The sequence below is a fragment of the Bufo gargarizans genome, chromosome 6, assembly GCF_014858855.1.
Source record: "Bufo gargarizans isolate SCDJY-AF-19 chromosome 6, ASM1485885v1, whole genome shotgun sequence".
Taxonomy (NCBI): domain Eukaryota; kingdom Metazoa; phylum Chordata; class Amphibia; order Anura; family Bufonidae; genus Bufo; species Bufo gargarizans.
The window spans coordinates 55653602-55797780 of NC_058085.1; the positions used below are offsets into that span (position 1 = coordinate 55653602).

General features: G+C 46.1%; 4 protein-coding genes across 4 annotated transcripts; 2 read left to right on the top strand and 2 right to left on the bottom strand.

Annotated features, from left to right (window-relative positions):
* Positions 1–8372: 8372 nt before the first annotated feature.
* CENPX (centromere protein X) lies at positions 8373–19866 on the bottom strand. The gene is made up of 5 exons (XM_044298839.1): positions 19797–19866; positions 10415–10466; positions 10274–10327; positions 9053–9141; positions 8373–8979 (listed from the first exon to the last, which is right to left on the bottom strand). Exons 1-5 carry the CDS (start codon positions 19830–19832, stop codon positions 8965–8967), a joined length of 246 nt encoding a protein of 81 aa, XP_044154774.1. The 5' UTR covers positions 19833–19866; the 3' UTR covers positions 8373–8964.
* A 195-nt stretch (positions 19867–20061) lies between these two features.
* Positions 20062–39036, top strand: LRRC45 (leucine rich repeat containing 45). Its single transcript, XM_044297681.1, has 18 exons — positions 20062–20194; positions 21980–22262; positions 22344–22405; positions 22480–22550; positions 23260–23438; positions 24310–24438; positions 26074–26186; positions 26456–26514; positions 26606–26683; positions 28668–28803; positions 29892–29969; positions 31595–31706; positions 31785–31855; positions 32712–32804; positions 33343–33435; positions 36436–36609; positions 36979–37126; positions 38498–39036. Exons 2-18 carry the CDS (start codon positions 22031–22033, stop codon positions 38689–38691), a joined length of 2022 nt encoding a protein of 673 aa, XP_044153616.1. The 5' UTR covers positions 20062–20194; positions 21980–22030; the 3' UTR covers positions 38692–39036.
* Positions 39037–43223: 4187 nt separating this feature from the next.
* On the top strand, positions 43224–58002 carry RAC3 (Rac family small GTPase 3). The gene is made up of 6 exons (XM_044296832.1): positions 43224–43376; positions 47027–47098; positions 49569–49686; positions 52401–52463; positions 55211–55370; positions 57138–58002. Exons 1-6 carry the CDS (start codon positions 43342–43344, stop codon positions 57266–57268), a joined length of 579 nt encoding a protein of 192 aa, XP_044152767.1. The 5' UTR covers positions 43224–43341; the 3' UTR covers positions 57269–58002.
* An 8954-nt stretch (positions 58003–66956) lies between these two features.
* On the bottom strand, positions 66957–77186 carry LOC122941752 (L-xylulose reductase-like). The gene is made up of 8 exons (XM_044299164.1): positions 77032–77186; positions 76865–76962; positions 71011–71165; positions 70847–70889; positions 70671–70770; positions 69442–69506; positions 68337–68454; positions 66957–67318 (listed from the first exon to the last, which is right to left on the bottom strand). The coding sequence occupies exons 1-8, from the start codon at positions 77081–77083 to the stop codon at positions 67215–67217; spliced, it is 735 nt and encodes a 244-aa protein (XP_044155099.1). The 5' UTR covers positions 77084–77186; the 3' UTR covers positions 66957–67214.
* Positions 77187–144179: the final 66993 nt, after the last annotated feature.

A 144179-nucleotide genomic window follows, 5' to 3' on the forward strand; every position in this document is an offset into this window, starting at 1 on the left:
AAAGATATTAATGACCTATGCTTAAGATAAGTAATCAATATCAGATCTGCGGGGGTCTGACACCCAGGACCCCTGCCGATTAGCTGTTAGAAGAGTCCAGCGCTCCGTGAGCGCCACAGCCTTTTCTTAGGCCAGTGCCATCACCGTACATCAGTCACATGGTCTAGTTACAACTCAGCCCCAACACCAAGCAAAGCCGCTATACAATGAACGTCACTGTGCTTGGAAAGCTGCCTGAACAGCTAACCAAAGCTCCATTGAGCACGACGGCTCCCTGAAACAGGTGATCGGTGGGGGTGACAGGACTCAGACCCCCTCAGGATAGGTCATCATTATCTTTTCCTCTAGGATTTGTCTTGTATCTGGTACAAACAAAATAAGTATCATCTGGCTATACACATTAATATTGACTGAACCCACCAGGACCTGATTCTCCTCTGGGGAGAAAGAAAGGTCAGGCTTGTTTAATTTCCACATTTCCATTACTTTTATGATCACTGGAGGGAATAAAGTTTCTACTTGTGGATTTGGCATAAGACATTTTCCAAGCTAGGCAATGCTCCCTGAGAAGTAAGGTATGCAAAGTAGCAGCTCTCCTCCAGGGAAAGTGTGTCTGGTGCCACCTATTGAGGTATCTGTCCTATTAGCCAATAAATGACTTTTTAAATTAGGCCTTGCGTATGACTAAGGATATAAGCAAAACCTGAGAGTCTACTCCAATTGGAAAGAGACACATCCGAAGACAGCCGTTTCTGTTTTTATTTTATCATTCATCAGCGTGATAAGACACCACCAGCTTAAACATCTAGTCTTCAAGATTTTGAAGACGTGTGAATTCTTGCCCATTCATCCAGAAGTGGTCAGGGTTGAGGTCAGACACTGATGGTTGGCTGAGAACTAGTTCGCATTCTCCATTCTAGTTCATCCTATAGGTCAGTGTTTCCCAACCAGTGTGCCTCCAGCTGTTGCAAAACTACAACTCCCAGCATGCCCGCACAGCCAAAGGCTGTCCAGGCATGCTGGGAGTTGTAGTTTTGCAACAGCTGGAGGCACACTGGTTGGGAAACACTGCTATAGGTGTTGGATAGGACCCAACTATGCCTTTATGGAACAGAAAAGTACCTTCCCCAAACTTTGCCCACAAAGCTTGAGGCATACAATTGTCCAAAATATCTTGGTCTGCTGAAGCATGGAGATTTCCCTTTCAGGGGTAAAGGCCCACCCTAGAAAAGCATCATCCCTTCCCCACCAAACAGCTGGCACAATCCAGGTAACGTTTTCCTAGCATTCATCAAACCCAGATTCATCCATCAGACTGCCAGATAGAGAAGTATGATTTAACATCACATGTTTTCACAGCTCCAGAGTCCAGTGGTGCTGTGCTTTACACCACTCCATCCAACACTTGGCATTGTGCTTAGTAATGCCAGGCTTGCAGGAATCTGCTCGGCCATGGAAACCCATTCCTTGAAGCTCCCGGCACAGCACAGTTTTTAATGCCAGGTTTGGACTCTGCCGTTATGAAGTCAGCAGAGTGTTGGTGACTTTTATGCACCTCAGCACTCGGCGACACTGCTATGTAACTTTACATGGTTTCCACTTCATAATTTGCTGTGGTTCCTTCCACTTTACAATAACGCCGCTTACAGGTGACGGTGGAATATCTAGGAGGGATAGATATTGGTGGCATTTTATTACAGGATCACACGGATTCAGTGAGTGCTTTAGAACGACTCATTCTGTCACAAATGTCTGTAAAGACAGACTGCATGGCTCGGGGCTGGATTTTGTACACCTGTGGCAATGGGACTGCATGAAACACCTGAAGTCACTGATTAAGAGCTGCGTCCCAATACTTTTCTCCATATACAGTCGTAGCCAAAAGTTTTGAGAATGACACAAATATTAGTTTTCACAAAGTTTGCTGCTAAACTGCTTTTAGATCTTTGTTTCAGTTGTTTCTGTGATGTAGTGAAATATAATTACATGCACTTCATACGTTTCAAAGGCTTTTATCGACAATTACATGACATTTATGCAAAGAGTCAGTATTTGCAGTGTTGGCCCTTCTTTTTCAGGACCTCTGCAATTCGACTGGGCATGCTCTCAATCAACTTCTGGGCCAATTCCTGACTGATAGCAACCCATTCTTTCATAATCACTTCTTGGAGTTTGTCAGAATTAGTGGGCTTTTGTTTGTTCACCCGCCTAATGGCATTAAGATCTGGGGAGTTTCCAGGCCATGGACCCAAAATGTCAACGTTTTGGTCCCCAAGCCACTTAGTTATCACTTTTGCCTTATGGCACGGTGCTCCATCGTGCTGGAAAATGCATTGTTCTGGTACCATTCTTTATTCATGGCTGTGTTTTGGGGCAAAATTGTGAGTGAGCCCACTCCCTTGGATGAGAAGCAACCCCACACATGAATGGTCTCAGGATGCTTTACTGTTGGCATGACACAGGACTGATGGTAGCGCTCACCTTTTCTTATCCGGACAAGCCTTTTTCCTGATGCCTCAAACAATTGGAAAGAGGCTTGATCGGAGAATATGACTTTGCCCCAGTTCTCAGCAGTCCATTCACCATATTTTCTGCAGATCAATCTGTCCCTGATGTGTTTTTTTTTTTTTTAGAGAAGTGGCTTCTTTGCTGCACTTATTGACACCAGGCCATCTTCCAAAAGTTTTCGCCTCACTGTGCGTGCAGATGCGCTCACACCTGCCTGCCGCCATTCCTGAGCAAGCTCTGTACTGGTGGCACTCCAGCTGAATCCTCTTTAGGAGATGATCCTGGTGTTTGCTGGACTTTCTTGGACGCCCTGAAGCCTTCTTAACAAGAATTGAACCCCTTTCCTTGAAGTTCTTGATGATCCTATAAATTGTTGATTGAGGTGCAATCTTAGTAGCCACAATATCCTTGCCTGTGAAGCCAGTTTTATGCAACGCAATGATGGCTGCACATGTTTCCTTGCAGCTCACCATGGTTAACAATGGAAAAACAATGATTTCAAGCATCACCCTCCTTTTAACAGGACAAGCCTGCCATTTTAACCCAATCAGCCTGACATAGATCTCCAGCCTTGTGCTCGTCAACATTCTCACCTGAGTTAACAAGAAGATTACCGAAATGATCTCAGCAGGTCCTTTAATGACAGCAATGAAATGCAGTGGAAAGGGTTTTTTGGGGATTAAGGTAATTTTCATGGGAAAGAAGGACTATGCAATTCATCTGATTACTCTTCATAACATTCTGGAGTATATGCAAATAGCCATTATAAAAACTTAGGCAGCAACTTTTCCAATATTTATGTCATTCTTAAAACTTTTGGCCACGACTGTAGTGTATATCATCTTAAGGCCTCTTTCACATGAGCATTACAGATTTTCTCAGGGCCTGTTCAAGAAAAAAACTGATGGTTTAGCACGCAAGTTCAGTCAGTTTTGTCCGCGATTGCATTCAGTTTTTAATGCATTTTTTACACGTGAAGAAGAAAAAAAATAATAATAATAATTAAGAATTACAAACAAAATCTCCAAGCAACCATCAGTGAAAAACGCTTTGCATCTGGATGCAATGCATTTTTCACAGAAGCCCTGTTGACTTCTATGGGACCAGGGTTTCGTGAGAAAATGCAGAATATAGAACATGCTGCGATTTTCACGTAACGCAGAGATGATGCGTGAAAAGCAACGCTCATGTACACAGACCCATAGAAATAACTGGGTCAATTCACGCATTGCTCCCGTACGGAAAAGTCGCTCGTGTGAAAGGGGCCTAACTGTTCTATAAATTCACGTAGGTTTGGCGATCAGCTTGGTTTCCCTCCACTGTCATACAAGGATACTGATCCCACGCTGTCATAATGGATTTGTTACTTTGAGCATCCATTAAACTCATTTTACATCCTTTTTTGTCATTTCTGTCCGAGATCCGTTACTTTATACGGGAGAAAAAGTCCTGCGTGGACTAGCCCATATGGTCCAATCCAACAGAAGATCTACTGTGGTATAAATTGCTGAAAACCTTGCATTTTCACACCTAGTACACATTAGGTTTTAATGGTGTGGCTGGTTAATGATCTGCACCATGCACATTTATTTTTGTCTGTTTTTCGTAAACTGTCAGTATGTGGAAGTTTTTTTTTCCTCCTCCACAGTCCTATTACAATGTGGATGTTATTAGACGAGAAAGGCCTCATAATAGCAACAGCTTTCTGCTGAAAGGAACACAAAAATTAAATGGGTCATAATGACATTTGTATCTTTTCCAGAAATCTGGTATTTGCTGCAGGCACAGATAATTTAACAAAGAAGAAACACAACTTAATGTGAATAAAAAGAATATAAAAATAAATGATAATTCCAGATCAAGTTACATATTAACATGATGCCTTTGAGATGACATGAACTTCCGCTTTATTTCCGAGGATGCCGGTACTGCCATTTTCAGGTGTACTGACAGCCGCTCTTATGCTCCACAGGTTCTCAATATGATGGTGGCCAAACCAAGATTATTTTTTCTTTATTTATGCCCATAGCAACCGAGTAGTCACGTTGTTTTGCAAAAGTGTAACTGTCGTTTTTGTAACGTGTAGGGGCAGTGGTACTAACCATTTTTGTAATATACTTTAATTACTGAAATAGTATATTTCTATTAGAAAAATAGCTCTAAAGTGGCCAATTTTGTGCCTTCACACCATCCCCTTGTCTTCGGTTTACTTAACGGTGGAGACAAGCTCCACACTGACTACTGCTGCCCTCACGCTCTCTCTAAATGAAGGCAGCAGTAGTCAGTGTGGAGTGTCTCCAAAGTTAAAGGGGTTGTCCTCTTTTTACTATTGATGACCTATCCTCAGGATAGATAAATATCAGATCAGTGGGGGTCAGAGATCCAGCACCCCCACCAACCAGATGTTTAAAGAGAAGGCACTGCTCATATGAGTGCTGCCTTCTTTGCTCGGTTTACCTGCTTGTTGCAATGATAGATTCACTTCTATGGGACGGCTCCATCTGTTCAAGTACATACTACAGAGCCATCCCATAGAAGTGAATGGGGACACCATACTTGTAATTACATCTGCTCACTGCTGCGGTGAGCAGGTAAACAGAACAGAGAAGGCAGCGCTTGTATGACCACTGCCTTCTCTTCAAACAGCTGATTGGTGGGGGTTCCAGGAGTCAGACCCCACTGATCTGATATTGATGACCTATCTTGAGGATAGGTAATCAATAGTAAAAAGCAGACAACCCCTTTAACCACCTCAGCCCCCCTAGCTTAAACCCCCTTAATGACCAGACCACTTTTTACACTTCTGCACTACACTACTTTCACCGTTTATTGCTCGGTCATACAACTTACCACCCAAATGAATTTTACCTCCTTTTCTTCTCACTAATAGAGCTTTCATTTGGTGGTATTTCATTGCTGCTGACATTTTTACTTTTTTTGTTATTAATCGAAATTTACCAACATTTTAGCAAAAAAAATTAAATTTTTCACTTTCAGTTGTAATTTTTTTTTTAACTACATTTCTATATAAATTTTTCTCAAAATGTATTGTTCTACATGTCTTTGATAAAAAAAAAATGCAATAAGTGTATATTTATTGGTTTGCGCAAAAGTTATAGCGTTTACAAACTATGGTGCAAAAATGTGAATGTCGGCTTTTTGAAGCAGCTCTGACTTTCTGAGAACCTGTCATGTTTCCTGAGGTTCTACAATGCCCAGACAGTACAAACACCCCACAAATGACCCCATTTCGGAAAGTAGACACCCTAAGGTATTCGCTGAGGGGCATAGTGAGTTCATAGAACTTTTTATTTTTTGTCACAAATTAGCAGAAAATGTAATAAAAAAATATATATATATCATCAAAGTCTCATATTCCACTAACTTGTGACAAAAAATAAAAACTTCCATGAACTCACCATACCCCTCACGGAATACCTTGGGTGTCTTCTTTCTAAAATGGGGTCACTTGTGTGGTAGTTATACTGCCCTGGCATTTTAGGGGACCTAAAGCGTGAGAAGTAGTTTGGAATCCAAATGCGTAAAAAATGCCCTGTGAAATCGTAAAGGTGCTCTTTAGAATTTGGGCCCCTAGGCTGCAAAAAAGTGTCACACATGTGGTATCGCCATACTCAGAAGAAGTAGGGCAATGTGTTTTGGGGTGTATTTTTACATATACCCATGCTGGGTGAGAAATATCTCTCTAAAAGTAAACTTTTCCCATTTTTTTATACAAAGTTGTCATTATAGAGATATTTCTCTCACCCAGCATGGGTATATGTAAAAAGACACCCCAAAACACATTGCCCTACTTCTCCTGAGTACGGCGATACCACATGTGTGACACTTTTTTGCAGCCTAGGTGCGGAAAGGGGCCCAAATTCCTTTTAGGGGGGCATTTTTAGACATTTGGATTCCAGACTTCTTCTCATGCTTTAGGGCCCCTAAAATGCCAGCAGTATAAATACCCCACGTGACCCCATTTTGGAAAGAAGACACCCCAAGGTATTCCGTGAGGGGCATGGCGAGTTCATAGAAGTTTTTTTTTGGCAAGTTAGCAGAAATTGATTTTTTTTTTAGTTTTTTTCTCACAAAGTCTCTCTTTCCGCTAACTTGTGACAAAAATCTCAATCTTTCATGGACTCAATATCCCCCTCACGGAATACCTTGGGGTGTCTTCTTTCCGAAATGGGGTCACATGTGGGGGTACTTATACTGCCCTGGCATTTTAGGGGCCCTAAAGCGTGAGAAGAAGTCTGGAATATAAATGTCAAAAAAAAATTACGCATTTGGATTCTGTGAGGGGTATGGTGAGTTCATGTGAGATTTTATTTTTTGTCACAAGTTAGTGGAATATGAGACTTTGTAAGAAAAAAAAAAAATTTTTAAAAAATTTAAAAAAAAAATTTCCGCTAACTTGTGCAAAAAATCTTCTATAAACTCGCCATGCCCCTCAAAAGTGATCTTTTTATAGCGCCGCAGCGATTTTACAGTGTTTTTGCAGTGATCAGAAAAAAAATAATAATATTATGTCACTGCGGTGGGGCGGACTGAACGCAAGTGTGCGCACAAGATCAGGCCTGATCGGGTGAACACAGCGTTTTATGTAGAGCCTATAGAACATGTCCTATTCTTGTCCGCAAAGGCATTTTCTATATAGTTCTGGCAAAATGCGGAAAGCATATTGCCGGTATCCGTGTTTTGCGGATCCGCAGGGTCCGTGTTTTGCGGATCCGTAAAACACATACGGATGTCTGAATGGAGCCTTACAGGGGGGTGATCAATGACAGGGTGGTGATCAGGGAGTCTATATGGGTTGTGTGGTGATTGGTGCTACTTACAGAGCTGCCTGTGTCCTCTGGTGGTTGATCCAAGCAAAAGGGACCACCAGAGGACCAGGTGGCAGGTATATTAGACGCTGTTAACAAAACAGCGTCTAATATACCTTTCAGGGGTTTAAAAAAAAAAAAAAATTAAAATCGCATCTACAGCCTGCCAGCAAGTGATCGCCGCTGGCAGGCTGTAGATCAGCTTGTTTACCTCCGGTCCATGTGAACGCGCGCTCCTGTGTGCGCGCGAGTTCACAGGAAGTCTCGCGAGATGACACACCGGCACGTCGAAGAGGAATGAATCGACCGCCTCCGGAACGCAATCCTGCGTTAGGCAGTCCGGAGGCGGTTAAAGGGGTTATCCAGGAAAAAATATTTTTATGACTTAACCTAAGGATTTCATCAGTATCAGATCTGCGGTGGTGCGAGACTCGGGACCCCTGCCGATTAGCTGTTAGAAGAGGCCTTGAGTGCTGCAGCCTCTTCCTAGGCCAGTGACATCACTGTACATCGGTCACATGGGCTGCAATATCGAGCACTGCCACTATACAGTGTACGGCACTGTCCTCAGAAAGCTCTGATCAGAGCAGCGGCTCCCTGAAACAGCCAATTGGCGGGGATGCTGGGACTTGGACTCCCACTGATATGATAATGATGACTATCCATTATCAGCAGCACATCCCTCATCACACAGGGAGATGTTCTGCTGGTAATTGATCATCTTTCTTCATTATAAAAGATGCTGAGCAGCTAATGAAAGCATTCGCTCGTTCAATATACAAGCCGATTATTGGGAACAAGTAGTTCATATTCCCCAAAATTGTGCAGTGTAATAGGGCCGTAACTAACAAACCTGTTTGAGATGGATACCAGACATCTAAAGATATGAGAAATAAAACACCACTTTAAAAACTAAATGCTCATTTCACTTGCATAATAATTTGGAACACGGGCTATGAAGGTACATGGTTTGTATACCGCATATACATGTTTAACATATTACTGAACAGAGGAAGCCCAGGAGAAAGGCACAACTATTAAAACGAATATCATATTTATTTATTTTTAGTGGGTTTCCCTGATTTTCTGATGTGTAATCAGCATTACCCGGCAGTTACACATCAGTTTCCATGCGGGTTGCAGAGCTCATTCATTAATACAATAGAATGGCGCCACCTACTGGAGAGAATACACACTGCTACACTGAATCCTAGTATGTCAGCCCATATGCTTTGGCAGGTGATGAGTTACCGACCAGCAGACTAGCGCTAATAAGGTAGTCACCGAGTGACAACCACACTTCTCCGGGGATGTTGGTTTTGGCAGCGGAGGAGATGAGCTGACGGAACAGGCACAGACATAGTAATGGTGTGTTTATGACTAGATCTCGGGTGGTGTTGGTGAGGATCTGGGAAATCTTATGACAAGGCATTAGCTCTTGGCTGACGGCTTCAATAAACCCATCTGAAAAGTCTCTGCTTTCCACTGAATTGGAACAAAGTCTTAGGGCTTTTTCTTGAATGCTGCTCCTCTGCAGTGTCATTTACTGCAGAAAGTGAGACCAGGCTCGGTGGCATCTTCAAGGCCATGTCGGATGGAGTCTGGTATCATGGCACCAATGTCCAGGCTAGAAGTCCAGCAGCTGGAAGGAAGGAGAAATGGAAGGAGTTGGGGACCAAACCTGCTAGGTCTTCTACAAGGGTTCTGTGACTTACCAGCTGAGGCAGGATCTTCTCTACGTGTTCTATGTCCACGGCTGGCACATCTTCAGACAGGGCCTGCCGTGCTGCTCGGCTCGCTGCCTCTGCAAACCAGGAGAAGAAGACCATTCACTGCAGGGCTACCAGAGACTGATGTCTCAGTTTTGCTTTCCATTATAGGACTTACAGGGGATATTAAAAGGGGTTTTGCGCATTCTGGGGGACCTGCAAAAGAGAAACATGCACCCAATTCCTGCGCTCTCCGCCCTCCACTACTCCGCTCAGGTCCCTGGATGTAAACTTCTGTACATGCCGCTGCAGCCAACTGCTGCCCACAGTGGTGTCCTGCTCCCCCCTACGTCATGACAAATGGCCACGTGGTGCAAGGAGAGTAGGTCACCGCTGTGGCCAGCGATTGGCTGCAGCAGCGTCAAAACAGAAGTTTACATCCAGGGACCCGAGCAGAGGACAGGAGCCAGTGTCAGGAAGCAGGTAAGTATGCTTCCATTCACAGAGATGCTCAGGAGGGAGCATTTGCTACCCCCCCCCCCCCCCCCAAAAACGGTGCTCAACCCTTTGTCCACACCTTTCAGGCCCAGTTACCTTGTGTCATACACTTAAAAAGAAAGCATCACCTAAATGATTTTCTTATTAAAACCAGATACCGATGCATTGTGGATTCATCTGTCCACGATTGTGGGGGCAGCCATCTTGTCTGTGCTGCAGTTAAAGTGATTTTCTTATCTCAACATTTGTGCTATATTGCTCTCCAGAACGGGGCCCCTGAAGGGAGAGCTTCAGCGCATCTACTTCCAACTTTCCAGCTGTCTTACATTTACACCACTTTCTAAGGCTAAACCAGGCATAGAAAATGTTAAATGGGACAGGCTGGCCACGCCCACTTTTTCTTTTTAAGACGTGGCGTGAGCGGGGAAAGTTCACAGATTGCGGCACAATGGACCTTTGTACCACAATCTGCGCCAGAAATACGCCTCATATAGACATATTTCTGGTTACTGAATGACACACCACCCCCCCCCCCCCCCCAAGTCTCAATATAGATTATATGGCAAGATGCTGCCCCCTGCTGGAAGGTGCATGTTATGAGCGCAGCATCCATAATGTTTCTTCTCCACATCTTGGACCTCCAGGTAATGGTAAACTGTGAGCAGCGGTATAGGTAATACTGGATTTCTCGCCCTATTCCAGGAGGATCTCCAGAGCTACTGTACTTACCATGTACAAATACTTTAAGTAGCTCTGCCAGGAGCAGTATGGCGTCACCACTGACTGTAATACAAGAACCATTGGTTATGTGCAGCACGTTCTACAGGTACATCACCCGCCATTAGGTCTTGTAGAGTCGCTGCTTCGTACCTTTAGTTTTGTCTTCTTCCAGGTGCAGATGGAGGAGCTTGGAGACCAGGTCCTGTAAGACATTGTTATGGGGACACTGTCATTGGCTCTGCTTTTGTGCTAAAGTGGCGGGGGTCATTATTGTGTGCAACAGTCCGTATGATGGTGGTCTGGAAGTGTCACTGCTTCAGGAGGGGGAGGGCTCCATGGTCATCAGCCTTTGTGGAAGGTGAGTACAATGGATGTCGCCAATTGAGGCAGTCAAGGGGCTCCATAGATGTCATCCATTGGGGGGGCAACACAGACATCACCCAATGAAGGGGGGAGGGGAGTGTTCCATGGACGTCACCCACTGAGGAAGATGGGAGTCATGGAGGTCACTAGTGTTGAGCGAGCATGCTCGGCTGAATACCTGTTCGGCTCGAGCATCGCTATGCTCGGCACATGGCGGTACTCGGCCGAGTACCGCATGTGCTCAAGCGCCATGCAAGAGTCGAGTCTCCTCCCCGCATGTTTCGCAGCTGCTAAGCAGCCAATAAACGTTTAGGTAAGTACTGCCATCACTGTAATGCCAGTAGCCAGGTTGGCTACTGGCATTAGTGATTGGCTGGGCAGAACGCGTCATCGGGTGCTATATAGCGGGTTCGGCTCATTGTGAGTCAGGCAGATCTGCACTTGGAAAGGGACAGACAGTGTAGAGAGTGTGATCGCAATATATTCAATAGAAAAACGTTTCAAAGACCCAAAAGGACTATTGTGTGTGGTAGCAGGCTGGCAGCAATACAATTTAGTCAGTGATTTTTTTTCCCATACTTTGCAATACTTTTTCGATAGAGGGTGTCTGCAGTGAATGGTGACTTCTGCGGTGGAAAAGTGTGTCAGGGCCAGCTATTGGGAAAAATTTGTGAAAACAATTATATTTTTTCCATAATTTATCCACATTTTTCCTATAAATGGTCCCGTATAACATATAATATGAAGAAGGCGAGCATTAAGGGATGGGGAAGTGGCCGTGATTCTGATGGTGCACGCAGAGGCCCGTGTTAAAACTGTTCCTGCTGCCAGAGCACAAGAAAAACAAATCATCCAAGATACCTAGTTTCATGTCCCAGTTTGCAGGGCGGCGCAAGACACCATTCTTGAAGTCAGCCCAGTGCGAGCAGGTGGTTGGTTGGATTGCAGCACCTGTCTTCCACCAAGTCCAGTCTCAGTAGCCAGGAGTCTGGTCAACAGAATCCTCACCCTGATCCTCCTTCCTCCCACCATTTACAGTCTGGCCAAACAAGTGATTGGATATTCTGAGGACCTCTTTGCATCGCCATTGATTTGGCCCTCTCGCCAAGCACGCTTGAAGAGGGACCTGAGATCTTGTGCCCCGATTCCCAACCTCTTGAGCATCCAGAGTCAACAGAACATTATGCTGGGGAACGGCAATTAGTGTTTAAGCGAGGTGGATGATGAGACACAGTTGGCAATGACTCAACAGCAATTAATGTCTCAAGAGGTTGAGGAAGAGGATGACACACAGTTGTCAATCACTGAAGTTGTGGTTACGTCAACAATTCAGGAGGATGATCAGAGTGAGGAAGTGGAAAAGGACGTGCTGGACGACGAGGTCACTGACCCAACCTGGGAAGGTGGCAATAAGCCGAGCGAGGAGAGCAGTACAGAGGGGGAGGGATCTGCAGAACTGCAACAGGCTGGAAGAGGCAGTGGGGTGGCAAAAGGTAGAAGGCGGGCACCACTGAACAGGCCCGCAACTGTTCCATGGAGCACCCCTTGCGTAAATTTTCCTTGCCAAAAGGTAGGTGTTCGGCAGTATGGCGCTTTTTTGAGGAACGTGCGGACGACAGAAGAATAGTAGTTTGCAACCTGTGCCACACCAAAATGAGCCGGGGGTGTGAACACTAGCAACCTCACCACAAGCATGATCCGCCACATGTCATCAAAGCACCCTAATAGGTGAGCCGAACGCCTGGGTCCACAATTTGTGCCTGCGGGTCACACCACTGCCTCCTCTTCCCCAGTGTTACATGCTGGCCAATCCCCTGTCCAAGACACAGGCCCGGATGCCTCCCGCCCTGCACCTGGACCTTTGCAAGCACCATCAGCTACCACTTCCCTGTCCCAGTGCAGCATCCAAATGTAATTACCCAAGGCATTTGAACACACGTGCAAATACCCAGCCACCCACCCACAGGCCATAGCACTAGATGCGCACCGTTCCAAATTACTGGCCCTGAAAATGTTAGCATTTAGGCTTGGACACTGATTACTTCCACAGCCTGATGTCTGTGGCCGTCCCTCGTTACGCAGTCCCCAGCCGCCACTATTTTTTTTTAACCCCTTTAGGACAAAGCCTTATTTCACCTTAAGGACCAGGCCATTTTTTGCAAATCTGACCAGTGTCACTTTATGTGGTGATAACTTTAAAACGCTCTTACTTAGCCTGGCTATTCTGAGATAGTTTTTTCGTCACATATTGTACTTCAGGACACTGGTAAAATGGAGTTTAAAAAATTTCATTTTTATTTATATAAAAAATACATACCAATTTTTTTTTAAAATTTGCAAATGTCTAACTTTCAATTTCTCTACTTCTACAATACATAGTAATAACTCCAAAAATTTTTATTAATTTACATGCCCCATATGTCCACTTCATGCTTGGATCATTTTGGGAATGATATTTTATTTTTGGGGATGTTACAAGGCTTAGAAGTTTAAAAGCAAATCTTGAAATTTTTCAGAAATTTTCAAAGACCCAATTTTTAGGGACCAGTTCAGGTCTGAAGTCACTTTGAGGCTTACATAATAGAAACCACCCAAAAATGACCGCATTCTATAAACTACACCCCTCAAGGTATTCAAAACTGATTTTACAAACGTCATTAACCCTTTAGGTGTTCCACAAGAATTAATAGAAAATAGAGATACAATTAAAAAATTACACTTTTTTGGCAGATTTTCCATTTTAATATTTTTTTCCAGTTACAAAGCAAGGGTTAACAGCCAAACCAAACTCAATATTTATGGCCCCGATTCTGTCGTTTACAGAAACGCCCCATATGTGGTCGTAAACCGCTGTATGGGCACACGGCAGGGCGCAGAAGGAAAGGAATGCCATACGGTTTTTGGAAGGCAGGTTTTGCTGGACTGTTTTTTTTTTACACCATGTCCCATTTGAAGCCCCCCTGATGCACCCCTAGAGTAGAAACTCCAAAAAAGTGACCACATTTTAGAAACTACGGGATAGGGTGGCAGTATTGTTGGTACTAGTTTAGGGTACATATGATTTTTGGTTGCTCTATATTACACTTTTTGTGGGGCAAGGTAACAAGAAATAGCTGTTTTGGCACCGTTTTTAATTTTTTGTTATTTACAACATTCATCTGACAGGTTAGATCATGTGATATTTTTATAGACCAGGTTGTCACAGATGCGGCGATACATAAATAAAAAGTATACATATTGGGTAAGTTTTACACAATGATTTATTTTTTGAAACAAAAAAATAAATCATGTTTTAGTGTTTCCATAGTCTGAGAGCCAAGATTACCTTGGGTAGGGTATGATTTTTGCGGTATGAGATGATGGTTTTATTGTCACTATTTTTGGGTGCATATGACTTTTTGATCGCTTACACTATGAATGGTGTTCATCTGAGGGGTTAGGTTATGTGATAATTTTATAGAGCCGGTCTATACGGACGCGGCGATACCCAATATGTATACTTTTTTTTACTTATGTAAGTAAGTTTTACACAATAACAGTTATAAAAAAAATTATGTTTTAGTATCTCCCTATTCTAGTTTTTTTTATTTTGTGGGCAATTGTCTCAGGTAGGGGCTCATTTTTTTGTTGGATGAGGTGACGGTTAGATTGGTACTATTTTGGTGGGCAAACGCCTTTTTGATCGATTGCTGTTGTACTTTTTGTGATGTAAGGTGACAAAATGGTTTATTTAGCAGTTTTTATTTTTTTACGGTTTTCATCTGAGGGGTTAGGTCATGTGATATGTTTATAGAAACAGTCGATACGGACGCGGCAATACCTAATATGTATACTTTTTTTATTTACTCTATTTGGGGAAAACAACGTTTTTGTTTATTTTTACTTAAAAACTAAAAAAAAAAATTGGGGGGGAAAACTTTATTTTTCCAACTTTTTTTTTCACTATAATTTTTTTGTCCCACTTTGGGACTTGGACTTTTGGGGGTCTAATCCTTTACAATGCATTCCAATACTTCTGTTTTGGAATGCATTGGCTGCATGAGTAATACTGTGTGTATTACTCATACAGCTTCCGGCCTGTGAGATTCAGGGGGCTTCCGGTCCCCCTACAGCCGCATGGGGACCCGATAGCCACCAGCAGCCACAAACCGCAGGTAAAGCCACAAACTGCAGGTCTGAATTAACCTGTGGTTTGCAGCGATCGATGACACCAGCGGTGATCGGAAATACACCAGGACATCAGGGCATACCGGTACGCCCTGTGTCCTAAAGAGGTTATGGTGTGCCGTGCCAGCCTTACACCAACATGTGTCCCTTAACATCACACGTGCCCTGACCAACGCAGTTACTGGGAAGGTCCACTTAACCACGGACACATGGACAAGTGCTTTCGGCCAGGGACGCTACATTTCCCTCACGGCACACTGGGTGAATGTTGTGGAGGCTGGAAACGACTCGTACCCTGGGAAGGCACAGGTGCTACCGACGCCATGGATTGCGGGCCCCAATTCCATCAGTTTCCGCCACCACCTACGTTAATGGCTCCAACCCCCACTTCTCCTCCGAGGAAGTATCCACATGCAGCACCAGTCAGTCATCAGTCGGTAGCTGGAAGCAGTGGAACACTGCAGTGGGGAAGTGGCAACAGGCCGTGCTGAAGCTGATCTGCTTAGGGGACAAACAGCACACCGCCGCAGAGCTGTGGCAGGGAATAAGAGACCAGACTGAGCTGTGGCTCTCGCCACTCAACCTAGAACCAGGCATGGTTGTGCCTGATAATGGCTGTAACTTGGTGGCGGCTTTGGAGCTGGGCAACCTTAGACACATCCCGTGCCTACGTATTCAACCTTGTGGTTCAGAGGTTTCTAAAAACATACCCCAATTTGCTCCTGGTGAAGGTGCGCCGCATGTATGCACATTTCCGCAAGTCACTGACCGCTTCAGCCGGTCTGTCAACGCTGCAGCAGTGCTTGAAATTCCAAGCTCACTGGCTGCTGTGCAACGTGAGCATGCGCTGGAACTCCACATGTTGGCCCGGCTTTGTGAGCAGCAGATGGCAGTTGTGGAATACCAGCTGCAACATTGTCGTCGCCTTTCCAGTCAGCTTCTGCTATTCACAAGCTAGGAGTGGGCATGGATGTCTGACCTCTAAGTTTTACGCAACTTTGAGGAATCAACACAGATAGTGAGCAGCGATAACGCTATTATCAGCGTCACCATCCCACTTCTGTGTCTCAAGCGCTCACTACTCACAATTAAGGACGATGCTGTGCATGTGGAAGAGGTGGAAATGGGGGAAGACATTACACAGGTTGATGATAGCCAGACCACCCTCAGTTAGTCTTCTCAGCACAAATTGGAGGCTGAAAAAGGAGGAGGAGCAGGAGACCGTTGCCTCAGCTACAGCTGGTAGTACCCATGGAAGTTTAATTCCATCTGTTCTGCCTGGGTGGGCAGAAGAGGAGATTGAGAGTGATCCTCCTGATGACGACAGCAAAGCCTTGCCTGTTGGTACTTTGGCACACATGGCTGACTTAATGTTAGACTGCCTAAAGCGTGAGAAGAAGTCTGGAATATAAAATGTCTAAAAAATTTTACGCATTTGGATTCCGTGAGGGGTATGGTGAGTTCATGTGAGATTTTATTTTTTGGCACAAGTTAGTGGAATATGAGACTTGGTAAGAAAAAACTAAAAAAAAAACAATCAATTTCCGCTAACTTGTGCCAAAAAAATAAAAATCTTCTATGAACTCGCCATGCCCCTCAAAAGTGATCTTTAGAGCGCCGCAGCAATTTTACAGTGTTTTGGCAGTGATCAGAAAAAAATATATATAATTCTGTCACTGCGGTGGGGCGGACTGAACGCAAGTGTGCGCACAAGATCAGGCCTGATCGGGCGAACACTGCGTTTTTTGTAGAGCCTATAGAACATGTCCTATTCTTGTCCGCAATTGCTATGTAATTTGTCGGACGCATCGCTATGTAATTTGTTTAGTTATTGTTTATATATTTTATATGTAAAATTGGGAAAGGGGGGATTTAAACTTAATATTTTAGGGTACTTTCACATTAGCCTTTTTCATTTCCAGCATAGAGTTCGGTCACAGGGGCTCTATACCGGAAAAGAACTGATCAGGCATATCCCCATGCATTCTGAATGGAGAGCAATCTGTTCAGGATGCATCAGGATGTCTTCAGTTCAGTCTTTTTGACTGATCAGGCAAAAGATAAAACCGTAGCATGCTACGGTTTTATCTCCGGCAAAAAAGAAAAACTGAAGACTTGCCTGAATGCCAGATCCGGCAGGCAGTTCCGACAACAGAACTGCTTGCCGGATCACACTGCCGCAAGTGTGAAAGTAGCCTTGGGCCCCTTTCACACGAGCAAATTTTCCGCGCAGTTGCAATTCATGAGGTGAACGCATTGCACCCGCACTGAAACGGGACCCATTCATTTCTATGGGGCTGTGCACATGAGCAGTGATTTTCACGCATCACTTGTGTGTTGCGTGAAAATCGCAGCATGCTCTATATTCAGCATTTTTCACGCAATGCAGGCCCCATATAAGTGAATGGGGTTGCGTGAAAATCCCAAGCATCCGCAAGCAAGTGCGGATGCGGTGCGATTTTCACACACGGTTGCTAGGAGACGATCATCATTATTATTTTCCCTTATAACATGTTTATAAGGGAAAATATTAGCATTCTGAATACAGAATGCATAGTACAATAGCGCTGAAGGGGTTTAAAAAAAAAAAAAATTATAATATATATCTCTATATCTCACCTTAATCCACTTGTTCGCGCAGGCGGCTTCTCTTCTGTCTTCTTCAGGAAAAGGACCTGCGATCACGTCACTGTGCTCATCACATGGCCCGTCACATGATCCATCACCATGGTAAAAAAGATCATGTGATGGACCATGTGATGAGAGCAGTGATGTCATCAAAGGTCCTATTCGTCAAAGAGGAAGACAGAAGAGATGCTGGCTGCGTGAACAAGTGGATTAAGGCGAGTTAAATTATTATTTTTTTAACCCCTCCAGCCCTATTGTACTAAGCATTCTGTATTCAGAATGCTATTATTTTCCCTTATCCGGACACGCTCGTCTGCAAGGGGCCTTAGTGTTTTTTTTTTTTTTACTTACTATTAGCCCCCTTAGGGGCTGGAACCCTTGTCCTATTCACCCTTAGGCCTCTTTCACACGGGCGAGATTTCCGCGCGGGTGCAATGCATGAGGTGAACGCATTGCACCCACACTGAATCCGGACCCATTCACTTCTATGGGGCTGTGCAGATGAGCGGTGATTTTCACGCATCACTTGTGAAAATCGCAGCATGCTCTATGTTGTGCGTTTTTCACGCAACGCAGGCCCCATAGAAGTTAATGGGGATGCGTAAAAATCGCAAGCATCCGCAAACAAGTGCGGATGCGGTGCGATTTTCACGCATGGTTGCTAAGATGACAGTCTATTCACTGTATTATTCTCCCTTATAACATGGTTATAAGGGAAAATAATTGCATTCTGTATTAAAGAATGCTTAGTAGGTCAATTGAGGGTCAATGCTTAGTAGGTCAATTGAGGGTTAAAAAATAAATAATAAAATTAACTCACCTCCTCCAATTGGTCGCGTAGCTGACAATCTTCTGTTCTTTCTTCAGGACCTGTGGTGACGTCACTGTGCTCATCATATGGTACATCACATGATCCATCACCATGGTAATGGACCATGTGATGAGCTCAGTGACTTCACCAGTTATTGTTTTTTAACGCTCATTGGCACTGCACCACCAATGTTTAATATACTGGGGTGTTGGGGGCACTGGGCCACCAATGTTTAATATACTGGGGTGTTGGGGGCACTGGGCCACCAATGTTTATATGTTTATTATACTGGGGGTGTTGAGGGGAGCACTGCACCACCAATGAAGATAACTGACCTGTTAATACAAATACAGGAGGCAGGTGCCGTAATCAAATAGCCGGCACCCGACCTCTATGACAGGGAGCCGCGTTCCGCGGCAGTTAACCCTTCAGGTACCGCACCTGACGGGTTAACTGCAGCAGATCGCAGCTCCCTGTCACAGAGGTCGGGTGTTGGCTATTTGATTCCGGCACCCGCCTCCTGTATTTGTATTAACAGGTCAGTTATCTTTATTGGTGGTGCAGTGGCCACAGCCCCTGCCCTACTCCTCTTCTTACTGGCGGCAGCAGCAGCACAGGGGGGAGAGGGAGAGACTCCTTCTCTACTGCGCTGCTGAGAAGAACATCGGCGGCGGGGCAGAGAACTATCATCTCCTGTGCCCCGACGCTGTATTCAACAGTAGAGCTGCGGGTCTAGTCGCAAATAGCAAAGACTAAAAAGTCTTGTCGTCATTTGTAAATTCTAAGTCGCATTGGCGACCATTTTGGTCGCCATCTGGAGCCCTGCAAATATTCAGGAAAGAAGGTTTCCTGTCAATTTTCCCTCTAAAATATTTCCCCCCCCCCCCCCTTGGTTTTGTGCTTATTGTCATTATGTAAAAGTGGCGTACTACTCAGACAACATGGTTCCAAACAGCGACCTGGGAGTCCAAGATGCATCCAGACATCCTCCCCATGGTGTCCCCAAACCATTTCGGTGGTGTTACCAACAATTTCTGACATCTTCCTATGAACCAGACACCCCTCCCCTCTTCAGAGCAGGCGGTGCCTGGTTTAATGCTCGAGTTCTCCCATTGACTTCCATTATACTCGGTCGAGCACCCGAATATCACAGTGTTCGTCCCAAGCACTAAGTGCTCGATCAACACTAGAGGTCACCCACCGAGGAAGGTGGGCGTCGTGGAGGTCACCCACCGAGGAAGGTGGGCGTCGTGGAGGTCACCCACCGAGGAAGGTGGGCGTCGTGGAGGTCACCCACCGAGGAAGGTGGGCGTCGTGGAGGTCACCCACCGAGGAAGGTGGGCGTCGTGGAGGTCACCCATTAAGGGGGGGGGGGGGGCACTAGTCATGTTTTTTTTTTTTCTAGAATATACTTTCCTACCCCTCAGCCATTATATATCACATGTATCCTGGACTCAGACATGAAGACCCTCTAGTTTCACAGACATGAAGGGTCCCCATCCCACAGAGCACCTCTGCACCCACCAGCGCCGCCCTCAGCCTGTACACTATTAGGCCACTTGCCTTACGAAACTCCACCGGCTCTTCTTCCCGCTCCATCCTTCCTATCTGCCGCTCACCTCTGCTCCCGCCCTCTTTATCCATACACGGCGCTGAGCAGACAGCTGATTGGTGGATGGTACTGTCAATCATGGAATTCTCCGCCCCTCAAACTCACATAAGACACAAGAGCGCGAAGTGAAATCTGGCATTTTGTCTCCAGTGCTTCCAGGGACATCGCTGGCGGCGGCCATATTTTTGACGATAAAAGACTAGTGAGTTTTATCGGGCGGCCTTGCCATAATGGCGTCTATATTGAGGTCGTAATTTTTCAGTGTCACTCCTCGGGGTATGACAGATTGATCCCAGTGTCTTCCTGGATACATGTTGTGTGTACATGGAGAAACTGAAAGCTGGTCGAGGTAAGTGGCTGGCTATGGTATTGTTACCTACAGTACCTGTACAGTGCACTATTACTACTCTGCATTGTTACCTCTGTATTTTGTATGCACATATTAATTTTATCACTTGCTGAACACTTTTGGATTTTAAGGGTATGTTCAGTAGAGGGATTTTATCTGTTACGAAATCCGCCGCGTATCCTGTGGGTTATCATTTTGCAGGGTGCAGACTTACTCTCGGTTTAGCTCCATTAAACGCAGGTTTGCGAGGGGTCCGCGCTGTAACCATGCCAAGAATGGACCAGTACATTTTTGCCACGGTCTGGATAACCGTGTTGCAAAAATCCTTGGCCGCATGAACTGGGAGCAGCCTCCCATTGAAAACATAGGAAGGAGGTTTCAGCCTATGTTCAAACCCGTACACAAGATGCGCCATCTGAACATACCCAAAGGGCTCATGCACACGGCTGTTCTGTGCCTTGGGGACCGCAATATTCAGTCCCCAATGCACGGGCAACATTCGTGCGGTTTCCGCAGACGGATCCATGTGTCCGTGATCCGTCCGCACCACAAAAAAATAGAGCATGTTCTATTTTTTTAGAAGTGCAGAGGCACGGAGAGAAACCCCACGGAAGCACTCTCCTACCCATTCCAGTGAACACGTCTGCATCCATGGGGGGGGCTCATATATTGCGGACCCGGCCGGCACATGTTCGTGTGCATGAGCCCTAAATCCGCAGCATGTCGGTTCCCGTTGCAGGCATATTCTGCAGATCACATATATTTGCAATGCAGAGGGTGAGATCTGCCGCATTGTAATCCGTGTAAATTGGTGCAGCGTTCAGCCAGATGCGTTGAGGACTCTCCTCGCAGGAAGATACACAGTATATGAGCCGATGCCGCCATGACGCATCCTTCAACCAATGTTCACTGCGCTGGTTGGGTATATTTGCTGTTTATTCCTGGATACATTATTAGGGTCTCACGTCGTATCGTGGCCACCGCTGTACATGCGATAGTCCTGCTTTGGTAAGCCGAAACTGTGGTAGAAATTTGGGGCGTGCATGGCGGCTGAAGGCCTGTATATATCTGTATGTTCTGGTAACAGCATCCTGGGACAATAAGTAGCTCCTACTGAAAACATGAAAAGCGGGTGACATCCCCCATTGAGACTTGTAACATCAATTGGCGCTGGTGTCATTGGTCACTATAATACGGCATCACAACATCACCTGGGGCTACATTAGGGGATCCTGGGGAAGCAGCTGACCCGTGATGTCCCATTAAGACAACTTATTTCATATCCAAAGTGTCTGATCAACGGTGGTGCGACTGCTAGGGCCCCCAACTGATCACAAGAATGGGGCCCAGTACTCCCTCATTTGAATGGAGTAGGTATTATGCATGCATGTCCACCGCTCTATTCAACCCTATGGGACGACTACAAGCACTTGGCTATCTCCGGCAGCCCCATAGAGCGGCAGCAGGCACGCGTGACCACCGTTCCATTGAAAAGGGGGAACATCGGCCTCCATTGTCATGACCATTGGGTCCCCCCGGTTAGACAGTGTGGATAGGCAGTTGTTGTAATGTGACAACCCCTTTAAGGATTGTATGGTCAGTAATTATATTTAGGCACTATTCTATCATTGTTCATCTGATAATCCAGAATATGTGATAATCCGGTATACATCAAGGGGAAGAGGCTGGTGTACGATAGGTGGAGGTCTCAGATGTTGGATCCCCACCGATCATAAAGTGATGTCATACCCTATCTCACCTTTAACCATGTTCTGTCTTTTTCAGCTTGGATTTCCTGTGGCTGTAGCATTAGAGGAGCTGATCAGAACGCAAGTGATGGATGACCTGAAACGGTTATATACCAGGTTGTGCCAGGAGAAGGGGGCAGAACCTCAGGACACAGTGTTAAAGGAACTGCAGAAGATGAAAGAGTCTTCTGGAAAAGGCAAATTGGACTTTTCCACCCAGAATCTGTCCCTAGAGTCCTGTCAGGTCCTGGGCCTCCTCCTGCAGACTGACGTCACCTTCTCACATGTGGTTCTCAGCGACTGCATGCTCAGTGAAGATGGTACGTGTGCCCCTCTGTGCCACTTACCTATACAGTAGTGATAAGGTGGTGATTACCGGTAGTCCTTTTATGTGTTCACAGGTCTGAAACCGATCCTGCAAGGCCTCTGTCATAATGCTGTAGCAAAGCACCTGGACTTGAAGGTCAGTATGAATTTATTAGACCTTTCTCTGGTGTTTGGTGGACTCCTGGAATAAGACGATCTCTGTTCTTAAAGGGGAACAACCTGCGTGGAGACGGTGCAGAAGCCTTGGGGAAGCTCTTGAGACACAACGCCTCTATAATCAGGTCTGGGATGTCTACATCTATCTATCCTCAAAGGGACGGGCTCGCTCTTTTTCACCATCTTTACTAAATGAGTGGGATCTGAGTGAGAACCTGCAGCTGCATCTTCCCCCCCCCCCCCCCCCCCCCTCCCTGCCCTCACCTCCCTGTCTATGTACTGTATCACTCAGGAGGTATTTTTGGGGACAGAGCCAGTTTACAGTATGAACATTTAGAAAGAGGAACTCCAAGCTGCTGGAATAGAAAATATTAGAAACTACTGATTGTGGCACTGCTGATTGAAAAAAAATGTCATAGACGCCCTCTGAAAAATGTACGTAAAAGCAGAGAGTGATATCCAAAAAACAAAGAAGCCTTACCCACTGTTCCAGCGTTTCCAGTTTTTATTTCTGGTGCTTCAGCGATGACTACCCCATATGATTGCTGCAACCAGTCACTGGCCTCTGCGGTCGTGTGGGGTAGTCGGAAACAAAGACTAGCAGAGGGTACCGGCAGCAGTGCTGGAATGGATTGCGATTAGGCTTCTTTTGTTTTTTCATAGCACCTCTCTGCCTTCACATACATTTTTTAGGGGTCCCTGAAAACCCCTTTAACGCTAGGTATGCTTCACAGGGTACAGGAAGCAGTATGAGCGCATTCTTTACAGGTTATATCATTATATGTACAGACTAGACCTGCTGCTCAGATGGCTAATGTATGCGATGTATTGCAGCCTGACTTTGGAGTGGAACAGCCTTGGCATGTGGGAAGATGGATTCTCCCTTTTGTGCGATGGACTTAGCTGTAACCAAACTCTTCAAAGACTGGATCTCCGCAATAACCAGATCAGCCATAAAGGGGCAGAAGAACTGTCCGCAGCGCTGAAACAGAACCACAGTCTACGAGAATTAGGTATGGATTTCTGTAAGCCTCAGAGTGGCCGGTCACTTATGAGCAGAGACATTGGCCACCCAGATAAGGTCCCCGTATTGTTGAGCAAACCTGACCTTATCAGCAGGACGTCCAACAATCTAATGTGAATGGGGAGCTCCTGACCGATGATGTTGGGGAGCATTGAATTTCATGTTGACCTCAGCACACCTGAAGTCTGAAGTCAATCAAGACAGAATAGGCGTGCTAAGGCTCCATTCACACGTCCGCAATTTCGTTCTGCATTTTGCGGAACTGAATTGCGGACCCATTCATTCCTATGGGGCAGCATGATGTGCTGCCCGGACACGGAATTGCGGATCCGCACTTCCGTTCCACCAAAAAATAGAACATGTCCTATTCTTGTCCGCAATTGCGGACAAGAACAGGCATATTCTATTAGTGCCGGCAATGTGCGGTCCGCAAAATGCGGAACGCACATTGCCTTTTTGCGGATCCGTGGCTCCATGTATCCGCAAAACACGTTGCGGACGTGTGAATGGAGCCTAACAGTGAGGACACCGCGACAAGTCGCTGTCGCAGTACCGCTACATCTCCTCCCTTTTCTCTGTCTACTGCCCTACCCCTGCTTCAAGTTCTGCCAGTGACCTAAGACTAACCTCCTCCACAGTCAGAACCTCCCATCTCCAAGATTTCTCTCGTGCAGGTTAATTCCCAGCACCCACAGCTTTGAGGGTGCCCTCACTGCCCTGAAACAGATTTTTTTAGGCAGGCTGTTCACATGTACTTTATTTTTATTAATCATTTCATTAATTATTCTTATAGTCCTTGTGCATTGTGCAGCCAGGTGCAAATGGACGATCTTTGATACTTTGCTGTCCCTTTTCTACAGACCTGCGATGGAATAACATTGGTCTTCTGGGAGGTCGGGCCCTTCATGATTGTCTCCAGAGCAATAAAACCATAATGAAGGTGGAGCTGTCAGGAAACAACATCCCCAGTGACATCTTAAAGGGTATCGGTAAGATACTTTGGCATTAAAGAGTAACTAGCTAAACCTTTATAACAAATTTTAATATGATGTTCCTAAGGCCCCAATAAAACTTTTTCTAATTTACTTTATTTATTAATTTTGTATTTTTATTATACTTTTACTTCCCTAAAGCGCACCATCCCCTGTGCGCTTAAAACTCAGTTCTCCGTACACCGCTGACAGCTTAGGCTTCGCTCACATCACAGAAAAGACACATAGCTGAGCCAAGCGGAGCCTAAGGACCCCATAGACTATAATGGGGTCCGTTATGTTTCCGCTCAGAAGATGATTTTGAAGCGGAGACAAAAGTCCTGTACGCACAACTTTTGTCTCCGCTCCAAAATCGTCTTCTGAGCGGAAACATAACGGACCCCATGATAGTCTATTGGGTCCGTAGGCTCCGTTCGGCCCAGTTATGGGCCTTAGCGGTGTAAGGAGTGTGAAATTTATGAATGGGCCCGCAGCGCAGGGAGTACGGACAGGAGCGCATATTGCCCGTGCCCCCCGGAGGATTACTAACTCCTGTACCCATGTACTATGCCAGGATTAGCTAAGAGGGGCGGGCTCCTGCCTGTGCCTGCTCCACTAAGCTAAAAGCTGGCATGCAGTTCTCCACTTGGTGAACCTCCCATCTCCAAGTTGGCACACAGAAGAGCACTGCGACCTCTTCACAGTATATTAAGCACAGCGCCGCACTCCGTATTGCAGCTCTGTCCCATTCACTTGAATAAGACTGAGCTGCACAAAGGCCATTTGACTGATGAATGTGATGTCGCAAGCAAAGGAAGAGGGTGCAGTGCTCACCTGAGCTCCTTGGCCCCCTCCCCACCAATCCTGAGGACAGGTCATCAATAGTTAAAGGGGTGATCACTGCTGTCCCGAGGAAGAAGCCCGGACGACAGCACTATTTCTTTAACCCTTTGGATTCTGTGGGGGACAGTGTCATTTAGGTGTTTAGACAGAGGGTGGGGGCTTCCTCCGTCACCCAAACTGTAGAAATACAGGCAGCGCACCATGGAAAAAAAATATGCAAATTAACTCTTCAATCAATCAAACCAGAGCATAGCAAGGCATTAAGCATAAGCAGTAAACTGCAAAATACAACTTAAAGGGGTTCTCCGGGCTTTTAATATTGGTGACCTATCCTCATGATAGGTCTTCAATATCAGATGGGTGGAGGTCCAACACCCAGCACCTCAGCCGATCAGCTGTATGAGCAGACGGCGCGCGCAGTGTGCGTACCGTCTCCCTTATCTCTTCCTGTCGGCTGCTGCTTTACCGTAGACAGCAGCAGTGAGCAGGAAGAGAGAAGGGAGAAGGCACTGCACGCGCCGTCTCCTGCAGGGTGTTGGGTGTTGGACCCCCGCCGATCTGATATTGATGACCTATCCTGAGGATAGGTCTTTAATAGAAAAATCCCAGACAACCTCTTCAATGACTAATTTATATTTACCCCAAAATGGATATATGAAAAAAATGATCCGTCAGGCAAAGAAAAAGCCCACAAAATAAGGTATGGCTCTAACGGAACGCGACAATGAAAAAACATAAAACATCCTGCAGTTCTAAGCACCATAACAAGGTCCAAGGGATTAAATAAGATTGCATTTGTGTGTGTTACAGAACAGGCCATAGATTATAACCTGGAGAGACAGACGGTCAAGAAGGAAACCGTAAGTCAGAGGCAGATCCTGACCAAGGAAGTCCAGAATTTGAAGCAAGAGAAGAATAAGCAGGTGGGTGTGTGAAGACTTCGGGGCAGATATACTTAGAATGGTGTTTAATACATATTAAAAGTCTGGTGGAGGAAGATGCACCAGATTTAGTAGTAGACCCTTCAACTACTGGGGGGGGGGGGGGAGTCACAAATGTTTCCACAAATAAAGATTTACCCAAAATTGGTGACTTTTTGATGCCATAAAATGGGCACAAAGGGCTTGATAAATGCCCTCCTGTGAATTGCTGTCCTTCCAGACTCTTGATAATGATCTGGTTTCTCCTGTAGTTCCTGGACTTGATGGGAACCATTGATAAACAGAAGGAGGAGATGAGCCACACCACAAGGTTAGTCTGACCGCAGGACACCTTCACCTAGATAATATTTTCTTTTCTAGTTTATTTCTTATTTTTCTTCTTCTCCTTTCATGAATACCAGGACGAAAACCCTGCAAGTCAGCAAACTTCAAGAGGCGTTGGACGACAGGAAATCGGTTGTAAATTCTCTGACAGCCAAGTAAGGACTTCTGTGAGTCATTGATATTCTAGGGCTAGCTTCAGCTATGATTTACTTTCCAGTTAGTTCTTAAAGAGCAGCTGTCAGTATGATCAACCCTATTAAACCAGGCTTATTGCCAGGTAGGGTTGAGCATACTGAGTAAAATGATACCATTCTTTTATCTGTAGCAGTAATTGCTGCTGAGAAATATAACTTTTTTTTAATTTAAGAAAATTACCTATTTAGAGCACCATGGAGCTGGCCATAGCGCTTGGAGCACCACTAATGCTTCAGCCACTTGCGCTATGCTTTCCCCCTCCCCTTTTATTGACAGGACTAGACCTCTTGTCTAGCACTATGTCCTCGCTTCTGCGCCGAGTTGCAGTGGATCTGATGAACTCGAAAAGCAGTTTATGATCCACTGCACAAGCGCCGAGACTCTGAGCCGACTCGGTGCACGCACGAGAACGCAATCCTCGATCTCTCATTTACACAGCAATAAAGGTGTTGTCTCATGATGACAACCTCTATCCATTTGAGCCAGGACAGAGAACCGCTTGGTAGGAGAAGGTCCCGTACTGGCTGGCTCGAGACGTTTTTGTATGACATGGACGACCAATCATAGAGTTGCCGCCACACTATACTCCATTTCCCCTGCGGTAGCCGCTACAAGGGAGATGCCTGGCCAGCAAGTCACAACTATTTTCATTTTACCAGTAAGCAAACAATACACATTCTCTGATTAAGGGCTCATTCAGATGGCCGTATGTGTTTTGCGGTCTGCAAATTGCGGATCTGAAAAACACAGATACCGACCCGTGTGCGTTCCGCAATTTGCAGACCACACATTGCCTTCACTTTACGCAATTGCGGACAAGAATAGGACATGCTCTATATTTTTTTGCGGGGCCACGGAACAGAACATTGAAATGAATGGGTCCACACCTGCGGAACGGATGCGGACACAAAAATACGGTCATTTGAATGCACCCTAAGGATGTAATAAAAAACAACCGCGACTTGCACAACTGTGTAGTTTACGTCTACATTATGGCCTTGTGTGCATTGTGGCTGTGTCTCGACCTCCAGTCACCACGTCTGGTTCTACCGTGCTTCATTGGTAATCTGTTCCTGTACTTGCCCATATGCTGTATCTACGGTCTTGGTAATCTGTACCTATACTTACTTTTCCATGTGCTGTATCTTCATTCTTGGTAATCTGTACCTATACTTGCCCATATGCTGTATTTCCAGTCTTGGTAATCTGTACCTATACTTGTCCATGTGCTGTCTCTTCTGTTTTAGTAATCTGTCCCTATACTTGCCCATATGCTGTCTCTCCAGTGTTGGTAATCTGTACCTATACTTGCCGATATGCTGTATCTCCAGTCTTGGTAATCTGTACCTATACTTGCCCATATGCTGTATTTCCAGTCTTGGTAATCTGTACCTATACTTGTCCATGTGCTGTCTCTTCTGTTTTAGTAATCTGTCCCTATACTTGCCCATATGCTGTCTCTCCAGTGTTGGTAATCTGTACCAATACTTGCTTATTTGCTGTATCTCCAGTTTTGGTAATCTGTCCCTATACTTGCCCATATGCTGTCTCTCCAGTGTTGGTAATCTGTACCTATACTTGCTTATTTGCTGTATCTCCAGTTTTGGTAATCTGTACCTATACTTGCCCATATGCTGTCTCTCCAGTCGTGGTAATCTGTACCTATACTTGCCCATATGCTGTCTCTCCAGTCTTAGTAATCTGTACCTATACTTGCCCATATGCTGTCTCTCCACTCTTGGTAATCTGTACCTATACTTGCCCATATGCTGTCTCTCCACTCTTGGTAATCTGTACCTATACTTGCCCATATGCTGTCTCTCCACTCTTGGTAATCTGTACCTATACTTGCCCATATGCTGTCTCTCCACTCTTGGTAATCTGTACCTATACTTGCTCGTTTGCTGTATCTCCAGTCTTGGTAAACGTGTCATCTCCCTGCAGGTTACACATGACTGATGCAGCCCTGGCTTTATCGCAGCAGAAAGCGCAAGACCTTGGGGTGATCCTAACTCAGACGAAGCGGGATAGCTCCAGCATGAGAGAACTACATGCCAGAGAACTGAGGAAAGAGAAGGAGGTCAGGAGAGGTGTGAGGGGTGGGATGTGCTTTGGGGAGCTGTAGGACAGACAGAATTGCAGAGGACAGTAGGATGTGCTATGAGCAGATACAATATTGTAGGTGAAAGGTGCATTTAACACCTGGGCTACATTACAAAGGCACTTCTTAGCAACGTTGTTCATATCCTACAGAAACCCTATACTTATTGCTAGGATTAAGGGGCGGCTATTTTGACAAGTAGTTCTGTTTTCAGCTGAATTCACTAGGACTGTACTGCCCATCAGCTTCACTCACGTATATGTACCTGAGGGAGCAGAAGTCGCCTGTCTCTCGCTAAAGCCTTGCAGCACCTTTAGGATAGGGCCACACAGCCTCACAATCAAGGTCACATCGCAACATCACAAGTAATGATTGTGAAAGTGGTAGTGTTAAGGCTGTATTACATCGGCCCATATTATTTTAGCCGATCATCTTGCAGTGTAATACTGCCGCCTATTGCCCAATGAACGAGAAAACTCTTGTTCATCGGACAATTCAGATTTTTTTTTGTGCTGTTTAGTAGTGATCTGCCACCGGCAAACCACTTGACAGTATGGGGACGAGCGAGTCCTCACCATGGCTGCGAGGGAGACCGCTGCATGTAATAGCAGCGGTCTCCTCCGCTACCTAGCAAGCGATTGCCAGGATGGACACCTTAAAAGTCTTTGTCAGACCCTATTAACCTTAATAGGGACCTGCGGCGATCCGTCCGAAACTCAGAAAATATGCAGAGAATTTGTCGGAATGTGGCTCTATCTCTGCCGGTCCCTATTATAGTTAATGGGGTCGGACAAAGACTTTCAAGCTTCCAGCAATGCCGGAATGCATAGAGATCTGGCAAGCTGTTCCCTGCCGGATCTCTAGCTAGCCTTATTGGATCGAGATTGTTGGTAGATTCTTGTAGAAGCCACTCTTTAAACGGAGAGGAGGTAACCAGTCTGGATCCGGTGCAGTCAGCCGACCACTACAGTGACTTCCATATTAGAGGAATAAGAGATATCAGACATTATATAGATATTAGACATTATATAGATATTTCATCCATGTCTACTGTCTTTTGACTTTAGGAATCTGCAATGCGAGAAGCAAAACTCAGGCAAGACCTGGCAGCTGCTAATGAGAAAGTTCTTCTCTACCGCAGTAAGGTATGACCGTGTCTGCATCCGTCATGTACTACAGGCCGGGGTCTGAGGGCTCACAGATAAAATGCAGTAACATTTCTGACTAGTTAATGTGCAATGTGATTGCAGGGTGGTCGGTGGCAGCCCTAGGCCTTACAGTGGGTCCACCGCTCCTCAACCTCTAGGTGTGGAGATGTCATATTAGTCCTTTCATTTCAGTGCTGCCTCTAAGGCTTTAGGGCAGGGGTGGCTAACCTTACAGACACAAAGAGCCAAAAAATAAAAAACGTATGACTACCAGGAGCCGCAAGCTATACATTTACACACGAGTCACCGTATTTTTCGCCCTACAAGATGCACCTAGGTTTTAAAAAAGAAAAATAAGAGAAAAAATATATTTTTCATCTGATCTGCGGTCTGATAAAAATAAACATTTTTCTTATTTTTCATTAGCAGAGAAAAAAAGAAAAAATATATTTTTCATCAGACCTCAGATCAGACTCCTAAATCAGATCCCCAATCCTCATCTGACCTAAAATAAGATCCCCAAACCCCATCAGACCCCCAAAATAAGACAACACAAATAAGACTCCCAGTGTCAGACCCTCAGTGCTCAGATCTCCCCCCCCCATGCTCAGATCTGCCCCCCCATTCTCAGATCTGCCCCCCCATTCTCAGATCTGCCCCCCCATTCTCAGATCTGCCCCCCCCCATTCTCAGATCTGCCCCCCCCATTCTCAGATCTGCCCCCCCATTCTCAGATCTCCCCCCCATGCTCAGATCCGCCCCATGCTCAGATCTGCCCCCCCCATGCTCAGATCTGCCCCCCCCCATGCTCAGATCTGCCCCCCCCATGCTCAGATCTGCCCCCCCCCATGCTCAGATCTGCCCCCCCATGCTCAGATCAGACCCCCATTGCTCATATCAGAAGCTCCCATGCTTAGACCAGACCCCCATGCTCAGTTTCTATCATTTAAAAAAATCTCTTCCCTCTCCTGATCAGGCACTGGGCTCCTGCTCGAGCACCTGCTACTCTGCAGGTCTGACGCACTCTCCACTGTGACCTGAGGAGCACAACGTCAGGCCACAGTCCGTGTCTCCACGTACTACGTTCTCACACTGTGTGCATCAGGACGTGGTGGAGAGTGAGCTGGTGCTGGAAAGTAGTAACAGTGCCCAATCAGGAGAAGAGATCTGAGCATGGGGTGGAGAGTGAGCCGTCTGACTGCTTCCCGGCTCCACAGCTAGAGCCTCACTTGAAGACGCAAAGAGCCGCATGCAGCTCAAGAGCCATGGGTTAGCCACCCCTGCTTTAGGGTATATGGCATCTTGTACTCATCAGGTGTGGCTGGAAGTATGACATTTGCGATCTTTGTGTTGCCTGACCACAAGTCGCAGGGTAGCGTGAGCCTCAGACATAAGTGAATCTGTTGATTAAGTGGTAGAAGAGCGGTCACTACATGCAGCTAAACAGGAGCAAAACTGGGCGACCATTAACAATCACATGTATAACTGGGCAGTTTTCAGCCATGTGCCAGCCACAACGTGTGGGCACAGCTTCACTACACGGTAGGACACATTGCATATTATGAGAAGCCGTGTAAGAAATTTGGAGACGTTGTGTATTGAAGCTCTCCCTGCACCTATAGGTGGAAGAGCTGGAGAGAAAGTGCAGGATGCAGCAGGAGCAACTGCTGGATGTGAAGCAGGAACTCACAAACACAAGTGCAGAGCTGAAGCTGCGAGCTGTGCAGGCTGAAGGTAAGGGCCAGGCGATCTCCCAGCTCCGGCTGGATTACATACAGGTATTCATTTGTCTTGATGGTATCTTGTTCACAGAACGATTAGAAGCAGAGAAGAGAAGATTCCGGCAGTCGCAGGATGAAGCCAGCGTGTTGCGGCAGAAAGAAGTAAGAAAATAGACTGACCGTTAAAGGCTATGTACACCTTTGGGGGCATTTTTTTATTATTGCATTTTACTTATTTTGGGCTAAGAATCATTTTGTCAGTTGGTCTTTAGTAACAATATGGAATCCTTTTTTCTGTACAGGGCTGAGATGCTGGAGTAGCAGCCTGTGGATCTTCTGTCTTTTCCGTCAGTCAGGGAGCTGACGGGCTCCTTATCTCTGCTCTCTGACATTACAAACACTCATTATAGTTCAGTTCTTATCTTACTGATAAGAATGTGGCTTAAATAAGTGTTTATGATCTTTTAGTAGTACAAAGTGAAAGGGAAAGTACCAGTCACACAGCTAGAAAAACAGTTAACCCTTTGTGACAGAACGGCTCATTATTTTAAAATATTAATATTTTTTTTTAATAAAGACCAATTGAAAATATGATTTTTTACCAAAAACGAGTAAAATGCAATCATAAAAAAAAAGGTGAACATAGCCTTCAATTATGTTGTCTCTTACCAACATAAAGGGCTTTTGCCAAGTTTTAAGTGGGACAAGAGTCTGTTCGGTGGGGTATCCCCATCCACAGGATAAAGGGTAAGTATCTGATCAGTGATGGTCTTACCAATCAGGAGAACGGACCCCGGGGGCAGCACTTAGCATGCTCTGGCCGTGCCATAGAGATGTATGGAGTAGCATGGACATGCCCAACAGCTGATCCATTCATTCAGGGAGACAAGGGAGCCCTCTTCTTGTGACCGGTGAGGCCACTATCAATCAGACACCCCCTATCCTGTGGACAAGGGATACTTTTAAAACCTGGCACAAACCCTTTAATGACCAGCCGTAACCTCTACTGTCATCACAGGTGGAGCACATGACACGTCACATGGAGGACAGTGAGAGGTTGGCGCAAGAGAGGATGCAACGTCTTGAAGCTACAAAGCTGGCCCTTGAGGAGGTGAGATGACAAATTTGGCACCTGAACTCGCCATTGTCCACCTAGCTTGTAAATGTACACACATTGGGGATGACATTTTCTTCTGAGCCAAATGCCATGCTTAACATCTACTTTGGAGAGAGTTCAGAGAAGAGCTACTAAACTGGTACATGGATTGCAGGATAAAACTTACCAGGAAAGATTAAAGGACCTTAACATGTATAGCTTGGAAGAAAGACGAGACAGAAACTGCTAAATACATAAAGGGAATCAACAAGGTAAAAGACGAGAGAATATTTAAAATAAGAAAAACTGGTACAAGAGGACAAGTTTTAAATTAGAGGGGCAAAGGTTTAAAAGTAATATCAGGAAGTATTACTTTACTGAGAGAGTAGTGGATGCATGGAATAGCCTTCCTGCAGAAGTGGTAGCTGCAAATACAGTGGAGGAGGTTAAGCATGCATGGGATAGGCATAAAGCCATCCTTCATATAAGATAGGGCTGCTCAGGTCAGCTGCTCATCGCTCCTATTATAGATGGTATTGATCTTTCACTATAGGAGCTGAGCAGGGTGAAAGTAACGTTGGCCAATGAGCGAGCCCAGGCGGAAGAAGAGATTCAGAAGGCAAGGAGCGCGGTCCAGCAGGAGGAGGTGAGCATTATCTAGATATCTACCTTCATCATAGGATCAGCATCATCTGTGGCTTCCAATATCTGTCTGCAGTATCAGGAAAAAAGCTTGATATGAAATCAATAGACAGATAAACAGTCTACCGTATAATAGAGCTAATGCATTGAACATAATACCAGGCATGTAAGTACAGTGTCTATAGCGCTGCAGAAATTGGAGAGATGCTTGAAAAAAGTGTCACTATAAAAGAGCCATCCACAGTGCCCCCGTATAAAAAGGGTTATTCACAGTGCCGCCATATAAAAGAGCCATCCACAGTGCCCCCGTATAAAAAGGGTTATCCACAGTGCCCCCGTATAAAAAGGGTTATTCACAGTGCCGCCATATAAAAGAGCCATCCACAGTGCCCCCGTATAAAAAGGGTTATCCACAGTGCCACCATATAAAAGAGCCATCCACAGTGCCACCATATAAAAGAGCCATCCACAGTGCCCCCGTATAAAAAGGGTTATTCACAGTGCCGCCATATAAAAGAGCCATCTACAGTGCCCCCGTATAAAAAGGGTTATCCACAGTGCCACTATATAAAAGAGCCACCCACAGTGCCACCATATAAAAGAGCCATCCACAGTGCCGCCATATAAAAGAGCCATCCACAGTGCCGCCATATAAAAGAGCCATCCACAGTGCCGCCATATAAAAGAGCCATCCACAGTGCCACCATATAAAAGAGCCATCCACAGTGCCGCCATATAAAAGAGCCATCCACAGTGCCGCCATATAAAAGACAGAAGAAGAGAAAAGGAAAAAAGAGGAGATTAGGAAACCTTTGGACAGAAGAAATCTTTTGAACAAAAGGTATCCCACTCACAAGGTGCCAACAGTGATGGGACTATTGCTCAATTTTTTTAAAGAAAAAAAAAAAAAAGAGAGTACAAACAACCACAATAGGGGAGGCTGCTAAAAAGTAGCTTTAGCACCAGGCTAAACGCTTAAATCATCACAGGAAAAAATACGTGTACGATTTTTGGTCTATAATGGTCTCGACCTTATTAATTCATTTGTAATTACACAAAAAAGCGCCTAATCCCCACAAACATTAATAGTAAAAATCAATAAAATGTCACAAATTTGCATAAAAAACCAACACTGTGAGAATTCCTACTCACTTCACTGAGGGGCTGTCAAACAGGTATGATATTACAATACCTGAGACAGTATCCCCCGGCCAGGTTCGCTTGTAGTATATCAGAGGTCGAAGTCAGCACACATCCAGACCAGGCTAATCTTCATTCTCTTTATTCAATAGGGCTCAACGTGTTTCGGGGTGTACATAAAAAAAACCTTCCTCAGGAGCAAAATATTAAACAATCGATTGTTTAATATTTTGCTCCTGAGGAAGAGGTGCTGACATTTTCCATGTTTTACAAAGCATTAGGTGTTCCAGAAATTGACCAAATTGTTACGTTCACCACAAACTACTTGCTATTCTCAACTACTATCTTAAGGCTTAAAGGGGTTGTATGAAATTAGAAAAAAGGGTCTACTTGTTTCCCTCCTATTAACACAAAAATAAAAAAACAGCGCCACTTGTGTCCATAGGCTGTGTCTGGTATTGCAGCTTGGCCCCACTCCAAAAAATGAGTTGCAATACCAGACAGATAAATGCTGTTTCTAGTAAAACCTAGTAAAAAAAAAACAATATCTCTTTTCACTGGGAATATAGGATAAGTGTCTGAGCTTGGCCCAGCTTCTGAGATGCCCAGAGATCACAAGAAAGGGGTTCTGTGTGCCCCCTTCCCCTTATGAATAGCATGTGGGCTGTCGCTCTGTTCATCTCTATGGGACTGCCTCTTCTATGGGACACAGGAGCAGTGGGGCTCTTAGTGATCAGACCCCCACCAGTCATATAGGGATGAGTTTTAAATCTTGGGACACAGGACCAGTGGGGCTCTCAGACCCCACCCAAGAGTTTAAATCTTGGGACAACCCCTTTAAAAGCTTGCACTGAACATGGCCATATCCTGCCCGATTTCAAGTTTCACCTGGAACCAGCTTCTTACAGAACATATTTTCTGATGCTGCATAAGGGCAAGAAAAAAAGAACACAGCTCGCAAATAAAACTAAAATTAAAATGAGCAATACTTCACTAAATCAGATGAACATACCATCTGCTGTATCAACACATAAAAATGCATAAAATGACATAAAAAAATGATGAAAACCTCACATAAAGTGGGTGTTGTATTTAAACTACTAAATACTTCTGCAGAATATCTATTGTATCATTAGATAATATAAAGAGCAGATAATTGACCAATGAGAACACTGGCTTCTTGAGGTCACATGATCTGAATGGACCGATCAGACCTCTCCATTTTCAGATGATTCCTGTTCCTGTAACAACACTGTGTATATTCATAAAAAAAGAACTTTAGAAGAAAGAGAAGGGAACAGCTAGAAAGACCCCGGTTAAACTTCACCCTCCATCTATAATATCTACTTATACTATTTATGCACATTGGCCCATGTGGCTGCCTGGAGGTGACCCAGACCCTCCTGGCCAAAGCAGTGAATCCTGGTTGTATGAAAGCCCTTGGCCCAGGAGCAGTAACCCTGAGGTCCCTGGGGGGTGGGGGGGGGACCACTGTCCACACTCTAGTTTCTGAAGTTCCTCCTGGCAGTCTACCTTTGGCTTCTAGAGGACACTGGCTCTTCTGGTGAATGATGGCCGACCGTTGCAGGGCTTTCTGGCTTATAGAGGCCTTGTGATAGACAGCATCCTTGTGTACTTTGCACATTTTTGTTTTTTTTGTATCACTTGGGTAAAGAAACTCACTTTCTCGGGTTTTCAAAAAAAATAAAAAAAATCTGTCTACAGATGCCTCATGCTTTTAGAGAAGTCTCTGGTTTGGCTGGTTTGAGGTAGTCTTCTTACTAATGCATGTTCTATCTATCATCTATCTATCGTTATCACACACTAAATGAAATGTGAATATTTTCTTACTTTCTCTGAGCAGCAGCAACATGCCGCCATTCTTCAGGACAAGATAAGAACCTTAACCCAGTCCCGGGATCAGGCTCAGAGTCAAGTTTTGCAGCAGAAGCAACTAGCTGGGGACGTGCAAGCTCAAAACAACCAACTGTGCCTGGAAATAGAGGCCCTAAAAAGGCGAATTGATGGCTTGCAGCAGGTTGGTACAGCGGAACTAAATATCCAGAATTACAGATAGCCGGCAGTGGGCAAAGGAACTTATAGTTCAGTGTTGGCACAAGGCACATCCTCAAAGTGTCCATAATTTTAATATTGGGTTATTGCCCTGTCTGCACTGATAAGTTGCAGTTGAGCCAGTCAAGCCAAAAGGCTATTGACCGACTGTTTGACATCACTCACGCCCGGGATCTTGGCCCAAAATAATGTTGCCATATGGAACGTTTTTTTAACATGGGAGTAGGGCATCTCTTTGGACACATGGAAAACTTGCTTTACCCTTAAGGATGTAAAATTTACATCTGCCTCATTATACATTGCTAGGCAATAATGATCTATTGCATATCTGCAGGAGTTATCAAAAAAGGACCAAGAGAAGGTGTCTGAAGTAACGAAGGTGCGAGTCGAGCTGCAAGAGCAGTTAGGACATTTTGAGGCTGAGTTGACCGCACAGGAAGGCCTGAAGGAGAAGATTTCCGCATTGGAGAGAAAGCAGAAAGGTACTGCCTAGGAGAAAGTACCAGTCTATACATGTTACATATAATGGTGACTAATTTATGACTTGTTAAAGGGGTTTTCCAAGATTTTTTTTTCCAGAGGATCGGTCATCCATTAAAACATCTTGGAAAATACCTTTAAAAAAATTACATGCACTTAAGAAAAATTACACTGCCACTTTTTGTAACTCTCATTCATTTCAGGGGAAAGGTAATGGCCATGGCCACCTTTTGCACTAATTTTTTTGTATTCTTCATTTGGTACTGTATTGCTTATGCAGTCTGTAGGTAAGTCCTTCGCCTAGCTGCTGGTACTGATGAATGTGAGCTCTGCTCCTGTTTCTGAAGGCCGTCCCTTCTCTCAGTGTTAGAGACAGCAGCAGGGAGGAGGTTGTACACATTACATAGCAGATCAGGGGGTGGAGTCGGGGAAAGCATCCAAGCTCACACAGGCTGTAGATAGGTAAGAAAACACACACACAAGGCAGTTTGCAAAGGAAGACAGACTGGACACACAGATCCGACATGTATTACTGGGAGGGGCACATCCACATGAGAAAAGTCTGAAACTAGGAGCAAGTAGAAAACTGAATACCAAGAGGTCTAATCTAAAAATCAATGAAACTGAAACTCAGCACTACATTTTTTCACTCAAGGTTACCACTACCATATGTAAAAATTATTTTTTTCCATGGCAGATTTGTCGATAGCCTTTAGGTGTGCATGCGCAGTCTCAGGACTAATGCGCCAGTGTCAGGACTAAAACCAGTCCATACTTGGTTTACTGTGGGGTCCCATCAGCTGTCCATTAAAATTTCATAAAATACTAATATATATATATATAGAGAGAGAACGAGAGAGAACACCCTGGGCTTCTGTCACCCCCCCCCCCCCCCCCACTGAGGAAGGAGCGGCCGAGCGAGCGTCCTCCTCTCAGCACGCCTGCGCCGACTGAAGACCGATACGGCGCAGGCACGAGATTTATAGCGCAGACAGGGCCAGCCAGAGGACGAGAGCGATCGCTGGCCCTGTCAATCAACATGAGGAGGGGGCGTTTTTTTTTAAACCGGATGTGGCTGCTACCAGCAAGTAGCCGCCCTACTTGCTGGTAGAGAGGTAATTTACATATTATAAAAGTCCGTTTTTTTAAAGAAACTAGTGAACGAAAAAGGCTAAGAGCACTATGTATTGAAAAATCGCTGTATAAGGATTTTAAGTAGCCAAAAAACGAAAAATGACTTTTGGGGGGGTGACAGAAGCCCTTTAACTCTTTCTACCCTGGAAAAAAAATAAGGAACCATCACCATGCGTGTGTTATTTCATTGACGTGATTGTAGATTGAATTATGAGAGTCGTGTTTTTCTGTCACTCTAGTGCAAGCCAATACCCACCGTGAGATGCTGCTGGATAAAGAAGCGGAGATCTCTTCCCTTTTGGAGAAGCTAAGAGTGAAGGATGCTGAGATACTAAGGATGCGAGAGGAGGAAGCACAGAGAGCCAACCTGCTCCAGAGTGCCATCCTAAACTATATTAGTACCCCCCTAGGCTCCACCAGTGGCAGGAAATAAGTCACAATGGCAGGAAATATATGTTCTCTAAGCCATAAATGCTGACATCGAAAGCCGGACTCAATAAGTGCCTTCTAATAGTAAACCTGAGTCACGTACATATGAAGTCTGTGGCACTTAAAGGGGTTTTCCAGGCTTCAAATATTGATGACCTGTCCTCAGGATAGGTCATCAGTATCAGATTTGTGGCATCCCCACCCATCAGCTGTTTTGTTCTGCTGCGGTGCTGGACGCTATACGGTGCATGGAGCTGGAGTACACAGGGTACTGCAACTCGGATACAGTATGGCGGTGCTGAAAACCCGCATATAGTGCTAGCCTCTGGCACCGCGGCAGCCAGTAACAGGTGGGGGGGGGGGGGGGGGGGGGCAGGTGTCCTGAGGATAGATCATCAATATTTCTCAATACTGTGTGCACATTCTCTGATTATGAGACGGTAATTTATTTTCTACTTAATGAATTTTGTATGTTTTGTAATTAAATATAAATAAAGTTTTTTTTTATGTATTTTACATTTCTGCAGATTTTATTGTAGTCCTTTCTGTACTTGTACTAAGCCTCACCAATATTCAAGTCTGTGTGGAAATAAAATCTGAAGACATGTCCATATGTGCCCGCATTGTTGAGAAAAATGACATTTCAATATATGCAAATGAGCCTCTAGGAGCAACAGGGGCGTTGCCGTTACTCCTAGAGGCTCTGCTCTCTCTGCAACTGCTGCGTTCTCTGCACTTTGATTGACAGGGCCAGGCAGTGTAAACATCATCACACCTGACCCTGTCAAAGTGGAGAGGGCGCGGTGGTTGCAGAGAGTACATAGCCTCTAGGTGTAATGGTAACGCCCCAGTTGCTCCTAGAGGCTCATTTGCAAATATTAAAACTTCATTTTCTCAGCAATGCGGACACATAAGAACATGGTACCAAATAGGGTTGTTGCGATACCAAAATTTTGATTTGATTTCGATACCATAAAAAAGTATTGCGATACTTTACCATTCGATACCATGCATTTATAAAAATGGCGAATCGCGGTGTTTATTTATTTTTTTTTTTTTTTCTGTTACGGCGTTCACCGCATAGGAGATTTTTATTTTTATTTTAATAGTTTGGACATGGCGATATGTGATATGTTTATTTATTTATTGTTTATATATTTTATAAGTAAAATTGGGAAAGGGGGTGATTTATACTTAATATTTTGGTGTTTTTTTTTTTTTTACTTTTTATTTAATAACTATTTCCCCCCTTAGGGGCCAGAAGCTGGGATCTTTTAATCCCTTGTCCTATTCACCCTGATAGATCTCTATTAAGGGTGAATAGGACTTTACACTGTCCCTGTGCTCTGTGCACACAGCAGCAGGGATGTTACCATGGCAGCCAGGGCTTCAGTGGCGTCCTGGCTGCCGTAGTAACCGATCGGAGCCCCAGGATTACACTGCTGTTGCTCTGATCAGAACTGCCAGCAATGAGAAAGGGAGGGGATCCTGTGGCCACTGCCACCAATAATTTTGATACTGGGGGAGGGGGGGCGGGCGCACTGCGCCACCAATAATTAATCTTTAATACAGGAGGAGGGTGCCGGCAGCAGATCAGCGGCAGTTAACCCCTCAGGTGCCGCACGTGTCAGAGGCAGGGTGCCGGCTATGTGATTCTACTGCTGGCACCTGCCTCCTATATTAAAGGTTAAAGAGGACCTTTCATGGGTCCAAACATTGTAAACTATCAGGATATGTAGAGCGGTGCCCAGGGATCTAACTGCACTTACTATTATTCCTGGGCGCTGCTCCGTTCGTCTGCTGTGGCCCCCAGTATATTCTCCCGCTCTGTTTTCTAATTGCTAGCATCGGAGCAATGGGGAGGAGACTGCCCTTTTTCAATGGGCGTCTCCTTCTCCCTGGCTGTAGCGCGGTCCAATCACAGGGGAGCTCGTCACAGCCAGGGAGAAAAAATAAATACCTTCTCCCTGGCTGTGACGCTCTGCGCTGTGATTCAGATGCAGTCTCCTCCCCATTGCTCCGAGCGGGAGAATATACCGGGGGGCCACAGCGGGCGACCGGAGCAGCGCCCAGTAATAATAGTAAGTGCAGGGACATCGCTGGGCGCCGCCCTACATGTCCTGATAGTTAGTTTACAATGTTTGGACCCATGAAAGGTCCTCTACCTTCATTGGTGGCGCAGTGTGCCCGCCGTCTCTCTCTTCTTATTGGCAGCAGCAGCGGCACAGGGGGAGGGAGAGAGTGACTCCTTCTCTCCTGTGCCGCTGAGGGAACATGAGCGCACTGACAGCAGCGCGCTCATGTTCTGTGATGCTAATTCTGTGCAGCATGGCAGCCTAGTATCGATAAATGTCAGATCCCGGTATCGATATTTCTTTATATTATATTGCTGTTTATATTTTATATTGTATTACTCCTGAAGAAGGGGGTGTCTTTAAACCCCCGAAACACGTTATGTGCCGTGCTGTCTACCTAATAAAAAAGAATTTTGATCAGACGCGGGAGGGGGGAAGATATTAGATCCATCTAATATAGTTCTCTGATCTTCCACCCCCTGGCGCCCGCCATCTCGACATCTCATATATTACGGGCACCACCCCTAATATTTATCAGATGCTATAACCTCTTTTTGCACATTTTTTTCTTTTTCTCCCACTATTCCCATCTCAGACATTGAGGGCATATTGCTCGGATATGCCAGCAAAGTCAGATAAGTGCAGGACCCACTCCTATCTCCAGAACAAGGCCCCCTGAAGTGAAGGGGAGTGCACGGCGCATGCGTGACACCACTCCATTCGCCACTAAGGGACTGCCAGAAATAGCCGAGCCAACGCTCATTTATTTTCAGACCTTCCATAGCGGTGAACAGAGGGCGGCTGCGCATGTGCGGTGCACTCCACTTCACTTTGAGTACTCCGTTCTAGAGATTCTAAGAGGTGGGACCTGCACCTATCTAACACTGATGGCATATCCTAGCGATGTGCCATCAATGTCTGAAACAGGTCGGCCCCTTTAATTGTACATGTGTAAAGGAACTGAGGGACCTGGCCATGTCCACTCCGCCTCTCCCTTCCCTGCTGGACAGGCTTTGCCTATGGACAGGGGTGATGCTGCTGTTTCTTGAAGAAAGGTGGCCATGTTTTTGTGATCCTTTTAAAGGGGTTGTACCACAATGGACATTTATCACCTGTTCATAGATTAGGTGATAAATCGCCGATCGCTGGCCTCGTGCTCAGCTGTTTCCATCAGCCCTGTAGACATTGCATGGCAAATCATACTTTGTGTGAAGCTAGGACCCCAAAACCAAACCCCTTTTTAACCATGACTGGTATTTTTTGTTAAAAAAGAATACAACCCTAATTGTGGGGGGTCTCAGCACTCAGACCCCCACCGATCTAAAGTTTAGATATGTCTCTGACATATACTTTTTTTTTTATAGTTAGTGACCCTCTAATTTTGGTCCTCAGCCATGATTGAGCAGCTTGCCATCTCTTTCTTGCTATTTTTTTTGGGGGGGGGGGGGTCGGTGTTGAGCTGTTGTACCCCATAGTCATCATGTTGCAGCCATATGGCGACATACATACATTTACCGATGGCACAGGCGCAATGCTTTTTTAATAAGTCACAGAATATAAAATTACTATATGGCGCAACCTGTGGTAATGTCACCAAGCAATATGGTAGCCTTTATAAATCTATAAACACGGAAAAAATAATTTAATATTTTTCAGATATTTTCAGTATTCTCGTCTATTTCCGCCACCATTTGGACTGACACTCGGCTATTTTCGCCACCTTAGTCATTTCATCGCTTCACTGTCCTCGGCCTGACACTCGGCTATTTCCGTCTCTATTCATTTCTATAGTCCACGTCTCGTCTATTTCCGCCACCATTCGGACTGACACTCGGCTATTTTCGCCACCGTAGTCATTTCATCGCTCCACTGTCCTCGGCCTGACACTCGGCTATTTTCGCCACCTTAGTCATTTCATCGCTTCACTGTCCTCGGCCTGACACTCGGCTATTTCCGTCTCTATTCATTTCTATAGTCCACGTCTCGTCTATTTCCGCCACCATTCGGACTGACACTCGGCTATTTTCGCCACCGTAGTCATTTCATCGCTCCACTGTCTTGTCTGCATTCTGCTGTCCTCGGACTGACACTCGGCTATTTCCGTCTCTATTCATTTCTATAGTCCACATCTCGGCTATTTCCGCCACCATTCGGACTGACACTCGGCTATTTTCGCCACCGTAGTCATTTCATCGCTTCACAGTCTTGTCTGCATTCTGCTGTCCTCGGCCTGACACTCGGCTATTTCCGTCTCTATTCATTTCTATGGTCCACCACGTCTCGTCTATTTCCGCCGCCGTTCGGAATGACACTCGGCTATTTTCGCCACCGTAGTCATTTCATCGCTCCACTGTTTCGTCTGTATCCTGCTGTCCTTGGGCTGACGCTCGGCTGTTTCCGTCTCCCTGACGGGTACGGTCTTCGCCTCGACTGTTTCCGAAAGCATTCGGATTGACGACGTTCGGCCATTTCCGTCGACGTTCGGATGTGTCAGTTCTCATCCCTTCGGCTCCTCCAGGCTTCCCAGCTCCCGGTATCTCCGGTGTTTTGCCTTCAGCCGGATCACATTCACCCGTGAGATGCAGGCCATCAAATGCGTGGTAGTGGGAGATGGGTGAGTGGTTATAGAGGCGCCGTGCTGTGTGTATACACCCGCCGGGTGTGTGGTGATGCAGAGGCGGAGCCCCCGGGTGTCATCACCCTGGCTGCACCCACAATACTGTACGGGTCATGTATGTGCACCGGGTGCCCCGTCCGTATAGCCGGCGCAGATGTCTTCACACCCCGTGTGCCCCCATTACATCACTACATGCAGAGGGGCGCTCACCTGGGTGTACACCGGCTGTACTGGCAGGGTACATGGTATGTCAGTGTCGGACTGCGGTGCCTAGGGCCCACCGGTAAAATGTATTGTGGGGGCCCATTCATATATTACCTGCTCACACAGCAGCAAGATGCTACCAGATGATTGAATATGGGGGTCCGTGCAGCGACTGAAGGTAGGTCCTGGGGAGAAGAGGACACTGGTGGCTTTCCTCTATACCTAGAAGTCTTCTCCGCCCGGATCGGGGCTATAATAATAAACTGGGGAGTTTCTATAATAATCTATCACGTTTTCTATATGAACATAGTCCGGTTATAGTGCTGTACATAGTAAGTATGTATATAGTGCAGTAAGGCTACTTTCACACTAGCGGCAGGACGGATCCGACAGGCTGTTCACCCTGTCGGATCCGTCCTGCCGCTATTTCGCCGTGCCGCCTTGACTATAATGGGGACGGGGCGGAGCTCCAGGCGCAGCATGGCAGTGCACGGCGAGAGGTCGCCGGACTAAAAGTACTGCATGTCCGACTTTTTAGTCCGGTGGCCTCTCACCATGCACTGCCATGCTGCGCCTGGAGCTCCGCCCCATTTCCATAATAGTCAAGGCGGCACGGCGAAATAGTGGCAGGATGGATCCGACAGGGTGAACAGCCTGTCGGATCCGTCCTGCCGCTAGTGTGAAAGTAGCCTAAGTCTACTGTGTTATGTGCCACTTGTGCAGGGGGGTGGGAGACCAGGGGCCCACCGGGGATTCATCTGCACCTCTGTGGGCCAGTCAGAGCCTGTGTACAATATATTATACAGTATATTATATGGTATGTCCTTGTACAGTATATTATACAGTATATAATTATAAGATAGGTCATTATACAGGATATTATTATATAATAAGTCATTATACAGGAATTTATATGGTGTATTATATAGTATGTCATTGTACAAGATATTATTATAGGTCATTATACAGGATTTTATTATATGATAAGTCATTGTACAGTATATTACATGATGTCATTGTACAGTATATTACATGATGAGTCATTGTACAGTATATTATATAAGTCATAGTACAGTATATTACATGATGAGTCATTGTACAGTATATTATATAAGTCATAGTACAGTATATTACATGATGAGTCATTGTACAGTATATAGTATATGATATAGTATCTTATATAAGTCATAGTACAGTATATTACATGATGAGTCATTGTACAGTATATAGTATATGATATAGAATCTTATATAAGTCATAGTACAGTATATTACATGATGAGTCATTGTACAGTATATTATATAAGTCATAGTACAGTATATTACATGATGAGTCATTGTACAGTATATAGTATATGATATAGTATCTTATATAAGTCATAGTACAGTATATTACATGATGAGTCATTGTACAGTATATAGTATATGATATAGTATCTTATATAAGTCATAGTACAGTATATTACATGATGAGTCATTGTACAGTATATAGTATATGATATAGTATCTTATATAAGTCATAGTACAGTATATTACATGATGAGTCATTGTACAGTATATAGTATATGATATAGTATCTTATATAAGTCATAGTACAGTATATTACATGATGAGTCATTGTACAGTATATTATACGGTATGTCATTGTACAGTATATTATACAGTATGATTATATACTGATTATATATGATTACATGCTGGTACATTATAACACACATTCTAGAATAACACATGTTCATCTACATTATAACACACGTGTTCATATATGTACATTATAACACATGATCATGTATGTCCATCCTCAATTTTACAGATGACCATAGATTATAATGTTGAATGTTGGCCGACATATGCACCTTTAGTGAAAGGATTAAACTGATAAAATATACTGTGAGTCATTGTAACTTCCCAAGGCTGCGTTCACACATGATGTCGTTTTTTCGGGCGGATCTGTGCAACATATTCTAGTCCAGTACAAGGGAGGGGGAGTCGCCCTGTATGTGGCATTCTTAGGTCTCTCCCATTACAATACGGAGGTCGGAACCTGTGGTAAACTCCATGTGTGAGTCTGGCCTACGGGCTCTGCTCTCTCTGCAGCCGCCGCGACCTCTCCGCTTTGACTGACAGGGTCAGGTGTGATGACGTTTTCACTGCCTAGCCCTGTCAATCAAAGTGGAGAGGGCGCGACGAGAGCAGAGCCCCTAGGTGCAACCGAAACACCCCCTTTCCTAGAAGCTCATTTGCATACAGCGAACATGCAACCTACACCCATATGGTATCGTTTTACTAGTACTGACCCAGAGAACGAAGGGCACGGGTCATTTTTGCCGCATAGGAAACCCTGTAGGGGCAAAACCCGTAAAACTGTGGTGGAATTCAGCCCATTTGGATTTTTTTTTCCCCGCTTCCCACTACATTGTATGAAATGGTATTAAATGGTGGCATTAGAAAGTACAACTTGACCCACAAAAAAATAAATAAAAAGCCCTCATACGGCTATGTGAATGGGAAAATCTAAAAGTTATGGCTCTGTGAAGACAGGGAAGAAAAATGAAAAAATGAAAAAACCTCTGGTATCCAAAGGGTTAAAGGGGTTTATGACCGAGCAATGGGATATGTTGTAGTTGGATCCAGAGATTGGAACCCCTGCAATTAAACAAATCATAAATGTGCTATCAAAGCATGGTGTCCTCCTCAGTCTACAGTCCCACAGCCCACCCCTTCTATAGTAGCCTCTCACCCGTCCATTATCCACGCCCAATCCCCAGGCTGTTTTGACGCCCACTCCCTGGTAAGAAGGCCCTGCTTCTCTAATCACCCTATGACATGTCTGCCATCCTCCCGGTTCATTGCTGAGGAGGCCCGATCCCTCATCCCTGGGCTGTGACAGTCATCCCTCAGTCAACAGGGCAGGCAACATGGCGGCAGATACCGAATATTAAGGGGGAGAGTTATCAAACTGGTGTAAAGTAGAACTGGCTTAGTTGCCCATAGCAACCAATCAGGTTCCACCTTTCATTTTCCAAAGCAGCTGTTAAAAAATTAAAGGTAGAATCTGATTGGTTGCTATGGGTAACTAAGCCAGTTCTACAGTTTGATAAATCTCCCCCTAAATTAATTTTAGGCCATTTATTTTATATGTAAATAAGGCCTCATGCACACAACCGTATTCGTTTTGCGGTCAGCGAATCGCAGATCCGCAATATACGTATGTGGTCATTTGTGCAACTGCATTTTTTGCAGATCATCTGTGTGCCTTCTGTATCCGTCCGTCCGTTCTGCAACAAGATAGAGTATGTCTGCAAAATGGGGACCACGGGCCCATTGAAGACAATGGGTCTGCAAAAAAAATATGGACGGCACACAGACCACAAAACGGATAGGAAGCCTCAATATATTATGACGTCGTTTGTGTGAACGCTGACGCTTGTGTCTTCTCCTCAGAGCCGTGGGGAAAACCTGTCTCCTGATTAGCTACACGACCAATGCCTTCCCTGGTGAATACATCCCGACCGTGTGAGTAGTCAGACATTGCCGTGTTCGAGGACCAGAAACATGGTGTGAGGGGTTAAAGCCTAATTCCACTCAAACCTAAACACATGGATGTTATTCTACATGTGGATCTCCCCTTTACTTCAACCAGGAGATATAAGGAGCTACATGTAGTTAAAGTAGCACTCCCACAAAAAAAATGTATTCTCTGACCAGTGACTGTATTTGTTAGTTATAACCTCCCTTCCAATCCTCAGCTGTGTCATGTGATGGCACATTTATGAAGAACGGCTTTTTACGGTGGTCTTAGTTCCCCCTCTGCGCTGCTATTCGATACATCTAATTTATGACAAGACGTGCACCTCCTCATAAATTAGGCGCATCTGTGGCAGTCCGTGCCAGGGGCTGGCATTGTTTTTAGCAAACATTTGCACCTGTTTCTAGGTGTAAAGGTGAGTAAATGAACAGCTCCCAACACGCCCCCGCCCATGTCACGCCCATCTGGCAGACATGGCGCACGTCTAACAGTGTGGCAAGTCTCAAAGGAATAAATAGAGAAGAAACTGACTTCCTGTCCTGTGTCAGTTGGAGGCCAGAGTGCTGGTCACATGACACAGCTGAGGATCAGAAGGGAGGTTATAACTCACAAATACAGTCACTTGTAAAAAGATTACCTTCACTACAGTTTACATCATGGACTTTTCAATTTTTTTTTTTTTTTGTGTGGGAGTGCTACTTTAAAGGAGCCCTCACTCTGTAGAGCTGCCCTGGGGTCTTCTCATGTCCATATGAACTTTTGGGTTGTATAGAGATCATAAAGGGAAGAGCCCCCCCCCCCCCCCCCCCCACCTCCCTCAAACTCCTTCTATGAGTCAGAACAAGCGGCTCTCGTACATGGCTTCCCCTGCTGTAATCAGCTGGGTGCGGACCCTGGGGTGAAGGGAAAACTCATTTAAAGAAAACCCGTCAGCAGGATCAACACCACTACACAAGGCATGCTGCTTGGCATGCTCAAGAAAGAAGATGCAAGCACTGGAAAGCTGAGGTGCACCGAGGGGCTAAGCCCTGCACCCCTTAGTGCACTGAAGCCCTCCTTTGCATAAACAATTTAGGGCATGTTTTGCAACGTTTTAAACACTACTTGCGCAATAATTTTTGCGCAAGTGGTGTTTCTTCACCAGCCTTGCCACTTTCCCCAAAAAGAGGGTGTGGCCAGCAACCCCATCACAATTAACATCGTTTATGCCAGTTTTCCAGAATGGATTGCCAGAATCCGTGCCTAATTTATGACGAGGCATACGCCCCCATCCAGCAGTGCCCCTGGTTGTCGTAGACGGGTGTACACCGCCAGTCTATGATAAATCTGGCCCTAAGGCCTCCTGCACACGAATGTGTGCGCCCCGTGGTCGTGGGCCGCAATGCACGAACACAGTCTGTGGGGCAGCGGATTGCGGACCCATTCACTTTAATGGGTCCGCGATCCTGCCATTCCGCAAAAAGATAGGACATGTTCTATCTTTTTGCGGAATGGATGTACGGGTCGAAACCCCACGGAAGCACCCCGTAGTGCTCCCGTAGGGTTCCGTTCTGTGCTTCCATTCCGTACCATTCCTCATCTCCGGATTTGCAGACCTATTGAAGTGAATGGATCCGCATCCGTGATGTGGAACGCACACGGAACGGTGCCCGTTTATTGCGGATCCGCAAATGCGGTCCTCAATCTCGCCACGGAGCGCACACGTTCGTGTGCCGGAGGCCTAAGTCTTTTTTAAGAAATGTCACTAAATGATCTATGTTAGGGCTCATGCACACGACCACGCAGTTTTTTTGCGGTCCACAAATTGCGGATCTGAAAAACACGGATGTGTTTTCCGCAAGTTTATCAAAACTGGTGTAAAGGAAAACTGGCTTAGTTGCCAAAGCAACCAATCAGATTCTACCTTTCATTTTTCAGTGCTCATTTGGAAAATGAAAGGTGGAATCTGGTTGGTTGCTATGGGCAACTAAGCCAGTTTTACTTGACACCAGTTTTGATAAATCTCCCCCAATGTTATGATTGCATTTCCGGGACCGTCCGCGGCCTGGCTGACCCGAACTCACTGCATTATATGACCTTTCATGCTGTGAGCTCCAGCCTGATCATGCATAGTTGCAAATTCGGGCTGTCCCGTGCCGAAAATGGGCAGTGCTAATGATAACCCCACCCATAAATTGGCACTTCCGGTCAGAGTTCGGCGTTACCAGGGAGCTGGGTTTTCAATTTCCTGATTTTTTCCAACCTAAACGTTGGTAAGTAACGTTGTGGTCTGCAAAAAATACATTGCATCCATGTTGCTCCCGCCTAGAAAACACCCACTTATGGGCGTCTAATGCAGTGAGTTGAGTCAGCTGGGCTGCGGTCGGTCCAGGAAATGCGGCCATCACACACACCGTGCTTCACATAGGGCCTCTGCATGCCCCTCCATTATCATTTATTACAATGTTCTTCACACAGGTTCGATAATTACTCTGCCAATGTGATGGTTGATGGAAAACCAGTCAATCTTGGTCTTTGGGACACGGCCGGTCAGGAAGATTATGACAGACTCCGGCCATTGTCCTACCCTCAAACGGTGAGTGAGCGGAGGTTCTTGACACTGAGTAAAGGAGAATCTGTCTTTGTTGCCCATAGCAACCAATCACAGGTCAGCTTTCATTTCTTTTTCTTCTCTTGGTAAATGAAAACAGCACTCTGATTGGTTGCTATGGGCAACAACCACAGTTTCTGTTTAGACAGAGATATAGATCTGCCCCAAGGTTTAAAGGGGTTGTCCCATCTTGGATATTGGGGGTCCCACCTCTGGGACCCGCACCTATCCTTAGAACGGAGCCCACAAAGTGCAGGAGGGCACACCGCGTAAGTGCGGCCATTAGTCCATTAACTTCTATAGGGCTTATGAAAAAAGCCAAGCCACCGCTTGGCTATTTTCGGCGCTCCCATAGGAATGAATGGAGGGCGGCTGCGCATGCACGGTGAGCCCTCCAGCACTTTGCGGGCTCCGTTCTAAGGATAGGTGCAGGTCCCAGAGGTGGACCCAAGATGGGAATAATCAAAACATTTGCTTGAATTATATTTTTTTTCACATTTTCTAAACGCTTTTAAAAAAATGTATTATGTCCCAATAGGGAACTTGGACATGCAGTCCTCCAATCGCCCAAATTAAACAGTGTACAATACTTGTCTTTTAGGACTTATGCACATGAACGTGTGTCGGCCGGACCCGTGCTGCGGACCACAAATTGCAGTCTGCAATGCATTGTCACCGACCGTAGGGCCGCCGTATGAGTAGGCAGGACCCCACATGAACGGGTTCAAGTGAAGCTGTTTGCAGGCTGCAATATGGGCGCGGCGGGACAACAGCAGTGAGCATGAGCCCTTAGGCCTCTTTCACACGAGCGGGACGGATTGGCTCCGGATGCATTCAGGGTGTGTTCGGTGAATCTCGCACCATTTTGCAAGCAAGTTCAGTCAATTTTGTCTGCGATTGTGTTCAGTGTTTTTTACGTGCGGGTGCAATGCGTTTTGATGCGTTTTTCACGCGTGTGATAAAAAAACTGAAGGTTTACAAACAACATCTCTTCTATGTAGCCAGGGCTGCGTGAAAAACACAGAATAAGGCCTCATGCACACGACCATTGTGTGTTTTGCGGTCCGCAAATTGTGGATCCGCATAACACGGATAGCGTCCGTGTGCTTTCCGCAATTTACGGAATGGCACGGACAGCCTTTAATATAACTGCCTATTCTTGTCCGCAAAGCGCTGACAAGATTAGGACAGGTTATATATTTTTTGGGTGGACCACGGAACGGAGCAGCGGATACGGACAGCACACGGAGTGCTGTCAGCATCTTTTGCTGCCCCATTGAAGTGAATGGGTCCGCATCTGAGCCGCCAAAACTGCGGCTCGGATGCGGACCAAAACAACATCTGTGTGCATGATGCCTATAGAACATGCTGCGTTTTTCACGCAACGCAGAACTGATGCGTGAAAAAAACGCTTATGTACACAGACACATTGAAATGAATGGGTCAGGATTCAGTGCGGGTGCTATGCGTTCACGTCACGCATTGCACCCGCGCAGAAAACTCGCTCTGGGGGAAAGGGGCCTTAGGCCTCTTTCACACGAGCGTGACGGATTAGGTCCGGATGTGTTCAGGGTGCGTTCAGTGAAACTCGCACTATTTTGCAAGCAAGTTCAGTCAGTTTTGTCTGCGATTGCGTTCAGTTGTTCATTTTTTTCCGCACGGGTGCAATGCGCTTTGATGCGTTTTTCACGCGTGTGATAAAAAACTGAAGGTTTACAAACAACATCTCTTAGCAACCATCATTGAAAAACGCATCGCACTTGCTTGCGGATGCAATGCGTTTTTCACGCAGCCCCATTAACTTCTATGGGGCCAGGGCTACGTGAAAAACGCTGAATATAGAACATGCTGCGATTTTCACGCAACTCAGAACTGATGCGTGAAAAACAACGCTCATCTACACAGCCCCATTGAAATGAATGGGTCAGGATTCAGTGCGGGTGCTATGGGTTCACGTCACGCATTGTACCCACGCAGAAAACTCGGTCGTGTGAAAGGGGCCTAAGGCCTGTACCTGGCAGACTTGGAGGCTGTTGTTATGCCCAAGTTCCCCTAGCAACGACGGAGCGCCATACATAGTTGCCAACAGTCCTGAGTTTGCAGGAATTGTCCATAAATGGGTGGTCCTGCCCAATTTGGGGACGTACTCGGGGTATACTTGGTTGTATTTTACCAACCACAGTCTTGGTAAGTATGGATCGCATTGGGTCGGGGATGATGGGGAGAGAGAGGGAGGCATCAGTATCCTATAGTGGTCGTAAGAGCGGGGGGCCAGCTGAATAATGCACTCATGTCGTAGTGCCATGGCCTCAGCATAATAAGGGAGCGAAAGGGTTAAAGTGCAGCGGGATGTGTAATCCTAGACGTGGCTTCACTCGACAACCATAGCTGATCGGCAGGGTGACAGAACCTGGACCCATCACTGCACCCGCTGCCCTTTCGCTCCCTTATGACGCCGCAGGAAAGGCACTACATGCTGGCTGTTCAGATAAATGGCCGCCTATGTAATACATGAATACGCAGGGTCCGCCAGCACTTACAGCGTATATTGGTGGGTTGGTATAGGAAGAGCCCCCCTTTAACTCAGTTCTCACAGTGAACTAAAGAACAAGTAAACCATAAATCCAGCTGTAATGCAGAACTAGAGCCGCTCATATCATCCCGTGTATGTCTCACGTCGTCACTCTTGTCTCCTGCAGGATGTCTTCCTGATATGCTTCTCCCTTGTCAGTCCGGCTTCGTTTGAGAACGTCAGAGCGAAGGTAATAAGCGGCAAATATAAGATTTTTCTGAAAATACAACCAACAGAGGGAAGGAGAGGGATTTCAGACCACATCTTAAAGGAGTTTTCCGATATCTTTTAACTGATAGGATAGGTCATCAGTATCTGATCTGGGGGAGTCTGACATCTGGGACCCCGGCCGATCTGATGTTTGACCCTGGGTTCACACCTGAGCATTCTGAAAGGAGCGCTCTGTATACAATCGCGCATACAGAGACAAGCGAACGCCCATTGTCGCGCGTTCCCGAAAGTCTATGTACGGCAACGCGCGACAAAACGCCCGCGATCCATCACCATGGTGATGGATCATGTGATGACCGGAGTGACGTCATCACGGGTCCTGTTCATGTAATTAATGCTCACCCCAGGTTCTGTTCAGCAAAGGAGACAGAAGGAGATGCCGGGCTACGCGAACAAGTGGACTAAGGCGAGTTAAATTATTTTTCATTTTTTTAACCCCTCCAGCGCTATTTGACTATGCATTCTCTATTCAGAATGCTATTATTTTCTGAAAATAATAATGATCGGGTCTCCATCCCGATCGTCTCCTAGCAACCGTGCGTGAAAATCGCACCACATCCGCACTTGCTTGCGATTTTCGCGCAATCCCATTCATTTCTATGGGGCCTGCGTTACGTGAAAAACGCACAAAATAGAGCATGCTGCGATTTTCACGCAACGCATAAGTGATGTGTGAAAATCACTGCTCATGTGAACAGCCCCATAGAAATGAATGGGTCGGTATTCAGTGTGGGTGCAACGCGTTCAACTCACGCATCGCATCCGCGCGGAATACTCGTCCGTGTGAAAGGGGCTTAAAGGTACTCGTTGGACTTTCGGCCCCTTTACGCACCTAGGCTGCAAAAAAGTGTCACACGTGTGGTATCGCCATACTCAAGAGAAGTAGGGCAATGTGTTTTGGGGTGTATTTTTACATAGATCCATGCTGGGTGAGAAAAATATCTCTGTAAATTGACAACTTTGTATAAAAAAATTAAAAAAGTTGTCATTTACAAAGAGATTTCTCACACACAGCATGGGTATATGTAAAAATACACCCCAAAACACATTGCCCTACTTCTTCTGAGTATGGCGATACCACGTGTGACACTTTTTTGCAGCCTAGGTGCATAAAAGGGTCCAAATTCCAATGAGTACCTTTAGGATTTCACAGGGCATTTTTACGCATTTGGATTTCGTGAGGGGTATGGTGAGTTCATGTAAGATTTTATTTTTGGTCACAAGTTAGTGGAATATGAGACTTTGTAAGAAGAAACAAACAAAATAAATCTATTTCCGCTAACTTGTGCCAAAAAAATAAATAAAATCTTCTGTGAACTCGCCATGCCCCTCAAAAGTGATCTTTATAGCGCTGCAGCGATTTTATGGTGTTTTTGCAGAAAAAAAAACATTTCTGTCACTGCGGTGGGGCGGACTGAACTCAAGTGTGGGCACAAGATCAGGCCTGATTGGGCGAACACTGCGTTTTTGTAGAGCCTAAGGTGACCCTAATGTACTGTATAGATCTGATTGCGATCAGTCTTGATCACTTACAGATACTATATAGTACTAGTGCTGATTAGCGACAGCGATGACGCTAATCAGTGACTGCGGTGCGGTGGGCTGGGCACTAACTACCTAACAAGTAGCTAACTAACTGGCGGTGATAAGGGACCCTTACAGGGGGGGGTCATCAGGGAGTCTATATGGGGTGATCAGGGGTTAATAAGTGACGGGGGGGGGGTGTAGTGTAGTGGTGATTGGTGCTACTTACAGAGCTGCCTGTGTCCTCTGGTGGTTGATCCAAGCAAAAGGGACCACCAAAGGAGCAGGTAGCAGGTATATCAGACGCTATTTACAAAATAGAATCTGACATACCTATTTGATTGGTTATTTAAAAAATCTACAGTCTGCCAGCCAATGATCGCTGCTGGCAGGCTGTAGTTAAACTTCTATACTGCGCAATCCTGTGAGCGCACGTTCACAGGAAATCTCAGGTCTCACGAGATGACGCCAATAGGCGTCACTGAGACCTGACAGCGCTGCCGTCCGGACGCCTATCGGCGTTACCGTGACGGCGAGTGGTTAAAGGGGTTCTCCTGGCTACAGATATTGATGACTACCTCTCTTCATTTATTCTCAGGATATGTCACCAATATCAGACTGGTGGGGGTCTGACTGCCAGCACCTCACCAGTCAGGTGTGTTGGGCAGATTTGGCGCCGGAAACTAGACAGTGTATGGAGTGGAAGCAGTAGTGTAATTTCCGGTGCCAGCATTCTGCACTGCTCCATTACCCCATCACAGTCACTATACCATCTACAGAGCAGTGCTCCCCTCACAGTATAATTTCCCACTCTACGGATGCCTGAAACAGCTGACCAGTGGGGGTGCCGAGTGTCGGACCCCAACAGATCTGATATTGATTACGTATCCTGAAGATAGACCATCAATATCTGTAGCCAGGACAACCCCTTTAAAACAGTTCATAAGGTGCCAGGCTTCCTGGACGGCCAGCAAATTGTCCATAAATTACCAAATGGGACGGTAGGCTGGGAACAGTCTTTGGGTTCATGTTGTAGGGCATCCAAAAAATCCTGCACAAAGGGGAGATGTCATAAGAGGTACAAAGCTGTTTCCTCTGTGAAAGGGCCAGAATCAAGTTTTACGCAAATCTCTGACATGCATAAACAACCTTAATCACACATAACTGTACGTTTATTTCCAGTGGTATCCAGAAGTACGGCACCATTGTCCTAACACCCCCATCATTCTGGTGGGTACCAAACTGGATCTGAGGGATGACAAAGACACCATTGAAAGGCTGAGGGACAAAAGGCTATCTCCGATCACATATCCCCAGGGTCTAGCCATGGCTCGAGAAATAGGTAAGATAAATGTATCCCAGAGGGAGGAGGATAAAACCTGGTGTAGGATGCATTCTTCACTTTATCTTACCATATCACTTCCCCCTCTCACAGTGAAGAGCTGGTGGTAAACAGTCACATAGGTTCAATTTTTTATTTATTTTACTCCATAACTCTGCAGAGATGTTATTTCTTTACATATGTCTAGAGTGCGGCCCTGTCAAACGGCATTCCATAGCTCAGCTTCCTGGACTTGAAGTGTGGCATATTGGGTTGGGATGGAGGCTGTGGGCCTGTTTATTATAACCATGATACCACAGCTTTACATAGTATGCTGCCATGCATGATGGGAGCCCCCCCCCCGAAGTTCCAATCCGACTCCTGTGTAGTCAGATCATTTACATAAAATTATTTATATTTTGGGAATTTTTATATTCCCATGGTAGGTCCTCCTTAAAGGCTCTTCTGGGAGTTAAAAAAATGATCCAAAGTAAAAAAATAAAAAATAAATCATTATTCACCTGTTAAACACTCTGCGGTTCCAGCATCGGCACTCCATTGTTCCCCACTAGAGGTTACATACATGTGACCACTGAAGCCAATCATTGTAATTCACATGGGAGTACATGACTGACGCTATCACTACAGGACAAGTAAACCAAAGACAGGGGGTTCAATTCAGCTGTTGGGTCGCCCTCCTACTTGAGGCTACCGTGTTGTGATGGACCCAATAGTGTAGGGAAGAGTTTGCTGTAAAGTTGGTAAGTGGGCTTATACATGCTGATCAAGACCTAACTCATGTTCACATGCCTGATTCCCTTGCTGCCCCCGTATGCAGTTGGCTGAGCATATGTCACGATCAGTGTGGGGGGGAAACTCCACACTGAACACAGGAGGGAAGGGGAACAGTAACTGGAAACTAGGGTAGAAACAGGTCACCTCCTAGACAACCCTAATCCGGGCCTTGACTACCTATCAATATGAATAGACCTTGAAAGTAGGAATATTAATATGCAGTATACCTAGGCCCTGATTTCCCTATAAGGCCCTGGAATAGGTTTAGGACCAAAGACAACCCATTCCTCCTCAGATGGACGAATTGAAGTCTCTATCTTAGGCCCAGATACAACAATAGGGAATACAACAAGTACAAACAAACGCTACACTTAACTTCTGTAGAGATAGAAGAACAGGAACAACAGAGACGACCTCACACCAGCTTAGCCAAACCCAAATGAAGCTATCTACCGCATAGTCAGAAGGGTGGGGTCAGACTATAAAGGGTAGAAGTGATGACCACTGAGCAACAGCTGAGAAAAGGGGAAGTGGTCATTAACCCCATCAACACTGAAACAAGAGAAATCAAGGAGGCAGTTAGATTCCTCCACGCTCAGACAATCTCCTTGATTTCCTGACATCAGTCACTTGAGGGACCGTGACAGCATACATGTGTTTCAGTCGCAAGAGGGGGAAAGGATAATTCAGGAACCTCTGGTATCCGCTTCTATCTGTTAAGAAAAAAGAATTGGACACGTTGAAGCCCAACAGCCCAATCCTTCTTTCCCTGACATCTACTGTTGATGTAGAGTTGGGAAGCCCCAAGTAATCTAATGTGTTTGGCCACCTTAAAAAAATGGCTAAATAGAATTACAGAACAGAACTATAGCTATGGGGTTTTCATTATGGGTGGGACTTCTAGGTGCTCTTGAAATGATGTGTCCCAAGTCATCTAGATTTGGGTTGCACAACTGGTAACCAGTTGGTGACTATGATTATTCTGTGTGTAAGGTTCCGTCAAGTACTTGGAGTGCTCGGCCCTCACCCAGCGTGGTCTGAAGACTGTGTTCGACGAAGCTATCCGCGCTGTCCTCTGTCCTCCCCCTGTGAAGCGACCTGGCAAGAAATGTACAGTTTTCTGAGCACCGATAGACTGGAAGCTGGACCAAACTCATACCATCTCTTTCCAAAGACGTGATTACCCCACCAAAGCGGAACGTGGGGTGGACGGAGACCTGCAGATGTTTTCCGTGGTTTAGTGTTTTGTGAATGTACGGAGCATGGGGTGGGAGGGGGATGGGTGACACAGCGAATCACTCGAGAGAAGGGTGACTTCTTCTATACTTCCAGTGCGAAGTGGTGGGTCTAGACTTGTGTGACCCCCTCCGCATGAATATGCGATACCTGTCACTGTGTATATGACACAGCAGTAGGATTCCTTTGGATGATATATGGACGGGTTCACCACCTGCAGTTAAACTTTACCGGGAGAGAAGGAGGGTGGTCTACCTGTGTCATGGTGCATTAATATTCACTGGCCATCAGTTCTTTCTATTGCATGGGGATAATGTCTGGTTTTCTTGTTCGATGTCCTGGTTACAAGAAATCTGTATTTAATGTTCTCAGTCTGGTATTAACTTGTGAGTATATAAACACCTTGTCGAGTCACGATACGTTCCGGCCAATGTACTGGAGGATAAAAACAGTATGGCGAATGTACAAGCTGTTTCTATAAAGTGGCACAGTTTAATATCAATGGGTGTACTTCTAATAACATTTTGTAAAAAAAACAAAAAAAAACTGGCGTTCGACTTATTGTCTCCTATTGTCTTTTTGATGGCATGTGACTTGAAATGAAAAGACTCAAATCCCAGGACTCATCGTTACCTGCATTCAGTTTAATGCTTCTACGTTCTTTGTTAAAGGGGCTTTACAATCTAGGTATGCCATAAAAGTATGATCAGTCAAGGTCCAACTGCTGCGAGACATCCATTATCCTAAAGCTGGCCATACACTTGGAGTTAGTGATCGGCGTTGTGGCCGATCAGTCGCCTGTGGGATCATTTGTACACTCGATTCCACCAGCAACATTGTAGAATAAACTAGCCGATCAGAGAGTCAATTTTCCCAAATAATCCATCAACAGAATGACAAATATCATCCGAAACTACAAGTATATGCTATACCTGGACAACGACACAGGAAATTTTCCAACCTGGACAATCACATTTTCATTGATCAGTCATTCACATTTATTTTATTTTTTAAATGTCCGGTCGGCTGAAATGGAAGAAACCTGCTATTTTGCCTAAATGTAGGCGCAAGTGGGGTTTCTGCTCGGCCCTCGCCACTTTCTGAAAAGGAAGGTTGGCAAAGCGCATACCTCGTCAAAGACCGGTTTTTGATAAATGACCCCCTGTGTTTTTTGTAGAGGTGTGATGTTTTTAACTCCCTTGGCACTTTTTAAAAATTTCAGTATGTTCTGGGTGAGCTGTTTTTCAGGCATTGAGCCATAGATTTTTCTATAGGAAAAATTTGTAACTCAAAGACCCCGCACCAAAAAAAAACAAAAAAAAAAAAAACACAACACTGAAAAATGCTTGAATTTTCATGTATGCCCCCAAAAAGCTACAGTGTGGTAGCACTCAAAGTGGTGTACATGCAGAGAGAGCAAAATGTACTCATTAGGGCTCATTTATCAAGCTTGCCTTTTTTGGGTGGAGTAAAAAAAAACAAAAAAAAAAAAAACAGGAGCATTGGCAATGCCAGCCTTCAATTTCTGCCTCATTTATTGTCTCTTAATAAATCAGGTTTTTCTTTTTTTGGTTTAAGTCTGCCATCTAGTGGTTGATTTCTTGTAAGACAGGTTCATATTCAATAAAACTGGTCTAATTAGTATGCGAATGAAAATGTGGCGCAGCTCACCACTTAAAACAGAGGCAGAAAAGTACACCGGCCCTGGAGTGGAGTAGAAATGAGACTGACTGTTTGTTTTTACGACTAAATCTGGCACAAAATAAGGTGCACCCCGCCTTAAAGATAGAAGGTCAGTGCGGAACGGAGGCACAGATCCCCACGGAAGCACTACAGAGCGCTTCCGTGGGGTTTCTCTCCGTGCCTCCACACCACAAAAAAATAGAACATGTTTTATGTTTTTTTGCAGTGCGGACGGATCACAGACCCATTCAAGTTGAATGGGTTTGGATCCGTCGTGGCAGCCGCACAACGGCCATATGAATGAGCCCTTACTTAGCATATTGCATTCTCCACTGATCCTGAGAATGAAGGTGTGGCACACTTTAAAATCTGCACGGAAAAAAAACAAAACGCAAAGTGTACATGAGATTTGTCTAATCTCATTTACTTTACTGGTACAGTATTATGCTGTGGTTTTTTCCACACAAAAATCTTCGTAAACTGCAACCTGTGCATTTAGGGTAGATTCAGACGGAAGATTTTTTCCTCTGCAGTTTTTCCTATGGACGCGCTCTAGGTTTAGCTCCACTGAATGGAACTAAACCACGAGGAAGCTCCCACTGTGGCTTATTGAAGGGTCAGAGCGGTTACCAATAGGAGGCAGTTTTCAGCGCATATTCAGCCCGGTTTTCAGCACCGAATCCGTACGGAAACTGTGCCCAAACTCCTCCGTCTGAACCTAAAGTTATCCTAAATGTCATAAAAGTCTCAAACCAAAACTGATCACAAGATCGATGGTGCCCTAATGTTATAAAGGTGACCACACATGCGGAGTTCCTCTGAGGTCAAGTGGAGCTACAGAAGGAGTACAATGGGGCACATTTACTATAGTGCAGTGATGGTGAACCTTTTAGAGACTGAGTGCCCAAAACTGCAACCAAATACCCACTTATTTATCGCAAAATGCCGACACGGCAATTTAACCTAAATACCAAAATAATATATCTTTCATGTCCTTTATTATTTATCTATAATAGATTAATAGCCTACATTTAATGTACTGCCTGTGCTGTTTATAGTGTGTCCTGGGGATGATGAATGGCAGGAAATATCTAAAGCATATTGCTATGCCATAGACTTTTTCCAGGGCGTGGGTGCCCACATAGAGGGCTCTGAGTGCCGCCTCTGGCACCCGTGCCATAGGTTCGCCATCACTGCTATAGTGTGTCTGTTTTCATGAGTAAAAAAACCTTTACCAACTGATTTTGCGCCTGTTTTGGAGACATTGTGCATCTTTTCAAACTTTTGCGTCCATTTTCGGACCCATTTATGTAGGTGCACAGGGCCAGTGCCCAAAACGAATGTAATACATGGAAATGGGGGGACTACAGGACCCAGAATGAAATTAATGTTAAAATTAGGGTTATTCACTTTAGAAAAAAGACGACTGAGGGGAGATCTAATAACTATGTATAAATATATCAGGGGTCAGTACAGAGCTCTCTCCCATCATCTATTCATTCCCAGGACTGTGACTGTGACGAGGGGACATCTTCTGCGTCTGGAGGAAAGAAGGTTTCTACACAAACATAGAAGAGGATTCTTTACGGTAAGAGCAGTGAGACTATGGAGATCTCTGCCTGAGGAGGTGGTGATGGTGAGTTCACTAAAAGAGTTCAAGAGGGGCCTGGATGTATTTCTGGAGCGTAATAATATTACAGGTTAGGCTACAATCACATGAACGTATTTTGTTTCCGTGTCAATCCTGTTTTTTTTTTCGCGGATGGGATGCAGACCCATTCATTTCAATGGGCCCACAAAAAGTGCAGCCAGCCCAGCGTGTGCTGTCCGCATCCGTATGTCTATTCCATAGCCCCGCAAAAAAAAAAAAATAGAACATTTCCTATTCTTCTCTATTTTGCGGACAAGGATAGGCATTGTTACAATAAATCCGCAAAAATAAACGGATGCAATACGGACGTCATCCTTTTTTTTGGGCGGACTCCAAAACACACATGGTTGTGTGAATCTAGCCTTATAGTTACTAGAATTCTGGAGAAGGGTTGTGGATATTCTGAATGCCTGATTGGAGTCGGGAAGGAAGGTGAAGAAAATTGGCCCCATGGGAGTTATTTTGCAATCCTCTGGATCAATACTACAAGATAGTAATTCAAACTGAATGTGCAACCATACTACAGTACGTTGGACACACCAGGTACTTGCCCTTGCTCTGGTCTGTTTTTAGGGCGAATAAAAAGAAAATGTCCTTTATATGTAGCATACATAATGTGTAACACCTCCCGTAGTTTTACTCTGGGTAGATTTTTATAGCTAGTGTTTGTTGAGATTACGGCTAGGTGTATATTCAGATTTCCCCCAATCACACCCATCCACTTCTTGTTTAATCCCTCCAGAACTAAGTCAATTTCGGCAACAACATTTTCATTTTTTTCCTCCTCAACTTCTAAGAGCCATAACTTTTTTTATTTTTTCCATCAATGAGTCTCAGTGAGGTACTTTTTTGATAATTTATTTAGTTCTATTTTTTGGGGAGGCGAGCTGACCAGAAAATGACTATTCTGGTATTAAAATTCACTGTGCAAAATAAATAATGTGATATTTTAATATTTCAAAGCATTTTCCGACTTAGTGATACAATTCTATTTCTTTTATCTTTTCTATTTTTACATAATAAATGGGGATAAGTTTAATTATTTTATTTTTTTTAGTCTTCCTAGGGGACTTGAATCTATGATCACTTGTACAATGCAGTGTAATAGCCCTGTATAGCAATGTATTGTGAGTTTACAAAAATCCTATCATGGCAGGACTGAGAGCCTTCACAAGGTCTCATGAAACTGCATCGAGGGAGGAAAACCGGGGTACAGAGGGAGCTTTGACTGTGACATCTGAGGAGTTAAAAGGCAGAATCAGAGTCATCTCTGATCCTGGCAGGTGCAGTTGGCTACTTTCACACTAGCATTAATATTTTCCGGTATTGAGATCCGTCATAGGGTCTCAATACCGGAAATAAACGCTTCCGTTTTGTCCCCATTCATTGTCAATGGGGACAAAACGTAACTGAACAGAATAGAACCCTCCAAAATGCATTCCGTTCCATTCTCATACCGGAGAGCAGCAAACCGCAGCATGCATTTTCTCTGACACAATATGCGACAATCGAAAAAGGAACCGTCCCCCATTGACTTTAAGTGGAGTTCATGATGGATCCGTCTTGGCTATGTTAAAGATAATACAACCGGATAAGTTCATAACGGATGCAGATGGTTGTATTATCAGTAACAGAAGCATTTTTGCTGAACCCGGCCGGATCCAGTAAAAACGCTAGTGTGACAGTACCCTTAGCTGTGTAACATTTCTCCTGCCCCTTATACTCCTCACAGAGCAGTAACTTACATGTACGACAAGGTGCACACAGGGGTTAAAATGACTCTTAAAAAGGTATTTGGTTGTTTTATTCTAATCATTTGACAAGTAAACTATGGGTATCTCTTAAACTGTTATCTTCTCAAAAAAAAGGCCAAATTCCCCTAAATGCTAAGAAATGAACATCTGTACAGTAAGTAAATGATGTCTAATTAAGTACATTATATTACAGAACACTTTTAGACAACCTTATGTTGCCATCATGTACCTGAGATATGGATTCTCCAAGCTGTAATCCTTTAGCACTGGCTAGCTTGGGGTGCAGAGTCTATGGGATGCCCTGGACTTTGCTGCAGGAAGAACCCCAGAACAGTCAAGGATTGGTTGCAGCAGCACTGATACAACTATCGTGTGGTCAGGAACACCGCCGAGAGTCGTCACTAGGAGAGTGGTTGGGATGCGACAGGACAAAGGAAAAGACAGGAGCGTAGTCAAGAATGGAGCCAAGGGTTAGATCCAGTAGTAGAACAAAAGGTAGAAGATGACAAGCTTATGGACAAGGCAGGAGCGAAATCCAAGAACAAGGCTGAGGTCAGGGTCAGGAGCCAAAACAGGAAGGACAGCGCAAGCAACACAAGCCAGGATAGGGTGTAAACCTCAATCAGAAGGTAAGGGCATGGCGATTCTCCTTTAAATAGGCTGCCGCTTTTGCACCCTGATGCCACTCTTCATCCAGAAGAGAAGAGCCAAGGGCAGGAACCGAGGCAATAGCTTAAGAAGCGTCCATCTGCACAGTAACCACAGACGTCAGCTCGGGCTGTTGCCTAACCTGGCAGTGTGAGTAACACTTTACTTGCATTTGAAAGGGGTCGTCCATCGTTCACAATTCCCCTCTATGAATATTCGGGACTGGAAAATGTGATTTCTAAAATGAATCTCAGTTCTAGATTACTGACGTAGGGCTCAGTGTTTAGAGGGTCACCATTGTGTACTAGTCAGGGTGAGGATGTAAATAACATTATAGAAGAGCATTATATATAATTGTTTTCTTGAGCTAGCAAGACATTGACACCATATTCCCCACATCATGAACTGAAGCCATAAAGCGACCCCAGTCAAGCCTTCAAGAACGGGAACTGGTTGTACAGATCACCTGTCCGGTGAGGCTCATGGTCTGTGATATATTGCCGAAGTTAATTATATCAGGTATAGCCGGAAACAGCTGGAGCACGCCCAGGCTCCATTAACTATAATAGGAACCAGTGGGGATCCGGCCTGTTTTCAGCATAGTTAATAGGGTTAAAAAAAGACGTAAGTCCATCAAGTTCAACCAAAGGATAGGTGGGGACACGAATCCCAGAAGGAAGTGAGACTCAGATTTCTACACGTTTTCATCAGCAATAATGTCATTTACTTTCAAGAATTCATCTAAGCCCTTTTTAAAAGTCTACTCCTGCTGTGACCACGTCCTGAGAAAGTGCCAGGATTCAGCCTGACAAACAGTGGTGCTTGCACTGGTTTTTGTCCGGCAGAATCCCAGCGCGCATGCCAGGAACAGGCCTGATTTTTATCCTTGCTGGGTCCCATTATAGTCAATGGGCTCCTGTGGGGAAAGGCAGTATTGGGCTCTGCCGGTTGGTTTTAATGCTAGTGTGAAACTAGCCTTACTCTATAAAGTATGATACAAGCTGCCAAGATAAATATAAAATAATAACTGGGCACTCAAAGGGGTCAAATTAAAAGCAATTTATTATAATAAAACAGTGATAGTAATATAGTTAAAAATATTAACAGCAATCCTATGTGGTAACCTCCAAATGGACAAAAAAGGGGTCTCTGAAGACCATGCAGTGTGTAACTATTAGCAGCATTCAAAAATCCCCCAAAAAATTGAATACCTAAGTATAATACATAAAATCGATTGTCCCATAAAAACAATTCGAAAATATGTGCAATACAAAGAAAAGTAACAGTCCAATGATAATCAAGAGCGTTGGTTCCTCCAAACCATATGGTATGTGGCTAAGTACATAAGAGTTACATAGGAGTTATATTCGGATCCTTCAAAAAGTAGACAAAGCTGTCTTCAATATTCGAGAGTAACTAATAGTTAACGGTTATTCGTATGAGTTAGCGGTGTCCCGCTTTCCAGGAACTCGATAAAATAGACTCTAATTGCTGGTCTTATTCTTGTATTATTTCGAATACAGTCTTAACTAGAATATCATCCGATATCTATTACTTTGTGAGAAGTATTACACTTTAAAACGATTGTTGAACTCACGATTTGGCGTCCTCACCACTTCTCTCTCCCACAAGCTGCCAAGATATCAAAGTTAAAGGGGTACACTTACTGCTTCAAACCCTCTCTGCTCTAGTGCCACCACTCCAATCCTTCCCTGCCACTGAAACCATAAAGAGCTAGAAAAAACAAAGATGGGCGCCACATAGAGTAATACTGCCAAGCTGAGGCCACTGATCACATGCCATATGTCATGTAAACAAAGCCTGGTGGATGGGACTGGAGGTGCTGGAGCGGAAACGTTTGAACCGGTAAGTATAACTTATTATTTTAACCTCTTCTCCGCCATTTCAGTTGGAAAACCCGTTGGCACAAGCAGGTTTTACATTTCTAGATGACGGACATGAAGCGCCAGAGACATTTACCAGCTCAGCATAGCTGGGGCAAAGTTCTTGGTCCTTTTACAAAATGTTTGACAAACACTTCACTGGACAATCATTAGCTGAGCTCATATGCAAAAAAAAAGGACTACATGGAACTGTGAAAAGTATTTGCCCCCTCCAGATGTCCAACATTTTTGCATCTTTGTCCCACATACAGTGATGTATTGTTTAACTTTATTAACCTTAGTCATTCCGCAAAAAGAACATTTTGACCTTTTAGTGCATGTCACCCATATGCTCAAGTCACTACCCCCTTTTTTCCCCCACTTTAGACATTTAGGGCATTGTTCCTCAACTTAAGTCCTCAGGGTCCACCTGCCGGTCATGATTTGAGAATATCCCACAGGATGAATACCTGTCGTAAGTCGTGATGCACTGACACTAATTATATCTCCTGCTCAATACTAAGGAAATCCTGAAAATATGACCGGCAGGTTGACCCTGAAGACTAGAGTTGAGGAACCCTGATTTAGGGCACATTCACATGATGGTGGGCTGTACTCACTGTTGCCTTGCAGCGCAGGAGTCTTGGGTTTGAAGCCGACTAAGGACATCTGCATGGAGTTTGTATGTTCGCGTGGGTTTCCTCCAGGTACTCCGATTCTGCCACACTCCAGAAATATTGTGATTCATTTGCCGCAGTGGGGACAGGTGAGTGACGACGCTCTACGTACAACGCTGTGGAATATGTCGATGCAGTATAAATAGGTAAATTAAATAACCACTGCTGGGACCCTCATATATAGGGACAATGCGGCTTCTTGACTCCGTTCTGTCCAACAGGCGCATGCAGAGAATGAATGATGGGGTGTCCACAGATATGTGCGCAGCTTGTTTGGCTGATTCCCTATCTCCCATACACTACCAAGGGAAGGGATGCATGTAAAAAGAAAAAAATATATATATATTTTCATGCATGAACTGCTTCGAGAATCTAAAATGTGATTTTCTAAGATGTTTTGTCTTTTTGGATGTGTTCTTGCTGCATCATTCAGTCATTTTGGGTAGGTTGGCCACACCACTCATCCTGGTCCAGTTTTGGTTGACTGCTTCCTTCTCAGGGTAATGACTGAGATTCGCTGGAGTTTCAGTGTCTTAGGAGCTGTTCACACTGCATCTTTTGCAGGCAAGATTTGGTGCATTCATGCAGTCGAGGTTTATTGCTGCAACCGCATCAAGAAAAGGCATGTACTTGCTTGGTGCAGTTGTAGCTATAAACCACGGCTTCCCATTAAAAACAATGGAAGATGGTTTCCACGCTGCCCGCAGCTTTTTGGCACGGGATCTGCTCCAGATTCTGCCTGGAAAAGCTTCAGCAACAAAATCTGTAGTGTGCGAACGCACCCTGTGATGCTTTTTTTTCTGCTACAGATTTTCCTGTTCCGGATGATTTTGAATGAAAAGGTGGACATCCATGGGCATTGCTGCTCCAAATCTATGTGACTGACTTTGTGAGTCCCATAGATGCTCAAACACCACCAAATCCAAAACTCCTCCAGGGATCAGGACCCTCTTTCTACTGATTAGTAGGGGTTCCAGCAGTGGGGACCCCAGTGATTGTACATTGAGTACCTAGGTGATAAGTATTTTTTGAGGAATAACCCCTTTAAAAACCACCTGTTTCCCCTCCGTCCTCCTATCAAAAGGAGAGAAGATGGCTGGTCTGTGGAGGCCATATTGTCCATCTTCTCCAGTCTCTGCTCGGAGACTCCATACTCTTCCAGTAATGATACAGTTAGGAGAGAAGGGACTATACATAATACATCTAACCACGCCAGCCTGATCCTTCGCTGATCCGTTCCTCCCCGAGGTAGAAATATACACAATTATCCAGGCCTCAAAGTGTTTCCAGTAATGGTTTATTGATCGGCTCATAAGGCAGGCAGGGCAGCGATCAGCTCGCTGATGCTACACATGAATGTTGTCCTGGCTATAATCACATTTCCTCTTGTCGGGACTAACAAATATATCCAGTAATGAGAGCGTATGGCAGAATATCTTCTAGCTGCAGCATCCAGGATTCTTCTACAGCATAAGGGGCAGAAAGGGAGAAGGCACATGACGAGTTTCTGCCAACCTGAGGAATCGGTTTTCTCTCGATCAGGTTACCAGGAATCCTCCATCCACAGGGAGGCAGGAGCCGGTGATCATGGTACTTTTATCACTGAGCAGGAAGAGAATGCTGTGAACCACCTCGTCCACCTCTGGAATACAGCGAGGAACATGACATAAGCTGCCTGTACACTTGACCATGCCGTCAATCCAAACACAGCCCAGATTTAATTAGTAATCGGAAACAGCTGGATGTGTACCAGCTTCTACAGTACATTTAAAGTGCATTTTCCATGTCATAAAGGGATGGCATATCACTATGATCATGTGGGTCTGACCACTGGGTCCCCTACCGATTCTGAGAATAAGGGATTCTGAATAACCTGTGTGCAAGGAAGAGACCACAGCAGGAACATTCAGTCTCAGCATCTCAAAAGGTTGGGCCTCCACCCAAGTGATGACATATCCTGGCGATGTACTATCACTTTATGAGATGGGAATAATCCTTTACACACAGATTTGGACAGAAATGGACAAGACAAAAGCTGAACTCTGCATTTTGAGAAATTAAGCATTGAACATGACAAACTCCTGACCTGGAATGCCATTGTTCTCTTGAAGATCACCTGCTTTTATGCTGAGGTCCTCTGAGAAATCTGAGGATCTAAAGGTTATGGTAATTTTGCCTCCTCCGACCACTCCCTCTTACCTTTTTAAAAAAAAAATCTATATGACTTAATAGCAAATATGGAGAAACCTCTTTAGTTATGGGTCAAAAATGTTGAATGGGGATTTTCCAGCAGTTTTATTGATGACCTGTTCCCCACCAACCAGTTGTTGAAGAGGACTCAGGCCCATTGAAGTAAACGAAAAGAACTGCAGTACTAGGTACAGCCAACTGGACTGTACCTGGATAAACAAGGGGTCAGTGTTCTTCATTCTGCTGATTAGATGAGTACTCGGGGGTCAGGCACTCACCAATCATACTCTGAGGGCCATCAATAGAAAGGCCTTGAAAACCCCTTTAAAGAAAATGGTTCAGATGGATAAGTTGTCCTATTAACAGTTAGTGAGGAGGTGCACCCACTGAGTGCCCTTGGTAGCAAGTGCACGGGCAATGTATATTATATTTAAGGTTTCTGAAGATTTTTTTCATCAAGGAGTACTTACCGGCAAAGCGACCTAATGGGATCCGATTCAGCATTGGGGCAGCTTTGTGAGCGTCACTCCAGTTAGCACGTCCCATGTCAGTCATGACTACGGTGGGATTCACACAATTAACACGAATCTACAAACATATATTGTATAAGAGGAAGGGTCCACTGAATGTTCCCTGTATAAAGAACTTAAATGTCCACTTTCCTAGAGCTACCCCAACCGAGGATGTATCTAAGGACTGGTCTAAACACGCTGCTAGTAAAGATAACGACCTTCATCTTAATGCGGAACCCTTTGCCATTGTAAGTTTTAGAGAGTGCCTACAGGTGGCCAAACTCATCAGATGGATGTCAGCCAAAGCCACCGATTTCAGCAGAACCGACCATCTTAGGCTACTTTCACACTAGCGTTCGGGCGGATCCGTTCTGAACGGATCCGCTCATAATAATGCAGACGGAGGCTCCGTTCAGAACGGATCCGTCTGCATTATATTAGCTAAAAAAAGCTAAGTGTGAAAATAGCCTCGGACGGATCCGTCCAGACTTTCAATGTAAAGTCAATGGGGGACGGATCCGCCTGAAGATTGAGCCACAGGGTGACATCTTCAAACGGATCCGTCCCCATTGACTTACATTGTAAGTCTGGGCGGATCCGCACGCCTCCCCACGGCCAGGCGGACACCCGAACGCTGCAAGCAGCGTTCAGCTGTCCGCCTGTCCGTGCGGAGGCGAGCGGAGCGGAGGCTGAACGCCGCTAGACTGATGCAGTCTGAGCGGATCCGCTCCATTCAGACTGCATCAGGGCTGGACGGCTGCGTTCGGGTCCGCTCGTGAGCCCCTTCAAACGGAGCTCACGAACGGACCAGCGAACGCTAGTGTGAAAGCAGCTTAATGTGTAGGGACATATCCAAACGTGCATTCAGCCAACAGCTTTATAGGGTGTATGGCCACATTTGGTTATTTTGCACATTCTTTGGTGGAATAGGTTCTGACGGCTCATTAACAAACATGGTGACTGACAATGCCGGTTTTCTTGTGGAAGCCTGGAGGTGTCACGCAGAAGGTCTGGTATTAGTATGTGTGGTCACATGAATTCAGTACTAAAAATGGATATTCACCTTTTTGGGTCCCAGTTCGAGAGCCATCGTCTTTGTTAACATGTCAAGAGCTCCTTTGGTGGCGCCTGTGGACTCCCAAGATGAAAAGTTATTTCTAAATGCATCATTTTTAATAGAAAGTCTGAGACTGAGTTTCTTCCATCCTGATACGGCACTGCAGCTCCTTTATACTGAGGATCAGTGGTGGCCCTCACCAACTAGTAGGTGATGGTAAATCCTAGCAATGTGACTAAGTAGGACAATATGTTTTCACTAAGGAAACCTAGAAGATCCTCTGGTAGAGAAGAGGCACTAAATTCCCCCTCCCAACCTATGGGGAGAAGGAGGAGACTGTTGGAGAATGTGGAGCCCGCTCAGCAGTCATCAAACACTGACACTTGTCATGTGTTCCTTTGACAATTTCTCTTAGAACAAGTTGAGGAGCCACAGAAATTGCTACACATGAACCATCTCAGAACTTCTGATTGCTCAACGGGGTATTCTAGGGAACACGGGAGAAATTTAACGGGTGCAAATTCATGACTAACCTCTATTAGTCAATTACAGTGGAACTTCTTTGAGACAACCGCCCAAAACTTCACTGAAAAATGGCCTTCTATACAGAGATCTCTTTTCAAAGAAGCTGACCAGTGTTCACAGGAGATGATGTGGCTGGAAAACTGTCACATGTGGTCTCAATAAAGGGGTGGTCTTCTTAAGAGGTGATCTATGACGCTACGAGGGCTCAAAAGCACCGACGCTACGAGGGCTTAAAAGCACCAACGCTACGAGGGCTCAAAAGCACTGACGCCAGGCGGGCTAGAAAGCACTGACGCCAGGCGGGCTAGAAAGCACTGACGCCAGGCGGGCTAGAAAGCACTGACGCCAGGCGGGCTAGAAAGCACTGACGCCAGGCGGGCTAGAAAGCACTGACGCCAGGCGGGCTAGAAAGCACTGACGCCAGGCGGGCTAGAAAGCACTGACGCCAGGCGGGCTAGAAAGCACTGACGCCAAGCACTGACATCCCACAGGTGATGCCTTTTGTACTATTCATCATAGCTGTAAAATATTCATAATTACATCATTATGGGACATGATGTCACTGAGACTTACAAGGTACATGCGACTGGCAGAGACCAGTGTGGACAATACCAAATATATTTAATTGATTTTATCTGTATATTACAGTTAGGGGAGTGGGGGGTTAAACTCCAGAAAACCGTGCTGCTCCTCTATACCTATATACTTACAATAGACAGAGTGGTCCTGTAATGCGACTTGTGATGCCTGGCTGGACACATTGACGATTGCGCCCCCAACTCCGCGCTTAATCATGTGACGGGCAACAATCTGGTGGGGATAGAGGGGGCATTTAGAATGGGGACATGATTTCTCTGTAGTGTGCTAGACTATAGGGATGACTTACCTGTGACACCACGACAGTAGCTCTCACATTCACATCAAAGCTCCTAGAAAACAATAGTGTAAACGTAAGATGTGGAACGGGGTCATACTGAGCGCCACACGCATGAGGGCCCGGCACTAAGGCCAGTTAGATATTATGTATGTGTACACCAGATGAACAGTTACCTGTCAAATGCTTCCTGTGTAACGTCAAGAAAGGGCTGCAGTAAAGCAACACCCGCGTTATTCACCAGAAGGTCCACTGCCCCGATATTACTCAGGGCGGCCTCTGTCGCTGACCAGTCCCCCAGGTCCACGCACACAGTCTCCACTCCTGGGCACTGCGGGGAATAGAGAGGATCTGATATATGACCAGCAGGGAGTCTGCCACCCATGGCCATCGCTGCAAGGCGCTGACATCGTGTTTTGATTAGTGTTGAGCGTGAATATTCGAATCGCGAATATCGCCACTTCGAGAAATTGCAAATATTTACAATATAGTGCTATATATTCCTATTCACGAATATGCTAATTTATCGCAAATTTTTTGCGAATTTATTGCGAATATCGGCACTTAGCAACATCCCTAGCAACCAATAGGAAAGTTGCCTACCCCTTAGTGTTGATCACGAATATTCTAATCGCGAATATATTACATTGCCGATTTTTGCAATCAAGTAAATAATGAATGGAGATCACAAATTCTCGAATTTGTGAATTCATGGCAAATATTCGGCCAAAAATTTGCGAGATATTACAAATTCGAATATTGCCTATGCAGCTTATCACTAGTTCTGATGTGAACAGTCACCTAAACGTGAAGGTAAGTTAAGTGACCTCCAGACTATTGTGCAGCTGCTTATGAGTCACCACCGGCAGAGGACTCTTGTGTGGTCGGTCCACCAGGATGGTCATGTTCTGTATATTTCTAGGGGGCATGTACTGTATAAGGCCCCATTTCACAGCCGTGTGTGGGCCGTGGAACCGCGGCCTGGATCCCTCTTGAGAGCAGGAGCGCACGGCGTCACTGGTTGCTATGACGCCGTGCGCTCCCTGCTGCCGGCACAATACAGTAATACACTGGTATAGATCATACCAGTGTATTACTGTATTGCGGCGGCAGCAGGGAGCGCACGGCGTCATAGCAACCAGTGACACCGTGCGCTCCTGCTCTCAAGAGGGATCCAGGCCGCGGTTCCACGGCCCGCACACGGCTGTGAAACACGGCCGTGTGCATGGGGCCTCACTCAGGACGTTATACCAGTAGTCATCTGCAGAGCCTCGCCCCATCTACTCATCAATCGTATACGCTGATCGTACAGTATCAGACCAGTGTGTACCCCAAGACATGGCCTGTACCCCCTGCAGTACACAGGTTGATAGCATAGGATCTCCACTGTCAGGAGGTAGAGGTATTACCACAGGCTGTAGATCGCTGATCTCCGACCTAGAGAAGGATAAATGGGGGCGAGCTCAGGTATAACATGTTCTGGGGTATAACATACCAGGCTCTAGAGGGCAGCACAAGCCTGTAATCACCCCAATATATGAATATATAATACTTACCGGGCTGGCCTTTCATCTCTGGCCACTAGACTGTATGGGGGAGATTTATCAAACTGGCTTAGTTGCCCCAAGCCACCAATCAGATTCCACCTTTCATTTTTTCAGAGCTCCTTTAAAAAATGAAAGGTGGAATCTGATTGGTTGCTATGGGCAACTAAGCCAGTTCTTCTTTACATCAGTTTTGATAAATCTCTCCCTATAGTTTAACGAGTAATTACCTCCTGGATCACTACAGAGCGGTATGTGATTCTGATTAGCACTCTAGCCTCTAGAGAGCAGTATTTGTAATTATCTCCCAGGCCCTCCAGAGGGCGGTATTATACTTTCATTACTTCCAGGATTCTTCAGAGGCCGGTAAAAAACTTTCATTACCTCTGGGGTCTGCCAGACAGTGGTGTAACACTAGCATTACCTCTGGGGCCTTCTAGAGGGCAGTATAATACTTTAATATCTTTGTGGGCCTCCAGAGGGTGGTATAATGCTGACATTACATCTGGGAACCTCTAGAGGGCAGTTTAATACTTTAAGACCCCTGGGGGCCTCCAGGCAGCGATATAATGCTTTCATTACCTCTAAGGGCCTTTCAGAGGGCAGGATAATACTTTAAAACTTCTGGGGTCATTCAGACAGCGATATAATACTGACATTACCTCCGGGGCCCTGTACAGGACAGTATAATATAACTCCTCAGGTGCCGCACCCGCCTCCTGTATCTGTAAGAGGACCTTTCATGGGTCCATACTTTATGAACTAAGTAGCAGGACATGTAGAGCGGTGCCCAGGGATCTCCCGCACTTACTATTATATCTGGGCGCCGCTCCGTTCGCCCACTGTGGCCCCCATTACCGTCTCCCATGCTGTATGCTAATTACTACTATGGGAACACCAGGGAGGAGACATCAGGGAGAAGAAGTTGATTTCTTTTTTTCTCCCTGGCTGTGACACTCTGCGCAGTGACGCTCTACATGTCCTGCTACTTAGTTAATAAAGTCTGGACCCATGAAAGGTCCCCTGGTTAATTATCATTGGTGGCACAGTGGCCACAGTCCCTACTCTCCTCCGCCAACTCTCTCCTCATTGGTAGCAGTGGCTGACCGGCATCACAGTTGAAAGGAATGCTCTCCTTCCTTCCCGCTGTACGGCCGCATGCTGTGTGTGATGTGCGCGTCAGGCACGCATGTGCCTGGCGCCTCCACTCCTCTGTATTGCCGCGGCCCGGCAAACAATCTTCCAGGGCCCGATCCTGGGCCGCGGCCTGGCGGTTTGGGGCCGCTGCTCTAGAGGACGGTATAATACTACATTTACCACTAGGAACCTCTAGAGCAGACATCCTCAAACTGCGGCCCTCCAGCTTTGCAAAACTACAACTCCCAGCATGCCCGAACAGCCTACAGGTATCAGCCTACAGCAGGGCATTGTGGGAGTTGTAGTTTTACAACAGCTGGAGGGCCGCAGTTTGAGGATGCCTGCTCTAGAGAATAGTATAATACTACAGTTTTACCTCAAGGGACCTCTAGAGGGCAGTGTAAGGCAACAGTTACCTCTGGGGCCCTCTAGAGGACAGTATAACACGGCAGTTACCTCCAGGGCCCTCTAGAGGGCAGTATAACACGGCAGTTACCTCCACCAGGGCCCTCTAGAGGGCAGTATAACACGGCAGTTACCTCCACCAGGGCCCTCTAGAGGGCAGAATAACACTACAGTTACCTCCAGGGCAATATAACACTACAGTTACCTCCATGGCAATCTAGAGGGCAGTATAACATTACAGTTACCTCTAGTGCCCTCTAGAGGGCGGTATAACGCTACAGTTATCTCCAGGGCCATCAAGAGGGCGGTATAACACTACAGTTACCTCCAGGGCCTTCAAGAGGGCTGTATAACACTACAGTTACCTCCAGGGCCATCTAGAGGGCGGTATAACACTACAGTTACCACCAGGGCCCTCTAGAGGACAGTATAACACTACAGTTACCTCCAGGGCCCCATAGAGGGCAGTATAACACTACAGTTACCTCCAGGGCCCTCTAGAGGGCAGTATAACACTACAGTTACCGCCAGGGCCCTCTAGAGTGCGGTATAAAACTACAGTTACCTCCAGGGCCCTCTAGAGGGCAGTATAATACTACAGTTACCTCCAGGGCCCTCTAGAGGGCAGTATAATACTACAGTTACCTCCAGGGCCCTCTAGAGGGCAGTATAATACTACAGTTACCTCCAGGGCCCTCTAGAGGGCAGTATAACACTACAGTTACCTCCAGAGGGCAGTATAAAACTACAGTTACCTCCAGGGCACTCTAGAGGGAAGTATAATACTACAGTTACCTCCTGTGCCCTCTAGAGGGTGGTATAACACTACAGTTACCTCCAGAGCCCTCTAGAGGGCAGTATAACACTACAGTTACCTCCAGGGCCCTCTAGAGGGTGGTATAACACTACAGTTACCTCCAGGGCCCTCTAGAGGGCAGTATAAAACTACAGTTACCTCCAGGGCCCCCTAGAGGGCAGTGCAACACTACAGTTACCTCCAGTGCACTCTAGAGGGCAGTATAACACTACAGTTACCTCCAGAGGACAGTATAATACTACAGTTACCTCCAGGGCCCTCTAGAGGGCAGTATAACGTTACAGTTACCTCCAGAGGTCAGTATAATACTACAGTTACCTCCAGGGCCCTCTAGAGGGCAGTATAACACTGCAGTTACCGCCAGGGCCCTCTAGAGGGCAGTATAATACTACAGTTACCTCCAGGGCCCTCTAGAGAGCAGTGCAACACTACAGTTACCTCCAGGGCCCTCTAGAGGGCAGTGCAACACTACAGTTACCTCCGGTGCCCTCTAGAGGGCAGTATAACACTACAGTTACATCCAGAGCCCTCTAGAGCAGTGTTTCCCAACCAGTGTAGCTCCAGCTGTTGCAAAACTACAACTCCCAGCTTGCCCGGACAGCGTTTGACTGTGCGGGTATGCTGGGAGTTGTAGTTTTTCCAGGGCCATCTAGATGGCAGTATAACACTACAGTTACCTCCAGGGCCCTCTAGAGGGCAGTATAACAATACAGTTACCTCCAGGGCCCTCTAGAGGGCAGTATAACACTACAGTTACCTCCAGGGCCCTCTAGAGGGCAGTATAACACTACAGTTACCTCCAGGGCCCTCTAGAGGGCAGTATAACACTACAGTTACCTCCAGGGCCATCTAGATGGCAGTATAACCAGGCATGGGATCCAGCCGGTTCTCTCCGGTTCTGCCGAACCGTTTGTTAAAATTACAGGCGGTTCGCAGGACCGGTGAGAAGCAGGGATCCCGACCCGGTCCTGCAGCTGCGCCTGCACCAGTGGCGTAGCTATAGGGGTGGGGGCGGAGCGGAAGCCGAGAGGAGAGGCCCTGTGTGACGCGCACTGTGCAGGGCAGCTGGGCAGGCGAAGTGAGGAGGGGCCGGGGGAGCGGCTTCAGTTGAGGTGCGACGCAGGACTTAGTCACGTACCTCACTGTGACCTCCTGCGGCGGATCTCGCGAGATGACGCGATGACGCGGCGCGGGAAGGCACAGTGAGCGAGGCATTGGTGACCGCCTGTACCAGGATGCCACAAGCTGTGAAGGAGAGAGAGGTAAGTATTAATTATTTCTCCTAAGCAGGTGCCTACTCCACCTTCCCCTCATCCTGACCCAATGTTTAGATTCTTTTAGCCAAACAAGAGTTATGGATGGGGTTGATGACAATATTTAAGGTGGCCACACACAGGGAAACACATCTATTTTGCCCACAGAGTAAGAGCAGCTTTTTTAAGCGGTACTCCACTATGTAATGGCCCCCTCTTTATTATTAATATAATGGCCCCCTCTTTATTATTAATGTAATGGCCCCCTCTTTGTTATTAATGTATTGGCCCCCTCTTTATTATTAATATAATGGCCCCCTCTTTATTATTAATGTAATGGCTCCCTCTTTGTTATTAATGTAATGGCCCCCTCTTTGTTATTAAAGTGGGGGCCATTATATTAATAATAAAGAGGGGGCCATTATATTAATAAAAAAGAGGTGGTCATTATATTAATAATAAAGTGGGGGCCATTACATTAAAAATAAAGAGGGGGCCATTATAATAATAATAAAGAGGGGGCCATTATATTAATAATAAAGTGGGGGCCATTATATTAATAATAAAGAGGGGGCCATTACATTAAAAATAAAGAGTGGGCCATTATAATAATAATAAAGAGGGGGCCGTTACAGTAATAACAAAGAGGGGGCCTAAGGCTTTTTAAAAGTTGAGTGGTATGTGTGTAGTGTATATATAGTGTATTTGTGTGTAGTGTATATATGGTGTATGTAAATATGTCGTGACTGTGTTGCATATATATGGTGTATGTAAATATGTGTCATGACTCGTGACGCGCTGCGTATCCACCGCTGAGTAGGGAACCTGTTGTTAAAAATTTGAATCCCACCCCTGAGTATAACACTACAGTTACCTCCAGGGCCAGGCTCTGCAGGTCTTCGGGGCTCCGGCTCACTGCGATCACCTCGGCTCCCGCCGCCTGCAGCGCCTTTACTGTGCTCCGCCCGATCCCTGCAGAGAGAAGCCTCTGTCAGTCACCGGAACGGCGGCAATGTCAGCCCCTCCGGTCCCGGCACTCACCCTTCCCTGCCCCGGTGACCAGAGCTCGCTGCCCCGTGAAGCTGATCTCCATCCTGGCAGTGTGTGGAGGAGGAACTCGGGTGTTTATTAACTTCAGCAGTGGAAAATGTCAACTCTGCAAAAAAAAAAAAAAAAAAGGAGCAGGAAGCGGAGAGCAGCCCCCGGGCACAGCCACCCCGCCCCCCGCACTGTACACGCTCTGCTGTGCGCTGCATTAACACTTTCAGGACCGTGGACAAGAATGCTGGGGTATTTCAGGCACTAGGACGAGCACACAGTGACAGGACAGTGACAACAGATCTCGCAGCGGATTGGTCACAACACCTGTCTGATCGCTGTGATTGGTCAGTCAATCCAGACTGACCAATCACAGCTAAAGGCGCCTATTTCAACTCCGATCTCCTCAGTTTTGTCATTACTGTTACTGTGCTGAGGAGATGGAAAGTGGGTGCTATAAATCCTCAGCAGCACACGCCTAATTGCTGCAGCCTGACATTCCCCCTCAGTGCACTTAACCCTCCCCCCTTTGCAGCCCTGAGGAGAACAGAGCTGTGGGTTAGTCTGCCCTTCCCCCTCAGCTGCAGAGTTAACCCCTTCAGTCCCCCTCACACATCCATAGCCCTTCCTTAGTGCTCCCTGATGTTTGGGGAGCTGTGCCTGCCCTCCCCTCTTAGCTACACTTAGACTAGGGCTACACGACGACATGTGTTGCGCGACACATAGGGCACAACTACACTGCGACAATATTTTTCGTAATGATAGTCTATGGTGTCGCACTGCAACATGCTGCGACACGACAGTAGCAAAAAATCCATCCAAGATGGATTTTTCTGCAACAGTCGCAGTGCGACACCGTAGACTAGCAGTATAAAAATTGTCGTGCGACAAAATGTCGCAGTGTAGTTGTGCTTTATGTGTCGCACGAATTATTGTCGTCGTGTAGCCCTAGCCTTAGTCCCCCTCAGATACCCCTTCGCTAGTTCTGTGTGACCTGTGAATAAGAGGAAAATAAAACACACGTTTCAACCGCTGTTGATACCGTATTCAGGAGAAAATGGGCAACAAATTGTGGGGTTCAGGTTCCCTTTTACCTCTTTTGAAACTGAAAAATTTGGGGAGAAAGTGACATTTTCGGGTAAAAAAATAAAAATTTTCACAGCCGTATGTTTCTAATTTCTGTGAAACGCCTATACTCATTCAACCCCTTGAAATATTCCTTGGGGGTGTAGTTTTCATAGTGGGGTGAATTTTTGAGGGTTTTCTCTTTGGGGTGACACAGTGGGTTAACAGAAATGGCGCGGTGTTCAACAGGCAGGAAATGCTCAAACCCACATGCAGGTGTGCATGTATATACCGAGGAGCAAATCCTGCACTTGTGGCCTGTTGCTAATGGCGATCCCCAGCAAAAATGCATACAGTGGGGGAAGCCTGCGGCTGACCACAGGTACCACAATAGACATCCTACACAGGATAGCAAATGTGTGGATGTGATAAACAGTATCACAATCTAATAACAAGGACAGGTGCACTCTGCGGTCTTAGGCTAGTTTCACACTAGCGTTCCGTCCAGCCCTAATGCATTCTGAATGGATGCGGATCCGCTCAGACTGCATCAGTCTGGCGGCGTTCAGCCTCCGCTCCGCTCAGCAGGCGGACACCCGAACGCTGCTTACAGCGTTCGGGTGTCCGCCTGGCCATGCGGAGGCGTGCGGATCCGTCCAGACTTACAATGTAAGTCAATGGGGACGGATCCGTTTGAAGATGCCACAATATGGCTCAATCTTCAAGTGGATCCGTCCCCCATTGACTTTCAATGTAAAAGTCTGGACGGATCCGCTCAGGCTAATTTCACACTTAGCTTTTTTTTGCAAATATAATGCAGACGAATCCATTCTGAACGGAGCCTCCGTCTGCATTATTATGATCGGATCCGTTCAGAACGGATCCGATCGAACGCTAGTGTGAAAGTAGCCTTACTAAGGTGTTAAAATTGAGAGATTAGCCAACATGTCCTACTGTGGAGGACATGTCTGAGCCCAAGCACCGCGCCAAGGTTTCTCAAGTAGCTCGGGACCTAACACTCACTTACCTGTGCCGTATTGGCAATACCATGTGAGGACTGACTCACAGACCACTCACCAGTTACCTCCAGCATGTAACTGTCATGGTCTTACCTTCTGACTGTTCTCCTTCGTTTGACATGTGCTGGCGGCCATCTTGGTTTCTGGGTTTCTTGTAGCCTCCCACCCTGCGGCTTCTCCTTCCCACTGGGAGGAGCTGGATGCCTAGCTCATATATATAGGAGGTCTGTGGCTTCAGTTCCTTGCTTGGTCCTCCTGTGTTCACATGCTTCTAAGACTGCTGCTGCTTCTGGTTCCTGATCTTGGCTTCGTCTGACTACCCTGCTGGTTCCTGATCCAGGCTTCGTCTGACTACCCTGCTGGTTCCTGATCCAGGCTTCGTCTGACTACCCTGCTGGTTCCTGATCCAGGCTTCGTCTGACTACCCTGCTGGTTCCTGATCCAGGCTTCGTCTGACTACCCTTCTGGTTCCTGACCTCTGGCTTCGCAAGACCCTGCTTCGGTTTAGCCATCCGTTTGGACTTTTGCCTTACAGCTTGATTTTCAATAAAGCCTTCTTATTTCCACTTATCTCTTGTTGTACGTCTGGTTCATGGTTCCATGACATTAGGACCAAGCCATGAATTCTGACGGTACAGGGCCATCCTCGCTACCTACGCTGGTTGCCAGACTTGATCAGCAGGATCACCTGTTGGGTCGGTTCGCTGTGGCGTTGCAAACCCTGCTTGAACGCACGGCTCATTTAGCTTCCGTTGCCGATGGGTCGGTTGTCGCTCCTGGGCCCGCTCCTACTGCCGCTCCGGTTGTTGCGCCAGAGTCTACCCCGACACCTGTTGCTGCGCCTGCGGTGTTTCGGGGTATGACCGGTTCTGCCCCCCTTCCACAGCGCTTTGGGGGAGAGCCAACTCAGTGCCGAGGTTTCCTTAACCAGGTGGGCATTTATTTCGAGTTGCTGCCACATGCCTTTCCTACTGAGAGATCAAAGGTGGGCTTCTTGATCTCGCTGCTCTCGGACAAGGCCTTGGCCTGGGCCAGCCCTTTATGGGAGAACAACAATCCGGTGGTTGCCGAGTTTTCCGGTTTTGTTGCTTCTCTTCGGAAGGTATTCGATGTGCCGGCTCGTGCTGCCTCTGCTGCGAAGCTCCTTATGTCCATCAGACAGGGTTCACGATCCGTAGCTGAATACGCCATTGAGTTTCGTACCCTGGCAGCAGAGGTGGGCTGGAATAATGAGGCTCTGGTCGCTGCTTTCTCTCATGGTCTCTCGGATGCCTTGAAGGATGAGGTTGCAGCTAAGGACCTACCAGTGGAGCTCGAGTCCCTTATTTCTTTCCTGATTTTGATTGACACCAGACTCAGGGAGAGACCTTCCTTTAAGGAGAGCCTGCGGAGGTCTTCTAACAGATTGGCGCCTACGTTTGCTGTCCCACCCGTGCCTCCCTCTCCTCCCACGCCTCCTGGGGATGACTTGTCTGGGGGTGAACCCATGCAGCTGGGGTTTGCTCGCCTGTCCGAGGGGGAGAGGGTACTCCGGAGACGCGAGGGCCGATGCATGTACTGTGGACTCGGTGGGCATTTTCGGTTGGCATGCCCGAACCGTCCGGGAAACGCTCGCACCTGAGATCCTGTCGGGGGCAGATCTTGGGTGGAGTCTCCTCGTCCCCGGTTTCCCGTGTTGACAAACCACTGATTACTGTTGTCCTCTCCTGGGTCGGGGGCTCGGTGACGACCCAGGCGTTGGTGGACTCTGGTGCTGGTGGTTTGTTCATTGATAGTGTGTTCGCTGCCGCCAATTCCATTCCTCTGCAGCCTCGAGGTTCCCCACTGGCTCTTGAGGCGATAGACGGCAGACCCCTTCTGCCGCCACACGTGACTCAGGAGACCCTTCCAGTGGGGATGGCCATTGGTGCCGTTCACAGAGAGTCGGTCTGTCTCCAGGTTATTTCGTCTCCACACTACTCGGTGGTCTTGGGGTACCCCTGGCTCCAGAAGCATAATCCGACTTTCGATTGGAGATCGGCCGAGATCCTCTCGTGGTCACCGCAGTGTGGGGCTAGTTGCATCCATGGGCCTGTCAAGTTGCTGTGTACTTCCTCGGACTCTCTGTTGCCTCCTGAATACGAGGAGTACCGGGATGTATTCGATAAGGTGCGTGCGGTTGCCCTACCTCCGCACCGCCCATACGATTGTGCCATAGAGTTACAATCTGGTGCCGTTCCTCCTCGTGGCAAAGTCTATCCACTGTCGGTAGCGGAGAATGAGGCCATGGAGGAGTACGTGAGGGAGGCGCTTTCACGCGGACACATTCGCAAATCCTCGTCCCCGGCAGGGGCTGGATTTTTCTTTGTGAAAAAGAAGGGCGGTGAGTTGAGGCCTTGCATCGATTACAGGGGTCTCAATCGCATCACGATCAAGAACGCTTACCCGATACCCTTGATTTCCGAGCTGTTCGATCGCCTCAAAGGGGCCACGGTCTTTACCAAACTCGACCTGAGGGCGGCATATAACCTGGTAAGGATCAAGGCGGGCGATGAGTGGAAGACCGCGTTTAACACCAGGACCGGTCATTATGAATCCTTGGTTATGCCCTTTGGGTTGTGCAATGCGCCCGCAGTCTTCCAGGAATTCATCAACGATGTTTTCCGTGACCTGTTGCAGCAGTGTGTGGTGGTCTATTTGGATGACATCTTGGTATATTCTGAATCCATGGAGGCCCACATTCTGGATGTCAGACGAGTGTTGCAACGGTTACGAGAGAACAAGCTGTTCGGTAAGCTTGAGAAATGCGAATTTCACCGATCCCAGGTAACCTTCTTAGGTTACATCATTTCCGCTGAGGGGTTCTCCATGGATCCTGAGAAGGTTTCGGCTGTCTTACAGTGGCCCCAGCCCAGTGGTCTTCGTGCCCTGCAGCGCTTTTTGGGCTTCGCCAATTATTATCGGAAGTTCATCAGGGACTTTTCCATGCTAGCCAAGCCTCTCACGGATCTGACCAGGAAGGGCAGTAATCCCCAGGTCTGGCCGCTCGAGGCCATCCGAGCTTTTGAGGCTCTAAAGTCCGCCTTTGTGTCGGCTCCGATTCTGTCGCATCCCAACCCTGGGTTGCCTTTTGTCCTCGAGGTGGACGCGTCTGAGACGGGAGTAGGCGCCCTTCTGTCTCAGCGTAGAACACCAGAGGGTCCTCTGCTTCCTTGTGGGTTTTACTCCCGGAAACTGTCTTCCGCGGAGTGCAACTATCAGATTGGTGACAGGGAGTTATTGGCCATCGTGCAGGCCCTTAAAGAATGGAGGCACTTGCTCGAGGGCTCGGTGGTTCCGGTTCTCATCCTGACGGACCACAAGAATCTGACCTACCTCTCTGAGGCCAAGAGATTGACACCACGTCAGGCCAGATGGGCTCTGTTCTTGTCACGTTTTAATTACGTGGTCTCCTACCTACCCGGTTCCAAGAACATCAGAGCGGATGCCTTATCACGGCAGTACTCCGAGCTGTCCGGGGAGGAGTCGATTCCGACTTCGGTCATACCTCCGAATCAGATCCTGGCCGCTATTCGCACCAGCCTGACCTCTCCCCTGGGTGAGCAGATTTTGGCGGCTCAATCTGGTGCTCCCTCTGGGAGACCCAACGGCAGATGTTTTGTGCCTGAGGAGTTGCGCACTCGGTTGTTGCGAACCTACCATAACTCCAAGGCCGCGGGGCATCCTGGAAAGAATCAGCTGTCCTGGGCTGTTTCACGTCTGTTCTGGTGGCCTTCTCTACGTTCCGACATCGCCGCATATGTAGCGGCATGCTCCGTTTGTGCCCAGAGTAAGTCCCCTCGGCACCTTCCGTTGGGCCTTTTGCAACCCATAGCCACCGGGGAGCGTCCATGGTCACACCTAGGGATGGATTTCATTGTGGACCTCCCTGCATCCCGAGGCCATACGGTCATTCTCATGATTGTGGATCGGTTTTCCAAAATGTGCCACTGTGTTCCTCTCAAGAAGTTACCCTCTGCACAAGAGTTGGCCTCGATTTTTGCCAGGGAGGTCTTCCGGTTGCACGGTTTGCCCAAGGAGATTGTGTCGGATCGGGGGAGTCAGTTTGTGTCCAGGTTCTGGCGCGCCTTTTGCTCCCAGTTGGGGATTCATCTCTCTTTCTCCTCGGCCTACCACCCTCAGTCCAATGGGGCCGCAGAACGATCCAATCAGGCCTTGGAGCAATTCCTTCGTTGCTATGTCTCCGATCACCAAGACAATTGGGTTGACCTCCTGCCTTGGGCTGAGTTTGCCAGGAACACGGCGGTGAACTCTTCCTCTGGGACGTCTCCCTTCATGGCCAATTATGGGTTCCAACCTGCCGTGTTACCAGAGGTATTCTCTCCCCAGGATATTCCGGCTGTGGAGGATCACCTTTCCGTCCTACGTGCTTCTTGGGTACAGATCCAGAGGTCCCTTGAGGTCTCTGCACAGCGCCAGAGACTCCAGGCTGATCGCAGACGAGCGCCCGCTCCTTCCTACCAGGTCGGAGACCGCGTATGGTTGTCCACCCGCAACCTCAACCTTCGTGTGCCCACTCCCAAGCTGGCTCCTCGCTTTGTTGGTCCCTTCCGAGTGCTTCGCAGGGTAAACCCGGTAGCCTATGCCCTTGCGCTTCCTCCTGGCATGCGGATCTCCAACGTGTTTCATGTCTACCTGTTGAAGCCACTGGTGTGTAATCGTTTCACTTCCTCGGTTCCTCGGCCTCGTCCGGTCCAAGTGGGCAATCGTGAGGAGTATGAGGTGAGCAATATCCTGGACTCACGCCTGGTCCGCGGTCGGGTGCAGTTTTTGGTCCATTGGCGTGGTTATGGTCCAGAGGAGCGTTCCTGGGTTCCCTCCGCAGATGTCCATGCTCCTGCCTTGCTCCGAGCCTTCCACGCACGCTTCCCTCAGAAACCGTTCTTTACTCCGCGGAGGAGGGGCCCTTGAGGGGGAGGTACTGTCATGGTCTTACCTTCTTGCTGTTCTCCTTCGTTTGACATGTGCTGGCGGCCATCTTGGTTTCTGGGTTTCTTGTAGCCTCCCACCCTGCGGCTTCTCCTTCCCACTGGGAGGAGCTGGATGCCTAGCTCATATATATAGGAGGTCTGTGGCTTCAGTTCCTTGCTTGGTCCTCCTGTGTTCACATGCTTCTAAGACTGCTGCTGCTTCTGGTTCCTGATCTTGGCTTCGTCTGACTACCCTGCTGGTTCCTGATCCAGGCTTCGTCTGACTACCCTGCTGGTTCCTGATCCAGGCTTCGTCTGACTACCCTGCTGGTTCCTGATCCAGGCTTCGTCTGACTACCCTTCTGGTTCCTGACCTCTGGCTTCGCAAGACCCTGCTTCGGTTTAGCCATCCGTTTGGACTTTTGCCTTACAGCTTGATTTTCAATAAAGCCTTCTTATTTCCACTTATCTCTTGTTGTACGTCTGGTTCATGGTTCCATGACAGTAACCATGCCAGCAATGGGAGGAGGGAGGAGTCTGCGAGTCCCACTACAGACTGGCTGATATGGCCTAGGCCTCCCAGGTGCACCTTAATGTAGCCTGTGGATGGAAAGCAGGCACATTTAAATTGGAGTTTATACACCTCCATATACAAGCAAACTAACAGAAATAGCGCAGTGTTCAACAGGCAGGAGGTGCTCAAACCCACATGCAGTCGTGCATATATATACAAGCGAGCAAATCCTGCACTTGTGGCCTGTTGCTAATGGCAATCCCGAGCAAAAATGCATATGGTGGAGGATGCCTGCAGCGAACCACAAGTACCACAACAGACATCCTACACAAGATACCAATTATGTGGATGTGATAAACAGTATAACAATCTAATAATAAGGACAGGTGCAGTTGTGGACAAGAATAGGCATTTTCTATTAAGTGCCGGCGATATGTGGTCGCAAAATGCGGAACGCACATTGTCGATGTCCGTGTTTTGCGGATCCACGGTGTGATCGGACCCTTAGGTGCACCTGTGAAGCCTGGGCCATACCAGCCAGTCTTGAGTGGGACTTGCAGACTCCTCCCATTTCTGGCATGGTAGATGCTGGAGTTAACTAGTGAGTGGTCTGGGAGTCGGTCCTCACACTCCTGTAATTCGCCCACCGGCCCCTGGTATTGCCCCTACGGCTCAGGTAGGTGAGTGCTAGGTCCCGAGCTACTTGAAAAACCTTGGTGCGGTGCTCAGGCTCAGACATGTCCTCATAGTAGGACATGTTGGCTAATCTCTCAATTTTAACGCCAGTTTGAGGGCTTAGTAAGACCGCGGAGTGCACCTGTCCTCGTTATTAGATTGTGGCACAGTGGGTCTTCAAATGCGACATGGCACCGTCAAATAATTCCAGTGAAATCTGCCCCCTCCAAAATCCATATGGCGCTCCTTTCCTTCTGATGCCTGGTGTGCGCCCATTCAGCAGTTTACGAGCACATATAGGTTGTTTCTGTAAATGGCAGAATCAGTGTAATAGATGATGTTCCAATGGATTCCAATGGAAAATTTGCCAAAAGAAAATTACATTTCAAAATGTTACCATTAATTTCTTTAAATTCTTGTGGAATGTCAAAAGGGTTAAGCACAGTTTGTAAAATCAGTTTTGAATACCTTGAGGGGTGTAGTTTCTATAATGGCATAATTTATGGGTGGTTTCTAGTACATAAGCCCCACAAAGTGACCTCAAACTAAATTGGGTAGACAGGCTTGATTTGTACTGTAATTAAACAGATGTGCGCACCATAGGGTAATTATGCGAGAAACAAAGAATAATAAATTGCAAGGCTCACCTTGTAAGGTTGTGCAAATGGTAGGCACAACTCTAATACAAGCTCATCAAAAGAACCTGAAAACCTGGAAATGGAGGTCTGCAGCCACGGGATCAAGAAGAAACTTCTTATCGGAGATGCCTGGGGTCCCCAAGAAGGTAAGTAGTTATTGGAGTACAAAAACGTCCGACGGTGCAAGAAACCGTCCACAGGTCACCAGGATCAGGAGTACAATATTTTATTGCAGCAATACAACACGTTTCGGGGAATCACTCCCCTTCACCTGATGAAGGGGAGTGATTCCCTGAAACGCGTTGTATTGCTGCAGGGGAGTGATTCCCCGAAACGCGTTGTATTGCTGCAATAAAATATTGTACTCCTGATCCTGGTGACCTCTGGATGGTTTCTTGCGCCGTGGGACGTTTTTGTATTCCAATAACTTCGAACCAAATTGGTCCTTTAAAAAGTGGGTTTTGGAAATTTTCTTGAAAATTTTTAAAATTGGTTGTAAAATTCTAAGCCTTCTAACGTTCTAAAAAAATTTAAATGACATTTTCAAAATGATGCCGGTGTAACGTTATACTTCCCTACTTCGTGAGATTTCCCTACCCTCGTCACTTTCGGTCGCACCGGACATGACGAGGTGTGCAGCGCCGTGCAGGCGCACAGCGACGGGTTAGGGATATTTCACAGCAGAGTGCGCATGCGCCGGGAGCCTCGCCGGCGGTTAGGGTAGGAAAACATTATGGCCCAGTGCGCACGCGCGGTGATCGGATGGATGTTCTCAGCTGGATACCGGCCGACACTGCGCATGCGCCGGGAGCCTCACCAGCGGTTAGGGAAGGGAAAAATTACGTACGTGCCAGTTCTTTTTTCCTACCCTAACCGCTAGTGAGGCTCCCAGCGTATGCGCAGTGTCGGCCGGTGTTCAGCTGAGAACATCCATCCGATCACTGCGCCTGCGCACGGGCCCATACATTTTTCCTACCCTAACCGCTGGAAAGGCTCCCGGCGCATGCGCACTCTGCTGTGAAATTTCAGCAATTTCCCTAACCTGTCGTTGTGCGCCTGCGCGGCGCTGCATACCTCCTCACTTCATGTCCGGTGCGACCGGAAGTGACGAGGGTACTGAAATCTCACGAAGTAGAGAAGTATAATGTTACACTGGCATAAAGTAGACATATGGGGAATGTTAAGTAATAACTATTTTGTGAGGTATCACTCTCAGTCTTAAAAGTAGATACATTAAAATTTGGACAACATTTTCTGTACATTTTGGATTTTTTTTTATAACTAAAAGTGAAACATTTTCGCTAAAATGTACCACTATTATGAAGTACAATGTGTCACAAAAAACATTCTCACAATGGCCTGGATAAGTAAAAGCGTTCCAAAGTTATTACCTCATAAAGTGACACATGTCAGATTTGCAAAAAATTGCCAGGTCCTTAAGGTGAAAAATGGCAGGGTTCTTAAGGTGTTAACCAGCCACAGGGGCTGGCATTCCATCAGGTGCGTGTACAGGAGAATACACATGCCAGCAATGATGGGGGTAGTATGGTATAATAACTGCAATCATTGTGCATGATATGGGCACACATATAATTTTTCATGGGATTAAGCTGGTTGCCCTGTGCTGGCAGAGGGTGGCGCCATATACTGGGGTTTTCTGATCTGCACCACCTGCTGCCTTTCATGGAAGCCTGGGGTGTCAGCTCTGCCCTCTGGAGTGGTTGACAGGGCTCGAGGAGGGTCTTTACACATCCCAGCCATTGCACTGAGATCTGGGGTAAGTCCCTGGACACATCTACTGACACGGACGGGTCCCATCCTGCGGTGTCTGAAGACGATGCAAGTAGTGACAGGTTGTCAGGGTGCGGACCTCCTCTAATCCTGTTATACTGATGAGCGATGTGATCATTTATGATGACGGGTTTGACATGTTCATGTTTTCCTCTGCAGCCTGAGAAGCTAATCTCGTATTAAGATCTGTAAATGGCCATGTACCCCTCATGACGCTCTTACACCAGGCGTTATAAGGCTACTTTCACACTAGCGTTCGTCGGTCCGCTCGTGAGCTCCGTTTGAAGGGGCTCACGAGCGGACCCGAACGCAGCCGTCCAGCCCTGATGCAGTCTGAATGGAGCGGATCCGCTCAGACTGCATCAGTCTGGCGGCGTTCAGCCTCCGCTCCGCTCGCCTCCGCACGGACAGGCGGACAGCTGAACGCTCCTTGCAGCGTTCGGGTGTCCGCCTGGCCGTGCGGAGGCGTGCGGATCCGTCCAGACTTACAATGTAAGTCAATGGGGACGGATCCGTTTGAAGATGCCACAATATGGCTCAATCTTCAGGCGGATCCGTCCCCCATTGACTTTACATTGAAAGTCTGGACGGATCCGTCCGAGGCTATTTTCACACTTAGCTGTTATATGCAAAAAATAATGCAGACGGATCCGTTCTGAACGGAGCCTCCGTCTGCATTATTATGATCGGATCCGTTCAGAACGGATCCGATCGAACGCTAGTGTGAAAGTAGCCTAAGATGGTGGCCGTGCACATAAGATGAATGGTGGACAAATCTATTGACCATTTAAAGGGCATCTGTGACCTATGACACTGGCGGATGAAGGCATCTGTGCAGGGCCGGTGCAAGGATTTTTGCCAACACAAGCGAAGCTCCATTTTGGCGCCCCCCCCTTGCAGCTCACCTGGCCCTGGTCCCGTCTGCAGCAGCTGGCTTCTCCTCTGTGTGGTCCTGGTATCTTCTCTCTGCTTCAGACAATCGCTGGTTTGAGGACCGTAGTTTTCACCCCTATTTTTCATTACACCTCAGGTCAGACCAGCAATCAGACCCCCAATGTAAATCAGACCTCAGATCAGACCCCCATGTCAGACATCAGCCCTCATGTCAGACATCATGCCACCATGTCAGCCATTAGCCCCCCATGTCAGCCACAGCCCCCATCCATCAGCCCCCCATGTAAGCCATCATGCCCCCATGTCAGCCATCAGCCCCCATGTCACATTTCTCCCCCTCTATGTCAAATCACCCCCTATGTCACATCAGCCCCTATGTCACATCAGCCCTCCATGTCACATTTCTCCCCCTCCATGTCACATTTTTCCACCCTCCCCCAGGGTGCGCCCTAAGGCAGCCGCTTGGTCTGCCTTATGGTAGCACCGGCCCTGCATCTGTGTTGGGCCCGTGTTCATATGTGTCCGCATTGCTGAGAAAAATTAGGTTTTAACCCCTTTGCTGGACGGCGCTGGTGGGTTCTTTAAACATGGTGCCCGCTTGCGTGTGCAAAAATATGTAAGAAAAATATAAATATTTAAATCACCCCCCTTAGAATAATAAAAAAAAAATACATAAATAAATAAAAAATATAAACAACATGGGCATCACTGTGTCTGAAAATGCATGTTCTATTAAAATCAAAAAATATTTTTCCAATACGGTGAATGGTGTAACGGAAAAAAGTGTCAAAATGGCTGAGTCGCCATTTTTTTCATTGCTTCTCTTAACCCTTAAAATTTTAATGTTATGGCTCCAGGAAGAAAAATTAAAATGAAAAAACCTCTGGTATCTTAAGGTTTATATATGTCAGTGAGCCTCTAGGAGCACAAGGAGGCTCTGCTCTCTCTGCAACTACTGCTGCCTCTGAGAGAGAGCTGAGCCTCTCAGTATAACGGCAACTCACCCGTTGCTCCTAGAGGATCATTTGCATATATTAAAACATAATTTTTCTCAGCAATGCGGGCACATATGAACTTGGGACCAACACAGATATCTCCAGCTGCCAAGTGCACACGTAACAGGTCAGACAGTTTCATAGGTACAAAACTGCTGATGCCCTTTAATGTATATGGCGGTGTACGGTCTCTACACCAACTAGAAATCCAGAGGAAAGAAGGATGGGGCAGTTGGAATTGAATATTCCTGATAAGCCAGTGCCAGAGGAGTGCTCCCTCCTCCGTACTGAGTACCAGTGCTCTTCTGGCCAAGTGGTCATGTTCATGAGGGGCTTGGAGGACTACATTTGACAGCCATACAAATGTGTAGCAGGCCGGCTTATCTGTCACATAGTAACAGTTTCTAAGGTTGCAAAAAGACATCTGTCCATCCAGTTCGGCCTGTTATCCTGCAAGTTGATCCAGAGGAAGCAAAAAAAACTGACGTAGAAACCAATTTCCCCAACTTAAAGGGCTTCTGTCACCCCACTAAACTGTTTTTTTTTTGTTTACTTATAATCCCTACACTGCGATTTATGCCTACATAATCTAATTAATCATTTTGGTCCAGTAGATTGTGTTAAAAACTTGCATTTAAAATATGCAAATTACCTTGCTACCAGCATGTAGGGCGGCTACTTACTGGTAGCAGCCGCATCCTCCAATCCTAAAGACGCCCCCTCCTCATGTTGATTGACAGGGCCAGGGAACGGGATCGTTCTCTGCTGGCCCTGTTTGCATTCAAAATCTCGCTCCTGCGCCGTACCTGTCTTCAATCGGCGCAGGCGCAATGAGAGGCGGCCGCTCCATCCTCAATGGGCCTGCGCCGGGTGTAGATGTGACATCATCGGCGCAGGCGCATTGAGGATGGAGCGGCCGAGCGAGCGGCCGCCTCTCAGTGCGCCTGCGCCGACTGAATACCGCTACGGCGCAGGCGCGAGATCTTGATAGCAGACAGGGCCAGCAGAGAACGATCCTGTTCACTGGCCCTGTCAATCAACATGAGGAGGGGGCGTCTTTAGGATCAGAGGATGCGGCTGCTACCAGCAAGTAGCCACCCTACATGCTGGTAGCAAGGTAATTTGCATATTTTAAAAGCAAGTTTTTAACACAATCTACTGAACCAAAATGATTAATTAGATTATGTAGGCATAAATCGCAGTATAGGGATTATAAGTAAACAAAACAAAAAACGGTTAATGGGGTGACAGAAGCCCTTTAAGGGGAATAAAAATCCTTCCCCCCTTCCAATCAGAATAAATCCCTGAATCAACGACTCATCTCTAGTAACTATAGCCTGTAATATTATTACGCTCCAGAAATACATCCAGGCCCCTCTTGAATTCCTTTATTGTACTCACCATCACCACCTCCTCAGGCCGAGAGTTCCATAGTCTCACTGCTCTTACCATAAAGAATCCTCTTCTATGTTTGTGTACAAACCTTCTTTCCTCCAGACGCAGAGGATGTCCCCTCGTCACAGTCACAGTCCTGGGGATAAATAGATGATGGGATAGATCTCTGTACTGACCCTTGATATATTTATACATAGTAATTAGATCTCCCCTCAGTCGTCTTTTTTCTACAGTGAATAACTCTAATTTTGAGAATCTTTCAGGGTACTGTAGTCCCCCCATTCCAGTTATTACTTTAGTTGCCCTCCTCTGAACCCTCTCCAGCTCTGCTATGTCTGCCTTGTTCACAGGAGCCCAGAACTGTACACAGTACTCCATGTGTGGTCTGACTAGTGATTTGTAAAGTGGTAGGACTATGTTCTCATCACAGGCAGTTCACTGAGCCAGTTACCCACATACAGACATTTTCTCCCAGTCCAAGCACTGTCACTGGGACAATCGCTGTCCTCTGCGGTATACAGCACAGGACGGAGATTAGCTGGAGCGGTCACATGCTGTATAGCTCTACATCACCATTGCAGCCCTCTATACAACCGTAGAAAGTATGTATCCACTGGACTCTGGGGTCGAGTGGAGGGTGGACCATAGGCGCAAAACACAACCAGAGTTTGTTTCAAACCAATAGTTTTTTTTAATTATTTTTGCTATTGTGACAACAACAACAACAAAAAATAAAATAAAAATAATAATAATAAAAAAAAAACTATTGGTTTGAAACAAACTCTGGTTGTGTTTTGCGCCTATGGTCCACCCTCCACTCGACCCCAGAGTCCAGTGGATACATACTTCATACACTGACCCAGACGGCGGCCTGGCCCCCGCCAAAGGTGAACACGGACGTAACCGGCAGCACCAACCAGCAAAACTTAAACCACTCCTACTCGCCTCCAGTACAGTTGCACCGAACATTAGGTGCAACGACAGCAGGTGAGCAACACCATTCTTCCTGAATTAGAAGCCTGTTCTGAACCTACTCACCCTATGAGCGCCTTTTTCCTCCTTTGGCCACTTCTTTCTATACAACCGTAGGAGGAAGACTGGGGCGGTGACACTGAGAATAGCCGGGAGAAACGGATGAGTATATGGGCACATTTTTTGTTGATTCTGAAAACTCCTTAAAAGGAGTTATGCCATTATTAATGTAAAAACCTCATATAGGACATGACAATCTCTTTCTTACAAAGCTAGAACCAGTCCTCACATGCCTCCTATGATCTCCATGTTCATTGCTCCAATTGTTCTGCTAGATTAATTTTGGGCTAGCAGCTCAGGGGGACGTGTCCTTTCTCAGGGTAGTGTACTTTCTGCTGCAGCTCTTGCTATGACAGCTCAGGGGAGGGGTGTCCTTTCTGCTGCAAACCTCTCCCTGTAAGGCGGCTAGGTCTACACAACGACAATAAGTCGCTCGACAGATAGGGCACAACTACACTGCAACATTTGTCGTGCAACATTTTGTCGCACCAATGTCGCGCTACAATTTTTATAATGGCAGTCTATGGTGTCCCACTGCAACATGCGACATGCTGCAACTGCAACGCGACAGTCGCAGAAAAATCTCTCAAATTGATTTTTTGCGATTGTCGCGTCACAGTCGTAGCATGTTGCATGTTGCATGTTGCAGTGCGACACCATAGACTGCCATTATAAAAATTGACACGCAACATTGGTGCGACAAATGTCGTCATATAGACCTAGCCTAACTCAAAGAGTAATGTAGGACCGCGCTGCTTTCTCCTCCCTTCAGGAAGCTGATCCTCCCTTGTTCGTTTCACAGGTGTATAATGGGCACAGGAAAAAGTACTCCTTGTATAAAAGATCGCACCAATAGTGAAGCACCATCAACCAATTCTCTATTTAAAAGAGTTTATTTATACTCAAACATCCAAGAATAAAAAGCACATTATAGAAACACCCTCAGAATTCAGCCCGACCCGGGTTTCGCTCACGCTTCTTCAGGGGCGAATGTCCCACCCTCATGTGGGTTGTCTTTTATTCCCACAACTCACCATATCCCTCCCCTTTAGTTAGTCACAGGTGTTTCTATACAAAAAAAAAATTCTATACAAAAAATAACAAGCCGCTAAATTCATGATATTAATATAAAATAACTCCTCCGAGATAAAACCCCTTCCCCTTATACACCACTATTCCTTTTTATTTAAAATTCCATCCCATTCATTCAACCCTTACACCCCTTTTATTCACAAAATAAAACTCCATCCCAATTTTGGCCACCAGGGATCACTATCCATTGTATTCCAGTGTGGACCCAACGTTGCCCACATCGAGCTAGCTACGGCTTACAACCCACCAATCCATGGTTTACATTCATTTGTAGAGCATGATTGTCTACAGAAATATGCTGGATATGGTTTTCATGCTAATGGCCCAGTTCTAATAAACATGTGGGGTCAAAACACCCCAAGCAAAATTTCTCTAGGAGTGTAGTTTCCCCCCCAAATTTTTATTTCTTTTTTCGGGGGAGGGAGGGGGGTTCTTAGGTTTTAGCACCTGAAGACTTCTGCAGACTTGAAATGGTGGCTGAAAAACATCCTGATCAGCAAAGGCCTCAAAATCTGTAAAGTGCTCCTTCATTTCTGAGGCCGTTGTGTGAGTCAAGTAGCACGCTATGGCCATATATTGTCTTGAAAAAGTATTCATACCCCTTGAACATTTCAATTTTTTTAAGTTATACCCAAAAACTTAACTGCATTTTATTGGGATTTTATGTGATAGATCAAAACAAAGTAGCAAGTATGTGTGAAGTGAAAAGAAAATGATACATGGTTTTCAAAATTTTTATTAAAACAAAATCTGAGAAGTGTGGCGTGCATTCGTATTCAGCCCCCCTTACTCTGATACCCCTAAATAAAATCCAGTGTGACCGATTGCCTTTAGAAGTCCCCTAATTAGTAAATAGAGTCCACCTGTGTGTCATTTCTTCTCAGTGTAACTACAGCTGTTCTGTGAAGAGGTTTGTTAGAGAACATTAGTGATCAAACAGCATCATGAAAACCAAGGAACACACCAGACAGGTCAGGGATGAAGTTGTCGAGAAGTGTAAAGCAGGGTTAGGTTCTAAAAAAAATATCCCAAGCTCTGAACATCTCACGGAGCACTGTTCAATCCATGATCTGATAAATGGAAGGAGTACGGCACCACTGCAAAGCTACCAAGACATGGCTGTCCATCTAAACTGAAAGTCCAGGCAAGGAGAGTACTAATTAAAGAACCAAAATGGTCATTCTGAAGGAGCTTCAGAGATACACAACTCAGGTGGGAGAATCAGTCCGCAGGACATCTATTTAGTCGTGTACTCCACAAATCTGGCATTTACGGAAGAGTGCCGAGGGGTGTGCTGTGCAAATGCGGCCGCCCTTCATTCCTGAGGGAGCACCAAAAATCACCGAGCACTGGCTCGGCTATTTCCGTAAGCCCTATAGACGTGAGTAGAGCAGTGGCCAGCCTTGCGCGGGACGCTACCTATTCATTTCATTTCTGAAAATAGCCCAGTGCACTGTTCGGCTATTTTTGGTGCTCCCATAGGAATGAATGGAGGGTGGCCACGCATGTTTGGTGCACCCTCCAGCACTTTGTAGGCTCTGTCAGCCAGCGAGGAGTCACACCATTAGAGGCTGTGTTTTGATTCCTATGCTGCATATCATGGTTACAGCTAAAATATTGACTGACCACAGGTTTGACAAATCATCCCCCGAGCCACAGCTCTGACAAGTGCTGTTACGATGTACCACAATTTGCCACTGTTGCTATTAGGGTTGTGCCTCATTGTACTGAAACCACCAGTATTACGTGACTTTCTAGTGTCCGAGCCTCTCCATAAATAAAGTTATGTTTGTACATTTGACCCGCCTGTGTCATCTGCCATTTCTTTCTGTGCGATTCCTCTGTGGGATGGTTACCATCAGACCTCACCTCAACATACACCGGACTCGGACATCTTACACAGTTGCCTTCAGTCACACTTGCCAGCTTTTGAGAAGGAATGTTACTGAGATGGGAACAAATCCTTTATCCTCATGCCTGCACACGCCACCTCTAGCTAGACCATTTGAATCAGAAATAGTAGAGGTGACCCCTTAAAGAGTCACTGTACTTTTACACAATTTCCTTTCATTTAATATGGAATGGTTTAATTAGCAAAGTTCTAAATCACTTCATTTAATAAATCTACCTATATCCCCCAGAAAAAAGCTGTAAAGTCATGGCCACTAGGGGTCTCACTACCACCTAAGTTGCAGTCCATGGTCTGTTGTCAGGCAAGATCAGTCCCAGACGGAAGTAGGGGCATGTCAGAGCTAGCTGAGATCCTGAGTCTAATGCAGCCAATGGGGATGTCAATAATTAACTTGAATGAGCTCAGCCTCGCTGAAGAGGCTGAGAACATTCAAATTGCAATTCTTATTTTGGCCACTAGACGGCAGGCCAACAAAAGAAACAAACAATTCTCCATAATAAGAGCAGTTTAAAAATACATGATTGTTCAAAATTAAAAAATAGATTTTTTAAGCTCATATGTGCTTCAAATCATCACAAAAATGTTTTAAAAAACTAAAAAATATCAAAAAAATGTAAAAAAATATAAAAGTTTAAATCACCCCCCCCCCTTTCCGTATATAAAAATATTTTTACAATACGGCGAATGGCGTAATGGAAAAAAGGGTAAAAATGGCCAATTTGCAATTTTTTCATTGTTTTTATCAAAAGTCACACACAATCCAAAATGGTATCAATAAAAAGTATAGATTGTCCTGCAAAAAATGAGCCCCCACACAGCTCAATAGATGAATATGGTGATGTAAAAAAATAATAATTTATTTCTTCAAAGTTTAAATTTATTTTTACACTATTTCGACATAAAAAACCTATACATATTGGGTATCGGTGTAATCATACTGACCCAGAGAATGAAAGGAATGGGTCAGTTTTGCCGCAAACGGAATGCCGTGCGAACAAAATTTGTAAAACGGTGGAGGAATTGCGTTTATTTTCCAATTCCACCCCATTTGGAATTTTTGTACCGCTTCCTACTACATTGTATGCCATAATTAATGGTGGCATCAGAAAGTAAAACTTGTCCTGCAAAAAATAAGCCCTCATACAGCTATGTGAACGGAAATAGCAAAAGGTTTTGGGTCAAGGAAGATGGGGAAGAAAAATGAAATGCAAAAACAAAAAAAACTCTAGTATCCTAAGGGTTTAACAAATATACACCACCCACCAGACCCCGTAACTAAAGATATAGAGGCCAGCCCACCCCTATATAATACAGATCCCATACCAAACCTTCCCCATTTACAGACCATAGACTAGGCTGCCACTGTCTACAGACCTACTCTCTTTACAGACCTCAGACCAAATGTTCCTGACTATCCCTGACAGGACACGGAGGGAGGCGCAGGAATGGAGAGATGTGAGTATATGAAACACTCACAAAATGTGCCCTTCCTTCTGCAGTCCATTAGGTCCCAACTTATTTTCTGTTTGTTTTTGGGCCATCCATTCAGTGCAGAGGGCAGGAGGCCTACATATGTGCTGCAGGGATATCATGTTATTTTGTGCAGAGATCAGTTTTGGTTTCTACCGCTAGAGGTCACTGTTGTCCAATATATGTATTCATTAGTATTGGTTGAGCACCAAAGTGCTCGGGTGCTCGAGTAGAACACCTCAGGATGCTTGGGTGCTCTACAGAGCACCCGAGCACAATGGAAGTCAATAGGAGAACCAGAGCATTAAACCAGGCACCCCCTGCTCTGAAGAGGGGAGTGTGTCTGAATCCCAGGAAAAGGTCAGAAATTGATGGAAACACCACCAAAATGGTTCTGAAACAGCATGGGGAGGATGTCTGGATGCATCTTGGACTCCCAGGTCGCTGCTGGGAACGATGTTGTCCGAGTAGTACGCCACTTTTACAGACTGACAATAATACGCACAAAACTAAAGATTAAATCGATTTTAGAGGAAAAATTGTTAGGAAACATTCTTTCCTGTATATTTACTTGTATATAAAGTGCAAGTGCTGCCAAAAATTACAAGGAAGAGGCACTCCGATACAACCTATATATCACATAATGAAGGGCCTCATTCACATTGTGGTACAATTGCTCAGGTAGTGGGACTCCTACACTCATAAAGCCTATGCACTAAGTGAGAGGGCTGCCAAAAACTACAAGGAACCGACACTACAATACACCCTTTATTACACATAAAGGAGGGCATCCTACACCACACTCTTGAAAAATTATTATTGATGGCCTGCTGGTGACCCTCAAAAACATTAGGGACGAAGGCCTGCTGCTGAGCTGACCCTCTAAATAATTGGGGGGGGGGGGGGGGTCTGCTGCTGAGCTGACCCTCTAAAAGATTAGGGGCGAGGGCCTGCTGGTGACCCTCAAAAACATTATGAGTGAGGGCCTGCTGCTGAGTAGTGTTGAGCGCGAATATTCGAATTGCAAATTTTAATCGCAAATATCTCCACTTCGAGAATTCGTGAATATTTTGAATATAGTGCTATATATTCGTATTTACGAATATTCTAATTGTGAATCTATCGCAAATTTATTGCGAATTTATCATGAATATCGTCAGGTAGCAATATCCCTAGCAACCAATAGGAAAGTTGCGATAGTGTTGATAGCAAATTTTCATATTGCGAATTTTATCGCAAATTTTCCGATTGACGTTTTTCGCAATCAAGAAAATATTGACTGGAGATCACGAATTCTCGAATTCGCGAATATATGATGAATATTCACCCAAATATTTGCAAAATATTGCAAATTCGAATATTGCCCCTGCCGCTCATCACTGCTGCTAAGCTGACCCTCTAAAACATTAGGAGCGAGGGCAGCCTAATAAGCAGGTTGATATGATGGAGGAGGAGAAGGACGAGAAAAGGAAGATTGAACCATATGCCCTTTTTTGTGGTGGAAGGGGTGCATGGGAATACAGTGTATTCAATACACCATAAAAGCCACATTTAGAGTGCCTTTATGTTCAGCCGCTTTCCTGTCGTGGAGTAGAGAAGTCAGGGGCAATCCAGGCCTTGTTCAACCGGTCAGCATTTTCAGTTGACAGGTGGATGCACTTATCAGTTATGATGCTCTCAGCAGCACTAAATACACGCTCTGACAAAATGCTGCCGGTGGGGCAGGCCAACACCTCCAAGGCTTGGACACCCAATATTTGTAAGGCACAGAGGGATCACTGAGGACTCTGACATGGTCTGCTATGTACTCCTTCGCCATCTTCCAAAATGTTTCCCACCTTGTGACAATAGGCGATGCATCAGGTTAAGGAAGCTGACGGGGTGTCATAAAACTGTCCCAGGCCTTGGAGAGTGTTGCCCTGCCTCTGTTGGAACTGCTCTGTGTTCCCCTTGTATGCCCTCCTCGGTTGGCCAAGGAACTACGTACTCTGCAGCCAGCGTTGTCAGCTAGAAATATTTGGAGCAGTTTTTCCACAAGGACCTTCTGGTATTGCACCATTTTGTTCGTCCTCTCCACCATAAGGAATGAGAGATGATAAATTCAGGGGTCGAGAAGGGTGAACAAAGAGTAATCGGTATTGGCCAAAATGCGTACAATGCGAGGGTCACGGGAAAGGCAGTCTAACATAAAGTCAGGAATGTGTGCCATAGTCCCAACAGACAAGACTTCGCTGTCCTCATCGGGAGGATGACTCTCAATCTCCTCATCCTCCTCTTCTACTTCCACGCTGAACAGATGGAATAAAACTTCCATGGGTACTACCCTATGTAGCAGAGGCAACCGTCTCCTGCTCCTCATCATCCAATTTGCGCTGAGAAGACGAACTGAGGGTAGTCTGGCTATCACTTTGTGTAATGTCTTCCCCCATTTCCACCTCTTCCACATGCAAAGCGTCCGCCTTAATTGTGAGCAGCGAGCGTTTGAGTAGACACAGAAGTTGGATGATTACGCTGATAATAGCGGTATCGCCGCTCACCATCTTTGTTGATTCCTCAAAGTTGCGTAAAATCTTACAGAGGTCCGACATCCATGCCCACTCATCGCTTGTGAAGAGCGGAAGTTGACTGGAAAGGCAACGACCATGTTGCAGCTGGTATTCCACTACTGCCTTCTGCTGCTCACGTCGCACAACAGGTGTTGAGCTGGCAGTTGCAAGCGCTGCTGCAGCGTTGACAGACCAGCGGAAGCTGTCAATGACTTGTGGAAATGGGCGGCGCACCTTCACCAGTAGCTCAGGCAAATTGGGGCAGGTTTTGAAAAACCGCTGAACCACTAAGTTTAAGACGTGGACTAGGCATGGGATGTGTGTGAGCTTGCCGAGCTGCAAAGCCGCCACCGAGTTGCGGCCATTATCAGACACAACCATGCCTGGTTGTACAAACCGGATTCCAAAAAAGTTGGGACACTAAACAGATTGTGAATAAAAACTGAATGCAATGATGTGGAGATGGCAAATGTCAATATTTTATTTGTAATAGAACGTAGATGACAGAGCAAACGTTTAATCCGAGTAAATGTATAATTTTAAAGGAAAAATACGTTGATTCAAATTTTCACGGTGTCAACAAATCCCAAAAAAGTTGTGACAAGTAGCAATAAGAGGCTGGAAAAAGTAAATTTGAGCATAACGAAGAGTTGGAAGACCAATTAACACTAATTAGGTCAATTGGCAACATGATTGGGTATAAAAAGAGCTTCTCAGAGTGGCAGTGTCTGTCAGAAGCCAAGATGGGTAGAGGATCACCAATTCCCACAATGTTGCGCAGAAAGATAGTGGAGCAATATCAGAAAGGTGTTACCCAGCGAAAAATTGCAAAGACTTTGTATCTATCATTATCAACTGTGCATAACATCATCCGAAGATTCAGAGAATCTGGAACAATCTCTGTGCGTAAGGGTCAAGGCCGTAAAACCATACTGGATGCCCGTGATCTCCGGGCCCTTAAACGACACTGCACCACAAACAGGAATGCTACTGTAAAGGAAATCACAGAATGGGCTCAGGAATACTTCCAGAAACCATTGTCAGTGAACACAATCCACCGTGCCATCCGCCGTTGCCAGCTGAAACTCTACAGTGCAAAGAAGAAGCCATTTCTAAGCAAGATCCACAAGCTCAGGCGTTTTCACTGGGCCAGGGATCATTTAAAATGGAGTGTGGCAAAATGGAAGACTGTTCTGTGGTCAGACGAGTCACGATTCAAAGTTCTTTTTGGAAATCTGGGACGCCATGTCATCCGGACCAAAGAGGACAAGGACAACCTAAGTTGTTATCAACGCTCAGTTCAGAAGCCTGCATCTCTGATGGTATGGGGTTGCATGAGTGCGTGTGGCATGGGCAGCTTGCATGTCTGGAAATGCACCATCAATGCAGAAAAATATATTCAGGTTCTAGAACAACATATGCAACCATCCAGACGTCATCTCTTTCAGGGAAGACCCTGAATTTTTCAACAAGATAATGCCAGACCACATTCTGCATCAATCACAACATCATGGCTGCGTAGGAGAAGGATCCGGGTACTGAAATGGCCAGTCTGCAGTCCAGATCTTTCACCTATAGAGAACATTTGGCGCATCATAAAGAGGAAGGTGCAACAAAGAAGGCCCAAGATGATTGAACAGTTAGAGGCCTGTATTAGACAAGAATGGGAGAGCATTCCTATTTCTAAACTTGAGAAACTGGTCTCCTCGGTCCCCAGATGTCTGTTGAGTGTTGTAAGAAGAAGGGGAGATGCCACACAGTGGTGAAAATGGCTTTGTCCCAACTTTTTGGGGATTTGTTGACACCATGAAATTCTGATTCAACATATTTTTCCCTTAAAATGTCACCCTTATACAGAATGAATCCAAAAAAATAAAAACGGAAGTCTCCACATTTAAATCTGAATATAATCTCTTGAAGAAAAAGGTAGTGGACCTTGAAGATAGGTCACGAAGATACAATGTGAGAATAATTGGGATTCCAGAGGGCGCGGAAGAAAAAAATCCAACCCAATTTGTACAGAAATTAATTCTTGAGAACTTTGGGAAAGATTCATTTTCTCCTTTTTTTATGATTGAAAGAGCTCATCGGGTCCCAGGGGGAAAACCAATTCCAGGGAGACAACCTCGGACAGTCCTTGCTAAGTTATTGACGACAGGGGACAGGGACGTCCTCCTGAGAAGGGCGAGGGAATCCCCACCAGTTATGTATAACGGGGTTAGATTGGCTTTTTTTCCCGATTTTTCAAAAGAAATACAAGAAAAGAGACGCACATTTATGATTGTTAAAAAGAGGCTAAGAGAAAGAGATATTAAATATTCGCTTATATTCCCAGCCAAATTGCGGATTGTTTTTAATGACAAAACCCTTTTTTTTGACACCCCGGAAGAAGCTGAGGACTGGCTTGACCGAAATAATCGATAATGTAATTGGGTTATGATCTGGCGGGAATAGTTAGTACTATAAGGGGCCTATACCCCTAAATGTATTTTTCTCTGCTTCCTAATGGGGATGGCTGTGTTGGGGGGAGTGCGGGTGGGTTGGTCATAGGAAAGAAATCTACTACAATATGTGGTGGATTGCTTGTGGGGGGGGGGGGAGGGGTGGGGGGGGTGGGTTGGGTTGTGGTGCGTCAAAGTAGGTGTGGTTCCCCTTTTTTTTTGGTTTACTACTTTTCTTCTTTTTTCTCTTTTCTCCCTCTCTCCTGTTTCTTCACTTAACCATTGTTGATGACGATGATTAGAATTTTTGCTTGGAATATACGGGGTTTGGGGGAAAGAGGTAAGAGACAAGCGGTTTTTGACCTGACTCAGGCCCATCTACCAGCAATAGTATGCTTGTTAGAGACCCACCTTACTGAAGAGACCACTAGAGTGGTCGACAGGGGATGGGCTGCGCATTCGTATCATTCGACCCTCTCCAATTATTCAAGAGGTGTCACGGTGTTGATACATAGACTTATTGATTTCGTCTGTGAGGCATCCTCTGTCGACCAACAGGGGAGATTTATCTTTTTATATTGTAGGTTAGGGGGAAAGCTATGTATTTTGGCCTTTGTCTATATCCCACCGCCATTTTCTTTTTCGGTTCTCAATTCTCTTCTATTATTCATGGATAAATGGCCAGAATGTCCAACATTGATTATTGGCGATTTTAACTGTGTCATCGATCCTATACGTGACAGGGTTTCTATGAGTGCTGGGAGGGACAGTCCGGTCCAGGGGTCTCCCCTTGCACGGTTTTGCCTGGAGGCTGGATTTGAGGACGCTTGGGAAACTCTGGGACAGGGGAAAAGGGTTTTTTCATGCTTTAGTAATGCAGGTAAATCGTTGTCTAGAATAGATCTTGTATTGATAAATAGTAAACATCTGAAATTGATAAAGCGAATGAAATATGAAACAAGGTCAATATCCGATCACTCTCCGCTATTACTTGAACTATGCTTATCTCAGGAAAGATATACACCAAAACCTCCCTTTAGACTAAACCCTTATTGGCTATCAGTTATAAAGACACATGAAATAATTCAAAATGAAATAGGCCGATTTTGGGATATAAACCATGGCTCAGCAAAAATTCAAGTGGTATGGGACACCTTTAAGGCGTATATGAGGGGATTGATGGTTAGTAACATTACGAATCTTAGAAGGGAATATGCTAAAAAACAGAAAAATCTAGAAAAAGATGTAGTGTTGGCGACAGAATCCTTCCATATAAATAAGACGCAGAAGAATAGGGAAAATATGCAAAAAGCCACCCAAATATATGCTAACTTTTTACTGGATAAGGCTCAACAGAGTCTTTTTTTTAAAGGGCAAAAATACTTTACAGAGTCAGGGCGACCTGGTAAACTCCTTTCTAGAGTAATCTCCAATCAACAACCAAAAAAACATATAGATAAGGTTCGAGCGAGTGATGGTAGGATAGTCACTAGACAGGGCCTGGTGGAGAAGGCCTTTCTTGATTATTTCCTTGACCTGTACAAAGCTGATTCCAACATTACAGAGGATAAGATAGATTCCTATCTAGATAGGATCAACTTCTCAACTATTACTGAGACGCAAAAAAAAGCACTAGAATTGGAGGTTTCAATGCAAGAACTTGAGGGAGCTATTAAACTATGCTCAGCTAACTCCACTCCTGGTTCAGACGGGCTTCCATATGAATTCTATACTAAATATGGGGACTGTATTTTTCCCAGATTGTTGGAGGTCTTTGCTGAATCAATGAAGGATGGGATACTACCAGATTCAATGATGGAGGCTATAATAATATTAATCCCAAAAAAAGGCAAGGACCCTCTAGATTTAGAATCTTATAGACCAATTTCTCTGCTCAATGCAGATGTAAAGCTTCTTGCGAGGGTCCTCGCTACAAGGCTTTCTAGGGTCATTTCCTCCATTGTACATCCGGACCATAGCGGTTTTATTCAAAATAAGGGTACACATCATAATCTACATCGGCTCTTTTCTAATATCCAGGCCCCTGGGGGGACCGCCCGCTCCATCCTGTCATTGGATGCCTCTAAGGCCTTTGACAGGGTGGAGTGGCGCTTCCTCTGGAAGGTTCTTGCTAGGATGGGCTTTGGAGAAAGGTTCATACGCATTCTTAAGTTATTATATAGATCTCCGAGGGCCAAATTGAGCCTTAATGGAATTTTGAGTAGTAGTATTGATTTAAACAGAGGCACCCGTCAAGGTTGCCCATTATCTCCCTTATTATTTGATGTGTATATCGAACCCCTTGCGATTGCTATCAGGCAGGATGATCAGGTCAAAGGATTTGGGACACTAGGAATACAAGACCGTATTTCATTATATGCAGATGATGTTTTGTTCTTTATAGATCATACGGAAACTACTCTCCCTAGGATTATTCAAATGGTTAAACTATTTGGAGAGGTGTCTGGTTTTTTTATAAACTGGGCCAAGACCAGTCTGCTCCCAATAGACCCCCTGCTACAGAAAGAGGTTCCTTTTACACAGTTGGATACTGTTGATACTTTTCAATACTTGGGTTTGACTATATCGCCTCGAGTTGAAAATTTTTAGAACTTAATTTGATCCCTATAATGGTAAAGATCAGAGCAAAAATAGGAATCTGGCTGAAACTTCCCCTATCTAGAGCTGATCGAGTTTCATTAGTTAAAATGGTGATACTACCACAATTTCTTTATGTGCTTAGGAATACACCTATTTGGATACAAGATAAACATTTTAAACTTATGGAAAGAATAATTAATGATTTAATCTGGGGAAGAAAGCGAGTTCGAATTAAGTTGGAATATTTGTATAAATCTGTGGAGTGTGGGGGTTTAAATCTCCCCTACTTTAAGGGGTATTTTATTGCAGCCCAGTTACTAATGTGTTATGAATCAGAGAACAGTGCACTGCTGGGGAAGTTGGTAACTAGTCACGCTCACAATAATATTTTCACTTTGTTGGAATCTGGGCTATTGAAGACCTATGACCAAGGCTACAGAGAGACTATAAAACTACTCCTGAAAGTGTGGGCCACAATTAGGACATGGTTGAAGGTTAAGGGTTCACTTATATTTACGCCTCTTTGGCATAATTTCTATTTACAAGGGCTGGATGAAATTGCAGCTGACACATTTTGGCAGAAGAATAACATTTTATATATTTCACAGGTAGTTAAAGATAGAGAAATTAAACCTTTTATAGAAATGACACACACTATAAAAAATCTTTCATGGTTTAGGTATTTTCAATTGCGATCTGTATTATCTAGTTTGGATGATAAGCGGCTGTTGGATATAGATAATCTATCTTTTCTGAATGATTGGGTAGGGGGTACACCTTCTAGAATAAAAATTTCCAATATATATAAGTTATTACTAAAGACACGGTTTAGTGATACACAGTCACCAGGACAAAAAGCGTGGGAGGTGGATTGTCCGAATTTACAAATAGAAGGGTGGGAGAATATTTTTGGGAATTTATCTTTATTATCCCAGAACTTCAACCATGTTCTAATACAATTCTATATTTGTCACAGATTATATATTACTCCCTTGTGGATGAATAAATGTGGGTTAAGAGATTCGTCCAACTGTCCCAAATGTGACACTGTAGGAGCGGACTTTCTCCATATGATATGGACTTGTCCAGAACTTATAAATTATTGGAATAGTATCAATAACTGTATTATGTATAAACTAAAAATTCGAATTCCTTTTGAACCACAAGTATTTGTTCTTAATGATCTTTCCAAACTAAAAAATCACAAGTATCAAAAGATTTTCCTGAGCAGAATACTGATGTTGGCTAGAGTTCTGATCAGTCGGACCTGGTTTGCCCGTTCCGCTCCAGACATAAATACATGGTTAAACTTAACTGATAAGGTAAAGAACTATGAGAAAATTATATATAAACGGAGGGAAACTGAGTACCAGTGGAGCAGGATATGGGGTGGTTGGAGGATTTGAATAGCTGAGGTCAGGTTGTTTCATATTTGGGGGTCCTACTTTGACGCACCACAAATTGGGGGGGAGGGAGGGGAGGGTTTTCTAATTGCTATGAAAAGACGAGTTGAATATATTTATGTTTATATATAATTAGCTGGGTCACTAAGAATTGAGAGATTGTAAAAATCTTATTTATTGTAAATGCTTTGTATTTTGCCCAATACATTTTTTGAAACCAAAAAAAAAAAAAAAAAAAAAAAAAAAAATGTTACATTTTCTCAGTTTAAACTTTTGTTCCGTGATTTATGTTCTATTCTGAATAAAATATTAGAAGTTGGCACCTCCACATCATTGCATTCAGTATTTATTCACGATTTGTATAGTGTCCCAACTTTTTTGGAATCCGGTTTGTAGATTGAGTGGCGAGAGCCACAGCTCAGTCTGGTCTCTTATCCCCTGCCACAGCTCTGTGGCGGTATGCTGTTTGTCCCCTAAGCATATCAGCTTTAGCACGGCCTGTTGCCGCTTCCCCACTGCAGTGCTACACTGCTTCCAGCTACCAACTGATGACTGACTGGTGCTGCACGTGGATAATTCAGAGGTGTCTGTGAAGGTTCTCATTTATCCAAGTCATGGTATATATGGTATACAGTTGCCTTAATTTATTCTTTACAGATATAATTCAGAGGTGGAAGTGGAGGAGGAGGTGGAGGAGGAGAAGTGGGGGTTGGAGCCCCGCAATCCTTCACGTCAGTAGCACCTATGCCATCGCAGGGTATGACTCGCTCCCGGCCTCCACAACGTTCACCCAGTGTGCCGTCAGGGAAATGTAGCATCCCTGGCCAAAAGCACTTGTCCAAATGTCAGTCGTTAAGTGGACCTTCCCAATAACTGCGTTGGTCAGGGCACGTGTGATGTTACGGGACACATGCTGGTGTAAGGCAGGGACTGCACACCATGAAAAATATTGGCGGCTGGGGACAGAGTAACGCGGGGCGGCCACCGCCATCAGGCTTCGGAAAGCCTCAGTCTCCACAAGCCTAAATGGCAACATTTCCAGGGCCAGCAATTTGGAAAGGTGCACATTTAGTGCTATGGCTTGTGGGTGGGTGGCTGGGTATTTTTGCTTTCTGGGGTATAGACATCTGTACGCTGCGCTGGGACACAGAAATAGATGTGCTAGCTGATGGTGCTTGCGAAGGTCCAGGTGCATGGCGGGACCTGCTTCTTGGACAGGGGATTGGCCAGCACGTAACACAGGGGAATGAGGAGGTAGTGATATGACCCGCAGACACTGATTGTGGACCCAGACGTTTGGCCCACCTATTAGGGTGCTTTGATGCCATGTGGCGGATCATGCTGGTGGTGGTGAGGTTGCTAGTGTTCACGCCCCTGCTCATTTTAGTACGACACAGGTTGCAAATGACAATTCTTTTATCGTCAGCACTTTCCTAAAAAAAGCACCAGACTGCAGAACACCTACCCCTTTGCAAGGGAGATTGCCGCATGGGGGTGCTCCGGGGAACAGTTGCGGGCCTGTTTGGTGTGGCCCGCCTTCTCCCTTTTGCCACCCCACTGCCTCTTTCAGCCTGTTGCGGTGCTGCCGATCCCCCCCCCCCCCTCTGTACTGCTGTCCTCGCTAGGCTTGCCACCTTCCCAGGTTGGGTCAGTGACTTCATCCTCCACCACCTCCTCTTCCACTTCCTCACTCTGCTCATCCTCCTGACTTGTTGACCTAACAACAACCTCAGTTATTAACAACTGTGTCTCATCCTCATCTTGAACCTCTTGAGACACTAATTGCGGTTGAGTTATTGGCAACTGTGTCTCATCATCATCATCCACCTCGTCAAACACTAATTGCCGTTCCCCACCATCATCTTCTTGTGACTGTGGATGCTCAAGAGTTTGGTATTCAGGGCACAATATCTCCTCATGTCCCTCTTCAAGCGGGCTTGTCCAGAGGCCCAAATCAAGGAATGGTGATGAAAAGAGCTCCTCGGACTATCCGAGTGTGGGATCACTTGTTTGCCAAGACTCTCCATGGTGGGAGGAAGGAGGATCAGGGTGAGGATTCTGTTGACCAGACTCTTGGCTACTGAGACTGGACTTTGTGGAAGACAGGGTGGTGCTTAACCGACTGGAAGCATTATCTGCTGCAATCCAACCAACCACCTGGTCGCACTGGTCTGACTTTGAGAGTGTTGTCCTGTGCCGCCCTGCAAACTGTGACATGAAGCTAGGTATCGTGGATTAGTGTGTTTCTTGTGCTCTGACAGCAGGCACAGTTTCACCACGCCCAGCGCCACGGCCTCTACGTGCACCATCAGCAGCACGGCCACTTCCCCATCCCTTACTGCTCGCCTTGCACATATTAAACGGTATATATGCTTGCAAGTATGTCACACGCACAGTAGTGCAGGTTTTGTAAGTGTATGCGCAAATAAAGTACACAGAATGTTACTGATATTTTTAGGATGTGCACACATTAAACAGGAGATGTAGCACAGATAATTTTGCTGTCTGCAACGTCTATGAAAAAAGTACACTGAATGTCACCCAAAATTTTTGAATGCGCAAACGTTATACAGAAGGTATAGCGCAAGTAATGTCGCTGTTACCAGCAGCTAATAAAAAATTACACTGAATTAATGTCACTGATATTTCGGAAGCACAAACGTTATACTGGAGATGTAGCGCAAGTAATGTCGCTGTCACCAGTGGCCAAACAATTGCGCTGAATGTCACAGATATTTAGGCTGCGCAAATGTAAAATAAGAGATGAAGCAGAGGTTGTTTCACATCAGAAGCGGCACTAACAATTGCACTCAATTTAGCGCAGGTTGTGCTTATAATATATATTACAGCCAGATACAACAATAGTTCTTAAAAGGACTTTTGGGTTTTTTCACTAAAATATTACTATTTCACTCCCTACACTATCTGTCCCTTCTTCAGCACAGCTCTCCCTGACTAAGACTAAGCCATATAGCACCCGATGACGCGTTCTGGCCAGCCAATCACAGTAATGCCAGTAGCCAACATGGCTACGGCATTACAGTGAGTGCCAGTACCTCCGCGCACGTTTATTGAATGTGTAGCACAAACGTGCGGGGAGAAGACTCGAGTAAAATCAGTGTTCGGCAGAGCATGCTTGCCCAACACTAGTATTCATCAATCTGGGCGATTGGATTCCAGTAGTAACAGCTCATCGTGTACAATGAATAAAACATAGCAATAACTGAATATAATAATCACCTCAGATCTGGGAATGACGTAGTCCACTGTAGAAGCATGATTTCTAGCAATACTAATGGTGTGTGGGCCCCAACGACTGTGGATCTATAGGGTGAAGTGGCAATGGTGCAAGAGAAAGCGCAGTGCCACATTGTCAGTCTTGTTTAGGAGGCCGCGTGGTCAGATATTTGCTATAAGATTTTCTTTTTGGTTGTTTAGGATTTTGATTGTTCATCCCTAGTACTATAGAATATGCCATGTCTGATGGATGCGGGTGCCACCTCTGGTATCTGTACCTATGTGGAGGATGAGAATCTGGTGACCCACCTGTTTAGGCGGACTATCAATGGAGAGGTGGTGTCACAGACGTTCCCGTGGCAGGTACCAGGAGATCGGAGAGACTTGCGGTTTACATTGACAAGTTCACTGTGTGTCTGTGTTTTGGTGAATGTCACACCCCTTGCTTCAGGTGTTGCTTGTTGGTAATTTACTTTTCCCATAAGTAGCTGCTTCTCACTCTTGGAGGTGCAGTTTATAGATTTTCTTCCTGCCTTCTAACTAGCTGGTCGGTTGTACTCTGTGGTGCTTCTGGAGTTGCCAGTTTTCTACTTTCAGATAAGTCTTGTCTTTTCTTATTGTTTTGTGTTTGTTATATTCCCTGTTGTATGTATCTGGGGCTGAGACAGAGACTTCCAATTGATCCATCTGGGAGGAATGGGTTGTTTCTGGTCCAAACCTCATTCCAGGGCCTTATAGGGATATAAGGGCCTAGGTATACAGCATATGAATATTCCTACCTTCAAGGCCCAGATTAGGGTTGTTTAGGAGGTGACCTGTTCCCTCCCTAGTTTCCAGGCTCAGTTACTGTTCCCCTTTCCTCCTGTGTTTAGTGTGGAGTTTTTCCCCCCACACTGATCGTGACAGGTGGCTGCGCATGCGCTTGGCTCTGTCCATTCACTTTTATGAGAGTACACAGCTCTTTCCATAACTTACATAGAAGTGTGCTGAGCATGCATGCCCTGCCTGGATGTGGCAGCTTTTGGGGACCATGCAGTTTGGGGTACCCCTGCCCAACCCAGAGGTTGAACCTGCTACCTGTGGCTATGTCATAAAAGTCCATGTATGTATTTAATCCTATAAATTTATAATTGTATTGAGTAAAGTGTGGAGATAAAAAAAAATAATCTTTTTATTATTTTTATTTTCCGATTTTTCAAAAAAAATTTTTTTGTCCAATTAAGGATCTTTTGCTTTTTTCTCTCTTTTTTCTGTTATGTGCTGGCATATCTCCACGTGCATTGTGCCTGCCACTAGTATCCTGGACGGCCATAATATAAAGAATACTTTCGTCAACAGACAACCCTTAAAGGGGTTGTCCGAGTTCAGAGCTGAACCCGGACATATCTCCATTTTCACCCAGGCAGCCCCCCTGACTTAAGCATCGGAGCAGTTCATGCTCCGATGCTCTCCTTTGCCCTGCGCTAAATCGCACAGGGCAAAGGCATTTTCTGGAGTTCCAGTGATGAACCGAGCTCTCCATAGGGCTGCCAGGCAGAGACCTCCGCCTAGCAGTGAACCCAGTGATGTCAACAGCACTGATGGGTGGGCTTTAGCCCTGCCCTAGCCTGTAAAACAGCTAGGGCAGCGCTAAAGCCCGCCCATCAGAGCCGGTGACGTCACCAAACAGACTGCTGGGTGGAAGTGATCCAGCACAGGGCAAGGGAGCACATCGGAGCATGAAATGGGGGGGCTGCATGGGTGAGATTATGGGTATGTCCAGGTTCAGCTCTAAACCCGGGCAACCCCTTTCAGGCCTCATGCACACGGCTGTTGTGCGGCCGTTCCGTGCATTGGGAAATGCAATTTGTGGTCCCCAATGCACGGGCAATGTCCATCCGGTGGCCAGGACGGATTGAGACCCATTCAACTTGAATGGGTCCGTGATCCAACCGCACCACATAAAAATAGAACATGTGTTGTTTTTTTTTTGTGGTGCGGAGGCACAGACAGATGCACTACGTAGTGCTTCCGTGGGGTTCCGTGCCTCTGTTCCGCACTGCAGCTCCGGATTGCGGACCCATTAAAGTGAATGGGTCCGCATCCGTGATGCGGAGAGCGCACGGCTGATGCCCGCATATTGTGGACCCGCTGTTTTCAGGACCTCAATACGGCCAGAGGCACGGACTGAAACCACACTGAAGCGCTTTGTGCACTTGACTACTCATTTACATATGGCTTAAAATGACTTTCTCTCCAGAATGAAGCAACTGATCACTAAGTGAATGATATCAGTACATTCAGCTGATGTAACCAACTACTGTAACTTGAATCTGTCATTTTTATGATATATTGACCTACAGATATGTCCACCTTATAAAAATATGTCTGTTTGCTTCTAAAAACAGTGCCACACCTGTCCACAGACTGTGCCTAGTATTGCAGCTCCATTGAAGTAAATCAGTGGATGGGTTGGCACAGATTTTGTGGAAGCGAGCAGCCATTTTTTTTTAATTCTATAAACATCATTTAAAGGGGTTGTCCCACAACAAAATATTCCACGGTTTTCAAGTAACACCTGGATCTGAATACGTTTGCAATTACATGTAATTCAAATTTTTGTATAGCCGCCAAGTTATTCAATAAAATGTATCTGTATAGCGCCACCTGCTGTTTTTTATTTCTTTGTCCTGCTCACTGAGATGGCCGCACATGCTCAGCTTCAATTGGCTCCTGAGCTGGAGAGAGCTGCGCAGAATAAACACTGCCTCTGAGCTGCAGCAGGAAAGACAACTCCCTATGAGCTGCCAGCTTGACATAAATCTAGAACAATTAATGGGGAGATCTCTGGATCCATGTGTAACACCCCAGAGTTTTGTGTTACTACACGCCTCTCCCCCTCTACTATCTTCTAAGAGCCTTTATACTTGTAACTAGGGATGAGCGAACCCGAACTGTATAGTTCGGGTTCGTACCGAATTTTGGGGTGTCCGTGACACAGACCCGAACCCGGACATTTTCGTAAAAGTCCGGGTTCGGGTTCGGCGTTCGGCGCTTTCTTGGCGCTTTTTGAAAGGCTGCAAAGCAGCCAATCAACAAGCGTCATACTACTTGCCCCAAGAGGCCGTCACAGCCATGCCTACTATTGGCATGGCTGTGATTGGCCAGAGCACCATGTGACCCAGCCTCTATTTAAGCTGGAGTCACATAGCGCCGCCCGTCACTCTGCTCTGATTAGCGTAGGGAGAGGTTGCAGCTGCGACAGTAGGGCGAGATTAGGCAGTGATTAACTCCTCCAAAAGACTCCATCCAGTGATCGATCTGCAGCTGTGGATCATTGAGCTGCTGATACTCAATTGCTCACTGTTTTTAGGCTGCCCAGACCGTTTGTCAGTCACTTTTTTCTGGGGTGATCGGCGGCCATTTTGTGTCTTGTCGTGCGCCAGCACAAGCTGCGACCAAGTGCATTTAACCCTCAATGGTGTGGTTGTTTTTTGGCTAAAGCCTACATCAGGGTGAAGCTGTCACACCAAGTGCATTTAACCAGCAATAGTCTGTTTATTTTTTGGCCATATATATACTACATCAGGGGCAAGCTGCGCCTGTCACCAAGTGCATTTAACCCTCAGTAGTGTGGTTGTTTTTTGGCTAAAGCCTACATCAGGGTGAAGCTGTCACACCAAGTGCATTTAACCAGCAATAGTCTGTTTATTTTTTGGCCATATACTACATCAGGGGCAAGCTGCGCCTGTCACCAAGTGCATTTAACCCTCAATGGTGTGGTTGTTTTTTGGCTAAAGCCTACATCAGGGTGAAGCTGTCACACCAAGTGCATTTAACCAGCTATAGTCTGTTTATTTTTTGGCCATATACTACATCAGGGGCAAGCTGCGCCTGTCACCAAGTGCATTTAACCCTCAGTAGTGTGGTTGGTCAAGCTGTCACACCAAGTGCATTTAACCAGCAATAGTCTGTTTATTTTTTGGCCATATACTACATCAGGGGCAAGCTGCGCCTGTCACCAAGTGCATTTAACCCTCAGTAGTGTGGTTGGTCAAGCTGTCACACCAAGTGCATTTAACCAGCAATAGTGTGGTTATTTTTTGGCCATATCTCAGTCTAATTCTGTCAGTAAACGTATACCTGTCACCCCTCACCTAAATACTAGGCCTCAAGTTTATATCCAGCTAAATCTGTCGTTACTGCTGTACTGTTGTGGCTGGGCAAGTTATTTAGTGTCCGTCAAAGCACAGTTTTTGTTCTGGGTTGAAATACAATTCCCAATTTAGCAATTTCCTAATTTAGTGGTTTCTGCTGTATCAGAGCTATTTGAAATCTATCCCTAAAAGGGTATATAATATTCAAGGTGCACATAGGGTCTTTCAGAATAACTTCACACACACGCTACTGTGCATTTCCAAGTCTAATTCTGTCAGTAAATATATACCTGTCACCCAGCGCCTAAATACTAGGCCTCAAATTTATATCCCGCTAAATCTGTCGTTACTGCTGTACTGTTGTGGCTGGGCAAGTTATTTAGTGTCCGTCAAAGCACATTTTTTGTTCTGGGTTGAAATACAATTCCCAATTTAGCAATTTCCTAATTTAGTGGTTTCTGCTGTATCAGAGCTATTTGAAATCTATCCCTAAAAGGGTATATAATATTCAAGGTGCACATAGGGTCATTCAGAATAACTTCACACACACACGCTACTGTGCATTTCCAAGTCTAATTCTGTCAGTAAACCCATACCTGTCACCCAGCGCCTAAATACTAGGCCTCAAATTTATATTCAGCTGAATTTGAATACAATACACTGGGCCAAATAATATTTTTGTTGTTGTGGTGAACGATAACAATGAGGAAAACATATAGTAAGGGACGCGGACGTGGACATGGTCGTGGTGGTGTTAGTGGACCCTCTGGTGCTGGGAGAGGACGTGGCCGTTCTGCCACATCCACACGTCCTAGTGTACCAACTACCTCAGGTCCCAGTAGCCGCCAGAATTTACAGCGATATATGGTGGGGCCCAATGCTGTTCTAAGGATGGTAAGGCCTGAGCAGGTACAGGCATTAGTCAATTGGGTGGCCGACAGTGGATCCAGCACGTTCACATTATCTCCCACCCAGTCTTCTGCAGAAAGCGCACAGATGGCGCCTGAAAACCAACCCCATCAGTCTGTCACATCACCCCCATGCATACCAGGGAAACTGTCTCAGCCTCAAGTTATGCAGCAGTCTCTTATGCTGTTTGAAGACTCCGCTGGCAGGGTTTCCCAAGGGCATCCACCTAGCCCTTCCCCAGCGGTGGAAGAGATAGAATGCACTGACGCACAACCACTTATGTTTCCTGATGATGAGGACATGGGAATACCACCTCAGCAAGTCTCTGATGATGACGAAACACAGGTGCCAACTGCTGCGTCTTTCTGCAGTGTGCAGACTGAACAGGAGGTCAGGGATCAAGACTGGGTGGAAGACGATGCAGGGGACGATGAGGTCCTAGACCCCACATGGAATGAAGGTCGTGCCACTGACTTTCACAGTTTGGAGGAAAAGGCAGTGGTGAGACCGAGCCAACAGCGTAGCAAAAGAGGGAGCAGTGGGCAAAAGCAGAACACCCGCCGCCAAGAGACTCCGCCTGCTACTGACCGCCGCCATCTTGGACCGAGCACCCCAAAGGCAGCTTCAAGGAGTACCCTGGCATGGCACTTCTTCAAACAATGTGCTGACGACAAGACCCGAGTGGTTTGCACGCTGTGCCATCAGAGCCTGAAGCGAGGCATTAACGTTCTGAACCTGAGCACAACCTGCATGACCAGGCACCTGCATGCAAAGCATGAACTGCAGTGGAGTAAACACCTTAAAAACAAGGAAGTCGCTCAGGCTCCCCCTGCTACCTCTTCTGCTGCTGCCGCCTCGGCCTCTTCTGCTGCTGCCGCCTCGGCCTCTTCCTCCGCCTCTGGAGGAATGTTGGCACCTTCCGCCCAGCAAACAGGGGATGTACCACCAACACCACCACCACCTCCGTCACCAAGCATCTCAACCATGTCACACGGCAGCGTTCAGCTCTCCATCTCACAAACATTTGAGAGAAAGCGTAAATTCCCACCTAGCCACCCTCGATCCCTAGCCCTGAATGCCAGCATTTCTAAACTACTGGCCTATGAAATGCTGTCATTTAGGCTGGTGGACACAGACAGCTTCAAACAGCTCATGTCGCTTGCTGTCCCACAGTATGTTGTTCCCAGCCGCCACTACTTCTCCAAGAGAGCCGTGCCTTCCCTGCACAACCAAGTATCCGATAAAATCAAGTGTGCACTGCGCAACGCCATCTGCAGCAAGGTCCACCTAACCACAGATACGTGGACCAGTAAGCATGGCCAGGGACGCTATATCTCCCTAACTGCGCACTGGGTAAATGTAGTGGCAGCTGGGCCCCAGGCGGAGAGCTGTTTGGCGCACGTCCTTCCGCCGCCAAGGATCACAGGGCAACATTCTTTGCCTCCTGTTGCCACCTCCTCCTTCTCGGCTTCCTCCTCCTCTTCTTCCACCTGCTCATCCAGTCAGCCACACACCTTCACCACCAACTTCAGCACAGCCCGGGGTAACCGTCAGCAGGCCATTCTGAAACTCATATGTTTGAGGGACAGGCCCCACACCGCACAGGAGTTGTGGCGGGGTATAGAACAACAGACCGACGAGTGGTTGCTGCCGGTGAGCCTCAAGCCCGGCCTGGTGGTGTGCGATAATGGGCGAAATCTCGTTGCAGCTCTGGGACTAGCCGGTTTGACTCACATCCCTTGCCTAGCGCATGTGCGGAATTTGGTGGTGCAGAAGTTCATTCACAACTACCCCGACATGTCAGAGCTGCTGCATAAAGTGCGGGCCGTCTGTTCGCGCTTCCGGCGTTCACATCCTGCTGCTGCTCGCCTGTCTGCGCTACAGCGTAACTTCGGCCTTCCCGCTCACCGCCTCATATGCAACGTGCCCACCAGGTGGAACTCCACCTTGCACATGCTGGACAGACTGTGCGAGCAGCAGCAGGCCATAGTGGAGTTTCAGCTGCAGCACGCACGGGTCAGTCGCACTGCGGAACAGCACCACTTCACCACCAATGACTGGGCCTCCATGCGAGACCTGTGTGCCCTGTTGCGCTGTTTTGAGTACTCCACCAACATGGCCAGTGGCGATGACGCCGTTATCAGCGTTACAATACCACTTCTATGTCTCCTTGAGAAAACACTTAGGGCGATGATGGAATAGGAGGTGGCCCAGGAGGAGGAGGAGGAGGAGGAAGAGGGGTCATTTTTAGCACTTTCAGGCCAGTCTCTTCGAAGTGACTCAGAGGGAGGTTTTTTGCAACAGCAGAGGCCAGGTACAAATGTGGCCAGCCAGGGCCCACTACTGGAGGACGAGGAGGACGAGGATGAGGAGGAGGTGGAGGAGGATGAGGATGAAGCATGGTCACAGCGGGGTGGCACCCAACGCAGCTCGGGCCCATCACTGGTGCGTGGCTGGGGGGAAAGGCAGGACGATGACGATACGCCTCCCACAGAGGACAGCTTGTGCAGCATACGGGTAGGCTACCTGACACTGCTAGATTGTAATGTGTATTTCCCTTTAAGCCAGTCAGGCCGGTTACCGGCAATTCTTGTCACAGCCAGCAGAGGGAGCCCCCAGTTCAGTATAATTAGGCTAGGGCCTAGCCCAGGAAGAGAGAGAAGTTTCTAGACTCAGTGCTGAGAGGTTCAGAGCTCAGTCTGCAGTGCAGAGATTGCACCACTGGTGTGGAGGGTCATACCCACCCAGCTTTCCAGGATAGTGATACCTGAAGAACTCCAAAGACAGAGCCTGCCGTCAGGAGGGAAGAATACCTCTACCAAGTATTTGCTCAAAGGTTATTACCAAGAATTAGGTGTCTGGACCTTGAGGGTATTGCTGCAAGTAGCATAAGAGGGAATCCCTATACCTAGAAGGCCTGTCTCGAAGTTATCCTCGTTGTAAGTAAAAGCCTGAACCACCACTGTTAATCGCATGATAAAGTGTGAAATAACTCCGAAACCGTGTTATCTGGCTGTTTACCCTACTACCTATCCATGCAGTAAAGTTAACCTGTTGTATGAATACCTGGGTTACTCCATTATTCCACCTATCATTACACGGTGTGTCACCGTTCAACTGACACTGGCGTCACGACATTTATGTACTGCCTGTTCCAGTATCTGCCCAGATTGAAGACGACAGTGAATCCCAGGTTAGTGGGTTACTCTGCACTACAAAGCCCAGCATACTTAAAGCTACACTACTGACCCCCTGGGACACTGCACTTGTCCTTACCCCTGGGCAGCCTGGCACACATGAGCGACTACATGCTGCAGTGCCTGCGCAACGACAGCAGAGTTGCCCACATTTTAACGTGTGCGGACTACTGGGTTGCCACCCTGCTGGATCCATGCTACAAAGACAATGTGCCCACCTTACTTCCTGCACTGGAGCGTGATAGGAAGATGCGCGAGTACAAGCGCACGTTGGTAGACGCGCTACTTAGAGCATTCCCAAATGTCACAGGGGAACAAGTGGAAGCGCAAGGCAGAGGAGGAGCAAGAGGTCGCCAAGGCAGCTGTGTCACGGCCAGCTCCTCTGAGGGCAGGGTTAGCATGGCAGAGATGTGGAAATGTTTTGTCAACACGCCACAGCTAACTGCACCACCACCTGATACGCAACGTGTTAGCAGGAGGCAACATTTCACTAACATGGTGGAACAGTACGTGTGCACACCCCTCCACGTACTGACTGATGGTTCGGCCCCATTCAACTTCTGGGTCTCTAAATTGTCCACGTGGCCAGAGCTAGCCTTTTATGCCTGGGAGGTGCTGGCCTGCCCGGCGGCCAGCGTTTTGTCTGAACGTGTATTCAGCACGGCAGGGGGCGTCATTACAGACAAACGCAGCCGCCTGTCTACAGCCAATGTGGACAAGCTGACGTTCATAAAAATGAACCAGGCATGGATCCCACAGGATCTGTCCGTCCCTTGTCCAGATTAGATATTAACTACCTCCCCTTAACCATATATTATTGTACTCCAGGGCACTTCCTCATTCAATCCTATTTTCATTTTCATTTTACCATTATATTGCGAGGCTACCCAAAGTTGAATGAACCTCTCCTCTGTCTGGGTGCCGGGGCCTAAATATATGCCAATGGACTGTTCCAATGTTGGGTGACGTGAAGCCTGATTCTCTGCTATGACATGCAGACTGATTCTCTGCTGACATGAAGCCAGATTCTCTGTTACGGGACCTCTCTCCTCTGCCTGGGTGCTGGGCCTAAATATCTGACAATGGACTGTTGCAGTGGTGGCTGACGTGAAGCCTGATTTTCTGCTATGACATGAAGACTGATTCTCTGCTGACATAAAGCCAGATTCTCTGTTACGGGACCTCTCTCATCTGCCTGGGTGCTGGGCCTAAATATATGACAATGGACTGTTGCAGTGGTGGCTGACGTGAAGCCTGATTCTCTGCTATGACATTCAGACTAATTCTCTGCTGACATGAAGCCAGATCCTCTGTTACGGGACCTCTCTCCTCTGCCTGGGTGCCGGGGCCTAAATATATGCCAATGGACTGTTGCACTGGTAGCTGACGTGAAGCCTGATTCTCTGCTATGACATGCAGACTAATTCTCTGCTGACATGAAGCCAGATCCTCTGTTACGGGACCTCTCTCCTCTGCCTGGGTGCTGGGCCTAAATATATGCCAATGGACTGTTGCACTGGTAGCTGACGTGAAGCCTGATTCTCTGCAGACTAATTCTCTGCTGACATGAAGCCAGATTGTCTGTTACGGGACCTCTCTCCTCTGCCTGGGTGCTGGGCCTAAATATCTGACAATGGACTGTTGCAGTGGTGGCTGACGTGAAGCCTGATTCTCTGCTATGACATGCAGACTAATTCTCTGCTGACATGAAGCCAGATTCTCTGTTACGGGACCTCTCTCCTCTGCCTGGGTGCTGGGCCTAAATTTATGAAAATGGACTGTTGCAGTGGTGGGTGACGTGAAGCCTGATTCTCTGCTATGATATGAAGACGATTTCTCTGCTGACATGAAGCCAGATCCTCTGTTACAGAACCTCTCTCCTCTGCCTGGGTGCTGGGCCTAAATATCTGACAATGGACTGTTGCATTGGTGGCTGACGTGAAGCCTGATTCTCTGCTATGATATGAAGACTAATTCTCTGCTGACATGAAGCCAGATTCTCTGTTACGGGACCTCTCTCCTCTGCCTGGGTGCTGGGCCTAAATATCTGACAATGGATTGTTGCATTGGTGGCTGACGTGAAGCCTGATTCTCTGCTATGACATGCAGACTAATTCTCTGCTGACATGAAGCCAGATTCTCTGTTACGGAACCTCTCTCCTCTGCCTGGGTGCTTGGCCTAAATTTATGAAAATGGACTGTTGCAGTGGTGGGTGACGTGAAGCCTGATTCTCTGCTATGATATGAAGACTGATTCTCTGCTGACATGAAGCCAGATTCTGTGTTACGGAACCTCTCTCCTCTGCCTGGGTGCTTGGCCTAAATTTATGAAAATGGACTGTTGCAGTGGTGGCTGACGTGAAGCCTGATCTATTCTGACCCCCTTCTGGAGAGAGGTGGGCTAGTCCTTCTTCCTGCAGCAAGGGAGGGAAAAAAACTGTTAGAGCCTGATATAGTTTACCCCCTGTTGGGGAAAGGAGGGTTTTGAGTGGTACTCCCTCCTTAGGGAAGAAAATAGGGGCACGTCTCCGCAAGAGACGTGGCCATATACCCAGTCTGAGCACCTTCAGCTCTGCTGGATGAAGAGAGCAGAAACTACTGACCAACTCCAGAGTTCCAGGAAGAAGGCATCCCCTGAGAATCCATCTGTGAGAGAGGTCCAGAGTCCTAGGAGAAGCCTATTCCTCCTCAGCTAGTCTGTCCCCACACAGCAGAAGTTACAGATAAGTGCAGAAGCTAATCCTGCCACAGTTACAGAGCTATCAATCATACGTTTATCCTGCAAGCTCCACGTTTAAAGCAGAAGTACTCATTCCTGCCAATGATTGCCAAAACCTGCTGGGACCAAGAGACCAAAGCTGTATACTGTTTGGATGCAAGTTATTTCAAGTAAAGCAACGTTTGAACTTCATCTAAAGGTCTGGACATCATTTATTCTGCAAAGTTCCTCTACAGGGAGTGCAGAATTATTAGGCAAGTTGTATTTTTGAGGATTAATTTTATTATTGAACAACAACCATGTTCTCAATGAACCCAAAAAACTCATTAATATCAAAGCTGAATATTTTTGGAAGTAGTTTTTAGTTTGTTTTTAGTTTTAGCTATTTTAGGGGGATATCTGTGTGTGCAGGTGACTATTACTGTACATAATTATTAGGCAACTTAACAAAAAACTAATATATACCCATTTCAATTATTTATTTTTACCAGTGAAACCAATATAACATCTCAACATTCACAAATATACATTTCTGACATTCAAAAACAAAACAAAAACAAATCAGTGACCAATATAGCCACCTTTCTTTGCAAGGACACTCAAAAGCCTGCCATCCATGGATTCTGTCAGTGTTTTGATCTGTTCACCATCAACATTGCATGCAGCAGCAACCACAGCCTCCCATACACTGTTCAGAGAGGTGTACTGTTTTCCCTCCTTGTAAATCTCACATTTGATGATGGACCACAGGTTCTCAATGGGGTTCAGATCAGGTGAACAAGGAGGCCATGTCATTAGATTTTCTTCTTTTATACCCTTTCTTGCCAGCCACGTTGTGGAGTACTTGGACGCGTGTGATGGAGCATTGTCCTGCATGAAAATCATGTTTTTCTTACCTTGCAGACTTCTTCCTGTACCACTGCTTGAAGAAGGTGTCTTCCAGAAACTGGCAGTAGGACTGGGAGTTGAGCTTGACTCCATCCTCAACCCAAAAAGGCCCCACAAGCTCATCTTTGATGATACCAGCCCAAACCAGTACTCCACCTCCACCTTGCTGGCGTCTGAGTCGGACTGGAGCTCTCTGCCCTTTACCAATCCAGCCATCTGGCCCATCAAGACTCACTCTCATTTCATCAGTCCATAAAACCTTAGAAAAATCAGTCTTGAGATATTTCTTGGCCCAGTCTTGACGTTTCAGCTTGTGTGTCTTGTTCAGTGGTGGTCGTCTTTCAGCCTTTCTTACCTTGGCCATGTCTCTGAGTATTGCACACCTTGTGCTTTTGGGCACTCCAGTGATGTTGCAGCTCTGAAATATGGCCAAACTGGTGGCAAGTGGCATCTTGGCAGCTGCACGCTTGACTTTTCTCAGTTCATGGGCAGTTATTTTGCGCCTTGGTTTTTCCACACGCTTCTTGCGACCCTGTTGACTATTTTGAATGAAACGCTTGATTGTTCGACGATCACGCTTCAGAAGCTTTGCAATTTTAAGAGTGCTGCATCCCTCTGCAAGATATCTCACTATTTTTGACTTTTCTGAGCCTGTCAAGTCCTTCTTTTGACCCATTTTGCCAAAGGAAAGGAAGTTGCCTAATAATTATGCACACCTGATATAGGGTGTTGATGTCATTAGACCACACCCCTTCTCATTACAGAGATGCACATCACCTAATATGCTTAATTGGTAGTAGGCTTTCGAGCCTATACAGCTTGGAGTAAGACAACATGCATAAAGAGGATGATGTGGTCAAAATACTCATTTGCCTAATAATTCTGCACGTAGTGTATTACTCCTACTATCACTACCCTCAAATTTATTGCAAGTGAGCCAGGAGTCCGGCCGTGCCCAGGTAGGAGACACAGTGACACAACTACCACAACACTACAGAGACATTATAGGCCATTACCCCCACTCTGGCATTCCTAACTTGGGACGTGCGTTATAACACCTTGGAAGGGCCCTGGCATAGTACCCTGCGCACGCTGCAATTGGCGTCACGACAAATACAGAATATTATCCACCCGTACCTGGCCACTGCACATGTGAGGTACAGGGCTGGTTTTAGCTTTGTTTGAAAGAGATTGCCATTATATGATGTCTGATTTTCATTATTTACATAAATCATGGGATAACCCCCTAAAGGGAACCTGTCATTGGGATTTTGTGGATAGAGCTGAGGACAGGGGTTGCTAGATGGCCGCTAGCACATCCGCAATATCCAGTCCCCATAGCTCTGTGTGCTTTTATTGTGTATAAAAAAATATTTGATACATATGCAAATTAACCTGAGATGAGTCCTGTCCCTGACTCATCTCACATACAGGACTCATCTCAGGTTAATTTGCATATGTATCAAATAATTTTTATTACACAATAAAAGCACGAAGTCGTGCGTGACTTTGTTGAATAACTTCGGTAGTTGTTTTTTAAAGTGGAAAATCACTTTTAAAACTTAGAACCACGCGCGACTTCGGCTCATCGGAGCCCATACATTCTAATGCTGCACGGAGACAGATCTCTGTATAGTATTAGGGCTCATGCACACGACCGTATGAATTTTGCGGTCTGCAAAACACAGATCTGCAAAAAAAACTGATGACATCCATATTGCATCTATTTTTGTGTGGATCCATTGTAACAATGCCTGTCCTTGTCTGCAAAACAGACAAGAATAGGACATGTTCTATTCTTTTGTGGAACGGACATACGGAAACGGAATGCACATGCTGTAATTTCAGTTTTTTTGCAGAACCATTGAAGTGAATGGTTCCGTATACGGACCTGTAAAAAAAAAAAAAAAAAAAAGGAACAGAACTAGAAAAAAAATACGTTCGTGTGCAGGAGCCCTTAATCCGAAGTTTTGAACAAAGCGACTTCCTATGTAACATCCAAAGCTCGCTTCGCTCATCTCTAGTCACAATCTAGGTTCCCTATCGTGAGTTTTTGCAGTGTGGAAGGGAATCTGAATACTCGGAGGAAACCCACACAAACACGGAAAGAATATACAGTACAAAGTCCACTCAGATGTTGTCCCTGGTTGGATTCAAACCCAGGACTGCAAAACACCAGTGTGAACCACTGAGCCACCATGCTGACAGACGATGACAGGTGGCATCTGTCTGAAGTATCCCTGTAGTATTTTTTTCCCTCATTTCACACCAGACATGTTATATTAAAGGGACATATCCCCTCTTCACTCAGGCAGCCCCTTTAAAAGGGAACCTGTCACCTGGATTTTGTGTATAGAGCTGAGGACATGGGCCGCTAGCACATCCGCAATACCCAGTCCCCATAGCTCTGTGTGCTTTTATTGTGTAAAAAAAAACGATTTGATATATATGCAAATTAACATAAGAGTCATATCTTTTACTTGTGTGACCAGAGAAGAGTCATATTTTCAAGCTCTGACTCATCTGAGGTTAATTTGAATATGTATCAAATTGTTTTTTATACACAATAAAAGCACACACAGCTATGGTATTGCGGATGTGCTAGCGGCCATCTAGCACCCCATGTCCTCAGCTCTATGCCCCAAATCCCGGTGACAGGTTACCTTTAAGATGAGCATCGGAGCATGTCCTGTTCCAATGCTCTTTCTTGCCCTGTGCTGAATCGCGCAGGACAAGGGCTTTTTCAGCAGATCCGGTGACGTACTGGGTCTCTGCTAGGTGGAAGCCTAGAAATGCTCAGATGCTCCTCTCAGAGGGGTTGCCTGGGCAAAGATGGGGATATGTCCGGGTTCAGCTCTAAATCTGGACATCCCTTTTAAGGGAGGACACTGCACCTACAGCAGGTTCACTTGTTAAAAACCAGAGCACGGAGCTCTGACGGGGAAGGGACCAGGGTGAGGAGCTACTATATCTAGAGACAATGGAGCATATTGATCTAAACCAGGGGTGCACAACGTTTCCTGGTTGGGGGCCACATTGCCAGACTGAACCAATGACGAGGGCCGCAATAAAAATTTAAAGGTGTATTAACAACTGAAATATTGTACTTATGGCATATTGAACACACATTATATACCATTAATGTCTAGTTACACTTCTAGGACTCCCATCTAATGGGAGAAATATATAAAAAATGCATGTGAGCAGCCACAAGACATAGGCATACATGTCTGTTACCAGATGGTTGGGGGACGCACAGAATAGTATCAAGGGCCGCAGGTTGTGCACCCCTGATCTAAACCATGGCACTTCTAAACCATGGCACTAGCATTTTCTGCTGTGTTTTTAGAAAAAGAAAATCCAGCTCCAGATGTTGCATGGAAATGTACAGGAAATATTAAATGCAGGACAAACAGAAGTGTTTTTGCACCACAATTTGCGACTTTGCCCCACTCACGCCAGGTCAACAAAAGTCGCTGTAACAGAGAAGGGGACGGGCCGGCGTAGAAAATGGTCTAAATGTAAGACAGTTAGGAAGCTGTCTTACATTTCACAGCGGTGGTGGATCCACCAAAGTTATGTAGAGGCGAGCGCCTCTTCATAACTGCGGCAGATCCAGTACAAGTGCACATGGATTTATTAAGACTGGCATCTAAAATGCTGGTCTTAATAAATGTGTCCCTATGTGTTGCAGCAACCTTAGGCCTCATTCACACATACGTGAAAACGTGACCTGCTGAGTGCACGAGCACATGGCGTCATAGCAACCAATGACGCCGTGTGCTCGTGCACTCAGCAGTACGGCAGGCCGGGTTTTCACAGACCGCTATCTGCGCCTGAAAAATGCCTAATTTAGGCGTATTTCAGCATAGGAAATAACCCCCTTAATTTCTAAAACTAACAACCTGGTAAAACTTGGGCTACCTCAGTAGTAGCATCAGATTCATGCCCTACCCCATAACAATTGATGGTATGCCAGTATTAATAAATTCCCTGATGCCTCAACTGGTCCTTATATTACATATGGGTGTCTGACCCATTTGTTATATGATGCCAGGATTTATGGTAACAATTTTGGGTTACTGAGTATGAGAAGAACGGCTAAGGTAATTAAGGGAATGGGTAGACTGATACCAAGACAAGTTACATAGGGTTATTCCAGTTTGGAAAATAAGCCTTAGGGGAGATCTAATTACAAAGTACACTAGTAGAAAATCATGAAAGATCACCAGGGAAAAGTAATGTGATTGAGCTGAGATTAACAAAGTATAAACTGCTGGTGGTACTTGGTGAATGATCAAACAACCAAAGGGGTGGCTCCTATATTTTGGGTTCTGAAGCAGTGTATATGTTGAGACAGGGTCACATTAATACTGGGTGACATCTCCCCTTGCTGCGCTCAAGCTGGCCAGGAGCGCGGCTGGATCCTCTTTAGAGTACTCTGTGAGAATGGGGTCAGACACTATCTTGTTGAAACATCACATCTTCTAGTCAAAATGGCAGTAGGACTGGTTTCACAATGTCCTGGACATACTGAAGACTGGTCAGTATTCCATGAATAACAGACAGGAACAGCCATGGTTTCAAGCAGACAAAAACTGGTGCATGCCGACGGTTTCTACATGTGTGGTTCATGGTGGTGAAGCATGGAAGAGTGATGGTGCTTTGCAGGTGACACTGTTGGCAATTTATTCAGTATTAGTGAGACCATTCTAGGATATGTAAGATGTATTTGACCAAGAAGGAAAGTGATGGAGTCAGACATGGCCTCCACAATGACCTGACATTAACCCAATTGAGATGGTTTGCGATGCGTTGGACCACAGAGTGAAGGAAAAGGAGCCAACTTGTTACGTACCAGAGGCCCAAGGCAGACCTCTGGGACATCATGCAAACAGGACACAGGCAGAAACAGACCAGGGACCAACAGAGTACTTTATACACATGTAATAAAAGAACATGACAGTACAACATATGCAGGTTAGGCAATAGTGGTAGACCTACCACAGAACCAAGTGCACCGGCATACCAGATGCAAAACCCAGAGGGTGGAGAGCCAATGAGCCCTGTTCTTCACAGAGCCCCTGGTGGTGTGGATGAACTGGTCACACCTCCAGGAAGGTCCCGGTACACTTGGCACCTACCTGCAGAGAACCACACTGGTGAAACCATCAGCAGAACAGACAACAGAACTGGAACCCAAGCAAACACAGGACATGGATCAGACAAGAGAAATGGAAACCAGCATAGAAGCAGGTGCCTGGACCCCAAGTGGAAAGGAAGCATGGCGGTCTCAGTCAGAGCTGCCCACAGACAAGAGATCCTCCCTCTGGAGAACCCAGGGGACCTCTCACTAAGGCAGGACAAACACAGTAACGGGAGCAGTAAGGCACTGCAGGACAGACTAGATCAGAATCAGTTTAGCACTGCCAGGCTTTTAGATGCAGTTAGAGCACTGCTAGGCTAGAAATGGAACAGAGTGGCTCCAGACAGAGAACAGGTACAGAAGAACAGACAAGGCATGGATAAGGATAACAGCAACATCACAGGACAGGTACAGAACATCAGACAAGGCAACAACAACACATTACCAGGCAACACCACAAACAATGCCAGATGGCAAAACCCCTGGGTCAGCAGCAAGGGGCTACACCCAGTAAGGCACAGGGCAGACTGACCCCCTGGGTGAGCAGCAAGGCAGAAGATAGACTGACCACAAGCACCACAGCTCACAGATAGATATAGCTGCCTAAGTAGGGCACCTCATAAGCCACACCCAGGAACAGACCAGGGGAGTTAGCCCCATCATAACCAGGGCTACCAGAATCATAGAACAAATGATACAGGCCACCGTTCACACACAAGCCAGCACCCACAGCCAGTACACAAAGCGCATGCAGCCAACATGCACAGCACTGGAGAGATGCCGACACGGGAAGCCACAAACACAGGCCACAGTTCACACACAACACAGCAGCCAGCACGCAGCCCCAAGCAACCAGCATACACAGGTGTCAGCCTGCAGCCAGTACACGAGGGAACCTGCAGCCAGCCTACATGGCAACAGTGGCAAGAACTGCACAGAGAAGCAGACATGGGGAGTGGCCACAGTCACAGGCAGCAGTTCACACAAGACACTGCAGCCAGCACGCAGCCCCAAGCAACCAGCATACACAGACGGCAGCCTGCAGCCAGTACGCAAGAGGGCATGCAGCCAGCCTACAGGGCGGCTACAACTGTCACAGTGATCCGCACAGTGACACAAATAGTGCTCAGCACCTTTGGGAACTCCTTAAAGAGTTGAAAAACCATTCCAGGTGACCACCTGCCAACATTGTGCAGAGTGGTCATCAAAGCAAACGGCCGTGACTGTGAAGAATCTAAGATATAAAAAATCTTGACTGATACTCTACATAGATTTCAATCTTTTTTTATAGAATTTTTTTTTAACAAAATTGCACCACAAATACCATCTGTTCCATTGTAAGTGACAAGTTGCATGCATAGATAGTCATAGATGGCGGTACATTGAGTATAATAATATTTATATACTAACAATAACAAGTAAAGACAAAGTAAAATATTGTCATAGCAAAGTACTAATCTTAGAAGATACTGCATATAGATGCATATTTATTTGAATGGGCACAGCGTAGTACTGCATTTCTCTTGCACCCACCCACAAGTTACTCCAGTGTTAATAACTGATTGCCAATGAGTGGTCACTTAGAGTAGGGGTTGTCCACAATGAGTCCTCAGTTAGAGTAGGGGTTATTCAAACCCTAAAATCTCTGTGCAAATGATGCTTTTGGTCAGATTGAAACCCAGAGCCACTAGATAACACTGCAAACCACTGAGCCATCATGCAGCCTATCTATCATCTGTCCGTCTATCAATTTATATTCATTTTATCTATGTAATCCATCCATTCAACCATTCATATGTGGCATCTGAAAGCTGCCATTGCTCCATTGTCAAGTTGACTGTAAGCTACTGTATTTTTCATTAATACGTTTGGAGGTACGATCTCAAGGAACCAGCAGATATGTTTTTTTTTATAGGAAACATCTCATTTTCACAGCTCGGGATCGTGTTAACAAGCTCACATTTGCACTGGCTTAATCAGGTCAATGTAATGATTGTGAGTGACATAAGCACAGTTTATCATGATGAACTATATTCTGCCGCTGTATACACGGCGATAACCTAGATTCATGCATCTTGCAATATTAAAGTGTTCTCAGTATTGCAGATTATGCTAAGGCCTTTTGCACGCGGCCATTGTGCTCCCGTGGCCATATTGCCGTATATAGCGGTTCCACAATACACCGGGCTTGGGTGCTCTGGCCGAACACATCGGGATGCTCCCGAGTATAATGGAAGTCAATGGGAGAACCCGAGCATTAAACAAGGCACCCCCTGCTCTGAAGAGGGGAGGGTGCCTGGTTCATAGAAAAAGGCCAGAAATTGATAGAAACACCACCGAAATGGTTCAGGAACAGCATGGGAAGGATGTCTGTATGCATCTTGGACTCCCAGGTCGCTGCTTGGAACGATGTTGTCCGAGTAGTACGCCACTTTTACAGACTGACAATAATACACACAAAACCGAAGATAAAAACGATTTTAGAGGAAAGATTGTTAGGCAACATTCTTTCCTGTATATTTACTTGTATATAAAGTGCAAGTGCTGCCAAAAATTACAAAGAAGAGGCACTATGATACAACCTGTATATCACATAAAGGAGGGCCTCATTCACATTGTGGTACAATTGTTCATGTAGTGGGACTTCTACACTCATAAAGCCTATGCACTAAGTAAAAGGGCTGCCAAAATTTACAAGGAACCGGCACTCCAATACACCCTTTGTTATTGATGGCCTGCTGGTGACCCTCAAAAACATTTCGAGCAAGGGCCTGCTGATCTGACCATCTAAAACCTTAGGGGTGAGGGCCTGCTGCCGCTTTGGTGACTCTAGATAACCTGGGGCCAATCGCACGTCCCCGTGACGGCGACGATCCATTCGGATGTCTGCCCTACCAACTTTCGATGTTATTTTCAGCTCAAACCATGGTGACCACGAGTAATGGTGAATCAGTGTTCAATTCCGGAGAGGGAGCCTGAGAAACAGCTAAGTCTACCACATCCAAGCAAGGCAGCATGCGCGCAAATTACCTATTAGGTATAATTAGGTGAGGGCCTGCAGGTGGGCTGACCCTGTAAAGGATTTAAGGTGTGGGCCTGCTGGTGAGCTGACCCTGTAAAAGATTGTAGGTGGGGTCCTGCTGGTGAGCTGACCCCGTAAAAAATTATATGTGAGGGCCTGCTGGTGAGCTGACCCTGTAAAACATTGTAGGTGACGGCCTTGTGGTGAGCTGACCCTGTAAAATATTATAGGTGATGGCCTGCTGGTGAGCTGACCCTCTAAAAAATTATATATGAGAGCTTGCAGCTGAGCTGACCCTGTAAAACATTATATGCGAAGGGCATATATACAAGAGCATTATATGCGACTTATAAGCATGTTGATATGATATGAAGGAGGATGAGAAAAGAAAGATTCAACCACATACCCTTGTTTGTGGTGGAAGGAGTGCATGGGAATACAGTGTCTTTATGTTCATCAGCTTTCCTCTGGTGGAGTCGAGAAGTCATGGTCAATCCAGACCTTGTTAATTTTTATAAGAGTCAACCTGTCAGCATTTTCAGTTGACAGGCGGATACTCTTATCTGTTATAATGCCACCAGCAGAACTAAATACCCGTTCAGAATAAATGCTGGTGGCAGGGCAGGCCAGTAGAGCGCCAATTTGTGCCACGTGTCCAGCTTGGACACCCAGTAGTTGTAAGGCACTAAGGGATCAATGAGGACGCTGACACGGTCTGCTATCTACTCCTTTACCATCTTCCAAAATGTTTCCCTCCTTTTGACACTAGGTCGTGCATCAGGGTAAGGGTGCTGGCAGGGTGTCATGAAACTGTCCCAGGCTTTGGAGAGTGTTGCCCTGCCTCTGTTGGAACTGCTGTGTGTTGCCCTTGTCTCCCCTCCTTGGTTGGCCAAGGAACTGTGGACTCTGCCGCCAGGGTTGTCAAATGGAAATTTTTGGAGCAATTTTTCAACAAGGATCTTCTGGATTTTGCCTGTCCTCTCCACCAGGGGAATGAGAGATGAGAAGTTCTCTTTGTAGCGGGGGTCGAAAAGGGTGAACAACCAGTAATCTGTGTTGTCTAAAATGCGTATAACGCATGGGTCGCGGGAAAGGCAGCCTAACACGAAGTCAGCCATGTGGCACAGTCGTCATCAGGAGGATCAATCTCAATCTCCTCATCCTCTTCCTCCTCTTCTGTCCACCCACACAGAACAGGTGACATTAAACTTCCATGGGTACTACCCTCTGTAGCTGAGGCAACCGTCTCCTGCTCCTACTCTTCATCGTCCAATTTGCGCTGAGAATACGAACTGAGGGTGGGCTGGCTATCACTCTGTGTAATGTCTTCCCCCATTTCCACCTCTTCCACATGATAAGCGTCGTCCTTAATTGTGAGCAGCGAGCGTTTCAGTAGACACAGAAGTGGGATGCTTATGCTGATAATAGCGTTATTGCCGCTCACCATCTATGTTGATTCCTCAAAGTTTCTTAAAACTTCACAGAGGTCAGACATCCATGCCCACTCCTCGCTTGTGAATAGAGGAAGCTGACTGGAAAGGTGACGAACAGCTGGTATTTCACTACTGCCCTCTGCTGCTCACAAAGCCTGGCCAACATGTGGAAAGTCGAGTTCCAGCTTGTGCTCACGTTGCGCAACAGTCGGTGAGGTGGCAATTGCAAGTGCTGCTGCAGCGTTGCCAGACCGGTAGAAGCTGTCGATGACTTGCGGAAATGGGCGGCACAACTTCACCAGTAGCTCAGGCAAATTGGGGTAGGTTTTGAGAAACCGCTGAACCACTAAGTTTAAGATGTGGGCTAGGCATGGGATGTGTGTGAGCTTGCCGAGCTGCAAAGCCGCCACCGAGTTACGGCCATTATCAGACACAACCATGTCTGGTTGTAGATTGAGTGGCGAGAGCCACAGCTCTGTGGCGGTGTGCTGTTTGTCCCCTAAGCATATCAGCTTGAGCAGGCCTGTTGCCGCTTCCCCACTGCAGTGCTACACTGCTTCCAGCTACCAACTGATGACTGACTGGTGCTGCACGTGCATAATTCAAAAAGTGGAGAAGGAGGTGGAGGAGGAGAAGTGGGGGTTGGAGCCACTAACGTAGGTGGTGGCATAAACCCTGATGGAATTAGGGCCCGCAATCCTTAGCACCTGTGCCATCCCAAGGTACGACTCACTCCCGGCCTTCACAACACTCACCCAGTGTGCCATCAGGGAAATATTGCATCCCTGGCCGAATGCACTTGTCCATGTGTCCTTGGTTAAGTGGACCTTCCCAGTAACTGCGTTGGTCAGGGCATGTGTGATGTTACGGGCCTGTGTAAGGCAGGCACGGCACACCTTGAAAATAGTGGCGACTGGGGACTGCATAACGCAGGACGTCCGCCGACATCAGGCTGCGGAAGGCCTCAGTGTCCACAAGCCTAAATGGCAACATTTCCAGGGCCAGTAATTTGGAAAGCTGTGCATTTAGTACTATGGCCTGTGAGTGGGTGGCTGGATATTTGCTCTTGCGTTTAAATGCCTGGGGTAAGGACATTTGGACGCTGCACTGGGACATGGAAGTGGATGTGGTCGCTTGTGAAGGTCCAGGTGCTGGGTGGGAGGCATCCGGCCCACACCTTCGACAGGGGATTGGTCAGCACGTAACATAGGGGAAGAGGAGGCAGTGGTGTGACTCGCAGACATAGATTGTGGATCCAGGCGTTCGTCCCACTTATTACTGTGCTTGGATGCCATGTGGTGGATCATGCTTGTGGTGGTGAGGTTACTAGTGTTCACATCCCTGCTCATTTTGGTACGGCACAGGTTGCAAACTACTATTCTTTTGTCGTCCGCACTTTCCTCAAAAAAGCTCCATACTGCGGAACACCTACCTCTTGGCAAGGGAGATTTCCGCAAGGAGGTGCTCTGTAAAACAGTTGCGGGCCTGTTTGGTGTGGCCCACCTTCTTCCTTTTGCCACCCCACTGCCTCTTCCAGCCTGTTGCGGTGCTGCAGATCCCTCCCCCTCTGTACTGCTGTCTTCGTTCGGCTTTCCACCTTCCCAGGTTGGGTCAGTGACTTTATCGTCTACCACATCCTCTTCTACTTCCTCACTCTGCTCATCCTCCTGACTTGACCTAACCACTACCTCAGTGATTGACAACTGTGTCTCATCCTCTTCATCAACCTTTTGATACAGTAATTGCCGTTGATTGGAAACTGTGTCTCATCATCATCCACCTCATTAAACAGTAATTACCGTTCCCCACTGTCATCTTCTTGTGATTGTGGATGCTCAAGAGTTTGGGAATCAGGACATAAGATCTGTCCCTCTTCAAGCGTGCTTGGCGAGAAGGCCAAATCAAGATATGGCGCAGAAAAGAGCTCCTCGGAATATCTGAGTGTGAGATCACTTGTTTTCCCAGACTCTCCATGGTGGGAGGAAGGAAGATCAGGGTGAGGATTGGGTTGAGCAAACTCTTGGCTGCTGAGACTGGACTTGTTGGAAGACAGGGTGGTGCTTAACCGACTGGAAGCATTATCTTCTGCAATCCAACCGACCACCTGGTCGCACTGGTCTGAATTCAAGAGTGGTGTCCTTCGCCGCCCAGCAAACTAGGACATGAAGCTAGGTATCGCAGATGATTGATTTTCTTGTGCTCTGGCAGCAGGCACAGTTTCACAGCGCCCAGGGCAATGGCCTCTGCATGCACCATCAGGCTCCCGGCCACTGCCCCGTCCCTTACTGCTCGCCTTCTTCATATTAAATGTTATATATGATTGAAAGTCTGTCACACGTACAGTAGTGTAGGATTTGGAAGTGTGTGCGCAAACAAATTTAAAAAGGTATTTGGGATGTGGAAACATCACACAGGAGATATCCCACAGATAATGTCAATGCTGTCACCAGCAGGTCTCCTGTCACCAGCAATGCTGTCACCAGCAGGTCTCCTTGACCTGTCCTCTGCCTTCGACACTGTTGACCACTCCCTTCTGTTGCAAACTCTCTCATCTCTTGGCATCACTGACCTGGCCCTCTCCTGGATCACATCATACCTCACAGACCGGATGTTTAGCGTCTCCCACTCCCGCACCACCTCCTCGTCTCATTCCCTCTCTGTTGGTGTCCCGCAAGGCTCTGTCTTAGGACCCCTGCTCTTCTCTATCTACACTTTTGGCCTGGGACAGCTCATAGAGTCCCATAACTTTCAGTATCACTCCTATGCTGACTGACACACAAATCTACCTCTCTGGTCCAGACATCACCACCTTACTATCAAGAATCCCACAATGTCTATCTTCTATATCATCCTTCTTCGCCTCTCGCTTTCTTAAACTTAACATGGATAAGACAGAATTCATAATCTTTCCCCCATCTTGTTCAACCCCCCCAACAGACCTGTCTATCATGATCAATGGCTGCACACTCTCCCCAGTCAACAAAGCCCGCTGCCTTGGAGTGACCTTGGATTCTGCCCTTTCCTTCCGACCGCACATTCAAGCCCTTTCCACCACCTGCCGCCTCCAACTCAAAAACATCTCCCGCATCCGCGCTTTCCTTAACTTTAAATCTGCGAAAATACTTGTACATGCCCTCATTATCTCCCGCCTAGACTACTGCAACATTCTCCTCTGTGGCCTTCCATCCAGCACTCTCGCACCCCTCCAATCTATCCTCAACTCTGCTGCCCAGACTAATCCACCTCTCACCCTATTATTCCTCTGCCTCTCCCCTTTGCCAATCCCTTCACTGGCTCCCCTTTGCCCAATGAATTCACTTCAAAGTACTTACAAATATATACAAGGCCGTCCATAACCTGTCCCCTCCCTACATCTCTGAGCTACTTTCCCGATACACCCCCACACGCCCTTCATCCGATCCTCACAAGACCTCCTTCTCTCCTCTCCTCTTATGCCTCTTCCCACAATCGACTCCAGGATTTCTCCCCTGCATCCCCCATACTCTGGAACTCGCTACCCCAACATATCAGACTCTCGCCTACAGTGGAATCCTTCAAAAGAAACTTTAAAACCCACCTCTTCAGACAAGCCTACAACCAGTGACCCTGCTGCCTCTATACCGCCATGACCAACTTAACCCGCACCTACTGTGTCCTTCTCCCATACCATGTAGATTGTAAGCCCTCACGAGCAGGGCCCTCTCTCCTTTTGTACCAGTTTGTAACTCATTTTGTTTATGATTAGTGCAATTGTCTGTATTATGTATGTGCACCCCTTATCATATCTACAGCGATATGGAATGAATGGTGCTTTAATAATAATAATGAATAATAATAATAATAATAATAATAGAGATTTAGTGTAAATGCACCATGGAAAAATAAGAGGTATGTCCCAGAGGTCAAGTACCATCTTGTTGGCACCGCCTATTGGAAGTGGCTCCCTATGAGTCAAGGTCAGACTTTATAAAAAGCTTCTAGAAATTCCTTTTGAAAAAAATATTTTTCCATAGTGTATTACCATCAGGACTACTGTGCATGCATCCTCTCCATTATGTTAGCACAACACAGCAGTCCTTACTAAGAACTGACAGGGGGCAGTAGGAAAATGAAAACTGCTGATCCGGATTCCTTATGTGCAGTACTGCTCACATATTACTGCAGATGATAGTCCAGAATCATGGGGACAGATTTTCTTTAGGTAGCCATTTTCAGATGAGAACTGTAACACTCCTCTGAATTTTGGAATAAAGTGTCACATAATTACCACAATGAAAGAGGAGAGAATGAATCTATTTGTAGCTTGACTTTTACAACTTTTTTTTTTTGGTGTTAGCATTCGTTACTCTTTCTGATTATATAATTTCCATACCTAGTGTTAATTTCATACCTAACAGTAGTAGACGGTTTTCTATGCATGGAAGAAAATGTGCATTACCTGTAGGAAGCCCTAGTAAGTGTGAAGAGAACATAGCTCCTCGTCCAAAGCAAGCCATCTGGGCCATGTTTCATGTTTCCCGTTCAATACAGGAAATTAAAGCTGAGCTCTGAGCCGTTAGTTTTCAGCAAAGCTTTCAAGATGGTGTAGGAGGGCGCAAGGGTCTGTCATTGACATGACATGTCACTGAGGTTCCTGGCCTCGGTGAGATAAGAACCGGTAATTTTGTGTGTCAGCGGCAGCTAGTGCTCGCTGACACTGTTTTACTTAGTGTGGCTGTAAAGCCAATCCGGGCCGGTTCTTATTGGGAGCAGCCAGAGAGCAAGGTGGGTGGCTGTTCCCCACGTCCAGGCCAGGTTTTGGGCTGGGATTTAAAAACCCAGCCAGCAGCTCAGCTGGGGGTGGTATGTTCCTCCAAGTGAGAGTGGAGCTATGAAAGCTCCGTGTTTTTGGGAGCTGCATGAGAGCCGCCTGCTGGGAGTTGGGCACCCTAAAGCCTGCTGTGGTCTGCCAGGTGATTTATGTTATTTTGGGAGCTCTTGCTGTGTGAACTAATTGGCCTGTGCACTTTTCTGCCTAAACCAACATGCTTGATGAGGTCACCACATATACCTACTGCTGAGTAGTGGGGGGCATAAATACTGTGTAGGGACAGTCACCAAAATCTGGGACAGTTGAGAGGTATGCTTGGTACCATGTTCCCCCATATAACAGCTGTCTGCTGATGTCTCCTTGCTTACTGCCGCCGTCCTGGGCTCCATGCTTGGTGGTAAATCCGCACCACGGTTTCCTTCCAGCCATGGGCATAGCATGCTTTCAGCTTTTTTCCTGTTGCACTTCCTTTATGGGTTTAGCACATGTGACCTTGCTGACCAATCGTAGCCCTCCTCCACCTATATAAGTAGTCCAGCCCCCTTCCCAGGTGCCTGAGCGTCAAGGTCCTTGTGTCCTGCAAAGGTTATATCTGCTATGTTTCTCTTTATCTGACCCATGCTTGTGTTTCTGGACTCTGCTACCTGTTTGATCCCTGCCTGCTAATCTCAACTCTCCTGTTGCCGACCCAGACTGCCTGACCTGTACCGCCAGCCCTGACCTGTTGCCTGTATTCATATGAGATACAGCTGACAGGGAAAAAAACATCACAAGCAGGAGGCAGGGGAAACAGGCTGAAATTGCATCACCATAGGTAAAATTTGCACTGCGAGTCAAAAGCTGTATATCATTTATCTATCACTTGCTGCCCTTAAAGAGGAGCTGTCACCTCTCCTGACATGTCTGTTTTAGTGACTACTTGCATTTCCCGTGTGACAACAATTCTGGAGCTTCTACACTCATGACTCTATGTTGTGCCATTACGTTATTATTCCTTCTAGAATTAATTGCTAGCAGTTTGCAATTAAGATCTAGATGGGTGTTACCAGTTAAGGGTGTGTCCCACAGTCATTGGCCACACTGATTTGATATTGTTAGACTGTACAGGGACACCCGCTTCCCATCTGGTAACAACCAAAAACTGCTATATTATGTCTAGTAGGAATAATAAAGTAAATGGTGCGACATAGAGTCGTAAGAGTAGATGCTACAGAATTGTGATGACAAGGGGGGTGCAAGCGATGACTAAACAGATGTCAGGAGAAGTAAAAGACTCTACCGCATCTGCTTCTGAAGAGCCAGAGGCATCATGGAGGATACAGGCGGCATTAAGGCAACCATTTCGAAGGGGAGACAACCCAAACGTGGCACATGAACTAAAACAGGTATACCCAAGAGCTTCTGCATTATTCTTTAGTAATAGCCTATCCTGCACTATATAGGCAAAATATGCTGGAGTGCTTCTTTAACACTGAACGTGTTTGTGTAGAATAAGATGTAGCTGTAGTGCATCTACTTACTCTTTCTCCTTTATACTTTTTTCCAATTTGTATTTATTGAACAGTTTTCATATACCGATGTCAAAAACCAGAAAATTCAATACTACATAATGAACATCAAAACAAGCACCACAGAGAAGTGTCTGAGAAGACGGGATATCGTCAATACTACAATACGATGTTCAATGAAAGGTCCGTCACGATGCTTGTAGAAAAAAGGAAGAGAACAGAAAAGAGGGAACAAACAGGGAGGGTAATTAACCAAAAACTTCAGAGAGCACTATTGCAGATACCAGAGCAGGCGTAAGGAATTATGAGATGTGTATCATAGGCTGCCCGGAATCCAAACACCTGGCTTGGGTGCAAAACAACACATGAGAAAAGAGGAAGCAGATCTGATCTTCTAAAGTTCAATTTTTCCCTATTGTTCCAATGGAGTTTTTAAATCTGAAATGTGTCTGTATCAATTATCTGCCATGATTAAGCAGTGATAGTGTGAAATGCGTAGGGTAGTTTCAGGACCTTTTATGCTATTTTTGGAATCTCTTTGTCTTTTATATTCTATTCAAATAAGTGGAATTGTAGAAGATCTGATCTGCTTCTTCTTTTCTCATGCAAGGCAGGAGTAGGAACTGCATTACACAACAGATTATCTGACAGATTTTCTGACCAATCTTTGGTCAGAAGGCTGTTTACACACACAGATCTTTTGTTATACACACCAACTATTGGTCTGATTAGACAGAAATTGGTCAGATAATCTCTTGGTGTAATACAGCCCTTACTCTTGCCTTGAGAAAAGAGGAAGCAGAAAAGATCTCCTCAAACTCAATTTATTTGAATATAATATAAAAGACAAATAGATTGCAAAAATAGCATAAAAAGGTCCCAGAACTATCCTACACCTCTGTCTGGTAGTATTGAAGTAGCACTCCCACGAAAAATTTTTATTCTCTGACCTGTTAGAAAGGTACATGATGTAAACTGTAGTGAAGGTAATCCTCTTACCAGTGAATGTATTTGTGCGTTATAATCTCCCTTCTGATCCTCAGCTGTGTCATGTGACCAGCAGTCTGATCTCCAACTGACACAGGACAGAAAGTCAGTTACTTCTCTATTCAATCCTATCAGACTGACCTTAAAATGAACCTGTCAATCTGTCATGTGGATATTTGATTATAATCTAACTAATTATATACAATCATTAACTACTAAAAAGTGCCTTAGATGTATTCACTTACTGGTGTGACAGATGGTTACCTCATAATATACACACAAAGATGCCACATGCTGCATTCTAATGAGCTGATTTGAGTCCAGCGTGATGTCATTGAGTCCAGCATTTATTTAATTAACAGCTATAGCCACTCCCCTGCCTACCTGCTGCTGATTCATATGGAAAATAACTGTCAATCAGCAGCCAGTAGGCGGGGAGAGTGAGGAGCTCATGAATATTCATGACTCATCATTATCAGCTGGAGCTTTTCAATAGAAGATGTTGGCAGATTGAATGGGTCAATTAAAGAAAGTGACCCAGCATTTTGCTAAGAGAATCAGTCACTTATTTATGTTGCCCTTAGTTAGGACACCATAAAACTGGTGACAGGTTCCCTTTAAGGCTCCCTTAGGAATACATGGAGAAACTGGCTTGCTGTCCACACAAAACATGCTGTGTTATTTGGAGAGTCAGAGTGCTGGTCACATGACACAGCTTATAGCTGGCCAGCTAAGACCTGTCCTAGATTGCTAATATAGCTTGTGTGTTTATATAGCTAGACCTTACTTACAGTTCCACCAATTGCAAACTGCAAATTCAAATTCTATATTGCAATCCAATTTGCATACAACCATACCAGATCATACTCAACCAATCTGCAAATAGTTACTGCTAACTGCATACTGCAAATTGCAACCAAATTCAGTAGAACTATTAGTTAGACCTCAGATATACCGTATTTTTCTGTAGGAAAAAAGTGGATTGGTCACTCTTATATGGAAATATAGGATGTTGTATTTAACATATGTGTTAAAAGAATAAAGAAAAAAGATAAAAAGTACAATAAAAAAAGCTTCTATAAACTGTTCAGCACCGTATCATAGGCTTAATCACTGTCACAATGTCATAAATAGTATGTTCATTGTGTAGGGAAAAGCACCAACAATAGTTTAGGTACTGGTGGTGCCAAATGCCTCTCTTTGTATCCCCACCTGGACTGGTACAGTCCTAGGTGTGATGAATTGGCTGTTTTGTTTGGAGAAACACATTGGCACAGACAGTATCTATCTAGTTACAGGCAGTATTTAACTAGTTAAAAAACAGATTAAACCAAATAACATTACATCCAATATTCAATTATGTTGGCCCATTGGGTGGATCGTTCTCTGGATATTGAGTCTTTTATTGGGTCTACACAGACCTATCCGAGCGTCTGTGTCAGAAGAAGAACTCCAACCCTTGACAAACTACTGATAAATTGTGTCAGCTTTTCAACTAATAGTTGTCCCGATACATTGGCATAGGCTACTTTCACACTAGCGTTCGATCGGATCCGCTCTGAACGGATCCGATCATAATAATGCAGACGGAGGCTCCGTTCAGAACGGATCCGTCTGCATTATTTTTAGCATATAACAGCTAAGTGTGAAAATAGCCTCGGACGGATCCGTCCAGACTTTCAATGTAAAGTCAATGGGGGACGGATCCGCCTGAAGATTGAGCCATATTGTGGCATCTTCAAACGGATCCGTCCCCATTGCCTTACATTGTAAGTCTGGACGGATCCGCACGCCTCCGCACGGCCAGGCGGACACCCGAACGCTGCAAGCAGCGTTCAGCTGTCCGCCTGTCCGTGCGGAGGCGAGCGGAGCGGAGGCTGAACGCCGCCAGACTGATGCAGTCTGAGCGGATCCGCTCCATTCAGACTGCATCAGGGCTGGACGGCTGCGTTCGGGTCCGCTCGTGAGCCCCTTCAAACGGAGCTCACGAGCGGACCGACGAACGCTAGTGTGAAACTAGCCTAAATAGCAGCAGAGATTCTTATATAGCCAATGTAGTTTGTTTGTGTCAAACGTCTGTGTCGGAAAAGGCGCTTCAGCCGCCACAAGCTGATACTTAATTGCGTCCAACTGCTGGTTATGGTGGTGACTACAGCAGGAAGTGTTCGCTTGAGTCGCAAAAGCAGTTTGTTCAATTATAACTTAGCAAGGTATTTCTTATTGTTGTACCCACTGTTGTGGGCTTACCTTTACTTGCGCCGTCAGGTGGATCGGGACTTAATTTCGAGCCCTTGCTCCGTGGAATCTGCCGGCGTCCCGGCTATGGAGCCGCTCGCGTCCCACGTGTCTCTCACAGATGATGTTGGTTCAGTGTGAGGATCACGGACCTTTCTCTATTGGCGCTGCTGGATTACGTGTTGCACTCTTCTGTTGCTGAATCCCAAAGGTTCCTTTTCTTTGTAGTGCACTAGGTGGAAAATGGGGTATTCATCCAAATGTTTGACGCCAGACGCGTTTTGGGGAGACGCTTTCCCTTCCTCAGTGGCATACCCCTATTCCATGGATCAGTACCATTTATACCGGTGCTTGTCTTAAGCAAAATCCGGACTGGATCCAAAAGCATATCTTTCAAGCTCCATATGGAGTTTTTGGATATTGTTTGCACCTCTAATTTTGGTGCGTTTTTTCTATCCCGGTGCGATATTGCTCTATTTATAATTTTCTATCCAGAGTTTGATCCACCTGTATTAACTGTCATATTCAGTATCATTATCTATTGTTTCACATGTCTACCGTGATTCTAATCTACTGGTACTGTATCATTCATAAAATACACTTTAAAACAATACTCTAAAACGATAAATAGATATTTACATGTGTACTCAAGGCTGTTTCCCCAAGCTTTTAATGGAAGGATTACTTGTCCTCCACTGAAAACCTTTATTATAAATTCACTTCATTAAAAAACGCACATGCGATTTTATTGCGTTTTTTCGAATTTAATGCGTTTTTTCTCCCATCATCTCTATATCGTAGGTGAGGTTCATCGGGGATATTTTATGTATTGAATCTTCTATTATGCGGTGTATATACTTGTAGTTTTCATTTATTCTGGGTATCTATATAGAATAGATGAAAGAAGGGGGGCACGTGTGGGGTAGAGGGAGAGTTGTAGTGCTGGAAAAGACAGCCTGACATATAACTCTACATCGACGCCCACACGGACCACCCAATTCTAGATAAACCCAAATATTTATAATTCCGCATTTAGGCCTCTCGGTAAGAGGGGTATGCCACTGAGGAAGGGGAAGCGTCTCCCCGAGACGCGTCTGGCGTCAAACATTTGGATGAATACCCCATTTTCCACCTAGTGCACTACAAAGAAAAGGAACCTTTGGGATTCAGCAACAGAAGAGTGTAACACGTCATCCAGCAGCGCCAATAGAGAAAGGTCCGTGATCCTCAAACTGAACCAACATCATCTGTGAGAGACACGTGGGACGCGAGCGGCTCCATAGCCGGGACGACGGCAGATTCCACGGAGCAAGGGCTCGAAATTAAGTCCCGATCCACCTGATGGCGCAAGTAAAGGTAAGCCCACAAATAGTGGGTACAACAATAAGGTACAACAATAAGGTACAACAATAAGAAATACCTTGCTAAGTTATAATTGAACAAACTGCTTTTGCGACTCAAGCGAACACTTCCTGCTGTAGTTACATATGAACTCACCACCATAACCAGCAGTTGGACGCAACTAAGTATCAGCTTGTGGCGGCTGAAGCGCCTTTTCCGACACAGACGTTTGACACAAACAAACTACATTGGCTATATAAGAATCTCTGCTGCTATTTAGCTGTATGCCAATGTATTGGGGAAAACTATTAGTTGAAAAGCTGACACAATTTATCAGTAGTTTGTCAAGGGTTGGAGTTCTTCTTCTGACACAGACGCTCGGATAGGTCTGTGTAGACCCAATAAAAGACTCAATATCCAGAGAACGATCCACCCAATGGGCCAACATAATTGAATATTGGATGTAATGTTATTTGGTTTAATCTGTTTTTTAACTAGTTAAATACTGCCTGTAACTAGATAGATACTGTCTGTGCCAATTTGTTTCTCCAAACAAAACAGCCAATTTATCACACCTAGGACTGTACCAGTCCAGGTGGGCAGGGCCGATCCTACACGGGGTGCAGTGGGTGCCCCGCACCCCAGCGCTGTCACCCGAAAGGCGCCGAGCGCAGGGCCGGACTGGCCTGCCGGGATAGCGGGAAATTTCACGGTGGGCCGGCAAGCCTGAGTGCCGCAAGGCCGCGGCCCTGGTGACAAGTGGGGGCGGCGGCGGCCGGCGGCAGGGCAGAGCAGGAGATGAGCGCCTCCATTACGGAAGCGCTCATCTCCATAGTCATCTGTATTGCCGTCCTCAGGACGGCAATACAGATGCCTGTGCTGCGGCAGAGGAGGGAGAGGTGTGTCCCCTCCTGTTCCTCTGATAGGCTGCCGGCTTAGTGCTGGCAGCCTATCAGAGCTCAGGCCGGTGCAGGCGGCGCGATGACGTCATCGCGTCGCCTGAGCCGTATAGCGAGGGACACAGACGGAAGAGGCGTCCTGCATCGCATCGCATTGCTGGAAGTAAGTATAAGTGTATTATTTTTTTTTATTTTTTTATATAGGTACAATACTGGGCTGGCACATGATAAGGGGGGCTACTGGGCTGGCACATAAGGGGGGCTACTGGGCTGGCACATAAGGGGGGACTACTGGGCTGGGCTGGCACATGATAAGGGGGGCTACTAGGCTGGCACATGATAAGGGGGGACTACTGGACTGGCACATGATAAGGGGGGACTACTGGGCTGGCACATGATAAGGGGGGCTACTGGCACATGATATGGGGGGCTACTGGCACATGATATGGGGGCACTCTGGCTACTGGCACATGATATGGGGGGGCTCTGGCTACTGGCATATGATATGGGGGGCTCTGGCTACTGGCACATGATGGTGGGGGGGCTCTTATTTCTGGCACATGATTGGGGGCACTCTGGCTACTGGCACATGATATGGGGGGGCTCTGGCTACTGACACATGATATGGGGGGGCTCTGGCTACTGACATGATATGGGGGGGCTCTGGCTACTGGCACATGATGGTGGGGGGGCTCTTATTACTGGCACATGATTGGGGGCATCTATGGGGGCACATCTTACTGCAGATTATTGGGGGGCACTATAGGGGCATCTACTGAGGCTAAAAAAGAAGATATTTTATATGGGGGCTCTGTATAGGGGCATTTTATACTGGGACACATTATGGTGGGTACTATGGGGAAGGGGGGGCACTATGGGGGTCATCTACGGGGGCACTGAGAAGGGGTATTTTATATTGGCACATTATGGGAACATTAGCTCAACTGGGGGCATTACAAATGTTTTGCATATTATAAGGAGAATTATTACTTCTGGGGGGGCATTATGGTGGGCTTTATTACTCCCCCATGGTATGACCCCCTAGTAGCAGCACCAGCCTCTCCCTGCTCTGCTATCCCTCTGCCCCTTCTCCAAATCCTTATTATGAAATCTTTCTCATTAGGTTAAAGCACAACATCAGCTCCGCCGAGCCCCCGGCCAAAGTGTTGAAGTGGCGTCCGAGATCCCCAAGGGCCAAGTCAAGTAACTGTAAGTTTTTATGGGGGTTCTACAAAAGAGCTATCGTGGGGCAAAGTTCATATTCGTGTTTACACACGTGTTTTAAAATGAATGCTTTCTCCTATTATAAACAAGTAAATAATGACGCAATGCTGTGGGGCTGGTGTGCAACTTTTTCCAGGGCTGGTTTTTATCCCCAGTCCGGCCCTGGACTTTTTTTTTTTTTGACTTTTTTTTTTTTTGACTTTTTTTTTTTTGACTTTTTTTTTTTTTTAAGCCGAGCCGCCGATTCGTGGGGCTGAAGTTGGGGGCTGAAGTTGTTGCCATAGAAACATTGTAAAGGGGAGGAGTTAGTAAGATAACCACGCCCATGTGGGGGCGCCAGAAATATTTCTGCACCCAGGCGCCTGTGACCCTAGGATCGGCCCTGCAGGTGGGGATACAAAGAGAGGCATTTGGCACCACCAGTACCTAAACTATTGTTGGTGCTTTTCCCTACACAATGAACATACTATTTATGACATTCTGACAGTGATTAAGCCTATGATACGGTGCTGAACAGTTTATAGAAGCTTTTTTATTGTACTTTTTATTGTACTTTTTATCTTTTTTCTTTATTCTTTTAACACATATGTTAAATAAAACAACCTATATTTCCATATAAGAGTGACCAATCTCCTTTTTTCCTACATTTATCTGAAATTTTGAGGGGTGACTCAAATTTTGGATTGGAGCACCTATCCTGAGAGAATAGGGGTAAGCGGATCCCTTTCTTCTATAACCTTTTGTTTAAATACCGTATTTTTCACTTTATAAGACGCACCTGATGATAAGACGCACCCCAGATTTTAGAGTAGAAAAATAATATTTTCTTTTTTCATAAGACCTCATATGAGCCCACTCAGAGCCTTATAAAACCTCAGATTAGCCCATCAGTACCCCCAATCAGATCTTAGATTAGCCCATCAGTACCTCGAATCAGACCTCAGATTAGCCCATCAGTACCCCCAATCAGACCTCAGATTAGCCCATCAGTACCCCCAGACCTGAGATTAGCCCATAAGTACCCCCGG

Excerpts from the sequence above, each read along its gene's own strand:
- CENPX (XM_044298839.1), bottom strand. The coding sequence starts at position 19,832 with ATGGAGCGGGAAGAAGAGCCGGTGGAGTTTCGTAAG. Across the intron at positions 10,328-10,414 it reads GGAAGAAGACAAAACTAAAG|TCAGTGGTGACGCCATACTG; the intron begins GTACGAAGCAGC and ends CTTGTATTACAG. Across the intron at positions 9,142-10,273 it reads ACTTAAAGTATTTGTACATG|AGGCAGCGAGCCGAGCAGCA; the intron begins GTAAGTACAGTA and ends CCTGGTTTGCAG.
- LRRC45 (XM_044297681.1), top strand. The coding sequence starts at position 22,031 with ATGGATGACCTGAAACGGTTATATACCAGGTTGTGCCAGGAGAAGGGG. Across the intron at positions 29,970-31,594 it reads TTCTTCTCTACCGCAGTAAG|GTGGAAGAGCTGGAGAGAAA; the intron begins GTATGACCGTGT and ends CTGCACCTATAG. Across the intron at positions 32,805-33,342 it reads CAAAGCTGGCCCTTGAGGAG|GAGCTGAGCAGGGTGAAAGT; the intron begins GTGAGATGACAA and ends CTTTCACTATAG.
- RAC3 (XM_044296832.1), top strand. The coding sequence starts at position 43,342 with ATGCAGGCCATCAAATGCGTGGTAGTGGGAGATGG. Across the intron at positions 47,099-49,568 it reads GGTGAATACATCCCGACCGT|GTTCGATAATTACTCTGCCA; the intron begins GTGAGTAGTCAG and ends TTCTTCACACAG. Across the intron at positions 49,687-52,400 it reads CATTGTCCTACCCTCAAACG|GATGTCTTCCTGATATGCTT; the intron begins GTGAGTGAGCGG and ends TGTCTCCTGCAG.
- LOC122941752 (XM_044299164.1), bottom strand. The coding sequence starts at position 77,083 with ATGGAGATCAGCTTCACGGGGCAGCGAGCTCTGGTCACCGGGGCAGGG. Across the intron at positions 70,771-70,846 it reads CTACTGTCGTGGTGTCACAG|ATTGTTGCCCGTCACATGAT; the intron begins GTAAGTCATCCC and ends TATCCCCACCAG. Across the intron at positions 69,507-70,670 it reads ACAGGACCACTCTGTCTATT|GCGCCACCAAAGGAGCTCTT; the intron begins GTAAGTATATAG and ends GGGAGTCCACAG.